Below are 121,896 nucleotides of genomic sequence, written 5' to 3' on the forward strand. Positions count from 1 at the left end.
CTCGGGAGAAGAAGCCTTTTGAGGGGGGGGGGGGAACCTTGAAGAGGAGCGGGGCATTATTGTTTTAATCCTCTTACCAGCAGTCATTTTAAGACATTTTTTTGGAGGGTGAAGCGGCGTCTTGTCTACCAAATCCCATGGCGAATAAATCCCTCGGGGCCCGGCCAGGCGGAGCCGCTGAAGGCAAGGAGACCAGCGTCAGCAGCCATGAGTCGCCATCTTACATCGCACTTCCGGTTAAATTAACCTGAAAATTAAAAACATCATCCGTGCGATTTATTATAGCGGCGGGTTTTATTCATAAATACAACAATTTAAATCATCATGTGTGTCTAGAACAAAATAAAAATAATTATCATATACAGAAAGAAAATAATAGCCGGAAACGACGCTAAATATTAGTTATAATTTTTCTGTAACTTAAGTCCAACAACGTCTAATGTGTTCAAGTAGACATTTGCTAAGTTAAATACAACTAAGGGATTTAAAAAATAATAAAAACGTAAATATAAGTATTTTTAAAGACACTGTTTCCAATTATGTACTTAGCCTTTTACGAGGGAGATGTGGCAGGAAAGTGCGGATGCGAAACTTTTCAGCAGCGCAGGTGGGGAAATCACAATACACTCAGGAGGCGGGGCTACAAGGTGCCGAGCGGGCGACGTGATTGGTTGAAAGCACGTCACGTGACTCTGCCCACTGCTCCTTAAAGGCCGGGCGATGGCAGCTGGAGCATCCTCATCACTTGCAACGCGAGGATGAACCGGGATATCTTTTTTTAATATTATTTTTGCTTAAGGATACTTACACCCCCCCCACCAAAAAAATATATAAAATATGAATTTCAACCAGAGGAATTCCGAGGAGACCATTTAAGGAGAGTAAAATATTGGATATTTCACTTCATAAAGACACGTCAAGAGGTAAGGTGAAATTATTATTATTTTTTTTCAAATGACGTTAAATTAAAATAAAATGTATACATATTTATTGCTCGCAGAATTCCCAGCATGAAAAATAAACAATGTATGTATTTTTTAAGTGTCACATTGAAATTGGATTATCCTATTTTTTTATTTTTTTTTTACGTTGAATAAACAATTTTTTTATAACATATACACTAGTTTTTTTTAAGTGTCACATTGAAATCGGATTATCCTATTTTTTATTTATTTATTTACGTTACTTTATTTGTCAACGTATTGGATGCAACTTCCACGTACACGCGCGCAGCCTCGCCTCAAGCCATATGTAGAAATCATAAATCCACGGCAATTAGCATAATGAGGGTTAAATCACCGCCTGAGGCCCAGAAAGCATTATGTTGACCCCCCCTCATTTTTTTAAATGTATCTTTAAAAAAATGGTGCAGATTACACGAATTCTGCTTGCGGCTCATGTAGTCAAATAATAAAAAGCAGCGTGGAAAATGTTCTATTGTAGTGAGATTTTTGCTATAATAAAAAAAGACCCACTTACACGTGCGGGTCAGCCTTCCACGCGTCAGTCAGGTGATAAATGAACAGTTCCAACCTATTTGCACGCGCATCAGACAGGAGGAGACCACCGGGACGAATCCACGCAAACGTGTCAGTTGGCCTGCAGGGCGTCTGGTGCGCGGACCGTTATTCGTTCATCAACAGCAAAACAAAACAAAAATGAAAAAAACAAAACAACATTTAGATTGAAATAAATAATAGCTGTTAAAAATAGAATTAAGTGTATGAAGATGTATTATTGTTTAAAAAAATACTTTACCAGAACAAATGAACAATATAAACATAACAAATTAAAACGTGATGACAAATAAGTGTTTTTACAAGACATTGATAGTTCAATTTAATTCCTGCATGTAGAAATAATCATATTATTATAGTTTTTGTTTTGTTTTTTTACAATGTTTTAAATGAGGGGAATATGACTTTTCTTAATTTCATTTAGAGCAAATAATAAATAATAATAATAATAATAAATAATATATGGATGGATGGATATATATATCAAATATAAAAAAATATACAAATATAAAAAAAATGTGAAGAAAAATATGACAGCCACACTAAATAATTTAAAGCATCGGCAATAATTTAAAGCAAGATTTAATTAAAATATTTATTTTGAACGAACTGGGACTATATATCCTTTTTTAAAAATACAACCAAAAAGACAAGACAATTACTAAATGCAGTTGAAGCCTTTAATGTGAACGAATTGTAAATAAATATCTTTGGAAAAAAAATACCAAATTAAATAAAATGTAAAACAATTCATGAAAAACAGCCTTTTTTTAATTAGCAAAAAAAAAAAGGCCATTTATAATTTTCACATAAAGTGACAATTTTCATGTTTTTCATTAACAACCCAAGTAAAGTAAAGAAGCTTGAGATCACATCCATCCATCTATTTATTTTCTACCGCTTGTCCTATCTCAGCTTGAGATCATATACTTTGTTTTAAACATTCTCCATAAAATAGATTTACATTTTTATTTTACTAGTGTAAAGCACTTTGTGTTGCAATTTGCATGTGCATGAAAAGTGCTAAAGTTGGACTGATTGATAATATTGACAATAATCCCGATGACACTATCTCACCGGACTGTTTAAAAGCTGGACTTAATTGTCAAAAGCCAGACTTTGATTCAGGCTTCTTTCCGCACCTGCAGAGAGGTCAGAGGTCATGCAGCACTACGGGGTGAACGGCTACTCCCTGCACGCCATGAACTCCCTCAGCGCCATGTACAACCTCCACCAGCAGGCGGCGCAACAGGCCCAGCACGCGCCCGACTACCGGCCGTCGGTGCACGCCCTCACCCTGGCCGAAAGACTGGCTGGTAAGTATCCGCCGCTTGTCCGCCGTCGCCCCGCTCCCCCCCGGTGTGATAATTAAACCTGCCGTGTCGCTTGTTTCCTCAACGGCTGCACATTTCAAGACATCATCCTGGAAGCCCGCTATGGCTCGCAGCACCGAAAGCAGCGGCGCAGTCGGACGGCGTTCACGGCCCAGCAGCTGGAGGCCCTGGAGAAGACCTTCCAGAAGACGCACTACCCGGACGTGGTCATGAGAGAGCGCTTGGCCATGTGCACCAACCTGCCCGAGGCCCGCGTGCAGGTACGGCGCTCACAAGCATTTTGACCTTTGACCCTCCCTAACTCGGCGCTGTGGTCAGGTGTGGTTCAAGAACCGACGGGCCAAGTTCCGCAAGAAGCAGCGCAGCCTGCAGAAGGAGCAGCTCCAGAAGCAGAAAGACGCCTCCGGAGCGACGGAGGCCTCAGCGGAGGACGCCAAGGCCGACGTGACGCCCTCCTCCGCCGTGGCGCCCGACGCCCGCACGCCTCCCCCTCCCTCGTCCTGCCCCTCGGAGACGGAGAGGCTGGCCGCTCGACCTCAGCCCGGAGAGACGAGCGTGGAAGTCAACGTCACCTCGCCCGAGCCGTCCGACAGCGAGTCGGCGGCCGAGGACAACGGGGAGGAGGAGCGAGTGAGGGCGAGGACCAGGGATGATGTGCGCGGGGACGCAGGCGTGCACCCTGGCAGCAGCTCGCCGTCCTGCAAACCACTCAGCCCGACATCAGGTACAAAACCTTTTTCTACATTCTTGACTATCGTACAAGCGTAAAAAGAAGCTATATTGCGCAACACCGCAGCAACAAAACCAATGTTGTAATAGCAGTGAAGCACAAACTGCTGAGCCAGCATAAATACACTGCAAAAAGTCAGTGTTCAAAAACAAAAAAACAAAAAAAATAATTGGGGGTATTTTATTTGAACTAAGCAAAATTATCTGTCAATAGAATGAGAAAATTCGGCTTGTCAAGACTTTCCAAAACAAGTAAAATTAGCTAACCTCAATGAACCCAAAAATACCTTAAAATAAGTATATTCTCACTAATAAGTGCACTTTTCTGGGTAGAAAAAAAAGAGACCTTTTTGCTCAATATGTTGAAAAAATATTCTTAAATTAAGTAAATGCTAGTGCCATTATCTTGACATAATGATATGCATACATCATGATTTTTTTTTTTCATGCTTGAAGTAAGAAATTATTACTTTAAAAAAGTAGTTTTATACTTGTGAGTGTTGATGACACAGCTTTGCAACAGTTGATATTCTAGTTTCAAGCATGTTTTACTCAATATAGGTCATAAAATCTCAGCAACAAGCTGTCATATCTTACTGAGATCATTTAGGACCAAAACCCTTAAAACAAGTAAAACACTCTAACATAAAATCTGCTTAGTGAGAAGAATTATCTCATCAGACAGAAAATAAGCAAATATCACCCTTATTTGAGATATTTCATTTTACTTAGATTTCAGTTTTTGCAGTGTATCGCAGGAGTTTCACACCAACACTGAGGAGCAACATTTTAAAGCGCATGCTGAAAATTCATGGTATACTGCCATCTTGTACTGGTAATAACAAAACTACATTAAGATGTTGCCTACAGCCACGACCGTTAAAACCAATGTTTTGTAACCCGCCTTTAATTATGTGAATAATTGTATATGTGGCATCAATCGGAACATTTGCAGTGCTTAACTGTCATACAAGAGTAAAATTAGGGAATTTTTAATTAGACATCCAGGCTGCCGATTCTGATACCAATATTCAATATAGATCATATGTATTTACTGTACATTTTTCAATTTATTAATGGTGGCTGCGAGTGACAGTTGAACAATTCCAACACTATTTAAACTAGTTCCTTATTCTTTTTATCGCATACATCTATTTAAGCCAAACAACGTCAATAGTACACAATAACAAAACAAAGATCGGCTATCTATTACTCATTGATATCATGTTTGCCCTCAAAGTCCTTCGGTGTGCAGGTACTTATTCTCTGGATTTGTAAACATGAACAAAAAGAAACAAAACAAATATTTTGAGAAAATAAAAAGATAGATTTAATCACTGTAGTATGGATTGATACCCACTGATACCCTTGGTGTCGACACCACCAATTTGTGGATCGATTTGTACTGACTGTGACAATGCTGACACACTAACAGTTGTTGTTATATTATCTTCTCTCTAGAACAGTGGTTCTTAACCTTATTGGAGGTACCGAACCCCACCAGTTTCATATGTGCATTCACCGAACCCTTCTTCAGTGAAAAAGAAAATGTTTTTTTTTTTTTCAAATTCAAGAAAAAGTCATGTTTTTTTTACTGGTGCACAAAATGAACCGTGCATGAACATCACCTAGTTCAAAGAACAAAACCAACACAGTGCACAATCTCAAAACAAGTTACACACCTTACTTATTGATTAACGTGGACCCCGACTTAAACAAGTTGAAAAACTTATTCGGGTGTTACCATTTAGTGGTCAATTGTACGGAATATGTACTGTACTGTGTATTTTCTTCCTTTGCAATCTGCTAGTAAAAGTTTCAATCGATCAATCAAACACCCTAGACTCTTATTAATCTGCTGGCTAATTTCCTCTCAATAACTGCTTAAAAGTTTCAATCGATCAATCAAACACCCTGCAAATCAGATGGAAAATTAGAGGGAACATTGTTTGGGGGTATCCATAATACGCTGATAGGGAGAATTTTTTATATACACGATAAGTCGGATGTGTCTTTACCTCCGTGGCGGAGGCTTCGCCGAACCCCTGAGGCCGACTCACCGAGCCCCTAGGGTTCGATCGAACCCAGGTTAAGAACCACTGCTCTAGACTGTTATTAATCTGCTTGCTAATTTTCTCTCAATAACTGCTTACTTTCTGCTATAACGCGGATCAATCTACACTTCTTAAACTTTACTAAGCACATATTTTTTCAGTTTTTTAGCTCGGCAATTAGCATACCTACTCCTGCTTATGCTTGATGTGTAACATGTTTAGACTTCTCCTAATATAATACTTAAACTATAAAGAAATGCAGTTTATTTGCCTTATTGGAGGTAATTATTATCAACTTAGATAGTGTTCCACACTGTGTATGGAGATATACAATATTTGCCAAAGGGATCAGCTTTTGTGATCGGCATTAAAAGGCATTAATCGGCAATTGTGATCACCTACTTTTTCACGAAAATCGCCCAAACTGATCTGCAGTCGATCGATCGGCACACGCCAAATATGTTACAGGTTAAAGTTAAAGTACCACTGATAGTCACACACACTAGGCGTGGTGAAATTACCCTCTGCATTTGGCCCATCCCCTTGTTCCACCCCCTGGGAGGTGAGGGGAGCAGTGAGCAGCAGCGGTGGCTACGCTCAGGAATCATTTTGGTGATTTAACCCCCAATTCCAACCCTTAATGCTGAGTGCCAAGCAGGGAGGTAATGGGTCCCATTTTTATAGTCTTTGGTATGACTCGGCGGGGGTTTGAACTCACGACCTACCAATCTCAGGGCGGACACTCTAACCACAAGGCCACTAACCTTGTCTTTCAAGAATAAAGAGACGTTAAGAATTGACAAATCTCACTTTTTTTTAACATACTTAACGGTTATGAAGGAAACATAGTAAACGATGGAAACCATCCATTTCCGTGTCAAACTTTTAGCCATACAAAAATTTTACTGTTTCAAGTAAATATGTACTTGCCATAAAAGTGTAAAAATAAGTTAACCCAAAGTCAACAGAATGCATACTCACGCTCTACTCTGATGACGGGTGGAAAATGTACGGCGAATGGAAAGTTACTGCTCGCTCAGGCACAGCTCTTCTATGGTCGTCATCACATTGTTGGCTTTGGTGCCCTCCTGTGGTGACATTTGAAATAAGTACACAAACGCAACAAAAATTCAAAACGCGTCCCACCATGTATACCTACCTTCATAATTTTTGATGCAATTTTTCTAGAATGTCACTTAATGACTTAATGAATCCTCAGTTGAAATACTATTAATTGGTATTGCTGTGACATCATGCTGCTCACAACCACAAGGGGGCATACAGTACAGGCCAAAAGTTTGGACACACCTTCTCATTTCAATGTGTTTTCTTTATTTGCATGACTATTTACCAGTGGCGGGCCGTGTGTTTACCACCTAGGCCTTCAGTGATGTCAGACTTCAATGATTACCTCTCAAAATACCATAATTTATGTCCCCACATGACCATTGCCGGCGAAATACTATACGGAAACACATTTACGCATTACTGTGCATTGAACCACACCAACAGTGTACATAACTGGTTATTTTTTGGCGCATTTAAAAATCAATAAACCCGCATCAGCAATTAAAACACATCTTATGTGGTACTGTCAAAATTAAAATAGCAAAAAAAACATTAAACGTGAAAAAAAAAAAAATATATATCTGAACTCACAATCTGTAGCCCCCATTCGAGCTTCACACCACTGCTATTTACATTGTAGATTGTCACTGAAGGCATCACAACTATGACACCTGTGAAATGAAAACCATTTCAGGTGACTACCTCTTGAAGCTCATCGAGAGAATGCCAAGAGTGTGCAAAGCAATAATCAGAGCTAAGGGTGGCTATTTTGAAGAAACAAGAATTAAAAACATGTTTTCAGTTATTTCACCTTTTTTTTGTTAAGTACATAACTCCACATGTGTTCATTCATAGTTTTGATGCCTTCAGTGACAATCTACAATGTAAATAGTCATGAAAATAAAGAAAACGCATTGAGTGAGAAGAAGTGTCCAAACTTTTGTTCTTCTTTCATTGCTTTCTTTTACACAAATCCCAACAAAATACTTATTTGTGGTTGTTTTTCTGTTATAAAGTAAATATATATTCTATGACTTGTTATCGTGTATTTACAAACATCGACATGGTCTCAGGCAGGGGTGTCCAAACTTTTTCCACTGAGGTTCCGCACATGGAAACATTTAAGCATGCGGGGGCCATTTTGATATTTTTCATTTTCAAACCATAACAAAATATATGGATTTTTTTTCTACCTTTAGGGCTCCCGGGGACCATAAAGGGTCTCAGTCATTAAAATGTTAAAAATAAGTCAAATTATTATTTATTTTTATATTTAACGCTTACAGTAAATCTCTATATCAACTTCAGGTTGATATGAAATAAAAAAAAAAAAATAAATAAAAACTTTTTTTTTGCCTTTTTTGTCAAAGACAACTTAGTTTTTTATAGTAAAACTGAAATATGCAGTATTTAGTAATTAGAGCCATGAAAGATCAATAATGCAGGACACCATTGATTCATTATTATTTTTGAGTAATCATAGTGTAAAGATAAATAAAATCCCACTAAATATCTTTGGGATCCAAAAGATGCCCCACTCAAAGTGATAGATTTTTAGTAGTTTTTTTTTTTTAAACTTTCAACACTAAGTTATGAGATCAACTTCAGATATATCTGTCGATTTTAAGTTTGAACTATTATTTTGTTTGTTTTATGCTCTTTTGTCAAAGAAAACCTTGATGTTTTTATATGGTAACCACACAATATATGCAATATTTTTCCCACATAAAACATTTTACAGTGACATTTTTGAAGTAATTGAAGCCTTAAAAATAATTAATTATAACATAGATTTTTTCGTCTTTTTTTTGTTTTGGAGCAATGGCAAAAAAAAGAAAAATGAAGAAAGACAAAAGAAAAGAAAAAACAGCCTGCACGGCAGCTTTGTGTCAACATTGCAACTTTTTCTCGTTAGATTTCACCTCATTCCACTTTTTAAATGTTTTTAAAAATTTTTGCAATAGCTTTTCCAGAATGTGTAGCAGGCCGGTATGCAATTAGCTGCGGGCCGCAAATTCCCCCCCGGGCCGCACTTTGGACACCCCTGGTCTAAAGATGTTACTAATAAAGTCCTCTCCCTGTCTCCCAGATTCCCCCCTGAGCTCGCCCGCCCTGCCGTCCTCCAGCAGCGTGACGAGCGGCCTGTCCCACAGCAACTCGTACGCCTCGTCCCCGCTCAGCCTCTTCCGGCTGCAGGAGCAGTTCCGGCAGCACATGGTGGCCACCAACAACCTGGTGCACTACCCGCCCTTCGACGTGAGCGCGCCGCCGCCGCCACCGCCGCCCTCCTCCCTGCCTTACTTGGGCATGAACGTCAACATGGCGACGCCGCTGGGCTCGCTGCCCTGCCAGTCGTACTACCAGACGCTGTCGCAGGCCCAGCAGGTGTGGAACAGCCCGCTCCTGCAGGGGGCGCCGGGCGGCCTTCCGGGAACCCTCAACAGCAAGACCACCAGCATCGAGAACCTGCGGCTGAGAGCCAAGCAGCACGCGGCCTCGCTGGGATTGGACACGCTCCCCAACTGATTCCTGTTCCAGCCAGGCCCACTGGGACCCCGGCACAAAAACTCAGACGGACTTCTCGGTTTGGCTTTCCTCATGCTGGGAGAACATCATGGACTTTAAACATTGATCATGCTTGTGAATCTTGTTGCCTCCATTGCTTTTGCTGCACAAATATGAAATACTCTCCAAATATGCATGCAGGCTAGCAATGTTTACAAACGTAGCGTTGCCATGGCACCAGCTCAAAATAAACGGTCAGTGTAATTATCCGAAGTATTAATATGGCTGTTTAAATTCAATTGTGGCTTTGAAGTGGGAGTAAAAAAACAATTAGGGCTCCCCCTGCTGCAGGGGTGTCAAACGTAGGGCCCGTGGGCCCGATCAGGCCCGCAAACAGGTTTTATCCGGCCAGTGGGATGAGTTTGCTAAGTTTAAAAATGAGCCGAAATTTTTTAATGAAAGAAACTGCTGTTCTAAATGTGCCCACCAGATGTCGCAATAGCAATTATTTGTATCTTTGTAGATTATGCTACATATGTAAAAAAAAAACAAAAAAAAACCACATGTTAGTGCACCAGTCGAGGAAAATGAGCAAACTACATAATAACATCCTGTAATTTGATTTTGATATTTTTTTTTATCTTGATAGATTGAAAATTAACACCAATGAGTTGACTGATGAACATTATCACATAATTTATTCAGAAAGTATAAATAACTACAAATAAAGATAGGATACTATTAACCGCAACATGTAAGTGTAAACAAAACAACATACATTTTTAAACAAAGATAACAATCTAAAGTTGTCTTTATTTTTAAGTTATCGTGCCGTGATTTTATCAGTCCAGCCCACTTGGGAGTAGATTTTTCTCCATGTGGCCACCGATCTAAAAGGAGTTTGACACCCCTGCCCTACTGGAATGAATGTACACGCCAATCAACTCCTAACATGTCTTCAGTACTAATGTAAGCATCACATATCTACTGTGTGGACCACTAAAACAGGTGATCAAGTGTCGCCATGGCAACAACAGCAACAACACCCCCCTCCAATTACAAGCAAGTGTTCTCGCCAAAATACAACAAGTAAGCAACGGCGGCATTTTGGACAGCGGGTGTATACGGCTCCTGCTGGAAGAATGAAAGGCCAACTGTGTATTATATATCGCTGTAGATTTAAGATGTGAGTACAAAGTCAGTAATTTATCTGTGAAATGTAACGGGAATAAATCCGAGCCTGACAAGGATTGGTGTTGTAAATGGATTGTACTTGAATCGCGCTTTTCTACCGTCAAGGTACTCAAAGCGCCGCTGAAATTTTGGGAAATCTTCGCCAATTGCAGCGTTTAGCTTCTTTTTACACTTGCACGACAGTTCAGGATGTTAAACAGTGGGATGCTTCAATAATGTTATGCATTACCATCCAACGTCATTGAAGGAGAAGTTTATTATTTTTAGTTTCATTATATGTGCATATATATATATATATATATATATATATATATACACACACATACATACATATACATATATATACATATACATACATGTATATACTGTAAATATTATTTGGCAGTTAAAAATGTTCAATTGTTACCTAAAAATTAAAAGTTAGACTTAATTTTTTCCTACTAAAACAAATTTAATTGTCCATGTATTTAAAATTATATTTGTTTGGAAAGGATTCATTAAAATATATCTTTTAAATTATTTTTGTAATTTTGAATATATAAACAATTATAAAATAATAAATGAATACGTTCTAATACAAATGTATGTATATTTTTAATTCAAAAAATGTTTCACTACATTTGTGTGACACAGCCGAACATTTGCTCTGCACACACATCACCTTTGATTTCTGCTATACTTAAAGTGTTTAGTTTTTTTTTTTTAGAAATTCTTCTAAATTTAACTTTAAAAAATAAATAAAAAACCCAATAATAAATACATTTAATTTTAAAATAATATACATTTTAACAAACAGTTTTTTTTTTTTTATAAGTTCAACTACATTTTTGTGACGGTGTGTGACACATAGTCGAACATTTCCTCTGCACACATATCACCTATAATCTCTGCTATACTTAAGTGTTTTTTTTTCATTTAGAATTTTGAAATTCTACTAAATTTAACTTAACCATTTAAAAAAAAAAAAAATAAAAAATAAAATAATTTAAAAATAATATACATTTTAACAAACAGATTTTTTTTGAAAAGTTCAACTACATTTATGTGACGGTGTGTGACACACAGCCGAACATTTCCTCTGCCCACACCACCTTTAACCTCTGCTACCTTAGAGATAATTTTCTTTTAGAAATATTAAGTTCTTGTAAATAAATTTTTTTTTTAAATGTTAAACATATAAATAATAATGAAATAAATTTCAAATTTTTCATGTACAGTTCAACTATATTTGTGTGACATCTCTTATGCACACACATCACCTTTAACCTCTGCTACTTTAGGGATTATAATTTTTTTTTTAAACCATTATTTTGTGTAAAATTTTTTATTTTATTTCAAATATATAAATAATAAAATAATAAATAAATGTTTTTTTTTATTAATGTCAATTCAAAATTTAACACATTTGTAATGTAAATATTTACATTTTTGTGACAAACAGTGTGTGACAAAATAGCCCTGCACACACGTCACCTTTAACCTCTGCTACTTTTGGGATCATTATTTTTATTTAAAACCTTTAATTCGTGTAAATATTTGTTTTAAATTTCAAATATATAAATAATAAAATAAATAATGAATAAGTATTTTTTTATTCATGTGAATTCTAAATTTAACACATTTGTAATGTAAATATTTAAATTTTTGTGATAAACAGTGACACAGTAGCCCTGCGCACACGTCACCTTTAACCTCTGCTACTTTAGGGATTATTATTTTTATTTAAAACCTTTAATTCATGTAAATATTTTTTATTTATTTCAAATATATAAATAATAAAATAAATAATGAATAAATATTTGTTTTATTAATGATAAATAAATAAATGGGTTGTACTTGTATAGCGCTTTTCTACCTTCAAGGTACTCAAAGCGCTTTGACACTACTTCCACATTTACCCATTCACACACTGATGGAGGGAGCTGCCATGCAAGGCGCTAACCAGCACCCATCAGGAGCAAGGGTGAAGTGTCTTGCTCAGGACACAACGGACATGACAAGGTTGGTATTGAACCAGGGACCCTCGGGTTGCGCACCGCCACTCTTCCACTGCGCCACGCCGTCCCTAATTAATGTAAATTCAAGATTTAACACATTTGTAATGTAAATATTTACATTTTTGTGACAAACACTGTGTGACACATTAGCCCTGCACACACGCCACCTTTAAACTCTGCTACTTTAGGGATCATTATTTTTATTTAAAACCTTTAATTCGTGTAAATATTTTTTTTAAATTTCAAATATATAAATAATAAAATAAATAATGAATAAGTATTTTTTTATTCATGTGAATTCAAAATTTAACACATTTTTTATGTAAATATTTACATTTTTGTGGCAAACAGTGTTTGACACATTTGCCCTGAACACACGTCACCTTTAACCTCTGCTACTTTAGGGATGATCATTTTTATTTGAAACCTTTAATTTGTGTAAATATTTTTTATTTATTTCAAATATATAAATAATAAAATAAATAAATAAAAATGTATATTCATGTAAATTCTAAATTTAACACATTTGTAATGTAAATGTTTACATTTTTGTGACAAACAGTGTGTGCCACATTAGCCCTGCACACAAGACACTTTTAACCTCTGCTACTTGAGGGATTATTATTTTTATTCAAAACTTTTAATTCGTGTAAATATTTTTTTTCAAATATATAAATAATAAAATAAATAATTAATAAATATTTTTTTTATTAATTTAAATTCAAAATTTAACACATTTGTGATGTAAATATTTACATTTTTGTGACAATTACAACATTTGCCCTGCACACACGTCACCTTTAACCTCTGCTACTTTAGGGATTATTATTTTTATCCAAAACTTTTAATTTGTGTAAATATTTTTTATTTATTTCAAATATATAAAAAATAAAATAAATATATAATTATTTTTTTACATTTCAAATATATAAATAATAAAATAAATAATGAATAAATATTTTTTTATATTCATGTAAATTCTAAATTGAACACATTTGTAATGTAAATATTTACATTTTTGTGACAATTACAACATTTGCCCTGCACACACGTCACCTTTAACCTCTGCCGCTACACAACATAGTTTGCTTTGGTGAATTTGGACACCGCGATGATCCGTAAATAATTCCCACACATGGAGGGTCCGCGCATCACAACGCAGCGCATGGAAGTCTGGGGGAGCGGGATCTGCCACTTGTTCACCACCTCGGTGCAGAAGAACTAATCCTGAATGAAACGACTGAAGCAGGGTGTCACCAACCGCCCTCCCTCCCTCCATCCACATCCAACCTTGTCAGCTGAGGTTTGGTTGCACCGAAACCGAATGCTTTGCCATAAGCAGATTACCTCGGGTCGGGATATCGATGGATTAAGTAAGAATAGAATGAGATAAAATAGTGAGTGAAAGGGTTCAGGCAGTCAGCAAAGTTCACGCACCTGTTTTTTTTTCTTTTTTTCTTCAGCATACACATTAGATCACTTTCTCGGACAGAAAGAAAGGATGGTGGGCTTCGGTAATGATGGCCACGTTTATATTCATTTTAGGGCATCCATTCAGGCCTGCTCTTTAAATATGAGGTCCATTTACTATAAACACTTTGGTTTTATGTTTGCAGCCTTTGCAGGCGTGTAAGTTAATTCTGTGTGTGTGTGTGTGTGTGTGTGTGTGTGTGTGTGTGTGTGTGTGTGTGTGTGTGTGTGTGTGTGTGTGTGTGTGTGTGTTAAGCCGCTGAAGGTTTCCAGGAGCTCTTTGATGTGTATCTCTGCAAAGCGCTATTAGAGGGATTTTCCTAGTTGACAGCTCGGAGAATGTGTGGAGGAATTGCGATGCCAGCGGGCTAAAAGAATGCTGGAAACAGGATTAGGATCATATTCTGGCAGCCCCTGTCACTTCATCAATGGCTAAGGTTTCCCTCAGTGACAGCCCTCCTTCTCTGCGCGCCTAAGACCTTTAGTGGGTCCATAAAAGGGGTGAGAGAGGGCTAACAGGGAGGAGAAAAGGAAGAAAAAAAAACCCCAAAACAATGATTGAATAGTGCGCCCTGATTTTCTGGGGCTGGTTTGGCTGCGAAAGCTTTGTGCTGGGAGGTCTGTGAGAGGGGTGGCATTGATTTGGTGGGAGGGTAGGTCGCGGGGGTGGGAAAGGAGGGGCTTTTTAAGGAGATTTACGCCCCTGGCCACATGGTAGGTTTATTTCACTACATGATAGGGGGCGGTGTAGAGAGTAACGCGGTAAAAAGGTTATGCAATTTGATTTTGCAGTGACTTAGGGTTCTGTTTTTTTTTACTGTTTTTTACCGTACATTCTCAAATGACATCCAATGTGTTTATTCCCCAAAGTGTAAAAAGAAGCTAACCCTAATTTCTTTATTGAATATGACTGCAGTGTCAGCACTTTGATAAAGAAGGTGAGAAACACTGTTGAAGTGAAGTGAAGTGAATTATATTTATATAGCGCTTTTCTCTAGTGACTCAAAGCGCTTTACATAGTGAAACTCAATATCTAAGTTACATTTAAACCAATGTGGGTGGCACTGGGAGCAGGTGGGTAAAGTGTCTTGCCCAAGGACACAACAGCAGTGACTAGGATGGCGGAAGTGGGGATCGAACCTGCAACCCTCAAGTTGCTGGCACGGCCGCTCTATCAACCGAGCTATACCGCCCCAATTGAATTCAAGAAAGTTACACTATATTGCCAAAAGTATTTGGCCACCTGCCTTGACTCACATATGAACTTGAAGTGTCATCCCCTTCCTAACCCATAGGGCTCAATATGATGTCGGCCCACCTTTTGCAGCTATTATAGCTTCAACTCTTCTGGGAAGGCTGTCCACAAGGTCGCGGAGTGTGTTTATAGGAATCTTCCACCATTCTTCCAAAAGTGCATTGGTGAGGTCACACACTGATGTTGGTCGAAACTCTCAGTCTCCGTTCTAATTCCTCCCAAAGGTGTTATGACAACCTTTTTCCAAAACACAATACAGAATGTGAGATATAACAGGATAATGCGTACATGTATCATTTGTTTTCAAAACGGTTACAAGAAAGTGGGACCCCAAAAATGTACTGTGGGTCCCCATTTTTATGACTTGATGGGGTCCCTGGGACCCCATTTTGAAAATTCCTAGCGCCAACACTGATGGAGAATTGGTGCGTGCGAAACAGCTATCATCTCAGGGGCCATAGATAATTAATTCAAGGGCCGGATCTGGCCCATGGTCCTTGACTTTGACACCACTGTGCTAGGTGTAGGGATCTCCGCTAAGGAAATAAGGGGGAGGGTGGAAGCTACGGAAGCTCTTGTGTGCAAAAAGCATGCCAGAGCAAGAGGAGAAAAAAAATAGATTCTTTATTTTTCTAAATCGTCTGCAATTAAAAACTTGAATATATTGATCAAATCGATACATCACGCAGGCCTACCTGTGTGGTTGGGCAATTTCGAATTTAATCAGATAAGCGAAAGCAAAGTTCATAGCATACTGAAAATAAGTACGTTGAATAGCTTTGCCCTATTGATTTAACAGTCCTCTATGATAGAAAAGTGACTTTTTAAAGCTGCTCTAACAGCAATATGTGTTCTTAAAGCATGTTTATGATAACCTGACTCCCGCCAGGTCCTTGTAGTTCGCTGAGCTCCACACAAGGATCTGGGCTCGAGGGCATTGCAAACTCCTTCATGATAGCAAAAAATAATGAACCAATCAGGATCGGCGGGCGGGATTTCATACATGTGACGTAGCACCGAAGCGACTGTTTGATTCAAACAACAATGGCAGCACGCAGCGAGGAGTCGTGTGCTGACATTGATTCTGCTATTGCAACTGTTTTGCGACATCCCTCGTCTACTGACATTGCTGCTGTCATGATCCGGGCCACGGATCATGTATTGTTTAGTCATGTTCTGTTATTTTTGGACTCCCTTAGTTCCTGTTTTGTGCACCTCTGGGTTTGTTTTGATTACAATGGGTACTATTTGGGTTCACCTGCCTCTGGTTAGTGGTCGGCACGCTCACCTGCTGTCGAGCACTAATCAGAGAGCTATTTATTCACCTTTCTCGCCACGCTCAGCCTGACTTCGTTGTTTGCTATATGCAAAAGTTAAATTTAGAGATGTCCGATAATGGCTTTTTTGCCGATATCCGATATTCCGATATTGTCCAACTCTTAATTACCGATTCCGATATCAACCGATACCGATATATACAGTCGTGGAATTAACACATTATTATGCCTAATTTTGTTGTGATGCCCCGCTGGATGCATTAAACAATGTAACAAGGTTTTCCAAAATAAATCAACTCAAGTTATGGAAAAAAATACCAACATGGCACTGCCATATTTATTATTGAAGTCACAAAGTGCATTATTGTTTTTAACATGCCTCAAAACAGCAGCTTGGAATTTGGGACATGCATGAGGAGGTTGAGGTGGGAGGGGCTGGCGGGGGGTGTATATTGTAGTGTCCCGGAAGAATTAGTGCTGCAAGGGGTTCTGGGTATTTGTTCTGTTGTGTTTATGTTGTGTTACGGTGCGGATGTTCTCCCGAAATGTGTTTGTCATTCTTGTTCGGTGTGGGTTTACAGTGTGGCGCATATTTGTAACTGTGTTAAAGTTGTTTATACGGCCACCCCCAGTGTGACCTGTATGGCTGTTGACCAAGTATGCTTTGCATTCACTTGTGTGTGTGAGAAGCCATAGATATTATGTGATTGGACCGGCACGCAATGGCAGTGCCTTTAAGGTTTATTGGCGCACTGTACTTCTGTTCTATTCTACCACTACGTACAGCGGCGTTTTAAAAAGTCATAAATTTGACTTTTTGAAACCGATACCGATAATTTCTGAACCGATACCGATAATTTCCGATATTACATTTTAAAGCATTTATCGGCCGATAATATCTGTAGTTAAATTCCTTGTTTTCTATGCTTTGATTCCCGTGCTAAGTCTCGCCTTAGCTTCCTGTGCGTTAGGCACGCTTGCCTTTTGTTGGTTTCCTGTATTTTGTAAGTTGGATGATTTATGAGGAATAAATCATATCCTACCTCACGCTTTTCATCCGGAGTTGTCCGTCTGCATCCCGGGGGAACAACCCAGGCAGTAAGATGCGACCCCTACGTGACAGCTGCATTGTTTCTGTAAAAGTTGTGTAGCTTTTCGTTGTTATCCAATATGTCGGCTGTTCTGTTTTGGATTTCCCAGCGTCGCTCTCATCAGCGTCACGGGTTGATTTCCATGTGAGTGGTTGAAGTAGCACGTCATTCAAGATAACGGACAAGTGGTTTATCCAATCACACTGCAAAAAGTCAGTGTTCAAAAACAAGAAAAGAAAAAAATTAAATAAATAAATGGGTTATACTTGTATACCGCTTTTCTACCTTCAAGGTACTCAAAGCGCTTTGACAGTATTTCCACATTCACACACTGATGGCGGGATCTGCCATGCTAGGCGCTAACCAGCAGCCATCAGGAGCAAGGGGTGAAGTGTCTTGCCCAAGGACACAACGGACGTGACTAGGATGGTAGAAGGTGGGGATTGAACCCCAGTAACCAGCAACCCTCCGATTGCTGGCACGGCCACTCTACCAACTTCGCCACGCTGACCCTAAATTAGAGGTATTTTATTTGAACTAAGCAAAATTATCTGCCAATAGAACAAGAAAATTCAGCTTGTCAAGACTTTCCAAAACAAGTAAAATTAGCTAACCTCAATGAACCCAAAAATACGTTAAAATAAGTATATTCTCCCTAGAGATGTCCGATAATATCGGCCTGCCGATGTTATCGGCCGATAAATGCTTTATAATGTAATATCGGAAATTATCGGTATCGTTTTTTTTTTTTATTGGTATCGGGTTTTTTATTTTATTATTTTTATTTTATTTTATTAAATCAACATAAAAAACACAAGATACACTTACAATTAGTGCACCAACCCAAAAAACCTCCCTCCCCCATTTACACTCATTCACACAAAAGGGTTGTTTCTTTCTGTTATTAATATCCTGGTTCCTACATTATATATCAATATATATCAATACAGTCTGCAAGGGATACAGTCCGTAAGCACACATGATTGTGCGTGTTGCTGGTCCACTAATAGTACTAACCTTTAACAGTTAATTTTACTCATTTTCATTAATTACTAGTTTCTATGTAACTGTTTTTATATTGTTTTACTTTCTTTTTTATTCAAGAAAATGTTTTTAATTTATTTATCTTATTTTATTTTATACATTTTTTTAAAAAGGACCTTATGTTCACCATACCTGGTTGTCAAAATTAGGCATAATAATGTGTTAATTCCACGACTGTACCGTATTTTCCGCACTATAAGGCGCACCTAAAAACCACAAATGTTCTCAAAAGCTGACAGTGCGCCTTATAACCCGGTGCGCTTTATTACGATTCATTTTCATAAAGTTTCGATCTCGCAACTTCGGTAAACAGCCGCCATCTTTTTTCCCGGTAGAACAGGAAGCGCTTCTTCTTCTACGCAAGCAACCGCCAAGGAAAGCACCCGCCCCCATAGAACAGGAAGCGCTTCTTCTTCTACCCGCCCCCGGAAGAAGAAGAAAAAACGTGCGGATATCACCGTACGTTTCATTTCCTGTTTACATCTGTAAAGACCACAAAATGGCTCCTACTAAGCGATCCGGTTCATAAAAAGACGCAATCTCTCCATCCGCACACGGATTACTACCGTATTTCACAGCAACTGATATTCCTGTGAACCGCACTGTGGAACGGGAGCACGTACGGTGAATATTCGCACCACAGGGAATGAGAAGTCATCCTTCACTGTGGTTCTAGCTTGCCATGCTAACTTCCACCCATGGTGATATTCAAAAGGAAGACCTTGCCAAAAGAGACCTTTCCAGCCGGCGTCATCATAAAAGCTAACTCGAAGGGATGGATGGATGAAGAAAAGATGAGCGAGTGGTTAAGGGAAGTTTACGCGAAGAGGCCGGGTGGCTTTTTTCACACAGCTCCGAAGGCGAACACACCTTCACTAAGACGGGCAGACAGCGCCGGACGACATACGCCAACATCTGCCAGTGGATCGTAAATGCCTGGGCAGATATTTTGGTCACAACTGTGGTCCGAGCTTTCCGGAAGGCAGGATTCACAGAACAACAGCGACACTGACTCCCGATGACTTCGACGAGACGGAACCGGCCATTTTGGATACCACGCTTGCGCAACTTTTCAATTCGGACACCGAAGACGAAGAATTCGAAGGATTTACGAATGAAGAATAACTTCAGAAGGTGAGCGCTATGTTTATTTTGTGTGTTGTGACATTAACGTTCGAGCAACATTATGTTACTATTGCTCTACACCATTTTGAATTTTACTATGTTTGTGATTGCACATTTGCGTACATTTTGGGACAGAGTTGTTAGAACGCTGGTTTTCAATATATTATTAAAGTTTGACTGAACTATCTGACTGTTTTTTTGACATTCACTTTAGCGCAGCGTTTTTTTGACATTCACTTTAGCGCAGCGTAGGCGCGGCTTATAGTCCGGGGCGGCTTATTGGTGGACAAAATTATGAAATATGTAATTCATAGAAGGTGCGGCTAATAATCCGGTGCGCCTTATAGTGCGGAAAATACGGTATATATCGGTATCGGTAATTAAAGAGTTGGACAATATCGGAATATCGGATATCGGCAAAAAAGCCATTATCGGGCATCCCTAATTCTCACTAATAACATGTGCACTTTTCTTGGTAGAAAAAAAAAAAGAGAGACCTTTTTGCTCAATATGTTGAAAAATATTCTTAAATTAAGTAAATGCTAGTGCCATTATCTTGACATAATGATATGCATACATCATGATTTTTTTTTTCATGCTTGAAGTCAGAAATTATTACTTTAAAAAAGTAGATTTATACTTGAGTGTTGACACAGCTTTGCATCAGTTGATATTCTAGTTTAAAGCATCCATCCATCCATCCATTTTCTACCGCTTGTCCCTTTTGGGATCGCGGGGGGTCACTGAAGCCTATCTCAGCTGCATTCGGGCGGAAGGCGGGGTACACCCTGGACAAATCGCCACCTCATCACAGGGCCAACACAGATAGACAGGCAACATTCACACTCACATTCACACACTAGGGCCAATTTAGTGTTGCCAATCAACCTATCCCCAGGTGCATGTCTTTGGAGGTGGGAGGAAGCCGGAGTACCCGGAGGGAACCCACGCAGTCACGGGGAGGACATGCAAACTCCACACAGAAAGATTCCGAGCCCGGGATTGAACTCAGGACTACTCAGGACCTTCATATTGTGAGGCAGAGGCAGAGGCAGGAACCCCTCTTCCACCGTGCTGCCCTAGTTTCAAGCATGTTTTACTCAATATAGGTCATAAAATCTCAGCAACAAGCTGTAATATCTTACTGAGATAACTTAGGACCAAAACCCTTAAAACAAGTAAAACACTAACATAAAATCTGCTTAGTGAGAATAATTATCTCATCAGACAGAAAATAAGCAAATATCACCCTTATTTGACATATTTAATCTTACTTAGATTTCAGTTTTTGCAGTGAATCACATACAATTATTTTTTTTACAAGGCCCCGCCTTCTGAATTACATCTCCTATTGAGAAGTCCCAGATCCTTGTGTGGAGCTCAGCGAAATACAAGGGTCTGGCGAGAGTCAGGTTATGTTTATGAGCAACACACGTGGGAAAAAAAATCTATCATCCATCTCATATCATCGCTTGTTTGCTGCACTTTTGAGAAGGACATCGAGTGCTTCTTCTAGTGTGTTACCACAGGTGGTCTCCTCTGTGACAAAACAAACAACTCCATCAAACCTCTTTTTTGGCAAGAGTGTTACTTTTGCTCAACCTGCAAGAAAACAATACTTCCACAATGCGGCAGGAGTTTTGTTAGTTGGCGACAAGTTCTAAAACGCCAGGAATTACAGGCTGGCAGGCAAATGCCAAATCCTCCCCTCTTTCTCCAGACACGGACTATATCTCTGCAGGCTTCACTCCGGCTCCCCCAGCTTTGTGCTACACAGGCGCTCTTCTCCTTTCTCCCCCTGACTCGGGTGATAATCCTGACACGCACTGTCTGCATTTTTTACTGTACGTCTTTAAGCGCATTTGCAGAGCATTTATCTCCCCAATGTAAACCAATTTAGCTATAAGGGCTCGGGGCCAATCAAGGCGCCGCAGGGGAAGAATGAAAAAGCATGAACGTTAGCAGATGTGCAGAGAGAGCGCTCGGCGAGGATGCCGGCTTTGACGAACAAGTGAATGCAGCAAAGGGTGTGGGGGGGAGTGGAACCGACTTGGAGAAAGAACGTCCCTTGTCCGAAGGGTAAGCTTTTGAAAGTTGGGATAGGGGCCTTTAAAGCCGATCGAGAGTGGATCACGGAATTGTTGAGTCACACGATCTGAGAGAATCATACCGAGCGAGCTGCTAATCCTGTCATAGGGAAAATGCTGGGCGAATCCTGCCTACTTCCTGCAGATATTGCTGCATTGACAGAGCTGTTGTTCGATACCGCCCGTACACCTGTATCAGCTCCCTGGTAATCTCCAGTCTCCTCTCCTCCTACTATCAGCAGGGGGAAAGACTGATGAGCAAAAGCCGCGCAGCCAAGAGGCTGAACCCGTCATTGGGCTCATCTAAAAGACAGGAGAGGACCCCCTGCTGTGTCGCATATTGCGAGCCACATAACGACCGCCGGCTCCTCGGTCCCTGAAATGGGACATTAAGACAGAATCATCCCAGGTTAGTTGTGGGCTATACCAAAGTGCAGGGTGGGAATAGCTTTTCAAGCACCTGATCTTTTCGCCTTTAGGGTTCCAGAAAATGAGGCGTTTGACGGTACGCTTGATGCGTTCAACAGGCTGATCGCGGCGCTGCTTCACATTTCACGATACACTAGCCCGCCCTCGTTTGTTTGTTTGCGCTCTCCATTTGCACGCATTGCATCGGAATATTCACACCACGGTAGCTAAAATCGAGACGCTCATAAAGTCAGTGGGGTTTTATGTCAAATGACGTGAAGCAATGAGGGGTAAAAGTATAGAAATCTTTCAATACACTTGGATAATGTTGACTTTACACCCGCCATTACTTTTCTCCCTACAGTGTGGTTTGTTTGTTTTGTGTATACAACAGCATTTATTTTTTATTTTTACATGACCTGACTTTTTTTTTTAATTAAGTAAATATTGACGAAAACAAAAACAAATTTGAAAAAATAATCCGAACAATCATAAAACCTTTGGCAAAACTTTATAGAGGACCTTGAAATGGATTAACTCGCTGGAATATAAAGACAATATAACATACATCCATAAACGTGGATGCATATGCAAAAGTGCAATATATTTATCTGTACAGTAATCTATTTATTTATTTATATCTGCACCTTATTGATTTTTTATCCTGCACTACCATGAGCTAATACAACGAAATTTTGTTCTTATCTGTACTGTAAAGTTCAAATTTGAATGACAATAAAAAGGAAGCCTAAGTCTAAGTCATTCAAGCATAAAAATACCGTATTTTTATAGGGCGCACCGGATTATAAGGCGCACTGCCGATGAAAGGTCTATTTTCAAACTTTTTTCATATATAAGGCGCACCGGATTATAGGGCGCATTAAAGGAGTCATATTTTTATTTTATTTTTTTTCTAAATTGAAAACACCTCCTTGTGGTCTACATAACATGTAATGGTGGTTCTTTGGTCAAAATGTTGCATAGATTATGTTTTACAGATAATCTTCAAGCCGCTTTTCTGACAGTCGCTTTCAGATGCGCCGTTTTGTGGGCAGTCTTATTTACGTGGCTCACCTTCCACAGCGTCTTCTCCCCGTCATCTTTGTTGTAGGAAATGGAAGAAGTGTCAAAAGATGGAGTTAACTGTTTTAATGACACTCAGACTTTACTTAAATCAATAACGGAGCAGCATCTCCTCATCTGGAAACAACTACACGGGAAATGTGTCCCGTGAAAAACTGTCCGACCGGAACTCTCCAATAACTAAAGTTCCTTGGGTGAATAAAGTAAACTCACTACACCGGTATGTTTTAGGGCTTTCATGGCGAGTTTACTGACAGATAGAAGTAAGAACTTTACAATACTTTATATTAGAAATGGCAACAGCGGAGGATGAATGCCACATGTGGGGCGGTATAGCTCGGTTGGTGGAGCGGCCGTGCCAGCAACTTGAGGGTTGCAGGTTCGATCCCCGCTTCCGCCATCCTAGTCACTGCCGTTGTGTCCTTGGGCAAGACACTTTACCCACCTGCTCCCAGTGCCACCCACACTGGTTTAAATGTAACTTAGATATTGGGTTTCACTATGTAAAGCGCTTTGAGTCACTTGAGAAAAAGCGCTATATAAATGTAATTCACTTCACTTCACTTCACATAACAAAAAGATAGAGGAAAAAGAAGAAGCTTATCAATTATCGTGTCGTCACAGACTACAAAGGCGGACGCGTGCAAATTTCAGGATTTACGCAGTTCCCAAATACAGATCAGCAGGTACCAAAAGGTAAGAAAAGTTGCCTTTGCATAATATTGTGAAACAAAACGCCAGATAATATTTAAGTTAAGTTAAGTTAAAGTACCAATGATTGTCACACACACCCACTAGGTGTGGTGAAAGTTGTCCTCTGCATTTGACCCATCCCTTTGTTCACCCCTTGGGAGGTGAGGGGAGCAGTGGGCAGCAGCGTTGGCCGCGCCCGGGAATAATTTTTGGTGATTTCTTACCTTATACACACACACCATAATAATACTCGTATGTTTAATGCGCCGACAATCCTTCAAGCGGTGCGGCTTCATAGCTTACCAAAGTCGTACTAAATATTTTGATAGATTTTTGAGCGCCGTGTGTAATGTTCTATATTTTCAATGGAACATTTAAAATGTTGGTGTTGTTTACTTGAGACCCATCATAGTGCAGGCTACACTTATCTCTTATGTTTTACTGAAAATGTTGAAAATGTGAACGCTCGGAGTGGAGCGCCATCTAGTGTTGTGTAATCCTCACACCGGTCACGCCCACTTGAGTCACCCCCTCTTTTTTTTATTCTTTTTTTTTTTTCTTCCACTTATCATTACAGTATGTATCAAATAAAATACAGTAGCTTTCAGGTGGGTAAGCTCAACCAAACGTATTCCTTACATTAGGTGCACCAGGTTATAAGGCGCATTGTCGAGTTTTGAGGAAAAAAATAGGATTTTAAGTGCAACATATAGTCTGGTAAATACGGTACTTGTAGTTAAACTATGAAGAACTAAAATAAACAGAAAATCGTCACGATCTCTGATGATAATTACTATTAGTTTCTGGTATTTTGTTTTATTTGCTGTCCAGTGCTCTTATTTTTGTATCCATTTCCAGTTTGCCTCCGTTGACTTCTATTTCTCCTGTCTGGGGGCTGGCTTCCTCAGCTGTCCCTGGTTGACAATCATTATTGTCAAACAATTATATGCCAGCGCTGTCCTCTGGATGATTGCTTGACTTTTGTGGATCATTTGCTTTGTTTTCGTTTCCATGCTGCATAACTTTTCCTGTGCACTTCCCTGCTGAACTATTGCTTTATTTTTGTTAATAAATACAGTTGACCTGCACTTTGCCTGTCGACTCTGCATTTTAGGGTCCAGACAAACAACAATTGACACTGAAAGTTAACAGAAAATACGGCGCAGGGCGTTTAAAGTGGGTTGGAGTTCTTGTATGCTTTTTTTTTTTACAATTTTAACCGTCATACAAGTGTAAAAAAAATTGGACCCATGCATAGTAAAACAATAATAGGATACAAATGACTTACCCTTTTCATTATGCGTAATGGAGGCAGAGCATTTAAGAAAGAAAAGGGACTTGATTTCCTGTATGCTGTTTTTTAACATTCTCGACCAACCTGCAAGTGTAAGAAGTTTGCCGCCTAGACGATAAAACAAAATGGAGTACAAAATCAATCACTCTTAATAGTAAAACTTATCCAATATTTAATTAAATAGAATAAACTCACCTTTGCCTTTGATGACACCTGCAAACAGTGCCAAGGGAAGAGGACTTTGTGTGCCTGAGAGGTGAGTCTCATCATACCAAAAGCAAAGATTAAGCGGTGTACATTATGTTCCATTTATATAAAATATAATATAAAAATATAATCTAATAATATATCAGAATATATTATGTACTGTATAAATAATATGTAAATATTACATATTATTACTACTTAATGAAAGAAAATGAAAGCACCAATGATTGTCACACCCACACTAGGTGTGGTGAAATTATCCTCTGCATTTGACCCATCACCCTTGATCACCCCCTGGGAGGTGAGGGGAGCAGTGAGCAGCAGCGGTGGCCGCGCCCGGGAATCATTTTGGTGATACCTGCATTCTCCTTTCCATCCTTACCCTTTGAAACTGAGCTACTGTGTGGAACAGTTTCCCTTGTGGATCAATAAAGCTTGTCTAAGTCTAAATCTAAGTCACTTACTGTAACATTAGCTCAATGTTACTGAGCAGCCAAGACAGACGATGCGTGTGTCTTACTACTTCTTCAATTTAGTTCTAGTTCTATGGTATTCATCACACTTTTTCTCTTTGCCATCACCAACAAAGAATTGATTGGAATTGATTTAGTTGCACACTGACCTGAAACCTCATAAGCTGTCACTTCCGCTTTTCTGTGCATTTTTGAAAGTGTATTTAAAAATAAATTATTACTATCATTATTACACATTAATATAAGACTGGTAAATTGCACGTATTAAATCAGCGTAATACGCCATTTGAAGTCCATATTTGTGACTTCTTGTGTGTGACTGTCACTGTTGTACCTCCTCCATTCCTGAGGGATTTATGAACAATGTCAAGTTCCCTTCGGAGGACCAGAGTCCCTCCGGTGCCTTCTAAGGCTTAAACGCTCCCTGACTGAGTGGCACAGCGAGAGCCACTCACTCTCAGATAAAGCGGGGAACAACCTCCCCTCCTCGTCTTCTTCTTCTTACCCCGCCGCCGAGCGTTTCCCATTCAGCGATTGTAATGGAAAACACCAACACTGTACCTAAATGGCTTGCCATCCTCGCACAAGAGCTGGGGAAACATATGTAAATTTATGTAAACCCAGCTGAAACACATATTTACAATAGCGCGGGGGTAATGTGACGACATGCTCCACGGAGGCGCCATGTGTCATTAGGCCCCTTTATCGCTTTTCTTTTACCTGGGAGGGCGTCAGTGCTACCATCAGTCACCGCGTGGAAAGAGAGAGGAAATGATGTTGCACACTGATGAAGAGGAGGGATTTTTTTGGTAGGGGGTTCGACACTTTACAACATCATTCAGTGGCAAAAAAACAAAACAGAGTTGGACCGTGCAGATTTTAGTGCGGTTTGACAAATCACTGTATACTTTATTGTTGATAATCATTTTGCATAAAGCTACATGACATTTGTTTTCTAAAACCACAAATGCTCCAATTATCGCCTCTTTTTGAACTTTTTGAACTATCATTATTGGTCAGCAGCTGTTGGTATGAAACTTGCCATACTGTCGTTACTCAGTGGCCTAGTGGTTAGAGTGTCTGCCCTGAGATCGGTAGGTTGTGAGTTCAAACCCCGGCCGAGTCAAACCAAAGACTATAAAAATGAGACCCATTACCTCCCTGCTTGGCACTCAGCATCAAGGGTTGGAATTGGGGGTTTAATCACAAAAAATGATTCCCGGGCGTGGCACCGCTGCTGCTCACTGCTCCCCTCACCTCCCAGGGGGTGAACAAGAGGATGGGTCAAATGCAGAGGACAAATTTCACCACACCTAGTGTGTGTGTGACAATCATTGGTACTTTAACTTAACAAGCAACTCATCAGCACTATTAATGCTGAGCAAGCAGTTTTTTTCTTATCGCTATCACAACATTGGTTCTGTTGCTGCTGTGCTGTGTTTGCTCATAAATATGCATGTGGCGAAAGAGAGCAATAGTTTACATTTACACTTTCTCATGCACTCCAAATTATTACTGCAATTGAAAGGGGACCTACAGTATGATGATTTTCGCCTTTTTCTGACTTAATAATGTTACAAAGTTTGATACTTGTGTATCAAAGCCAAAGTGTCAAATCATAAGGTTTTGATGACTTTTGTTCTCAGGGTTTTGCTGTCTGGCTACATCATGATGCGTATTTGGACATTTCGTAAAGCGCTCAGGCATAATAACACCAAAGTGGGACATGCAGTGACATAAATGCTGTTAATAGCAGCTTTTTTCTAAATACAGTTTGAACTGAACAGAGAATGTTCAGGTGTACCTAATGTTGTGACCGGGTCGTTGACGTTTGTTTTCAACCGTGCTTGGGGGGGATAAAAAGTGGTGAGGGCGTCAAGATATATATTTAAACAGTGTACATTTTCAAAAGATAAATGATGATTCGTTTGGAGAGGGTGGGGCGTGATTTCATTCGCAATCTGGGAACGCCTCAACAAACGATCATCTTGCAGACACGCCAAAAACAGGATATGAATGTGACAAGGGAGCAATCTGTAATACATTTATCCACCACTTGTGGCAGTAATGACATCATCAAACAAACAGAAGTCTGGAGCTTAAGTTTTAGAGAAGTTTCTTAAGCGCAAAAATTATGACTAAAGCTGCAATGTCATTTGCACTTGAATTTTATTGACAGTTTAGTTAAACATATTTATTATTCATTTTGTTTATTTATTTTAGCACAACATAATTGAATGTAAACTTATGTTTTTTCAGTTATTTATGGTGGTATATAGTACTTATTTTTCCAATCAGCCCAAGGTTTATGCGTTAAATAAATAATAATCTTTGTGATTAACACATGTTTTTCATATCATTTGACAATGTTGTAAATTGTGAGTAGGTTAGATATAATTATTGAATACGATTAGAAACAAGAGTAAGATTACCAATTCAGTGTTGATATATAAGGGGGCCCCGGACCCGTCAGTACTGGAAAAGTTGGGCCCCATAAGTGTTTTAAATGCAGATGAAAATGTACGTAAGTCTCCTTTAAAAATAATATAAGAAGTTTTCCCAACTCGTAAATAACAGCATCTCCCCGATTATCACCCTGCCCTTTTAGCGCTATAATTGGAGCATTTATGGTATGTCATTTCTTTTGATAGATGTTCAGTTTAATATAAAGCGTACAGTCCATTGTTTAACAGTCACAGAAATATATTGAAATACAATCAAATGCTAAATAAATAAACACAATGATTGATGAAATGCCACAGCGTGTCAGTTAATTGGTTAAAAACTGCATTTAATTGAACATTGTTTTATGTTATTAGTGCAAAAGGAGTGAAAAATGACCAACAAAAATAATCTCTTCTGGAGGTTAACTTGGATTAAATGCGTGGTTCATTAAAGTGCGATCGAGAAGACGTACTGGGACACCTGGCTATGACGTCACCAGCATGGAGCAAAACAACAAACTTCCACTCTGCTTGGAAGACCGTCAAGATGTTGGAGTGTGTTAATGTTGTGTCCATTTGTAAGGTCAGAGGTTACTATTATATGAATAGTGGAGCCAAAAGAGTGCAAAGAGGAATATGTTTTAAATGTGATTTAACTAGATCAGGCTAACTTTTTCCAGCCTCGCTTACTTCCTGCTTAGTTTAACAAGCTCCTCCACCTCCTTCATGAAGCGCAGGCACAGCTCGTCCTGCCACGGGGGGGCGACACACTGCACCGCCATGGGAAGGCCCTGGCCTCCTGACACCGCCTACACACACACACACACACAAATACACACACACACAGACAAATGATCACGGTTGCCTGTCTCCATCTCTCGTCTAAAAGTGAAACTACAGCTAAACTGCACGCGCTGTATGTCCTGCTTGGATAGAAACTTGGAGGGTGTTCGTCCGTCGTCATTGTGACCCGCACTGTTTCGGTTGAAAAACCATCTTATGCTCACACGCAGATAAAAAGGACAACGCCACGTCGCAAGAGAGGTGTGTGGAGGGATTTATGGTCTCATTTACCTGTTTAACACAGCCAATCAGAGACAAAATTTCATTTGGTCCGCGTAGAAGGGTTTTACAGCATGTTTTAACTTGTAATTGTGGCAAATATAGACATTGTATGGTAAATCTATTTTCTTTAACCCCTAACATATGGTGTTTTTACATGCGATTCATAATTCTGATAATATATCAGTATATATTATATACTCTATATATAATATGTAAACATCACATATACGTATGTTATATTTCAGGGGTCACCAACGCGGTGCCCGCGGGCACCAGGTAGCCCGTAAGGACCAGATGAGTAGCCCGCTGGCCTGTTCTAAAAATAGCTCAAATAGCAGCACTTACCAGTGAGTTGCCTCTATTTTTTAAATTATATTTATTTACTATCAAGCTGGTCTCGCTTTGCTCGACATTTTTAATTCTAAGAGACACAAAACTCAAATAGAATTTGAAAATCCAAGAAAATATTTTAAAGACTTGGTCTTCACTAACTGACAAAGAAACAGATAACAGATTTGGTGTCCAGTTCAAAGTGTGACATGATTTATTTAAAAATTTGAGAGTTGACTTTTGTATTTTACATGAGTTATTATTTGTACAAACATGGTGCAAAGTAATTCATGATTTGTTAAAAAATGTTAGTGGCTAGCTAGTTAAAATGGGATATTGTGATTTCACAAGACTGTCTTAGAAGTGATCATTTGAAAATGTTCAATTTGAAAAATGTGCACTTAGAGAAAATATAAAAATAAAGTGTTGCATATTGATCTGTTTCTATATATATTTATTGTGAGAAATCATTAAGATGATCAGTGTTTCCACAAAGATAAATATAATTAATTATTAATAATAACATAGAGTTAAAGGTAAATTGAGCAAATTGGCTATTTCTGGCAATTTATTTAAGTGTTTATCAAACTGGTAGCCCCTGCGATGAGGTGGCGACTTGTCCAGGGTGTAGCCCGCCTTCCGCCTGATTGTAGCTGAGATAGGCTCCAGCGCCCCCCGTGACCCCAAAGGGAATAAGCGGTAGAAAATAGATGGATGGAAACTAGTAGCCCTTCGCATTAATCAGTATGCAAGAAGTAGCTCTTGGTTTCAAAAAGGTTGGTGACCCATGTTATATTTTATATTGCTAGTATGGTACATTTTATGTCTACTTTATACCTTTTGTTTTTGCCCTCTATGTGTGCCCTTGTGTGCATTACCCTTTCCATCCTTTGTAACTGAGCTATTGTGTGGAACAATTTCCCTTGTGGATCAATAATGTTTGTCTAAATCTAAGTCTAAGATTCGTGGGGACGCATGCAAAATGTCAATTAATGAATGACAAGGCGCTTCATATGAAATTGTATCGCAAAAGTGTTCTCAGCCCCCCCCTCCTGCTCCGACCTCTGAGGAGAATAATAGAGCGTCGTGGCTCAGATGGTAGAGGGAACATCCAGCAACTTGAGAGTTCCTGTTTCATCCTAGTCACGGCCGTTGTGTCCTTGGGCAAAAAACTTCACCCACCTTGCTCCAAGTTCCACTCACACTGGTGTACCGTATTTTCCGGACTATAAGGCGCATTCGAAATCCTTTTTTCCCCCTCAAAACTCGACGGTGCGCCTTATAACACGGTGCGCCTAATGTACGGAATAAGTTTGGTTGAGCTTACCCACCTCGAAGCTATTTTATTTGGTACATAGTGTAATGATAAGTGTGACCAGTAGATGATAAGAGATACATGTAGACAGCACTTTGATTGCAATACGTCTCAAGTGAACAACACCAACATTTTAAATGTTCCATTGAAAATATAGAACATTACACACGGTGCTCGAACATCCATCAAAATGTTTTACTTCGACTTTGGTAAGCTATGAAGCCGCACCGGTGCATTAAACATACGAGTATTATTATGGTGTGTGTATAAGGTAAGACATTATCTGGCCTTTTGTTTCGCAATATTATGCAAAAGCAACTTTTCTTACCTTCTGGTACCTGGTGATCGGCATTTGGGATCTGTATAAGTCCTGAAAAATTGCGCACATCTGCAAGTCGATAAGCTTCTTCTTTTTCCTCTAGCTTATCTTAAATTTGGCCAAATGGTGGGGTCTATCAGAGGCATACAGTCATGGAACAGGCTGCCAGCCCATGTCAGAAACTGTGACCTCTATTTAACATTTAAAACTGCACTGAAAAAGTGGTTGAAAACTAATCAGACATCCACACACAATTAGATTATTCACTTGTTTTTTTTTATTATTTGTTTTTTTTTTTTTTTTGGTCTGTGGTCTGTGCTTATAGTATGTTTGTAATGTGTAATGTCTTGTGATTTATGTATTCTTTTGTATCATGACCTGTTAAATGTTTACTGTATTAACCTGCCTTAGGACAACGGATGAAAATAAGCTATTGCGCTAACTCCGGCATATTTACATTGCTTCTCTATGTTGATGAATATGCATTGTTCTAATTAAAATAAATAAGTAAAATCTTCTTGTTATGTGACATTCATCCTCCACTGTTGCCATTTCTAATATAAAGTAGTGTAAAGTTCTTACTTATATCTGTCAGTAAACTCGCCATGAAAGCGCTAAAACATACCGGTCTAGTGAGTTAGCATTATTCACCCAAGGAACATTAGTTATTAGAGAGTTCCGGTCTGGCGGTTTTTCTCGGACACATTTCCTGTGTTGTTGTTTCCGGATTCGGAGATGCTGCTCCGTTATTGATTTAATTAAAGTCTGAATGTCATTAAAACACTTCTTCCTTGCACGCTACACCACTACAACAAACATGACGGGGAGAAGACGCTGTTGAAGGTGAGCCACGTAAATAAGACCGCCCACAAAACAGCGCATTCGGAAGCGACTGTCAGAAAGTGGCTGGAAGATGATCTGTAAAACATAATCTAAGCAACATTTTGACCAAAGAACCACCATTACATGTTATGTAGACCACAAGGAAGTGTTTTAGATTTAGAAAAAAAATAAAAATAATATGACACCTTTAATGCGCCCTAATATATGAAAAAATATAAAAAATAGACCATTCATCGGCAGTACGCCTTATAATCCGGTGCTGGTCTAGTAAGGCATAGGTACTGGGTTCAATCCCTGGTGAAAATTGTTTCAGGAAAGTTTGCAAATGTATGTTAAATATGTAATTTATTTCCAAGGAATGTGTTTTAGTACAAAAGATTAGAGGTGGGAATCTTCGGGCACCTCACGATTCGATTAGATTCCGATTCTTGGGGTGACACTTCGATTCAGAATCGATTCTCAATTCAACACAATTCTCGATTCAAACCGGTTCTCACAGTATATAAGCACAATAAAAACTTTTCAAAACAAACCTCCTTTTGGTTGCTGATTAGGCAGGGAGATGGCCTAAAAACTTTTCTATTTAAAAAATCGGTTTTCGAAAGTCATGGTTTGATTTAGAATCGGAATAAATTAAAAATCGCAATTCGGATGTGAATTAATTATTTTGAGTACCCCTACAAAACATGCAACAAATTAAATTCAAGTATGATTAAAAAAGTAAATTGTTCATTTCTAATTGTTTTATTATTTTTTATTGATGTTTTTAATGATGGTGTCAATGAGGTTTTTTTTAATCACTGCTATTTTGGAATTGTTACTGATATTGATGCTGTTGTCGATAATGTTCATTTTTGTTTCACTACGTTTGGATTGTTCCGTGTCATGTTTGTGTGTCCTCAATTGCTCTCAATTGCTCTGTTTATTGTTGTTCTTAATGTTGCTGGGATGGGTTTGGTTTTGGAATTGGATTGCATTATTGTGGTATTGTTGTGTATTGTTTTGTTGATTGATTAATAAATTAATTTAAAAAAAAGAAGAAAAAAAGTAAATAAATCATAAATAAAAGTGTGAAATTGTTTTGTAATGGGGCCTTTTGAGTACTTTTACCTTCATTGTTGTTTGCTTTCAGCTCTCTGACTTTGGTTTATGTATTCAACCTGTTGCTTTGTTATTTTTTATTGCAATGTTTTATTTACTTAACTCGATGTTTAACACACGATTTGAAGTTTTTGCACTAGAAACACTTCATAACACTTAGTGCTGTCAATTGATTATTAATTAATTAATTATTAATTGATTAATCTGCTTATACACATGATTAATGGGGGAATTAATTTTTGAAATATGTAAAGTAAGAACGAATATAAAATACAAATGTATTTCAGTTTTAGGAGTTAAATGGTGGAACAAGCTCAGTGATGAGTTGAAGACATGTCGTTCTTTGTTAAGGTTTAAGAAAGCCTTGAAAGGTGAAATAATGGAAAATTATAAAATATAGTAACGATTACTTTCATCCCATTGAATTTTTTGAACGTTGATGTTCCAGGCAATCAAATTTTTAGTGAATGTATAGGATAGGCAAATATAAGCCTTGGCTTCAGCCTATTCCTTTTTCGGTCAGTCTTTTTTCTTTTTGTGTGTATGATTGTTAATATGTATAATCTGTGCTGTTAATTTGATCACACAAAATGGTTGATTATATGACCGAAATAAACTAATTTAAAATAATAAATAAATAAATACAATTAATGCGGTATTTTTTGTAATTAATCACATGAGTTAACACTTTATTTTTTACATTCCTAATAATAATGTGTTATTATTATCATTTTAAACAGAAGTTAATTCACATAACTTTGGTGCACACAACTACTAAGTCCAACTGTGTTTCTGTCCCTTGAACAATATAAAAGTGTTAAATTGAAATAAATCACAAATTTAAACTTGCACTATTCAACAAGCCTGAAAAGGAGTAGAAAGAAACCCGAGCGTATTTATTCCAACCCTTTCTGATGTTTTAGCAACAGCTAATAATCTATTCACTTCTTGTGTTCAAATTGTTCACTAACACTAACGGAAAAGCAAAGTACAACAAATGTGTAATATTAGAGTAAACAGACAGGGTTTGTAGAGATTATTCAGTGATTAAAGAGTCAATGAATATATGAAATTGTAAAAAAGTGACAGAAACATTGTACAATGAAGTACAGAATGTTTGATAAACAATACCTCAATTCAATTATTTAAAACAAATAAGTACAGAGTGTTATGACAATAATGTAGCAGGATTTTTGCTCAAATAAAAATAGTGATGCACTTTAATTTAAAGAAATACTGAATATTTACAGATGTTTTTATCTAGTCCACTACGTAAATGTATGCGAAAATATTGCTTATGTTCTTAAGGTTAAAAAAACCATTGATTTAATTATAATTTTTAAATTTAATGCAATAGGAACCACAAGTAAGGATCAACACAAACTACATTAATACAACACAAACTACATTAATACAAATGATCAAAAAGAAGATTTGGCTTCTGGGAAAACGTCAATCAGTAATAAAACTACTGTATTGTATAGGTGTAATTATTAATATGGATGTTTTCCACTTCCAGTGTTATTCAAGTCACCACTTACTCACCTCATGGAAAAGCTTGTCCCAGTGGTCCTGAAAGAAGCCTCTGTAATGGCGAAGCTCATCCTCATCCTCTGCTGTCACCGTGGACACGGGAACAACGCCAGCCGGAAAATTTAGCAGATTGTAGATAGCCGTGAAAGAAAGAGGAACTGCGCAAAACAAGAAAGGGGGAAAAAAATTAGTTTGCATGCTTTTATGACGTTATGGTACATGAATTCAGACGTACAGATAAGCCTGCTGCAGTACGTGAGGTTGAAAGCGGGTCCAAACATTGGGCACAGCAGCACATCCATGTTGCACTTTCTCCACTCTGCTAATGTTTCTTGAATGTACTCCTGTTGAGACACAAGACCACTTTGTGTAATTTGAAGTACTCATCTACCTCTGCTTGTGCTTTAAAATTGCTGCTACACAGATGTCGGTAAAACTTACTTATGAAACACTTTGTTTACAAAGTGTTGTTTACAATGATCTCATTCAGCGCTCTTATTGCTATTACAACATTGGTTCTATTGTGCAATATTTCTGTTCATAAATGACCATGTGGTAAAATGCTGTTTGCATCACCTCCACAGCTGCATGGTGCTTCCACAGCTTGGGAATGGATCTAGAATCCAAATTAGAGAAAAAAAAAATCTGGTGAGTCACGTTAGTCATCGTCATTGAAAAACAACACATTAACTTCTTCTTACCCAACTCCGGTGACGCTTTCCAGGAGAAAAGAACCACGAGGAGACTGGAATACCGTAATATAATATGTATTAATAACATTATAAATAATTACTAAGTAGTATATTTGCAAGGCTCAGTACATACAGCAAAGCAATGCTAATGATAACCACAATATTAAACTTTATCTTAAATTAATGCTAATAAAAAATAAGTATGGTTATCTTTGCAAGGACAGGATTTTTTGGACAGTATCTCATTAACCAGGCAGTGGCGCCTAATGGAATGTCTATTGAGTGCTCGCAGAAAATAAGAAGACAACTCCACTGACCAGAGGCTTCAACAGGAAGGACAGGGTCTTCTTCAGCCATATAGGAAGACAGTAAGGCCTCACTTGTATTTTAAGACAGGGGTCAAGAGGTCCACCCTTACTAAAAGGAGAGAAAGTGTAGAATTAAAATCAGAGGTGATATGCAGCTCGTTGTTGCAAGAGTTGTGACTATTACACAAATGCAAACAAAACTACACTGGTCATAATTTCGCGCTATTCAAAAGCTCTGAACACATGTAGACAGAGCATTACCTAAAACAAACATGTACACTAACTTCAGAGTAAAATGGAGAGCTTTACAAGACCACGCAATGTAAGCCACTTTACTACCTTTTATAATGGTACATGCATGCCATAAATGCACAACGGCTCTATTCTATTACCTGCCAAGTCTCCTGTAGTACCTGAAAATAACGGCCATGGTATCTGATTAGTGTCTAATACCTAACAGCTGGGGCTGTAGGCAACATCCTGATAGATAGCAATAGTTGCATCTGACATATCAAAAGTAATCTACCTCAGCTTTAAAACATTGGTTGTTGCTACTCGGATGATCGGGTGAAACTCAAGCATGTTACACTTGCACAAAAATACACACAAAACACAAAATACTACTCATCTACACCATTCAAATAAGAAAAAGAGCTTCTCCAAAACATTAGTCATTTATAAAAAATAAAAAAAAAGTAAAATTATTTAATTAATAATTAAAACATCTTGTGTGTCCATAAAGGCACATAAAGTCCTGCCCCATCAATAAGATATACTAATTTATCAAAAATACAATATATAATCACTTGATATACAACAATATTCAGTATAATTACAAGATACATATACGTAATTACATCCATATATACTCACAATAATAAACCCACTTATCATTTCAATAAAAAATAATTTGTATAAATACATTACACTAATAGATTTCAAACTTTTTTCCCCCAAGTACCACCTCAGAAAACACTTGACCAACATAATAACCAACATTAAAATGTAGTAGTGTAGTAGGCCTAAGTAGTCATTGAAAACAAGGCACAGGTTTTCTTTAACAAGTGTATTTAGTATTACTGGCCACTGTAATATTACACACAGTCTGAACAGTAACACTGTGTTTTAATATCTAATCAAGTGATTCTTTGGCATACCACTAGATGGAGCCTGTGTACCACTACTGGTACACATACCACAGTTTGAGAATCCCTGCATTAGACCTTGAAGACACTTTGTTTTGTTTTACTTCTATTTGTTGGACCATTTTTTTCAAATGTATTTTCAAATTAAATTTTGTTATTGCTTTGTTTGATTTCCTCGTCTAACTGGTTTCATTGAGCCACCCGGCAATCTGATTAAGAGTTGTATTAACACAAGGCTGCTTTAAATATTTTCATTATTTTAATTGTAATATTACAACATTTGTCGTGTTGTCGCTGTGTTGTGCAATATACTTGTTAATAATGTAATTTCCCTTTACACTTTGTTATGCTCTCCATATCATTAGTCAAGTTAAAAAAAAAACTTCTTATATGCAGTTTTCACATTTCAGAAATAACAGCATTTATCGCCAGCTTACAATTACCACCCCATTCTGTTTAAGGTTAAGGAAAATAAACGCTATATTTACAGTAAGTGTAGAGAGAGAGAAAGAGAGCCTTTACAGTACAATGTCAAACAGGAAAACAACTCACAGGTTTTGTAACAGGGTGTAGGCACCATCTGCCAAGATCCCCTTTACGATGAGCTCAAAAGCATAATTCATCTTCGGAGGAGTGTATGGCACCAGCTTCGTGCAGAAGTTTTTAAGCACATTTCACATTTACTCCGATAAAGAACACATGTTTCATTTTTTAATGCAGTGTGGTTCTTACAGTGTGTCCCGCCTGCTCGAGCAGGGCTTTGACTTCTCTCATACTTCGGATCATGCTGGGTGTGGGTTGCGTCAAGCAGTTGTTTTCAATGTAGCCGATCCTCAGAGGTTTGGAGCTCTTGTACGTCTGATAAACACACAGGTACAGTACTTTGTTGTATTGTTATGAAGCTAATTGTTGCACAACAACGCTGGTTAACTTAACAAATCAAGAGCAGAAAGTCCTGTTAATTGGAGAGAAGCTGTAAACTCCATATGCTGTGTAACAACTTTAATAATTGTGACCCTGAAGTCACTATTCAACAACAAGGTACCAATAGATATATTTATATATATTTATTTATTTTATATATATATATATATATTATTTATATATATTTATTTATTTATATATGCACCTTATTGCTTTTTTATCCTGCACTACCATGAGCTTATGCAACAAAATTTCGTTCTTATCTGTGCTGTAAAGTTCAAATTTGAATGACAATAAAAAGGAAGTCTAAGTCTAAGTCTAAGTTGTAATAGTGGTAAGAAGCAAACTGCTTAGTCAGCATAACAGTCGTCCGTCCCCACATCGCAGATTTTAATTTTTTTAAGCATACTATTCCACATGTTGGTCCTAAACTAAATATTTTCATGCATAAAACTGTCTTAATGAAGTAAAAAAAAAAAAAAAAAAAACTACAGTAGTATTGGCCATTAGAGGAGACCAAACAATCAGATCACGCTGTTCAGTATCGTGGCCACTGATTGGCTTAGCCTAGGAGAGAATTGCTATATAACTAGATGGCTCTCATTTAGAATGTAGCAAACTATTTTTACGCTCAAGCTGAGAAAATAAGTAGAAATTATTCATTATAAATCTTATGATTTATAATGAATAATTCCTACTTCACGAAAATGTATTAATTTATTGCGGTCATGTTCAAAACCAATCAACAGTCATGAAGGAAGGATTACTGTAATATGATTATGTAATATGATGAATTCATTTTAAACAACAGACGCATGAGTTTCACACTAAAAACTGAGTAGTAATTGCACTACCAAGATTTTTAAGAACATGCAGAGGTCTATAAATCTGCTTTATGCTGGCCACTCATGATGCTTGTACTGTAGTATGTATGTACTGTACATGTAGCTACTGCCATCTTGTTTAGTTAATTTAAAAAACATATATATTTATATATCAGAAAGTTTCCTACAGCTACAACTAGTATTGCCAAATTTAGTCAAATGGCACAAAACCATTAACAAATAATGAATAACAACCTAATACTGTGTATATAATACAATATACAGTATATAATACAGTGGAACCTTGATTAACAAACCACTCATTTCACAAACTTTTGGATATCCAAACCAATAAAATAAAATAAAAATAGTATTTTTTGTAAGAATCTCATCTCAGTGTACAAATGTTTCATCCACTCATTGTGTGCCCAGCAGCACAGTCATTTTGTGCGGGCTCATCAATGTCCAGTTATCATTCGGTCCTCACAGGAGGGCTGTCGTTAGCTACTGTGCTAAACGCTACCTTTGTTGCGTTTTTAGCCTTTTTACAGCATTTTTCCAGTTCTGCTGAAGCAATGGACAAGCGACGTGTGGCTTGAAACAATCAGGAAGCATTCACATCGTTGTAGTCACTGCCCACACCCCCTTTCTTTCGCTGCACACCAAGATTAACCAACAAGGTAAAGTGGATTTTATGTATTATTTCTAATCATGGCAGCGACCTGGCTGTTAAAGTAACAATAAGTAGTTTTTTTTTTTATTTCAAACTGTGAGTGCACCACAGGGATAGTGACAGTGTGTGTGTGTGTGTGTCGGCACAGCGGCTGGAAATGAGGAGGACAGTTCAGCTAGTGTTATGTTTGCTTAATATACAGTACTGTATAGCACTTTATATTGTGTTTAAAGTGTACATACATTTACTAAAATATAGACTTTTTTAAGACTGGAACCTATTTTTTTTTCCCTCACTGGTACTCATTGAGGGCGGACGCTCCCCCTCTCCCTTATCTCTCCTGCTTGCTTCTTTGTCTTGCCTTGTCTTAACTTTCTTGTTGCCTCTTTTTGCACTGCTCTCCAAATCTAAACTTTGGAACTAATTAACTGGCCTCAACGAAATTGACAAGATCTTGGGTTTAAGGGAACCTGCTTGTCGTGACGGAGCGGTTGTTGCTGGACACACGGCGGACTCTTGGGAGAAGAAGGAGTGCCGCGTGCCTGGCGACCTTTCCAGTTGAGGACGTGAAGATATCCACCTATTTGGAATTATGACAACAGGACCTGCTGATTGGAGTAAGCGTTGCTCTGGTTTGTCGACAAATTGGAAGTTGCTGGCAGTTTTCAAAGTACTCCAAAGCTGCCACAAATGATTGGAGGATGCGGGAAGAACTGTGGACAGTTTTGGGATTTGGATAACATCGTACTGTCTGCCCTGCAGGATGAATTTTGAGGACCAGTCATAGACAATTTAGAGTGAAAAGCAAATTTTATTTTCACTCGCATGCAAAACATTCTAACTTGGATTGTTTCCCTGGCTTCGAGACTCTCCCGAAGGACAGTGCGGCGAAGACACAACAAACTCCCTCCTTGTCTCTCATGGACACACCCCTGTTGTTGTTGACTTTGGACCGACTGTTGTTGTTGACTTTTGACCAACACCAAGGCCATGGAACAGAGACACGCGGCAGGCTTACACACACACATGCATCCACGCGTGAATCCCTTAGGGGTGATGGACGGCTGGGCAGCGCCTGAAGAGCTGCAGCCTGCCAACGTAGCCGCCACTCCCTGCCCTCTGTTGCAAGTCTCGAGATGTATGTTGTAATATGTATACGTGTTTTGCTATGGAGGTTTTTGTCCCACTCCAGACTGGGCCCCTTTAGGAGCCCAGTCTAGATTATATGTTTTTAATCTTCCTACCCCAGCGTTGACCTTTTTCCCATCTTTTACCGGGCGCCTTGTGGCGACTCATCAGCGTTCCTGTTCTGTAACCCTGTACACTGTTTGTTTGTCTAATCTTGAACGGGTTTGAGCTGAAAACAAAGTTTTGTTGTACTTGTGCAATGACAATAAAGATCTGCCTACCTACCTTAAAGAGGAACATTATCACCAGACCTATGTAAGCGTCAATATATACCTTGATGTTGCAGAAAAAAGACCACATATTTTTTTAACCGATTTCCGAACTCTAAATGGGTGAATTTTGGCGAATTAAACGCCTTTCTAATATTCGCTCTCGGAGTGATGACGTCACGTGACGTCATATCGGGAAGCAATCCGCCATTTTCTCAAACACCGAGTTAAATCAGCTCTGTTATTTTCCGTTTTTTTCGACTGTTTTCCGTACCTTGGAGACATCATGCCTCGTCGGTGTGTTGTCGGAGGGTGTAACAACACGAACAGGGACGGATTCAAGTTGCACCAGTGGCCCAAAGATGCGAAAGTGGCAAGAAATTGGACGTTTGTTCCACACACTTTACCGACGAAAGCCATGCTACGACAGAGATGGCAAGAATGTGTGGATATCCTGCGACACTCAAAGCAGATGCATTTCCAACGATAAAGTCAAAGAAATCTGCCGCCAGACCCCCATTGAATCTGCCGGAGTGTGTGAGCAATTCAGGGACAAAGGACCTCGGTAGCACGGCAAGCAATGGCGGCAGTTTGTTCCCGCAGACGAGCAAGCTAAACCCCCTGGATGACTTGGCTCACACCGTCCCAAGATGATCAAGAGAAGAATATCGACCCTAGTTTCTCTGGCCTGCTGACATCAACTCCAAAACTGGACAGATCAGCTTTCAGGAAAAGAACGCGGATGAGGGTATGTCTACAGAATATATTAATTGATGAAAATTGGGCTGTCTGCACTCTCAAAGTGCATGTTGTTGCCAAATGTATTTCATATGCTGTAAACCTAGTTCATAGTTGTTAGTTTCCTTTAGTGCCAAACAAACACATACCAATGGTTGGTTGGAAGGCGATCGCCGAATTCGTCCTCGCTTTCTCCCGTGTCGCTGGCTGTCGTGTCGTTTTCGTCGGTTTCGCTTGCATACGGTTCAAACCGATATGGCTCAATAGTTTCAGTTTCTTCTTCAATTTAGTTTTCGCTACCTGCCTCCACACTACAACCATCCGTTTCAATACATTCGTAATCTGTTGAATCGCTTAAGCCGCTGAAATCCGAGTCTGAATCCGAGCTAATGTCGCTATAGCTTGCTGTTCTTTCCGCCATGTTTGTTTGTGTTGGCTTCACTATGTGACGTCACAGGAAAATGGACGGGTGTTTATAACGATGGTTAAAATCAAGCACTTTGAAGCTTTTTTTAGGGATATTGCGTGATGGGTAAAATTTTGAAAAAAAATTCGAAAAATATAATAAGCCACTGGGAACTGATTTTTAATGGTTTTAACCATTCTGAAATTGTGATAATGTTCCCCTTTAATGTTTACATTGTTTCTTATACAGAAATTTGCTCTATACAAACTTGTATATTTACAAAACCTGTTCAAGAACCAAGTTCATAAATCAAGGTTAAATTGTATAATAATGAACAATGTAGGGCACATACCTGTACATTAAAGGAGAGAGGTGGGACAGTGGGGTCCAGGTCAAACATGTGGTCACACAGCAGCGCCTGCATGCACAGTGCCAGGCTGTCCACATCCTTGGCCATGGGCCCTGGTGAACTCCGCACTAAATTCAAGGAGAAACAGTCTCACTCTTGCGGGTTCAGTTTGCCAGGAAGCAACCGGAATGTCGTGACTCACATGACTTTTGCCCAGGGCTAGCACTGCTGACACCACGCGAGCTACGTACCAAGCGAGACAACATTTTATAACAGAAAATAAAAGTGAATAAATTGGGAGGATGACCTTAGTCGACCCGCCGTTGGCTTCAAGGCACAGAACCCGCAGAATGCAGCAGGGATTCTGATGCTGCCCCCGATGTCGCTGCCTATGCCAAGCAAGGAGCCGCCACCACCGATGAGAGCCCCCTCCCCACCGGATGAACCTCCACTGGTCTTCTGGAGGTTGTGTGGGTTCACAGTCTGTCCATAGATGACGTTGCTGCACTCGTAGCTGGAGGGGACATACAGAACACCAGAGACAAGCTATATGGCAGGCTCCAGGTAAAGGTTGCATAATGTGGTGGTCGGCATAATGTTTACCTTAACAGCCCTTGGGGGATATTTGTTTTCACGAAGGGAATAGCGCCTTGTCTCTTCAGGACTTCCACAATCACAGAGTCACTCTTGGCTGGATGGTCCACGTTGTTGAGCAGACCGCATGTGGAATCGTAGTTCTGTTGTAGCGGGACGACATGAAGAGATAACTGTGTTTTACATTATATCTTGTCAAGGGACAATACTATAGAAAGTAGGGATGGGTAACAAAATTGGTACTTTTATAGGCAGGCACCGACTGAATTCCATCGTTAACGGGTATCAATTCACGTAAAATCAAACAGTGCCATTTTTCGATACCTTTGTTGCATGTGACGTCACGTCCGATTTCAGACGCAAACTTAAACACTCGGCGAGGAAACAAGGTAAGGCAAGGCAAGGCAACTTTATTTATATAGCACATTTACAACAATTTTAAAATTGGACCAAAGTGCTTTACAGGTTAAAAAGTGTAAACAAAACAAACAAAAAAGAACATAAACAATGCATAAGCTAAACAAGATAGTGCAAAAGAAATACGGTGAAAGGGTTCGGATAAAAAGTAAAATTGCAAGATAGAAATAATGAAATAATAAAAGTGCGACAAATTGAAAAAAAAAATAACTAAAGCGAAGGGGGGACTAGAAATGGTGGCCTAGTGGGCGGGCTCAGCTCAGGTTAAAGGCCAGCGAGAAGAGATAGGTCTTAAGAAGGGTTTTGAAAACCCCCAGGCTCTGGGCTGACCTAATGTGGAGGGGAATGCTGTTCCAGAGCTTAGGGCCGGCAATGGAGAAGGCTGTGTCCCCTCTGGTCTTTAGCCCGAATCTGGGGACTGCCAGCAGCAGTTGGTCAGCTGACCTTAGGGCTCTAGACGAGGTATGATGGTGCAGAAGCTCGGTCAGGTATTGTGGGGCCAGGCCATTTAGGGATTTTAAAACAATTAAAAGTAATTTCAAATCAATGCGGTGACAGGCAGGGAGCCATTGGAGTGAGGCCAGGACTGGGGTGATGTGCTCGCGTTTTTTGGTGCTGGTGAGGAGACGGGCAGCCGCGTTTTGCACTAGCTGCAGATGGCGGAGTGATGCCTGATCAATGCCAGCGTACAGTGAGTTGTGGTTGTCTAGCCGGTGTGTGATGAAGGCGTGGATAGCGATCTCCAGGTCGCTCTGGAGACTGCAAGCACTCAAGCAGGCCTCAGTCGGACTGCCTCTAGGTATTGTTTCAATGTTCAATGCCAACAACCAGAGCCGCTTTAATGTATGGACTTACCTGCGCTGAAGCCCCAATCAGGGGTGTACTCTCTCTCTGTCGGCCGCGCCGTTTTTTCCGACTGCTCCCAGTGGGGCGTGAACCCAGGTCACCGGTGTGAGAGGCGAGCGTGTTGACTACCGAGCTAAAAGCATGGGCAATCTCCCAGATTGTGCATGCACCCTACGCGAATGAGATGTATTCATAAACACAATTATTGCACGTTTTTGCATTGTTGATGTTTTGTTGAGTAAAATCAGTTTTTTGTTGTTGTTGTTGTTTTCAGGGTGGGGTTGGGGGATGGGGGGCGGCCCTGCCAACAACGCAATTATGCCTAATAGAAAAAGCTTGAACGCAAAGTAAGGCTCCCCTTTTCAAAATGTACTAGCTCGATGCTAATTTACATTGGATTTGCCATAAAAATGCTACTGATTAACAAAATAAATTTAACATACATCCGTAAACGTGGATGCATATGCAAAAGTGCAATATATTTATCTGTACAGTAAATCTATTTATATCTGCACCTTCTTTTGTAAATGCAAACACTCTGCACCTTATCAAAAAAAAGATAAAAGAGCTTTTATCCTGCACTACAACGAGCTAATGCAACAAAATGTCGTTCTTATCTGTACTGGAAAGTTAAAATTTGAATGACAATAAAAGGAAGTCAGAGTCTAAGTCTAGTGATTTTATATGACGATTTCAACACCTCCAAATTTGGTAATGAAAACTAATATGCACGTTACAATCAAAAAGCTGGTGTATAATACTTACAATACTACCAGTATAAGCACTTTGGAGGGCGCAACAAAAGACTAGATTCGGCTTAATGGCAAAGACTACTCCCTGAATAGGCAACACACCACTGCCATCTAATGTCTTGGAATTGCAACTGCATGCAAAGTCTAATACTTGCAAATAAAGTGTAAGAAATCAAGATATAACAACACAGCATTTGTCATTATAAGCTCACTGTTTGTTATATGTTAAATAATAAAATTAGATGTTATCTAAAAAAATAACAATTTTATTTACCGTATTTTTCGGAGTATAAGTCACTCCGGAGTATAAGTCGCACCGGCCGAAAATGCATAATAAAGAAGGAAAAAACATATATAAGTCGCACTGGAGTATAAGTCGCATTTTTTGGGGGAAATGTATTTGATAAAACTCAACACCAAGAATAGACATTTGAAAGGCAATTTAAAATAAATAAAGAATAGTGAACAACAGGCTGAATAAGTGTACGTTATATGAGGCATAAATAACCAACTGAGAACGTGCCTGGTATGTTAACGTAACATATTATGGTAAGAGTCATTCAAATAACTATAACATATAGAACATGCTATACGTTTACCAAACAATCTGTCACTCCTAATCGCTAAATCCCATGAAATCTTATACGTCTAGTCTCTTACGTGAATGAGCTAAATAATATTATTTGATATTTTACGGTAATGTGTTAATAATTTCACACATAAGTCGCTCCTGAGTATAAGTCGCACCCCCGGCCAAACTATGAAAAAACTGCGACTTATAGTCCGAAAAATACGGTAATCAACATTTATTGAACACACAGAAGTACCAAAAATTGGTACCTTTGAGTAGCGGTATAGACTCCCAAGTACTGGAAATTGGTATCGCATCGATTCAAATGTGAAAGGTACCCACAACTAATAGAAAGTAAAACTGGGTATACTTTAGAGTAGTCATTGTACAGCTTGTATAGCAGCATAAATGGCCTGAAAACACACATTGTAGTCAAAATAGCTGGCAACACAAGTGAGTAGCCTGATAATTCTGTCCTGCCTAGAGTGCAGTCAAGCATGGTGCATAAACGCTGCCTACACTGGGGAGCTGCGGTTCATTGAGGGGAAACATAAATGCACAAATGTGCTTCCTGTTATTTAGTCAATAATGGCTGTGTGTTGACTTTTTTCAGTGGGTGGAAAATATGTCCTGCTATACAAGCTGTACATGGACTACCCTCAAGTATATCCAAGTTTACTTTCTCTTACATTGTCTCTTGAGATTATATACTGTAATAAAATGCTGGCTGAATTGGGAGTGGTGTACTCTCTTTTATAACATACTAGATGTATACATTTGTGCTGATAGCATGTCAACCTACTGTATCGCTACGTATGGCAGGTGTATTGTGTGGCCATATTTGGCAGTAGTGAAGGCAATCCACCACCTTTTAAGGTTACCTTGTACGCAATGTTGTCCTTGATGCTAACTGGAACGCCGTACAGGGGACCTCGCTTGTTGGGTTCCAGAGTTTTTAGCTGGTTAAAGCTCTCCAGCAGAATGGCGGTGCAGCAGTTCAGCTTTTTGTCCACACAGAGAGTCTGCGGAATTCAAGCACTGGTAATTATGATCCAACACCAGATATTTTTATCCCTGGATAATGATTAATATGTCACTTCAATTATTCTTAATATGAACCTTGAGCTTCAAAGTCAAGTCAATAAACCTGAGAACAACAACACGTTTGAGCCAAACACACACCTTGATAATCTTAATGGGAAGGCTGAGCTATAGCTGATACTGCGTACCTTTTCCATGTAGGAGTAAAAAACATCTTCGGGTGTCAGAAGGTCACCCTGAAGTTTTTCTGTCAGCTCAGCCATGGAAAGTGACAAAACGAGAGCAGAGTCCATATTTGGGTGCTGAAAAAGAGTCAAAGACACAATTCAAGCTGAAAATCTATTATAATACTTTTTTTTAATGATAAAATTGATATTTAACAGTGATGCACTTGAATGTTTTTTCCAAGGCTATCTCCAATACAAGACACACTGTCTTTGAAGTCATTTGCATATTCTATCTTGTGTGTTCTTAAGACGGACAGCATTTTTTTGTTTTGTTTTTTAAACACCTGGAAAATGTTATTAAAACCCAACAATTCTCCATAAATATTTATAGTAATGCTACTTTTTTATTATCAAGCTATTGTGGCTGAATTGTGTGAATATAAATGGAATTTGTCAGAGGATATATATATATATATATATATATTTATTTATTTATTTTTTTAAATAATCATCTCTGTCCCTTAAATTAGCTAATAGTCGTAACAACAAAACTAACATTTTTAATGATATATTTATCTCAACAATGTGGTCAAGTACAAGTGTCATTCTTTTTTCTTTTTTTTTTTGTCCACCAGATGGCGGTTATTTTCCCATTTAAAGCATTCATAAACAAGGTTTTACCTTTTACAGTTGGAATTGTATTTATGTAAAACACAAAAAAAGGAAACTTTAATTTATTTTCTTTTTTTAAGAGAAAAACAGTGGGGTGTAAAATACTACACGGTCTAGCTCCATCCTATCTTGCTGATTGTATTGTACCAAATGTCCCGGCAAGAAATCTGCATTCAAAGAACTCCGGCTTATAAGTGATTCCCAGAGCCTAAAAAAAGTCTGCAGGCTTCTCTTCGGGCTCCAGTACTCTGGAATGCCCTCCCGGTAACAGTTAGAGATACTGCCTCAGTAGAAGCATTTGAGTCCCATCTTAAAACTAATTTGTATACTCTAGCCTTTAAATAGACCCCCCTTTTAGACCAGTTGATCTGCCGTCTCTTTTCTGCTCTGCCCCCCTCTCCTGCGTGGAGAGGTTATTAGGTGACCACAGTTGAAACGTTCAAAGTCGGGACTCGGGGTGGACCACTCATCTGTGCATCCGTTGGGGACGTCTCTGCTCTCCACTCAGGCGGATCCCCTGCTGGCCCCACTATGGACTGGACTCTCACACTATTCACTAGATCCACGGTCTGCGGTCCTCTCCAAGGTTTCTCATTGTATCCCATTGGGTTGAGTTTTTTGAGTTGTGGCTTGTGCGGCCCTTTGAGACACTTGTGATTTAGGGTTATATAAATAAACTTTTGATTGATTGATTAAAGTTAAAGTTAAAAGTTAAAAGTTAAAAAGTTAAAGTTAAAGTTAAAGTTAAAAGTTAAAGTACCAATGATTGCCACACACACACTAGGTGTGGTGAAATTTGTCCTCTACATTTGACCCATCCCCTTGTTCACCCCCTGGGAGGTGAGGGGAGCAGTGGGCAGCAGCGGTGCCGCGCCCGGGAATCATTTTTGGTGATTTAACCCCCAATTCCAACCCTTGATGCTGAGTGCCAAGCAGGGAGGTAATGGGTCCCATTTTTATAGTCTTTGGTATGACTCGGCCGGGGTTTGAACTCACAACCTACCGATTGATAATATACTATTGTACTATTATGTCATGTGTAAACAATCTGGTGAAAAATTTGTAAGTTAACTCCTCTACTTCTGCACACAAATGAGTACAACTTTGTCAAAATTGTGTTGCCTGTGTTTGTTTTCTGACAAACACACCACATAGTGGCGCTGGTATTAAAACCAAAAGTATGACCTTCCACCCTCCATTATTGACTTGAAATTTCTCACACCGCTCTACAAAGGGTGCTTAGTCGTAAACAAAATATAAGTCAAAACGTTTAAAAAAAATTATTCACATTTGTGCAATTAATTTAAATGTACAGTGTACGTCTGTAACATAAGTTTTATTTATTTGCTATCGTTTGTTCTTTTTTTCCTATTGTTTCCTTGATACTCCTGCCACATTTACACAGTTTACAGCGTCGGTGAATTAAAAATAAATATAGTATTTTATACATGTTTTACGTTAACACGACAGTTCCAAAATGTGACTCTCACCGACTGCTTGTAGTGAAGTACAGCCTGGTTGGCTCGAAGCAGCCCGTCTTCTCTCAGCTTCTTGGCCTTCTGGATCTTTCGTCCAGCGGCTCGGCGGCCGTCGACTGTCCGGGCCAGCAGCACCAGAGCCCCGGCAAGGCAGGCGGCAGCCCCCGTGACAAGAGCGGTTGACCCGCACTGGCTGTCCAGTTGCAGTCCTTGGAGGAAGTGTTTGACGTTCTCCATAGCCGTCCTTGTTCTTCTTCTCGCGGTTAGTGACAGTCGAGGCAGTAGTAAACATGGAGGGTATGTGTTTATGAGGTTTATGAGGTTATTTCACTGTTTAAATAGTTACTCATCAGCTTAACAACTTCTCCTTGGCGACATTGCAATTGGCGCATGCGTACTGTGTACCACTGAGCCCATTCAACAGTAGCAGCAGTAGCCCGCTAGAGGGCGCCACAAACACAGGCTGTTAAAATATAGGGGGGAAATACTGCAGTACTATTTTCGAGTCCACTCAACTGCATTTTGACGGATAATGATTGCGTTTAAACATTATATTAGTTTGTAATACAATTCAAAAACAAACAAAGAAAGTCTTAGTGACATAATTTACACGGTAATGTTAACGTGTTGACACTACAATATTTTGTTCATTTAATTTGTATTTTTGTCATTAAAATTCACTTCTTGTGTAAAGATGTTGAAAGACAAAAAAATATCCACAGGCAAGTTAGGTATGTGGCTTTTGCAATGCTATAAAAAAGGAAAAAGTACAAGTAAAGATGCAAATAAATGTTTATTATGTAAAATGAAAATTACCCATAATGCTAACGTGTTGACACTACAATATTTTTTTCTTTTAATTTGTAATTTTGTCATTAAAATTCACTACCTGTGTGAAGATGTTAAAAGACAAAAAATATCCATAGGCAAGTTAGGTATGTATAGGTTGATTGGCAACACTAAATTGGCCCTAGTGTGTGAATGTGAGTGTGAATGTTGTCTATCTGTGTTGGCCCTGCGATGAGGTAGCGATTTGTCCAGGGTGTACTCCGCCTTTCGCCCGATTGTAGCTGAGATAGGCTCCAGCGCCCCCCGCGACCACGAAGGGAATAAGCGGTAGAAAATGGATGGATGGATGGAAGTTAGGTACCGTATGTGGTTTTTGCAATGCTATAAAATTGGAAAAAGTACAAATAAAGATAAAAATAAAAGTTTATTATGTAAAATGAAAATAACCCATAATGTTAACGTGTTGACACTACGATATTTTGTTCTTTTTAATTTGTATTTTTGTCATTAAAATTAACTTCCTGTGTAAAGATGTTGAAAGACAAAACATTTCCATAGGCAAGTTAGGTATGTGGCTTTTGCAATGCTATAAAAAAGGAAAAAGTACAAATAAAGATAAAAATAAAAGTTTATTGTGTCAAATGAAAATTACCCATAATGTTAACATGTTGACACTACAATATTTTCTTCATTTAATTTTGTATTTTTGTCATTAAAATTCACTTCCTGTGTAAATATGTTGAAAGACAAAAAAATATCCATAGGCAAGTTAGGCATGTGGCTTTTGCAATGCTATAAAAAAAAGGAAAAAGTACAAATAAAGATAAAAATAATAGTTTATGTAAAATGAAAATAACCCATAATTTATTCTGATTTCACTCATCATTAATGTTTAGTTATTGCCTAGTACCCTAGTCTACATCTTGTATTTGTTTATCTCTACAATGTTTTTGTCAATTTTTACCTCTACATTTTATACATATATTATCTCCTTTATTTTATTACTCTGAGATCGGTAGGTCGTGAGTTCAAACCCCGGCCGAGTCATACCAAAGACTACAAAAATGGGACCCATCACCTCCCTGCTTGACACTCAGCATCAAGGGTTGGAATTGGGGGTTAAATCACCAAAAATGATTCCCGGGCGCAGCCACCGCTGTTGCTCACTGCTCCCCTCACCTCCCAGGGGGTGATCAAGGTGATGGGTCAAATGCAGAGGACACATTTCGCCACACCTAGTGTGTGTGTGACAATCATTGGTACTTTAACTTTTTAAAAACATCTATTGCACATTAATTTTCTTTCCCCTAAAAAATAAAAATAAATACTAAACTAATGCCTTCCACCTTCTCTACACAATTATTTCTCAAACTATGGTTTGAGTACCATCCCCCTTTTTTAATCAAATGAAATATTAGATAGTATTGTTACATTAGACACACATGACTGTGACACAGACACATTAGTCTTCAGTTGTCCACTTTAATCAAATATTGACTTTTTATGACATTTACACCTGCTGTCTTGTCCACATGATCATACAGTTAGAATAACAACAAACAGCAGATTGACATATATACTATATGTATTTAGCACCACAGTTTCCCTATCGTGCATGTGCCATAGAAGAAGGAGGGTTTTCATTTTACTGAATGGAAAAGCTTGTGTGACACCTGGAAAACAGCAACAGCAGCATGTTAGACGTCCATCAGACATACAGAAACGTATATTAGAATCTAGTGTCCTGTGGACTATTGAGGCGTTCATGACTTACACAGTGGTCCCTAGCGTGGAGGAAGTCAAAAAGCTCCTCGGTGCAATCCTCCTCTGTGGCGGAGCGAGAGTTGACTCGCGTCTCGCACTGCTCCAGGCGTGCCTGAGTGTGCACGCAGTGTTCCGTCTCGGCACACTTCTGTCGCATTGACTCAAGGGGATCCTGGAAATAAGATTACTTTGCATTAAGTGAAAATGAACTATGTTAGGGCTGGGAGATAAGGCTGAAAACTGTATCACATGTTTTATATCGATCATTATTGTTTTTTTATGAACTATCGAAAATATGGACCAGGAGAAAAACATTAAGTGTAAAGATTTTCATTTAAAATGTAACCTTCCTCTGATTATGATTCCCTCAGCTATCAAGGCAGAAAATAAAATAAATATCAACACAACCGTGGAAAACAATGGATGTGAACACAATTCTAAAATCCCATTGAACACTTAACCTCTTAAAATCAAGGTGCAAAAATAAGGAATATGTAAGAAATGCTTAATAAAGTAACACAATTGCTAAGTGTTAAAATGTACACAGAGAAAAACCTGAGTAGAATTGTTTTTGCAAAATTAGTGTCAAAAGGTAGAAAATGGATGGTATTTAAGTACGGAAAGGAATTTATGTTATGCAGTAAATATTATTGGTGAAAATTACAATTATTTTAAAGTAGCACATTTGTTATATTTAGTAATTTAATTTAATTTATTTTATACAGTCCCCCATTTGAGTTCCCCACCTGTTGTTTGTTATACCCAAATAGGGAACGGACCACGGTTAAAAATAAAAAGATGTGAACGCAACTTTGGACTACGGTCCATTTGGAAAAAAATCCCCAAAATTTCCATACCGTCAAGGTGACTTTTTCTGTTTTATCTAAAAAATATCTACCGCACTCATTTTTACTTTCTCTTCTCACTCCATGCAGAAAGTCAAAAGCGAAACCAACAATGTTACGTGTCCCTCCCATTGTTCAGTGATCACTTCCTGTTTTGCTATGTTACCAGAGCGCAAGTTCCTTTGCTCATGCAACCAACTTTGCTTCGTAACCTCCGTTTCCTAACAACCAAAAATATATATATTTATCGAACACTTTTTAAAAAATATCAATTAAGTGTCTATCACAAAATATTTGGATTAGAGATGTCCGATAATGGCTTTTTTGCCGATATCCGATATTCCGATATTGTCCAACTCTTAATTACCGATTGCGATATCAACCAATACCAATATATACAGTCGTGGAATTAACACATTATTATGCCTAATTTGGTTGTGATGCCCCGCTGGATGCATTAGACAATGTAACAAGGTTTTCCAAAATAAATCAACTCAAGGTATGGAAAAAAATGCCAACATGGCACTGCCATATTTATTATTGAAGTCACAAAGTGCATAATTTTTTTTAACATGCCTCAAATCAGCAGCTTGGAATTTGGGACATGCTCTCCCTGAGAGAGCATGAGGAGGTTGAGGTGGCCGGGGTTGGGGGGGGTGTAGCGGGGGGTGTATATTGTAGAGTCCCGGAAGAGTTAGTGCTGCAAGGGGTTCTGGGTATTTGTTCTGTTGTGTTTATGTTGTGTTACGGTGCGGATGTTCTCCCGAAATGTGTTTGTCATTCTTGTTTGGTGTGGGTTCACAGTGTGGCACATATTTGTTACAGTGTTAAAGTTGTTTATACGGCCACCCTCAGTGTGACCTGTATGGTTGTTGACCAAGTATGATTTGTATTCACTTGTGTGTGTGAAAAGCTGTAACTATAACACGCAAAGGCAGTGCCTCTAAAATCTATTGGCGCTCTGTACTTCTCCCTACGTCCGTTTTAAAAAGTAATAAATTTTACTTTTTGACACAGATACCGATAATTTCCGATATTACATTTTAAAGCATTTATCGGCCGATATTATCGGACATCTCTAATTTGGATATTGTTTTATCGGCCCAGCCCTATGTTTTTTTGACCCGAACATAAGACAGTATTTTTTTTCCCTCCAAGGAAAGCAGCCTGCAATAGTCTTATAATTGGGGTTGCCTCTTCCATGTTTGACCATTTTTGTACATTCTTCGCTGTCATCCAACAACTGTCGAGCAGCCCAGAAATGATGATTCAAATGTTGTTTACATTATCATATATTAATAGTATAGTAATTAATATAATCAAACACAAGATTGATTTGGTCTTTTACCCAAAAAGGAGTCTTGAAAATGAAGTGGTTGTCTTATGTTCAGAGTCGTCTTATTTTCGAGTCAAGTACAAGTCACAAAGGATCTTCACATTTTACACATGGCTATGATATTGATATTAAAAAAGAAAATGTGAACATCAGTTCATTTCAGTGGGACGTCCAATAAATAGGCTACATACATACCACCAAATCTTCCTCGTCCTCTTCTTCTTCTTCTTCCTAAAAAACAACCATTGCAGTATCAGCACAAGTACTTTACAATGACTAAACAACCATTATAAACACACATTGCTATGAATATGAACAACATTAATGCTAAGTTAAAGCTACACCCTCCACCTCCCTTAGCCGCACACAGGCTAGCTACATGCTAACATTAGCAAACACTTCCAAGGTGATTCGTTCACTCCCCCACGTTTACAAACAAAATACACACTTACATCTTCGGGTTCTCCGTTTGTGATCATTTTCTCCTCGTACACCATATTTCGGCTGTCCTTGTTCTTAAATGATCACAAGTGAAATGATGACAGTTTGGAGGACACACTGCACTACTAGGTCACGCCGGTGTAACACAAAGCGAGTAAAGAAGGCAGCTTCCGGTCTTTCAAAATAAATTACGACATACATAATTGTGACATTAACTAACAGGTTGGCTTAAAAATATTGGTTCACGTTCTTGTTCGATTATCTGTACTTTACATTACAAAAACATTTTTCAAACATTTTAATTTCTGACTTGAGTTCTTTCACTATGCAATACAGAGGTGTTTTTAATTTGTTATTTACTCTTTGCTACCTCCGTGTGGCTAGAATAGGTACCACTCAAATAAAAACACTGGTTAAAGGGCCTCTATAACATGTCACCACCTGGGGGTAGTAAAACGACAAAAATGCCAAACACAATATCGACTTGACTTGAGTGTTGTAGAACAGTGTTTTTCAACCACTGTGCCGCGGCACACTAGTGTGCCGTGAGATAGTCTGGTGTGCCGTGGGAGATTATCTAATTTCACCGATTTGGGGTAAAAAATATTTTTTGCAAACCAGTAATTATAGTCTGTAAATGATGTGTTGTTGTTGAGTGTTGGTGCTGTCTAGAGCTTGGCAGAGTAACCGTGTAATACTCTTCTATATCAGTAGATGGCAGCAGGTAGCTAATTGCTTTGTAGATGTCGGAAACAGTGGGAGGCAGTGTGCAGGTAAAAGGGTGTCTAATGCTTAAACCAAACATAAACAAAAGGTGAGTGCCCCTAAGAAAAGGCATTGAAGCTTAGGGAAGGCTATGCAGAACGAAACTAAAACTGAACTGGCTACAAAGTAAACAAAAACAGAATGCTGGACGACAGCAAAGACTTACTGTGGAGCAAAGATGGCGTCCACAATGTACATCCGAACATGACATGACAATCGACAATGTCCCCACGAAGAAGGATAAAAACAAAGTAGAGGCGGGAAATCGCTCAAAGGAAGACTTGAAACTGCTCCAGGAAAATACCAAAAAAAGAGAAAAAGCCACCAAAATTGGAGCGCAAGACAAGAACTAAAACACTACACACAGGAAAACAGCAAAAAACTCAAAATAAGTCACGGCGTGATGTGACAGGTGGTGACAGTACATCTACTCTGAGACAAGAGCTATATTGATGCATGGTTGGTTATGGTTTGAATTCATATCCAACAATTGCGACGACTTTTTACTGTCAACTAAGTTTCGTTGTTTAATGATTTCTGCTAGTGGTGTGCCTCCGGATTTTGTCAACACAAAAAATGTGCCTTCGCTCAAAAAAGGTTGAAAATCACTGTTGTAGAACATATTTGAGAGGATTCACGCCTGTTACAATAAGCTTTCATTGGCCAAATGTGTTGTACTTTGAAGTGAAGTGAATTATTATTATATAGCGCTTTTCTCTAGTGACTCAAAGCGCTTTTACATAGTGAAATCCAATATCTAAGTTACATTTAAACCAGTGTGGGTGTGAGCATGTGGGTTAAGTGTTTTGCCCAAGGACACAACGGCAGTGACTAGGATGGCTGAAGCGGGGATCGGATCTGGAACCCTCAAGTTCTACCAACCGAGCTATACCGCCCCAGAAGTATGTATGTCATAAAGTACAGGGTCAACCAAAAAAACAACAACTTTGAATTGTAAATATATTGGTTATTTAAAGCACATTCTTAGGCAAAGTGTAAGTAGCACGGTAAGAGTATGCACAATAACAGTATTACAAGTAATACTGTACGTACATGCAATGTAATTGTATAATCAGACTGAAGGCTTACTTTGCCCAAAGCAACTCTTGCACTATTCGGTAATCAAACCGGCACCACCTGCTAAAAAAAAAAGGTAACAGCATGTACCAATACACCACCAGGGCTCATACTAGACAAAAAAAAAAAAAAAAAAAAAAAAAAAGCATAGGTTCGACCAGTCCATCCATCCATTTTCTACCGCTTATTCCCTTCGGGGTCGCGGGGGGCGCTGGGGCCTATCTCAGCTACAATCGGGCGGAAGGCGGGGTACACCCTGGACAAGTCGCCACCTCATCGCAGAGCCAACACAGATAGACAGATAACATTCACACTCACATTCACACACTAGGGCCCATTTAGTGTTGCCAATCAACCTATCCCCAGGTGCATGTCTGAAGAACAAAAACGTTACTTAAACCTCCATCCATCCATCTTCTTTCGCTTATCCGAGATCGGGTTGCGGAGGCAGCAGCTTAAGCAGGGAAGCCCAGACTTCCCTCTCCCCAGCCACTCCATCCAGCTCCTGCCGGGGGATCCCGAGGCGTTCCCAGGCCAGCCGGGAGACATAGTCTTCCCAACATGTACCTGTCGGACGTGCCCTAAACACTTAAACCTGACATAAAAAAACAAAACACAATGACAAATGTATTCATTGTGCATATGACTTTTAATGAACATTAGTCCAGAAATAAAAACAATGCTTTATACTGTAAAAAATAATAATAATACAAGATTATTATCCCTTTTACTTCAAGGTTTAAGCCCAAAGTTGTCTTCTTTCCATGTTTAAACTGACTGACAGCTGCCTAGACATTGACTGAAATGCTGCGAAACAGGTGTTTATCAAACAGCGCTTTGCTTCCCTGGACACTGGATTTTGTAGCCCACCCTGTAGGCTTGCAGGTACACACGTGCTTGGTTCATCCTGAGGGAGAAAAAACAAACTGACTTTGTGAGTAGGTGGAACAGTGCCATCTTCAGTGGCTATTAAAAAGGTACATAGTAACATAAGTAATTGTGTTCATTTCCCAAAACACCTGTATTTGGTGCAAAGCTGAATCCCCAAGGGTCCACAACGGTCAACGTAGCTCTCCTTGAAGGCTTTTCTCACTGCTCGAGCCATGCTGACCACAGTGGTGACCACCGGGCAAGTCCTAAAGCGCACACACAAGCACATTGCGTCATCAATCGCAAAGCTCTTTTGTACAGTAAGCTGGCTTACAGTCTCTCGCAGCGCAGTCCCGCTGTGCCCTCCGGACAGGTGCAAGTGTTGTGAGGACTGCAGGTGGCGCCGTGCTGGCATGGCGGCACACATGGCGTAGTCACGGCTGCAGACACACGTAGACACAAAGTCAAGAGGCAGACATCATTACGCACTCACTGTATACACTGACCTGTTTCACAGAGATGTCCGATAAACCCTTTGGGACAGCGACACCTGTTGAGACCTTCGCACACGCCAGCGTTTTGACAAGGTTTCTGACACTGAACAGGCTCTGAATGAGACAAAACTGAGTTTAAAGCAAAAACCAAATATACACCACTCTACACTGTTTGTGCTGTACAATATATTCCATTCACATGCTCAACTGAAAATCAATTTCACTCAATTTACTATTAACATAAATCCACACCTCTACTTAATTTACAAGTGTCCTGTAATTGACGGGTGAGTGGTCTCCTAAAACAAAACAATATCACTAAGAACTATGGCTATAGGACATACATTCTTTTAATTAACACCACAAGATGGCAGTAGCTGTATTTGAAGTATCTTGAGTGGTCAGCATCATTATTATGTCAATAATTATGATGATTTATTGTCATCCTTAGTAATTACCAGTGATGGCTACCAACTTGTGTACTTTTATAGGGACTGACCAAAGTCTGTCAGTACTAGGAGGTACTGATTCATGTAAAATCAAACACCGGCTCAAGCACTTGGCCGAAAAACAAGCAGTCAAGCACTGTGAGCAGACTCAGCCGGACTTCCTCTCGTTAATGTTACAATTTTCCATGTCAACAAAGCAAGAAGAAAGCGCTCAAAAGTATAGTAAGGCTCCACTTTTCAAAAAGCTAGCTCGATGCAAATTTACATTGGATTTACTATAGACATGCTAGCAATTAGCATTAGAGATTATACATGGCTGTTTTAACACCTCTAAGTTTGGTAATAAAAACTGTAACTCAGATGCACATTACATTCAAACAGCTGGTGTATAATAAGTACAATAATTATAGAATAAATATAGTATAAATATTTGCTCAACAAAAACTAGACTGGCACATTTAAATGGCAAAGACTACTTCCTGATTAAGGCAACACATCACAGTCTACACCAGGGGTCACCAACGCGGTGCCAGCGGGCACCAGGTAGCCTGTAAGGACCAGATGAGTAGCCCGCTGGCCTGTTCTAAAAATAGCTCAAATAGCAGCACTTACCAGTGAGCTGCCTCTATTTTTTAAATGTTATTTATTTACTAGCAAGCTGGTCTCGCTTTGCTCGACATTTTTAATTCTAAGAGAGACAAAACTCAAATAGAATGTGAAAATCCAAGAAAATATTTTAAAGACTTGGTCTTCACTAACTGACAAAGAAACAGATAACAGATTTGGTGTCCAGTTCAAAGTGTGACATGATTTATTTAAACATTTGAGAGTTGACTTTTGTATTTTACATGAGTTATTATTTGTACAAACATGGTGCAAAGTAATTCATGATTTGTTAAAAAATGTTAGTGGCTAGCTAGTTAAAATGGGATATTGTGATTTCACAAGACTGTCTTAGAAGTGATCATTTGAAACTGTTCAATTTGAAAAATGTGCATTTAGAGGAAATATAAAAATAAAGTGTTGCATATTGATATTTATCTGTTTCTATATATATTTATTGTGAGAACTCATAAAGATGATCGGTGCTTCCACAAAGATAAATATCATTAATTATTAATAATAACATAGAGTTAAAGGTAAATTGAGCAAATTGGCTATTTCTGGCAATGTATTTAAGTGTGTATCAAACTGGTAGCCCTTCGCATTAATCAGTACCCAAGAAGTAGCTCTTGGTTTCAAAAAGGTTGGTGACCCCTGGTCTACACAATACTGTCATCTAACATCCTGGAATTGCAACTGCATGCAAAGTTTACTATACAGGTGAAACTCAAACATTTTAATATCCATGAAAAATCCATTAATGTCACCAATTCAACTTCAATTGTGAAACTAATATGTAACATTAAACTCATCACATACAAAGTGAGATCTGTCAAGTCTTTATTTCTTATAATTTTGAAGATCTTGGCTTATAATTTTTGAAAACACCAAATTGTTTTCATAAACTGTAAACCATTATTATCAAAATGATATCAAAATACAGCTTGGAATACCTTGATTTGCATGTTATGAGCTTATGTCATATAATAGTTTCACCTTTGTCCATCCATCCATCCATCTTCTTCCGCTTATCCGAGGTCGGGTCGCGGGGGCAGCAGCCTAAGCAGGGAAGCCCAGACTTCCCTCTCCCCAGCCACTTCGTCCAGCTCTTCCTGTGGGACCCCGAGGCGTTCCCAGGCCAGCCGGGAGACATAGTCTTCCCAACGTGTCCTGGGTCTTCCTCGCGGCCTCCTACCGGTCGGACGTGCCCTAAACACCTCCCTAGGGAGGCGTTCGGGTGGCATCCTGACCAGATGCCCGAACCACCTCATCTGGCTCCTCTCGATGTGGAGGAGCAGCGGCTTTACTTTGAGCTCCTCCCGGATGGCAGAGCTTCTCACCCTATCTCTAAGGGAGAGCCCCGCCACCCGGCGGAGTAAACTCATTTCGGCCGCTTGTACCCGTGATCTTGTCCTTTCGGTCATAACCCAAAGCTCATGACCATAGGTGAGGATGGGAACGTAGATCGACCGGTAAATTGAGAGCTTTGCCTTCCGGCTCAGCTCCTTCTTCACCACAACGGATCGATACAGCGTCCGCATTACTGAAGACGCCGCACCGATCCGCCTGTCGATCTCACGATCCACTCTTCCCTCACGCGTGAACAAGACTCCGAGGTACTTGAACTCCTCCACTTGGGGCAAGATCTCCTCCCCAACCCGGAGATGGCACTCCACCCTTTTCCGGGCGAGAACCATGGACTCGGACTTGGAGGTGCTGATTCTCATCCCAGTCGCTTCACACTCAGCTGCGAACCGATCCAGTGAGAGCTGAAGATCCTGGCCAGATGAAGCCATCAGGACCACATCATCTGAAAAAAGCAGAGACCTAATCCTGCAGCCACCAAACCAGATCCCCTCAACGCCTTGACTGCGCCTAGAAATTCTGTCCATAAAAGTTATGAACAGAATCGGTGACAAAGGGCAGCCTTGGCGGAGTCCAACCCTCACTGGAAACGTGTCCGACTTACTGCCGGCAATGCGGACCAAGCTCTGGCACTGAGCATACAGGGAGCGGACTGCCACAATCAGACAGTCCGATACCCCGTACTCTCTGAGCACTCCCCACAGGACTTCCCGAGGGACACGGTCGAATGCCTTCTCCAAGTCCACAAAACACATGTAGACTGGTTGGGCAAACTCCCATGCACCCTCAAGGACCCTGCCGAGAGTATAGAGCTGGTCCACAGTTCCACGACCAGGACGAAAACCACACTGTTCCTCCTGAATCCGAGGTTCGACTATCCGGCGTAGCCTCCTCTCCAGTACACCTGAATAGACCTTACCGGGAAGGCTGAGGAGTGTGACCCCACGATAGTTAGAACACACCCTCCGGTTCCCCTTCTTAAAGAGAGGAACCATCACCCCGGTCTGCCAATCCAGTGGTACCGCCCCCGATGTCCACGCGTTTCACCTTTGTTTCACCTGTAATTTCTGGAGTAAACTAACCTTTGCACTGTTTTTTTTTTTTAGTTTCACCTATATAATACAGTACAGTAAAGTACTTGCAATGAGGTAACAACTGGACAGCACAGCTCAGTGGTAAAATGTAAATAAAAAAAATAAAAACACATTTTTAAACAATATTTATCAACACATTTGAACACACAGAAAATTGCTACCGGTATCAATTCCCAGGCACCAGGAATATGTACTGTATCGATTTAAATGTTTAAGGTACCAAACTCTAGTTTTTACTTTGTATTATTTTGTTATAATATTTTGTGAATACAATAAGAAATGTGGTGCAATCTCACCTATTTGGCAACGAGCTCCATGCCATCCGCTGACACACGTGCATTTATTCACGTCCACGCATCTACCGCCATTTTGACAGGCGGGTGTGCACAAAGCTGGGAAATACACAAACACATTTTGTGTCGCTGCGGTCCAGATGTGGACAGCCACCATGCCGAGGTTGATACTCACGCAGGAGGCACTGGGGGCCCGTGTAGTCGGAGGGACACTGGCAGGTATCGGGGCCCACACAGCGACCACCGTTAGCGCACGGCAGCTCGCACACGGCTGAGAGGAGCAGAGGAAATACAATTTTGTACGAATCAGCATGTTGACAATGTGTTCATCATTCCTATTTGGAGAACTGCTATACAGCGAAGAAGAAACACATACCTGTATGGCAGCCTTCTCCAGTCCAGCCTGAAGGACACAGACACTTGTTCCAGCGCATACATGTGCCTCCATGTGCACAAGGAGGGGAGCACATGGCTAAAACACAAAACCTGAATCAAATACAATCACAGTACTGTATTCTCCTTTGGACAAGTTTGGCACAGCAATACTGTCCCCTACTGGTGTTTTGTAGGTACTCCTGGCACTAATACCTGCTGTGTTGGTAGAAAATGGATGGATGGATGGATGATCAATCGATTTGAAAAAAAAACAACGTCAATTTATATTCTATTGCAGCGATTCTCAAACTGTGGTTTGTGTACTATTAGTGGTAGGCAGGCTACATCAACTGATACCCTAAAGAATCACTTGATTAAAACATGTTTTATTTTCCTTTATTCAAACACAGTGTTAATGTTCAAACTGTGTGCAATGTTACAGTCACCAAAAATATTAAATACACAGTACTGGCCAAAAGTTTGGACACACCTTCTCATTCACAACACAACTGATGGTCCCAACCCCATTGATAAAGCAATAAATTCCACTAATCAACCCTGATAAGGCAAGAAGTGAAAACCATTTCAGGTGACTACCTCTTGAAGCTCATCAAGACAATGCTAAGAGTGTGCAAAGCAGTAATCAGAGCAAAGGGTGGCTATTTTGAAGAAACTAGAATATAAAACATGTTTTCAGTTATTTCACCTTTTTTTGTTAAGTACATAACTCCACGTGTTCATTCATAGGTTTGATGCCTATAGTGACAATCTACAATGTAAATAGTTATGAAAATAAAGAAAACCCATTGAATGAGAAGGTGTGTCCAAACTTTTGGGCTGTACTGTACTTGCTAAATAAAACCTCTTCCTCGTTTATAATGAACACTTAGGCCTATTACGCTACTGTATTTCAATGTCGGTCTCTATGGTGGTACTTGGAAAACCAAGTTTTTTCTGAGGTGGTTTGAGAACCACTGTTCAATTGCTTCGATTGCTCGTTTAAAGAGTGTAACTCACAGGTATCAAACTCAAAGCCCAAGAGCCAAATCTGGCCCGCCACATCATTTTAGGTGGCCGGCTGAAGCCTGGAAATAATCATCTTTCAAAACTTCTAATGTTCTTGCAATTTTCACAGAAAAGTATACACCATGAAATTGTATATCTTTTAAACTGCATTATTATCTGATAATGCAACAAATTATGGTTGCGCGATAAATCGAAGACCTAATGATTTAAACTATATTAATTTGGCCAACTATGGAGTTTTTAATACTGTCACGGCTCAAGCGCATGTCGCTGCACATTCCTCAGCGCACTCCGCTGAGCGCGCCTCTGAGCGCGCCTCTGAGCACGCCCCAGCGCGGTCCTCTCCAGCCGCAGCCCTGTGAGGTTGCTCTCAATCCCAAATCGACACACCTGACTCTGATGAGGCTCCTCACTACTTAAACCAGCGCGTCCTGCGTTCCAGTGGCAGAACATAGCCATCTGTATCGTACAGTAAGCCTTCACATCTCTAGCTCCTTCTCTCTGTGCATTCCCGCTCTTTGTGTTTTCCCTCCTCCGTGCTCATTGTGTTGTCGCCCCGCAGCACCTTTCTGTTCCCTCAATCCGAGCTGTGTGTCTCGCTTCCCCTGGATTCCTTGTTGCCTCCTCGGATTTCGACCTCTCGCCTGCCCACGGATTTTGACGCCTCTCCTGCCCCCCGACCACTCGCCTGCCCACAGACTTTGTCGGATCACTACGCTCTTCTCAACACACACTTTCAACACTCCATTTAAGTACATCACATAGTCTTGCACCTACCCTTTTGGTATCATTACAAATATTATCTTTATATCGTGATAATGCATGTTGATGACACATTACAGGTGTGTACCGCCAATTTGACAGCGTTCAAGCAAACAAAAGCTGCCTCCTCAATGCAATGTGGTGTCCTCGGAAGCAAACTAGCGGATAATGAACCTCCACATTTCAGCAAAGCCACTTTAAGTTAGCAATCATGGGCAGAACGACACAAATATCAACAGTAATGCTACCAAGTAAATCATCAGTATATAGTCATTACTACAGTGTTTAGATAGGTATACTTTTTTATATGATTAGTATATTATATTTTATATTATTACATCCTGTGTTTTTGTTTAATTATAATTGTGATCGAAAATGTAGTCATTCAATGATGTTGAAAATTTGAAGTATCAGTATTATGGCTTACAGCTTATGAAAACCTCAAATTGAACATTTCTGAAAAATTTTTTTTTTAAACTGTAAGCCATGATCATAAAAAATATAAGAAACAAAGGCCTGACGTTTATCACTTTGCATGTAATGAGTTTATATCATATATTAGTTTCACACTTAAAGTTAAATTTCTGACATGAATGAACGTTTCATTCATGTGAAAAATGTGAACGTGATGTTCACATTTTTTTTAGTTTAACCTGTAAATTGAATTGTTTAATTAAAAAATAATAATTAAATATCTTAGTCACTTTCACTTAAGATTTCAAAGCAAGTTATCCATTAATTATTAAGTAAAAAAATCAAATCTCAAAATCAAATTGGCAATTGTGTAATAACATCATAAGGCAATTATATATATTTATATTCATAAGTATCTACTTATTACAAGGGACCTTTTGAAGGCGGTCATAACTGTGATGTTAAAAGTGCATTATAATGTTGACGATGTGAATTTATTAGAAAAAAGAATGAATGTTATGGTTTAACTACAGTATTTCCCCCAAAATTTGCATTGAGGTTATAAAGTGTGTTATATCTGATTTCTCGACTAAACAAACGAACTAATCAATATATTACCGTATTTTTCGGAGTATAAGTCGTACCGGCCGAAAATGCATAATAAAGAAGGAAAAAAACATATATAAGTCGCCCTGGAGTATAAGTCGCATTTTTGGGGGAAATGTATTTGATAAAACCCAACACCAAGAATAGACATTTGAAAGGCAATTTAAAATAAAAAAAGAATAGTGAACAACAGGCTGAATAAGTGTACGTTATATGAGGCATAAATAACCAACTGAGAACGTGCCTGGTATGTTAACGTAACATATTATGGTAAGAGTCATTCAAATAACTATAACATACAGAACATGCTATACGTTTACCAAACAATCTGTCACTCCTAATCGCTAAATCCCATGAAATCTTATATGTCTAGTCTCTTATGTGAATGAGCTAAATAATATTATTTGATATTTTACAGTAATGTGTTAATAATGTCACACATAAGTCGCTCCTGAGTTTAAGTCGCACCCCGGCCAAACTATGAAAAAAACTGCGACTTATAGTCCGAAAAATACGGTACTTGATAACTAACATGATTGATAGCTGCAGTCCTAGTAAAATACATTTTTGGATGTACAGTAAGTGACATTCAAGTAAATAATACCTCTTTGTAAAAGCTGTTTTAGTATTTGATTGTAGGTGCAGTACTCTGTGTCTAATGAAATAACCAGTGAGTATATACAGTAGACAAAAACCTGAGCAGCCAAGGCCAGGGTATCCCGGAGGACAGTCACAGCTGTTTGGCGCCATGCACACTCCATAGTTCCGACAGGCAGGGTCACACACAGCTGGAGAGAAAGAGAGAAAGAGAAAACTGTACTTCACGGTAGAGTATCATATGTGAGGGTTTGACTCACGCTGGCACTTGGTGCGGTCGTCTGTTTGAACCTGATAGCCTTCCCTGCAGGTACAGTTGAAGGCTCCCGGGTAGTTCTTACAGAGCTGCTCACAGCCTCCGTTTGTAAAGTCTCCGCACTCGTCCACGTCTCACCGTGAGGACATGGACAAAGACATGTTAAGACGAACCAACACATGCAAACAATTCATTTAATGCTAATTCTCCAGGTCACAATCTATAACCATTTGACAGCTGATCATTTCCTGCATGATTTCAGGAATGTTCCCAGTGTCATTCAAGAAGGCCTGACGTAACACAGCTGTCCAAATAAATCCTGCTCACTACACGCTATAGGCTGATGTCATTAGTTCCATTCAAGATCTCGCAAGTTGAATCATCCTGTGTGATTTTGTGACAAAGACCATAAATCCATCACCCTTCTTCAGAATGTGGGGTTAATTTTCAACCAGACATTATATTTACCGGTACATTAACTGTAAAATGTTAGGTCTTACCCACGCAGCTTCTCTGGTCCTCGCTCAGTTTCCACCCAGCGCGGCAGCTACACTGGACGTGGCCCTCTGCCCCGGTCACGCACACGTGCTCGCAACCACCGTTTCTCAGTTTACAAGATGTGACGTCTGGATGGGCAAATCAAAACTTGCCAATTTTGTCAATTAAAAAAACAGAAAGGTGATACGCAATACACCACATGCGCTTCGTTAGGTACACCTGCAGTATCTAATGAGAAAAATTCTGCCTTTATAAAATATGTCAGAGTTATTCATTGAACACGGTTTAGTATTGTGGCTGGTGTAGAAGTGCACTCATACTCACACTCGGTCCTAATATGTTGCCCTTCTTATGTAACTAATCATAATGTTAGGGACACCTGTCAGTAAAATGCAGCACAGTTCCACCATAGCAAACCTCAACGATAAAAAATAGTGACTCTCAAATGGTGGTTTTGGGTAGGTCAAGCATCCAATGTCAGACTTATGACACATTTATTATTTCTATGCTCGCTTTTATACCTTCTTTCTACTCGGTTTGTGCTGAATAGAGAAACATATGCGAAATATCTAATTTACGGCCTTATTTTGAGAAATTGGGAGTATTTAAATTTACAGTGGTACTTCAATTACGAGTCACCCAACTATAGGAGTGTTTTAAAATAAGAGCTGTCATATGTTTTAAGTTGCAAGAGTTTTAAGCATTACTTGCCATTAGTTGGCATAGTAACTCAATCAAACAATCAATCAAAGTTTACTTATATAGCCCTTAATCACAAATGTCTCAAAGGGCTGCACAAGCCACAACAACATCTTCAGCTCACATCACTTATGAGGGAAACAAAAAACTCATTCCAATGGGAACATTGAGAAACCCTAGAAGGGACCGCAGATGTGGGGACCCCTCTCCACGCAGGAGAGGGGGGCAGAGCAGAAAAGAGAGATGGCAGATTAACTGGTCTAAAAAGGGGTCTATTTAAAGGCTAGAGTATACAAATTAGTTTTAAGATGGGACTTAAATACATCTACTGAGGTAGCATCTCTAACTGTTACCGGGAGGGCATTCCAGAGTAATGGCGCCTGAATAGAAAACGCTCTATAGCCCGCAGATTTTTTTGGGCTCTGGGAATCACTAATAAGCCGGAGTTCTCAGAAAGCAGATTTCTTGCCGGGACATATGGTACAACACAATCAGCAAGATAGGATGGAACTAGACCATTTAGTAAAAAACCTTAAAGTCGCATCTTAACTGCACAGGAAGCCAGTGCAGGTGAGCCAGTATAGGCCTAATATGATCAAACTTTCTTGTTCTTGTCAAAAGTCTAGCAGCTGCATTTTGGACTAACTGTAATCTTTTAATGCTAGCCATAAGAAGACCAGAAAATAATACATTACAGTAATCGAGACGAGACGTAACGAACACATTGATCTCAGCGTCGGTGGAGGACAAAATGGAAACGTTTTAGCTATATTATCGAAATAATACTTTTTTTAGTAACACTCTTAATGTGTGACTCAAACGAGAGAGTTGGGTAATAATATCTAGATTCTTTACCGAGTCGCTTTGTATAATTGTTTTGTTGTCAAATATTAAAGTGGTATTATTAAATAGGCGCCGGTGTTTAGCAGGACCGATAATCAGCATTGGTCTGCACCATACTGACGCAAAGTGAGTCAAATGACAGCCAAGAATGTTAAAATCATATCTAAACGGCAGATATTCATCCACGACAATATGGAAAAGCTGATGATGGTGTGTTTGACGGCGAAGCAACCGCAAAGAGATACCATAGAAGTCCACTCTCCGCTGTACATTATTATTACATTACTTCATAAAAATACTCTAGTTGTTAGTAGTACATTCTAATGTATTGTTTTTTTTTTACAATATTTCCTATCTGAAAGTTAGGGTTTATTTTTATTTTTTTTAAATGCATGTTACATTTTAAAATGTTGCTTTTTTTAATGTAAATTACAGTAATTTCAATGGGAGACATTGAATTGAGATAAAAGTGTTTTGAATCAGGGCCTCTGTCACCAAATCAATGAAGCTCATAAATCAACTGTACTTTACTCCATTTAATACATGCATTTACGATGTTTTTCACTAAAAATAAATAACTTCCCTGGTTTGAATTGTCTTAAAGTATGCTAATAGGATCGAAAAATGTCCATCAAGGATTAAAAACAGTAAAATTATGTCTGCATTAGATACACCAGGTGTTCCTAATGGTGTGGAAAGTGCTAGGGATAAATGAGAAGCGTACTACTGCAGGTGAAGTTGTCCGTGTGTAGCAGCAGAGGAGGAGGGCAGTGGCAATCGTGCCCCCCTGGAGAATTGCTGCAGGTGTGGGAGCAGCCGCCGTTCTGGAGTTTGCATTCATCGATGTCTAAGCAGACACACACATTTATTCAGACAGAAAAAACACATTTTAAACAAACTTTTCTCTCTGGGCAACCCGTTGTGGATCTCACTGGACCATAACATGTCTAATTGGGGCCTCCACTTACACACATTGAGTGATTTAGTGATGTGTTTAAATGAGCTGAAAATTACTAGTTGGATTGCATAGTGGGGGGAAAAAGTGAGTGAACTGACCCACACAGGTGTGACTGTCAATGTGAAGCTGGTAGCCGGGCCTGCAAGAGCACCGGTAAGATCCCGGAATGTTGTCACAGATGTGTGCACAGATTCCACTCAGGGACAAACACTCGTTTACGTCTAAGGATTGAAAGATATGTTTTTTAGGTGGCTTGTGGTCAACCAATCACATGTAAGTACGAATGTCAGCGTTCACCTGTGCAATTACGTTCATCCTGGCTTAGCTGGTAGCCAGAGGCACACTGGCAAGTGTACCCTCCTGGTTGATTGGTACAGTTGTGGTCACAGTGTCCTTTATCAACAGCACACTCATCAATATCTGTAAAGAAATAGTCATCTATTTTAATTTCAATACTACATGCCCTATTTAAGGTGACGAGTGCACTGTAGACGGTCCCAGCTGCCTCGGGGACACAGTAAAACATGGGTATCCAAACCTTCTCCATTGAGGACCACTCACTGAAAAATCAAAGCATGCGGCGCCTTTTTGATATTATTTCATTTTCAAAACCAATACAATATTTATAGTTATTTAACCTTTAGGGTTCCCCTCAAGTTTGGTCCTGGGGGCCCGGAAGGGTCTAACACCCAATTATTATTTTTTTAAATAAGTCATATATTATCTTATTATTATTGTTTATTCAACGCTTAAATCTCTAGAACAACTTCAGGTCCATCTGTTGATATAAAGTTTAAATGTTTTTATGTTTTAAACCCTGTTTTTTATGGCAAAAAATACAGTATGTAAATTGGAACTTAAAAAATCTCAATAATTCATAAAAACGTTGATTTTAATTCGCTATTAGTTTTTGAGCAAGGACAGTTTTTGAAAAAAATATATACTAAAAGTCTTAGGGATGCATAAGGGACACCAAAAGTTATCCATTTTTGTTTAACTTTCAATACTTAAGTCTCCAGATCAACTTTACATCCATCCGTCAACATATTGTGTCAATGTTCATGTTTTTTGCCCTTTTTGTCAAAGAAAACTTTGTTTCTTTAATATGGCAAACCCAAAAATATGTAATATCTTCCCCAAAAGTATTTCCAAGTGGAATTTTTGATGTAAAGTAATGGTAGCCTTAAATATGTCAATAATTTTAGGCAAAATCAGCCTGCATGGCAGCTTTGTGTTATTAAAGTCAACATTGCAACTTGTTCTTGTTACATTTCACCTCTTTGCTCTTTTATTCCACTTTATGCTATTTTTTGCAATAGTATTTTTATAATGTGCTGCTGGCCGCTAAAACACTAGCTTCCGACTGCACACTTTGGACACCCCCGCAGTAGACAAACATTCACACTCACGCCTTCAGACAATTTACAGTCTCCAATTAGCCTAAAATGCATGATTTTGGGATAAAAAGAATTTAGAATGTGCTGCTGGCCGCTAAAACACTAGCTTCAGACTGCACACTTTGGACACACCCGCAGTAGATAAACATTCACACTCACGCCTACAGACAATTTACAGTGTCCAATTAGCCTAAAATGCATGATAATGGGATAAAAAGAGAACACGCAACCCACCAAAGCAAGTATGTCCATCTCCATTGAAGCCCTGGGAGCACTGGCAGAAGTAGGAGCCAATGATGTTGCCACACCGAGCGTTAACATCGCAGCCATGAACACCTGATGCGCACTCGTTTGTATCTGGAAAAAGTATGTGCACCTCTCATATTTCGCCCGGCATATTTCTAAACGATAGAGAGCAAACTTGAATATACTTAAGAGTAGACAGTGTACAGCTTGTATAGATTACTACTATACTAATTACTAATACTTTACTGAAAATTAGCTATTCTTGTTTAAATAGCTGGAAACAGGTGAGTGCACCTCGCAGTCAACATAATTGCTTACCTTCACAGTGTGTGCCGTTTCCCCGGTAACCGGGCGGGCACACACACTTGTAACTCCCGAGCGTGTTCTCACAAACCCCGCGACCCTCACACACGGTGGGACTCTCCAAGCATTCATCCACATCTAAGACAAAATGCAGTCAGTCCTCCAATTAAGTCATTATTTAATTATTCACTAAATCATACTTTGCAAAAGCAAATAACCGGATATCTCATCAGCGGCAGGTAAAAATAAATAAATAACGTCTGTGGCTGTAGCCAACCTTCTAATGTATCTTGTTACTGACAGTGGTTTTCTGAAGTGTTCCCGAGCCCATGTGGTGATATCCTTTACACACTGATGTCGCTTTTTGATGCAGCACCGCCTGAGGGATCGAAGGGCACGGGCATTGCCGCTTACGTGCAGTGATTTCTCCAGATTCTCTGAACCTTTTGATGATATTACGGACCATAGATGGTGAAATCCCTAAATTCCTTGCAATAGCTCGTTGAGAAATGTTGTTGTTAAACTGTTCGACAATTTGCTCACGCATTTGTTCACAAAGTGGTGACCCTCGCCCCATCCTTATTTGTAAATGACTGAGCATTTCATGAAAGTTGCTTTTATACCCAATCATGCCACTCACCTGTTCCCAATTAGCCTGTCCACCTGTGGGATGTTCCAGATAAGTGTTTGATGAGCATTCCTCAACTTTCTCAGTCTTTTTTGTCACTTGTGCCAGCTATTTTGAAACATGTTGCAGACATCAAATTCCAAATGAGCTAATATTTGCAAAAATAAGTTTACCAGTTCGAACGTTCAGTATCTTGTCTTTGCAGTCTATTCAATTGAATATAGGTTGAAAAGGATTTGCAAATTATATTCTGAAAGACCCCCGAGTTCGGGAAGCGAACCCAGGACCTTGTTATTGTAAGGCACACGCACTAACCCCTGTTACACCGTGCTGCCCCCATGTAGACAAATAGTGAAAAAAAGTGAAAAATGTTGTGGAGAAATAAACACAAAAGTACGGTATTTATCCTATACACAAGGGGGCTGGACTAACCTGACTCTTGCCAGATCCTTGTCGTTCGCTGAGCTCCATACAAGAATCTGGGAGTTCTCAATAGGAGATGTATTTCAGAAGGCGGGGCCTTTTAAAAAAATAATTGTATGTGATTTGCATAAACCACTTGTCCGTTATCTTGAATGACGTGCTACTTCAACAGTCAACCACTCACATCGAAATCAACCCGTTACGCTGATGAGAGCGACGCTGGGAAATCCAAACCCAGTCGGAAGAACAGACAAAACATCTTTGCCACCAATAAATGCCTTCAAAACCGTTTTCTGTTCATCTTTTAAATAATTAATATTCGATCGATGTCGCAAAACAGTTGCAATAGCGGAATCAATGTCAGTACACGACTCCTCACTCCATGCTGCCATTGTTGTTTGAATCAAACAGTCCCTTTGGCGCTACGTCACATCTATGACGTGATTGGTTCATTATTTTTTGCTATCTGGAAGGAGTTTGCAATGCCTTCGAGCCGAGACCCTCGTGTTGAGCTCAGCGAACTACAAGGGTCTGGCGAGAGTCAGGTTAGGGCTGGACGGCATGGAACGAGAAGGGGGAGGAGGCTGGCAGACCTAAGATACTCGGATGCCCACATAAATACGTCCGTGAATCTGTGATGTCACAAATGGTGCACTGCTAAAAAAAGACAGCAGCATAAAAAACTATGTGCAACTTAATGATTTGATGGATTGTTTAACAAAGAGTATCCAATATTGTAACAACATTTCTAAATCAGAAAATAAGAAATTCAACATACTGTAGGCCCCATTTAAAGGTAACAAATTAACTTGCTGCTGGATGTACAAGGACATAATGAACGCCGTCAATACAAACCACAATGGTTACCTTGACATTTGGTGACGTTTGGACACATAGCACCTACAGTATCAAGACAACAGAATAGAAGGAGGAATCAATAGCATGAAATTGATCAGATCACAGCTGCAGTTTCGCACTCATCACATCAAACTAACCCGATGGTGTTGAAGCTCAGTGACAAACTCACCAACACAAACCTCTGCTGTGAATCCCGGCCGGCACTGACACACAAAACTACCCGGGCTGTTCAGGCACACAGTTCCCAGCTCACGGCTACACAGCTCCTCGAAGCTACACTCATCCACGTCTACGGGAGGATAAATGAAAGATCACGAAGAGACGAATGTGGCCAATAAAGGTAGACTCGACACCTTTCATGTAGGAAGTCAAAATTTCAACTAGTCCAGATATGGAACAACTTGAGCCTCACCTTCACAGTTTAGTCCATCCAGGGCCATGACATAACCCACCAGGCAGGAGCAAGTGAAGGAACCAGGGGTGTTTGTGCACTGTGCATTGTCCTTGCAGGCTTGCAGGCCCGTCAGTTCCGCCAGAGCACACTCGTCTATATCTGAAACAACAACAACAAATGACACATGGAGCTGTGCGAGGACGGCACTGGTCCCCCATCAATGGCACCGGTAATTACTCCTCATCATGCTCTAACACACACAAACATCATCTCTGCGGACGGACCCTGGCACCCTCCACCGCCCGCCATGTAACCACGGTGACAGCTACACGAGTATGAGCCAGGGGTGTTGGTGCAGCTGGCGTGAGGACCGCACGGCTCCTCTTCTGCACACTCATCAATGTCTGTGGATGGAGAGTAGACTTAATTAAGTGTGTGTATTGCAAATAACCGATTTAGACAGCGGTATAGATAATCATCAGGCACATTAGCTACACCGGTGTCATGCAGATTATAAAGCAACAATCAAAACAATTACAGAAGTTCAATACCTTATTTTTTTTAACAAAAATATAATTTTGTTATCTTATAATGTCATCACATATGCAGCACTATAAAGGTAATTTCCCCTCATGGGATTACAATAGTACTGTAAAATTAAACCTTAGTATATACTGTAAGACAAATGATGAATTTTTTTATAATATATTAATCACACTGTTGAATTTTGAATAATCTTAATTAATCGCAGTAAATTAATTCCCTGCGTAATTCAAATGGAATTTAAAAAAGACCCCAATATTTTGACACAAATGCCATTTTAGGAGTGGTCAAAATAAATTGCGTCTTTAATCTGCTTTTATCCATGATTAATGAACTCTATTTTGACAGCCCTAATATACACACTGTAAATATGTGTATATTCCAAGTTCCAACACACATGAATAAGTTGATCATTACAGACCTTTACATTCCGCTGCGCTGAAGCCGAGGAGGCAGGTGCAGACATCGCCATCCTTCAGCATGTTGGATGATGGGCAGCTGCACTCCGAGCTGCCCTCTAGCCTCACCTGGTTGCCGGGACACAGAGGAGCGAGACTGGAGGCCTGGATAGCGGCCACAGTGGACGCTCGGCTAACACTTGTAGTAATGAAAGTAGCCACTAGTGGGGGAAGACAGGAGGGAGTGTTATTTGGGGAATAAATCAGAAACAGAATCAGCTTTATTGGCCAAGTATCATGTATGATTATGTTTTATAATAAAAATAAAGACCTGTAGTAGGTGTGTGAGTTGGAGTAGGCTCACTGAGATTTCCAATGAGGTTTTCAGTCAACTGGTCCTACAAGAGAATAGAACCCAGCGAGACATTATGGGTGCATTCCCTTGTAATGTTGGGTTTGGTTTGAAGGAATGTTGACGCATATTACTGCGCTAGTACGGGTTAGTCAATTGTGAACACAATCTTCCAAACCCGTACGCACAAGACAAGTGGGCTGAGACCGATTGCAGACAAACCATATCAACCACGTGGAGGTCAGCGCTTATAAATACAATATATAGGGATGGGCGATATGGCTGTAAATCTATATCAAGATATACTGTATATTGCAGCCGATGCAACAATATACATCAGGATATATTATTTGGTATGTAAATGTTAATAAAACCTTTTAAAACGGCTTACAAAGGCTCCTAATTTGGCTTCTGATGTATGCAGTAACATATTGCGTCATTTTCAGCTGTATTATTTATCTCAAAAATATCAATCAATCATCAACGATTACTTATATAGCCCTAAATCACGAGTGTCTCAAAGGGCTGCACAAGCCACAACGACATCCTCGGTTCAGATCCCACATCAGGGCAAGGAAAAACTCAACCCAATGGGACAATGAGAAATCTTGGAGGGGACCGTAGATGTGGGGACCCCCCGGGGCGACCAGTGCAATGGACGTCGAGTGGATCTAGCATAATGTTGTAAGAGTCCAGTCCATAGTGGGGCCAGCAGGAGACCATCCCGAGCGGAGACAGGTCAGCAGCGCAGAGACGTCCCCAACCGATGCACAGATGAGCGGTCCACCCCGGGTCCCGACTTTGGACATCCAGCGCTTCATCCGTGGCCACCGAACCTGTGCCCCCCTACCCCTCCACGAAGGAGAGGGGGGCAGAGCAGAAAAGAAACGGCAGATCAACTAGTCTAAAAGGGGGGTCTATTTAAAGGCTAGAGTATACAAATGAGTTTTAAGATGGGACTTAAATGCTTCTACTGAGGTAGCATCTCTAACTGTTACCGGGAGGGCATTCCAGAGTACTGGAGCCCGAATAGAAAACGCTCTATAGCCCGCAGACTTTTTTTTTGGCTCTGGGAATCACTAATAAGCCGGAGTTCTCAGAAAGCAGATTTCTTGCCGGGACATATGGTACAATACAATCGGCAAGATAGGATGGAGCTAGACCGTGTAGTATTCTATACGTAAGTAGTAAAACCTTAAAGTCACATCTTAAGTGCACAGGAAGCCAGTGCAGGTGAGCCAGTATAGGCGTAATATGATCAAACTTTCTTGTTCTTGTCAAAAGTCTAGCAGCCGCATTTTGTACCAACTGTAATCTTTTAATGCTAGACATAGGGAGACCCGAAAATAATACGTTACAGTAATAGAGACGAGACGTAACAAACGCATGAATAATGATCTCAGCGTCGCTAGTGGATAAAATGGAACGAATTTTAGCGATATTACGGAGATGAAAGAAACGAGAGTTTGAGTCACACATATTACTATTATATTAAATTAAAATACTATTAATTTACTGTTACTAAGTGGTTACTTTCTACTGTAACATGATTCTATCTACACTTTTGTTAAAATGTACGATGCACTTTTTCTTCTGTTGTTTGGATACTTTACATTAGTTTTACTACAAATGTGTGTATAAATCCCAAGTGCAGTGTAGCATGTTTAGCTATTCCTCATCCTCCAGTGATAATATTTCTTGTAAGAAAGTAGTTCATTTGCTGCCATGGAGATGAGGATCGGTGACTAAGATGCTAGCTAGCTAGCGAGGACGCTTCAGTGCGTTGACATGATCGCTGTCAAATTTGCGGGACACAACCTGAATGTGTCTTCAACATGCATTGTCACAATATAACGACAGTATTGAAAGCTCTATCATCGGCCAAATTATTATCAGTTATATCGTATATCATCTATATCGTGCAACCATGACAATATAAACATGTTGCTCTACATCGTTTAGAGAAGACTATCTGCCTCATAGAGTGTTTCCCACACATTCATTTATTTGTGGCGGCCCGCCACGAAAGAATTATGTCCGCCACAAATGGATTTTTCGGCTTTTGACTCGCTCGACCGCTCATAAAAGCAATGGGACTGTCTGTGAATGTTGCTTGTAGTTACACCTCCGGTGCAGTAGGTGGCGGTATGCATTGTAACTCCGCCAATAGCACTTAATTCACCTGGTGGGCCAGAAGAAGAAGAAGAAGAGGGACGGACGGACGGGACCAAAATACTCGCCGACTACTTTTCATAATGATGGCGCTTCCTACGTTTCTACCTCAAATGTCCAAAAGCTGCTGAAAGCCTTGATCCAGGATGCCATGGGGAAAAAAACTTAAATGGTGCCTTTTGGCGATAGTTAGCAGCTTGGTGGCTCATAGCCGGCTAGCTAACGCTTGCTAGCGTGGTAGCATTGCTTCATTTTTACAGGTGTTATAGGTAGATAGGTTATAGCTGCATCGCTCGCGGCTCGTCATATATTTAATGTTAATCCGCGATTTCACCGAGCGTTTCACTGACGGTTTCGCCTGACGCTGCTTCATTAACACCGCCGCTGTTTGACTCGGTCACCTGTTTTCATACCGACGAGCTAACGTGTCCAGGTTATAACCCTGTTGTCAATAAACACACATGGACTGAAGCTAAATTGTCCACTGTCCACTGCAGCATGTGAATGCAATGAAAAGAATAAAATCTGAGCCAACCAGCTGTTAAAATGTTGTCCAGGTTAATGTTTTATTAAAGACCATTCATTTCAAGATTTCAACTGTGATTGGGCTTTAAACAGGTGGCTGACCTGTTCAGATGGGTGTAACTGCTACTGGTCAAATAATGTGAAATAGCATTTAATTTTACATGTATGCAATGCCATTTAAATGTAATTACAGATAATAATAATAATAATAAATACTGTGTAGTGTTGTAAATAGTCAACGGGAAGGATTCTAGTAAGATATAAGCCATGAGCACTACACAGCCAGAAAAAAACCTAGGCAGGACAAGTAAAAATATTGGGGCAAGTAGATTTGAGAAGTCGGGCAAGTAGAAAAAAACCTTAACGTTGAACCCTGCATGTGTTGAGCTGCTGGTTAGACGGCACTGTACATAGAGCGCTTCTGCTCGTTAGTAATCAATTCTAATGTTGGATGTTCACTCCTTCACACAGATGAGTATAGAAAAATATTTTCAACGGCCGAAAAGGGCTGGACTTGGAGAGGAGGTAGGCCTACAGTCCGGACCACAGGTGCGACCTGTTCAGCAGGAGGAGGAGGAGGAGGTTGACTGACTGTGGCAGGACACCTCTGCCTCTGTTTCACTTCATGTTGCTGGTAAATAATATGGTTGTAGTAGTAGGCTAAAGTTAAATTATTTAGTATTCACTAATTAAAGGGGCAGAGCTTTAAGAGACATTTTAGCTTTTATATTTTATAAGATATATTTTTTGTAAGAACCACAATTAATAAATATATTTCAGTGAATCACTAATTGTTCAAATGTGTATATAAATATGTACATAAAATGTTAGGGTAATTATATTCCAACTCCGCATTCTTCTTGGTCATCGCCCCCCCCCCCCCCCGCCGACCACACCACCACAAATAGATGCCTGTCCTGTGGGAAACACTGGAGTCACTTGCCTGGATCTTGATGAGGTCTGGTTGTGTGCTTGTAAGGACTTCATTTTCCTCAAGGCTGTTGTTCATAGGCTCAGCCACCACCGAGGCGACCAGCAGGAAGATGCAGAGGTGAGCCATCGTTTAATTCTGTTAGGAAAGGAGATGGTGAAGTATGCATAAAATACATCATATTCTCATTGAGTCTTTTAAAATAGAAATCTAACCAAACAAAGGTATTTTTTAAAACAAGCTGTACACTGACTACTCTAAAGTATATCCAAGTTTACTTCATATAAGTTTGTACCTTAAGAAAATATAATGAATATATATAATATGAAATGATAAATGATGCTAACATGTGACGGGTGTACTGTTGATGACTAGTAGAGATGTCCGATATTATCGGCCGATAAATACTTTAAAATGTAATATCGGAAATTATTGGTATCGGTTTCAAAAAGTAAAATGTATGACTTTTTAAAACCCAGCTGTACGGAGTGGTACACGGACGTAGAGAGTAGTACAGAGAGCCAATAAACCTTAAAGCAGGGGTCACCAACCTTTTTGAAACCAAGAGCTACTTCTTGGGTACTGATTAATGCGAAGGGCTACCAGTTTCCATCCATCCATTTTCTACCGCTTATTCCCTTTGGGGTCGCTGGAGCCTATCTCAGCTACAATCGGGCAGAAGGCGGGGTACAACCTGGACAAGTCGCCACCTCATCGCAGGGGCTACCAGTTTGATACACACTTAAATAAATTGCCAGAAATAGCCAATTTGCTCAATTTACCTTTAACTCTATGTTATTATTAATAATTAATGATATTTATCTTTGTGGAAACACTGATCATCTTAATGATTTCTCACAATAAATATATATAGAAACAGATAAGTATCAATATGCAACACTTTATTTTTATATTTCCTCTAAGTGCACATTTTTCAAATTGAACATTTTCAAATGATCACTTCTAAGACAGTCTTGTGAAATCACAATATCCCATTTTAACACTAAAATTTTTTAACAAATCATGAATTACTTTGCACCATGTTTGTACAAATAATAACTCATGTAAAATACAAAAGTCAACTCTCAAATGTTTAAATAAATCATGTCACACTTTGAACTGGACACCAAATCTGTTATCAGTTTCTTTGTCAGTTAGTGATGACCAAGTCTTTAAAATATTTTCTTGGATTTTCAAATTCTATTTGAGTTTTGTGTCTCTTAGAATTAAAAATGTCGAGCAAAGCGAGACCAGCTTGCTAGTAAATAAATAGAATTTAAAAATTAGAGGCAGCTCACTGGTAAGTGCTGCTATTTGAGCTATTTTTAGAACAGGCCAGCGGGCTACTCATCTGGTCCTTACGGGCTACCTGGTGCCCGCCCTTAAAGGCACTGCCTTTGCCTGCCGGCCCAATCACATAATGTGAATGCAAGCATACTTGGTCAACAGCCATACAGGTCACACTGAGGGTGGCCGTATAAACAACTTTAACACTGTTACAAATATGTGCCACACTGTGAACCCACACCAAACAAGAATGACAAACACATTTCGGGAGAACATTCGCACCGTAACACAACATAAACACAACAGAACAAATACCCAGAAACCCTTGCAGCACTAACTCTGCTGGGACGCTACAATATACACCCCCCCGCCCCCACCTCAACCCCCCAACCCCGTCCACCTCAACCTCCTCATGCTCTCTCAGGGAGAGCATGTCCCAAATTCCAAGCTGCTGTTTTGAGGCATGTTAAAAAAAATAATGCACTTTGTGACTTCAATAATAAATATGGCAGTGCCATGTTGGCATTTTTTTCCATAACTTGATTTGATTTATTTTGGAAAATCTTGTTACATTGTTTAATGCATCCAGCGGGGCATCACAACAAAATTAGGCATAATAATGTGTTAATTCCACGACTGTATATATCGGTATCGGTTGATATCGGAATCGGTAATTAAGAGTTCGACAATATCGGAATATCGGATATCGGCAATAAAGCCATTATCGGACATCTCTAATGACTAGTGATGCATGAATATTTGGCTGCCAAAAAACGACCCTGATCACCAAAAACAGCACTGTTGAAACCGGATGTTGTGATGACATAAGGCAGCATGTCTGTAATGTGGACATACTTTGATACAGCTGAGATAAACCCGCACACAGCAATGTACAAAATGTGCAAATATTATAGAAGGAAAGGCTCACAGCAGCATGATGCAAGTGTGACGTCAGGTTCGCTGCAACTCGCTGTTCGTCGGGGACATCGTGCAACAGTAGTAAAGGCTCTCTAAACACGAGTATAGTCTTCCATAGAGGTGTTAACCTGTTTTTTTTTATTGAGGGCCACATCACAGTAATGGCTGCCTTCAGAAGCCGCTTTTTTAAGATAAATTTAAATCATGCACGTGGGTAATAACCTCTGATTAATCACAATTAATCGAAATTCCAGTGTGATGCAATTGATATTAAAAAAATAATTTGACAGCACTAATATAAATGTATAATCCCTTCATGTTGTTGTACACAATTGCTGATCCATTTGATTTTTCGATTTTTTTATTGATGGATACTAACTTTATTTGAAATCTTAAAGGTAAGTAGCAGATATGTAACTATTTATTTTTATTTTGACAAAAGTATATTAGTAATACAACATAATATAATATTTGGCATGTTTAGATAATATTAAACTCTAAAATATATGTTTTTCTCTATTAAAATTGAAAGACCAAATACATTTAGTAAAGTATTTTGACACAAATTTTTCCCAGACTTTTGCAAGCCACATACAATGATGTGGCGGGTCAGATCTGGCCCCCAGGCCTTGAGTTTGACACCCTGATCCATAATAACACCAGGAAAAAAATTGCTAGATTTGTTGCTACTCGTTTTTAATAAAGAAAAAGTCACATAAAGGATTGGAAAAGTCTCAAGAAACTTGAACAATTCTTAACAAAGTACACTGTAAAATAAGCAGCAAGTGAAAAATAGAACAAAACTATATAAGACAAAAATATGTTAATGCTAATAACACTTTGTTTTTAAATCAATGTATAATTTTTGAGGATTTTTAAAATATATATATGCATTTTACAGTGACGTGCGGTGAGGTTCATGACTGGTGAGGCACTGACTTCATCACAGTCAGATTTACAAACATATGAACCCTAAAGAGTATCTTATTCACCATTTGATTGGCAGCAGTTAACGGGTTATGTTTAAAAGCTCATACCAGCATTCTTCCCTGCTTGGCACTCAGCATCAAGGGTTGGAATTGGGGGTTAAATCACCAAAAATGATTCCCGGGCGCGGCGCCGCTGCTGCCCACTGCTCCCCTCACCTCCCAGGGGGTGATCAAGGGGATGGGTCAAATGCAGAGGACAAATTTCACCACACCTAGTGTGTGTGTGTGACAATAATTGATACTTCAACTTAACTTTAACTTTACACATACAAACTGTAGCACACAAAAAAGCACATTTAATTAAAAAAACTTATTATGGTCTTACTGATTGGAGCTGTGGCCGCAAGGTAGTTGGTGCTTGTCGTGGCGGTAATCCTAGAACCCGTTGGTGGACACCGGCGGTGAGGGATGCCGTCAAGCTGAAGAAGGAGTCCTATCGGGTTCTTTTGGCTCATAGGACTCCTGAGGCAGCGGACAGGTACCGACAGGCCAAGCGGTGTGCGGCTTCAGCGGTCGCAGAGGCAAAAACTCGGACATGGGAGGAGTTCGGTGAGGCCATGGAAAACGACTTCCGGACGGCTTCGAAGCAATTCTGGACCACCATCCGCCGCCTCAGGAAGGGGAAGCAGTGCACTATCAACACCGTGTATGGTGCTGATGGTGTTCTGCTGACCTCGACTGTGGATGTTGTGGATCGGTGGAGGGAATACTTCGAAGACCTCCTCAATCCCACCAACACGTCTTCCTATGAGGAAGCAGTGCCTGGGGAGTCTGTGGTGGGCTCTCCTATTTCTGGGGCTGAGGTTGCTGAGGTAGTTAAAAAGCTCCTCGGTGGCAAGGCCCCGGGGGTAGATGAGATCCGCCCGGAGTTCCTTAAGGCTCTGGATGCTGTGGGGCTGTCTTGGTTGACAAGACTCTGCAGCATCGCGTGGACATCTGGGGCGGTACCACTGGATTGGCAGACCGGGGTGGTGGTTCCTCTCTTTAAGAAGGGGAACCGGAGGGTGTGTTCTAACTATCGTGGGATCACACTCCTCAGCCTTCCCGGTAAGGTCTATTCAGGTGTACTGGAGAGGAGGCTACGCCGGATAGTCGAACCTCGGATTCAGGAGGAACAGTGTGGTTTTCGTCCTGGTCGTGGAACTGTGGACCAGCTCTATACTCTCGGCAGGGTCCTTGAGGGTGCATGGGAGTTTGCCCAACCAGTCTACATGTGTTTTGTGGACTTGGAGAAAGCATTCGACCGTGTCCCTCGGGAAGTCCTGTGGGGAGTGCTCAGAGAGTATGGGGTATCGGACTGTCTGATTGTGGCAGTCCGCTCCCTGTATGATCAGTGCCAGAGCTTGGTCCGCATTGCCGGTAGTAAGTCGGACACGTTTCCAGTGAGGGTTGGACTCCGCCAAGGCTGCCCTTTGTCACCGATTCTGTTCATAACCTTTATGGACAGAATTTCTAGGCGCAGTCAAGGCGTTGAGGGGATCTGGTTTGGTGGCTGCAGGATTAGGTCTCTGCTTTTTGCAGATGATGTGGTCCTGATGGCTTCATCTGGCCAGGATCTTCAGCTCTCACTGGATCGGTTCGCAGCTGAGTGTGAAGCGACTGGGATGAGAATCAGCACCTCCAAGTCCGAGTCCATGGTTCTCGCCCGGAAAAGGGTGGAGTGCCATCTCCGGGTTGGGGCGGAGATCTTGCCCCAAGTGGAGGAGTTCAAGTACCTCTGAGTCTTGTTCACGAGTGAGGGAAGAGTGAATCGTGAGATCGACAGGCGGATCGGTGCGGCGTCTTCAGTAATGCGGACGCTGTATCGGTCCGTTGTGGTGAAGAAGGAGCTGAGCCGGAAGGCAAAGCTCTCAATTTACCGGTCGATCTACGTTCCCATCCTCACCTATGGTCATGAGCTTTGGGTTATGACCGAAAGGACAAGATCACGGGTACAAGCGGCCGAAATGAGTTTCCTCCGCCGGGTGGCGGGGCTCTCCCTTAGAGATAGGGTGAGAAGCTCTGCCATCCGGGAGGAGCTCAAAGTAAAGCCGCTGCTCCTCCACATCGAGAGGAGCCAGATGAGGTGGTTCGGGCATCTGGTCAGGATGCCACCCGAACGCCTCCCTAGGGAGGTGTTTAGGGCACGTCCGACCGGTAGGAGGCCGCGAGGAAGACCCAGGACACGTTGGGAAGACTATGTCTCCCGGCTGGCCTGGGAACGCCTCGGGGTCCCACAGGAAGAGCTGGACGAAGTGGCTGGGGAGAGGGAAGTCTGGGCTTCCCTGCTTAAGCTGCTGCCCCCGCGACCCGACCTCGGATAAGCGGAAGAAGATGGATGGATGGATGGATGGTCTTACCTTTACTTATAAGTGCGGGAACAGTGGTATTCGTGTTGGAGGAGTTGTGAATGAATGAAATATGAAATCCGTGCTGCAGTCTGCAGGTGTACCTAATGTTGTGTCCCTGCAGTCGTTCACGGCACTTTTTGGCTTCTTGTTAAGTGACTTTTTTTGGGTGGATTCGGTCTTGCACGTGGAGCGTTTGGGAGTGGGCTTTGGTTAGTGTGGCACTCCCGTCGGGGGGTGCATTCTGCGCGGCGGTGCATTATCCACGTGGAGGCGTGATTACTGCGAGCCTCACACAGTGCGTCTTCGCAGCAGTTTTATGATTGCTCAGCACAAGAAATACTTTACACACATACTGTACATTATATACCTCAGCTAACTAAACTATGGAAATGTATAATATAGTTCATATAGCAATACAGTCTCACTGCACAGCAGGCCAGCAGTTAGCAGAGTCCGCAATCCATGTTGAGGTACAACTGAGTGACGTGCCTCAACTGGCTGCTGATCACTGCACCGTCTCTTCTCAGTAAATGTGAAAATTCAGCAATTTTGAATAAAAATAATCTAAAACTGGTGAAGTTAAATGGAAAATAACTTTATAGTATAATCACTGAATACATATAACAATTGAATTAATTTTTTTTCTTTTTACATTTTTTTTCTTTCCATGATGGCAGGTGAGGCACCGCCTCACCTGCCTCCAGTGACCGCACGTCACTGGCATTTTAGCAGATTATCCAAATTATATGATGACATCATGTGGGGCAGTGTTTTTCAACCACTGTGCCGCGGCACACTAGTGTACCGTGATATTGTCTGGTGTGCCGTGGGATATTATGTAATTTCACCTAACTGGGTTAAAAATATTTCTTGCAAACCAGTAATTCTAATCCGCAAATGTGCCGTTGTTGAGTGTCTGCACTGTCTAGAGATCGGCAGAGTAACCGTGTAATACTCTTCCATATCAGTAGGTGGCAGCAGGTAGCTAATTGCTTTGTAGATGTCGGGAACATGGTTTGTCGCGATCACAATATGCCGACGACAGCGGGAGGCAGGGTGCAGGTAAAAAGGTATCTAATGCTTAAACCAAAAATGAACAAAAGGCGAGTGCCGCTAAGAAAAGGCATTGAAGCTTAGGGATGTCTGTGCAAAACGAAGCTAAAACTGAACTGGCTGCAAAGTAAACAAAAACAGAATGCTGGACGACAGCAAAGACTTACAGCGCGTGGAGCAGCAGACGGCGTCCACAAAGTACATCCGTACATGACATGACAATCAACAACAAAATAGGAGCGCAAGACAAGAACTAAAACACTACACACAGGAAAACACCAAAAAACTCCAAATAAGTCACGGGGTGATGTGACAGGTCGTGACTTTGAGACAAGAGCTATAGTGATGCATGGTTGGTTATGGTTTGAATTCATATCCAACAATTGCGAGAACAACTTTTTATTGTCAATATCGGCTGCTGAATTTTTATTTTTTTATGTTTTCTGCTGGTGGTGTGCCTCGAGATTTTTTCAATGTAAAAAATGTGTCTTGGCTCAGAAAGGGTTGAAAAACACTGATGTACTCTCTACTAACGGTACTCTTACTTAAATAGTAAATGGGTTATGCTTGGAAAGCGCTTTGACACTATTTCCACGTTAATGATACTTTTACGGAGACGGGAATAACTATTGCATGAAACAACAAACTGTAGTCACTGCACTTTCTTAATGAGAGTTACAGTAAACATGTCCAGGCAGGCAGAAAGAAACATGTCTCCTGTTATTAAGTTGACATTAAACCCCCACTCTTTTCCTCCCTTACCTCCTCTGCTGGCTGTTTGAAGAAAACAAAAGAAACCGCTTCAGTTATCAAAACGTTAACTTGGTCGTGAAATATAGTAAACAGTTTATGGAAAGTGTGGTCGTCGTCCATGTTGGAATTGAGGACACCGAACCCCCCCAGCAAACAATGATTTAAAAATTTAGATTTCAGCAAATTTAGTGTCTTGTTCTAATTTAACAACTTTTATTAGAAAGGGAAAGTAATAAAAAATAAAACTTACCGGTAATTTTAAAAAGAGCGCGAAAACCTTCCAAGCTGCCTGATGTTCGTGGAGACTGACTTGACACTTCCTGTCGTCTTTCTCTGTTAACAGCAGCTTTTACACCACACAGACCCCTCATTGGCCCACTTTATGCCCCCACTACGAACCCTGACACGGGGGTGGGCTTCTCCGGTGGGTCGTAAAACACACACACACACACACATACACACATTGAGTCGATGGAAGTCTTTGAAAGTGTGTGATAGTTAAGACCGTGTATGAAAACGACCACCAGGGGGCAGCAGCGTGGCTTCACATTAATAATACCAAGGTGCGTCCCAGGACTGTTTTTAATTGGCCCTCGGCACAATATAAACGATAAAACAATAAAAATAAAAAAAACTGTCAAAAGTTGAAAAAAAATAAAATAATTTTAATAGAATACTGTCCAAATAGCAGGCAAATAAAGTAATAATATTAAGAGAACTTTTGTTTATTTAATCGATGTATTTGTAGATATTACTTTGTTATTGTTGTTGCTTTCTTTTTTTCTTTTTTTTGGGGGGGGGGGGCGGGGGTATGGATGGGATAATAAATAAATGGGTTGTACTTGTATAGCGCTTTTCTACCTTCAAGGTACTCAAAGCGCTTTGACACTACTTCCACATTTACCCATTCACACACTGATGGAGGGAGCTGCCATGCAAGGCGCTAACCAGCACCCATCAGGAGCAAGGGTGAAGTGTCTTGCTCAGGACACAACGGACATGACGAGGTTGGTACTAGGTGGGGATTGAACCAGGGACCCTCGGGTCGCGCACGGCCATTCTCCCACTGCGCCACGCCGTCCCAAACAAAAATATTTTGACATTTAGGGCAGACAATAGATATATGATTTATGTGAATATGATGTAATGGATAGGAATGTCTGATGCTGGATGTCAATCAAAATAAAATGAAAAAAAAAAAAATAATAATACTAAGAGAAAAAACATTCCTCAGAATCAGAAATACTTTATTAATCCCCGAGGGGAAATTAAGATATTCAGCACAATCCCATTCAGGAGCAGACAAACATTACAGGGAGACAGAACAGGATCGCTGACGGGTCTGCCAACTTCCGGCGCCCCTTACAAAAAATGGTGGTGAGTAAATAGAAAAAATATTCAGTCCAAGCCTGGGCCCCTGGATAGAGGGTCCAGACTGAGGCCAAGGGGGAAAAAACTCATAGCCATAGCACACATAAGCATGTGTGTTAAAGGGAAACATCAAAGAAAACAAAGGACATGCAATACATTAAAAGAGCAGAGCTGCTGCAACCAGCTGCCATTCCAGCAGTGCCATTTCTACATACAGCCACAAAAATAAAACAACAACAAAACAAAACAAAAAAAACATACAGTGTGGTGGCCTCTGCGGCGTTCCACACCATCATCTGCTGGGGTGGGGGGAGCATAGCCAGAGACAGGAGCGGACCCAACAAAGCAACCAAGAGAGCCGACTCCACCTTCGGCCGTCCACCAACTCTCGGCCATTGTCCGATACACGCTCATTCAGCCAAGACCCTGCGAAGCTTGTCCGTCCCGCAGCCCTGTCTCTTCATCCACATCTCCTCCGGTCTCTCCAAAAGGACTCTGGTGTGGCAGAGACCCAGCAGCTGGTCTCCATGGTGTGTCTTCACTATGATAAAGTCAAATGTGTCGAGCTTTGCTTTTTCTGCTTCTTCCTATTTGGACATGTTGCAATAGGAAATTGCAAATATGTATGCATGTTCAAAATAAACTTTGCCATTGTTTACATAATTCACCCTTTTGTTTATAGTTCTAGTCTGTTTTTTTTTTTTCAAAGGACACATTTCCAGAGTGAGGGTTGTTGCACCAGTGAGCCCCGGATGTGGAAGTACTGCTCTGTTTTAAACTGAGACTTGAATGTCATAAAAACTGTTAGCTCCATCCTTTGACACTCCACCTTCGACTCCTGTCCGAACACGCTACACCAGTGGTGTCAAAGTCAATGAATGATCTATGGCCCCCGGGTTGATATTTGATTAGTATTAGAACCGGCCCGCAGGCCAAGGCCGCCTGCTGCTGTTTTGCACGCACCAATACTCTATCAGTGTTGGCGCTAGGAATTTTCAAAACGGGGTCCCGATGAAGTCATAAAAATGGGGTCCCACAGTAAATTTTTGGAGTTCCACTTTTTTGTAACTGTTAAGAAAACAAATGATAAATGTATGCATTATCCTGTTATATCTCACATTCTATATTGTGTTTTGAAAAAAGGTTGTCATAAACGTTATTTAATTCATTAAATTAAAAAAATACAAAAGAAAACACAATTTTATGCATATGTCAATTTATTCAGTTATAAACATTCATTCACTTTCTTCTTTCCTTCATGGGCAGGGAAATATAAGATTTTTTCTTCATCCTGCTCCTTCTCAGGCGTTGATGTGTAAATGTATAACTGAATAATTGTGGTATAATTGTCTATCAAAGATGCACATCAATGAAGGAGATAAAAAAAAAAAAAGATCTAAACTTTACCGCTGCCGGTATTTTTTTTCTATATTTTTATTGTAATATTTTCAGAATGGGTTTGTTCTATTTTTGGCCAAAGTAATACAAAGAAAATAATCTGAAGTTGTCTTTAGCCATGATTTAATAGTCCGGCCCGCGTGTGCACAGATTTTCCTCCATGCGGCCCCTGAGCTAAAATGAGTTTGACACCCCTGCGCTACACCATGGATTCTCAAACTGTGGTACGGGTATCACTAGTGGTACACCAAATCACTAAATTAAATATTGTAATGTAAAAGTTTTATTTTACTATATATTAAAACACAGTGTTACTGTTCAAACTTTGTGTAATGTTAAAATATACCTGCTGAATAAAACCTCTACCTTGTTTTTGATGAATACTCAGGCCTACTACGATACTGTATTTTAATGTTGGTCATTATGGTGGTACTTGAAGAGCCAAGTGTTTTCTGATGTGGTACTTGGTGAAAAAAGTTTGAGAACCGCTACGCTAGACTATAACTAGAACCAATATTAATAAAACAAAATCATACTGTTAAGAGAATAAAATTGTTTTCTTCTTTTTTTAACCATTTGGGGACATTCAATTTTAATCATCCTCCAAATCAAACAGGACATAAACATCCTTAAAAAATTTTGAAAGGCGTAAAAACCTTTTGGATTCATTTATTTTTCTTTTTGCTCAAATCTCTCAAAAGTTTTTGGGTAATTTTGAACTTTTTGAATAAGTTTTGAACAGATAATGTCACATGTTTCAAATAGTAAAATAACTCATGGTTTGCAAATTTCTACTAATTGACAACTGTGAAATCCATCCATACATCAATTTTCTACCGCTTGTCCCTTTCCGGGTCGCGGGGGGTGCTGGAGCCTATCTCAGCTAAATCATTCTATTAAAAGGTCTTTAAAGGGTTAACATAATAACCTAAAAAAACATTACATGTTTGGTATTTTTGTTTAAGGCTGAAATTGATTGAGCAAAAAAAAAAGTAGAAAAAAATATGAATTTCGAATAACTGCAAGTACACCTGTGAAGAATTGTATATTACCAAACTCTTGGGAATAATCATGTATATTAGAGTAACAACAAAAACAATATCAAAATAAAGCAAAAAAAAAAAACTTACTGAAAGGACAAAAAAAAGTTAGCTTTTGAAGTGGTGATTTGAGGCAAAATAATGTCATTTTCGTTGCATGAAGTTGAAATATTAAAGACATTTTTTTTTTTTAAGTAATATTATGAGCAACAAACAAATTAAAGAATAAAGTTGCAAAGTCGGGAAAACGTTATACTATTTCGAGAACAAAGACTATCTCTTCATAATATTAGGAAAGAAGAAATCACAATAGACTCGAAAAATGTGAAACGATAAAAAACAAAAACAAAAAAACTCAACCAATACAAAGCTGAGATGCAGGCTGTTTTTTCTTTAACTATATGCCAAACTTTGAATTTACCACATAACTTTTGAATTGCTGATGCCTACATGGCAGCACTACACAAAAACATTTTAATCTTCTACTTCCCATGAATTTAACAAACTAATGCAAACCTTTCCAAGATTTCAATTTGCAATAAAGTCATTGAGTAATGGTTACGTTCAGAGACCCTCTGCGAATGGCAAAGAAAATGCAAAAAATTTCTATTTTTAAACTCTAAACCCTGTAATTTGCCTCTTATAATTATCAAATCAATTCATTTTTACACATCAAGAAACCATTACAGACATAATACAGTATTGCTGTCACAAAATGTGCAGTTATGTAACACCATTACTTGTCAACGCATCTTTATGCTAGGAAATGTTGAGTGAATTATCTGGTGAGACAGCACTCTTTTTCTGCTGCAGATAGAGCCATCGAACCGCTTGATACTTGAAAAATAACAGATATTTACAATATAAAGAAGAGAAAATAAATTGCCGGATACACAACAATCTACTGTGCTGGATTTCAATTTTCATAACTGTCTACCAGATGTTGTCTTTTTTTTTTTTTTTTTTAAATATGTAGCAAAATGTCTGACTGTTTTCTGCAAAAGTGCCTTACAAATTTAAAGATCAGTGTGTTTTCAATAAATAATGGATGTGTATCTGGGTAAAGTGGATTTCTGTAATTTGTGTTTTTTCCCCCACTGAAAAAACAGGTATGTCAACATATTGGCCCTCAAAATAAAACAAATAACTCCACTGTTTCTTTCAGGTTTGGTAAGGATCCACTAGTTTAAAGTGGAAAAAAATATATGAATAAAATATTGATATTTTTGGGAAGCTGACATTTTTGGTCCTCAGGTACAAGTTTTTGTTTTAAATTGAATAGTGTTGAAAAAAGAATGCATAAAAAAACATTTGCCCATTTCCAGGCCTAATAATAACATAATATATGTTTAGTCTATTTCTAAAAAACAACAACATTCCTATTAGCACTTAAACTGGCATTTAAATGGTTAAATTCCCAACTAGACAGTATTTTTTGTTATGTATACTTAAAAAAAAAAAAGTAGTTTTAAAAGATTATCTGTATATAGCAGTTTTTGGAAGTAGACATTTGTTGTCATTAGGATCGAAAATGTAAGGGGAAATTTTAACCCTTTATTTCCCAAATACTGCGATGAGGTGGCGACTTGTCCAGGGTGTACCCAGCCTTCCGCCCGATTGTAGCTGAGATAGGCTCCAGCGACCCCCCGCGACCCCTAAAGGGACAAGCGGTAGAAAATGGATGGATGGATGGATTTCCCAAATATTTGCTTACCTAATTTGATTGATCAGAAAAAACATGTAAATAACCTGTTTAGGAACATGCTGCATGTGATGTTATCTTGCTTTTGCACAATACAGATAAGTAAACTATAAGATAAGTGTCCAAAAACACCAACAACACAAATATTGTACTAAAGATGAACAAATGTTCTTTTTAAAACAGCTTTTTTATTCAACTGCCATTCGTGTTTTGACAATGACGGAATAACAGTAAATATTGTTATACAATATCCGGAAAAATATCTAAAACTCATTAACAATATGTTGTCCTTCTGGCTTATTGCAAATAAATTCATACGTACATTAAAAACCACCTCACCGAAAATACAAAGCAGTAAAAACGGAAACATTTTATTGACTAATTAATGGCATCATTCTCTTTTTTTTGTTAGTTTGACCAAAGAAGCCATCAAAAAAGTCTAGAAGCTGACCTGTCAGTGTGTGTGTGTGTGTGTGTGTGTGTGTGTGTGTGTGTGTGTGTGTTATGTCACATGGGGCATCTAGAAGGGCGTGTCCATCATGCTGCACTTGGCAGCGGGAGACACCACGCCATAGCTCCTCTCCTGCCACCTCAGCCACTGCATGTGCACCTCTTTCTGCACCTACAGTACACACAGTTACATTATATTATGTACAATATATTCACTTTATTAATGATTTGGACTGCATGATAAAGTAGAAAAGGAATGCATAGCTCTTTTTGACCACGTGGTTATTTAATAACAAGTACATTGTACAACACAGCATCAACAGAACCGATGTTGTAATTGCGGTAAGGAGCAAACAGCATGAATGAGTTCAATGTAAACAACAGTACAGGGAGAGTAGAATTAATTAGAAAAAAATACATACATAAGAGGAGGTTGCCTACAGCCACAGCTGAAAATGCCAATGTTATTTGACACGACGCCAATTAGAGACGTCAGCGGTTTAACCACGCAGTAGTTAGTGTAGGGACGTCACATTCAACGTTTTTGGTCTCTGATATCATCAGATCTGATTTCGAGTCCCGAGCCGATACTTTCCCAATAGATTATATAACAAAAAATAACTGAAATTAAATCATTTGGGTTTTGCCCTTCATGCCATCCTGTCTCCAGAAACGTATTCCCCGAGTTTGTAAACAATAACAAAAAACACCCAACACACATTTATTAATACAAGAACAAAAAAATGAAAATAATGATTGAATCACTTAAGTATCATTCATATTCTTTTTTTTTTTTTAACATTTGTTTATTGAGTTTTTAGCCACATAATTGACAGGAACAGTCAAACACATCAAATGTGTATCATTTATATTCTGAAACCATAATATGTATTGATAGTATCAACATCTGGCTCCATCACCCTTACTTTACGTTGACGTTTCTTGTGTCGTCTTGCTTTGTGTATAGTGTTGTCCCGATACCAATATTTTGGTACCGGTACCAAAATGTATTTCGATACTTTTCAGTACTTTTCTAAATAAAGGGTACAACAAAAATGTCATTATTGGCTTTATTTTAACTAAAAATCTTAGGGTACATTAAACATGTGTTTCTTATTGCAAGTTTGTCCTTAAATAAAATAGTGAACATACAAGACAACTTGTCTTTTAGTAGTAAGTAAACAAACAAAAACTCCTAATTTAGTCTGCTGACATATGCAGTAACATATTGTGTCATTTTACATTCTATTATTTTGTCAACATTATTAAGGACAAGTGGTGAAGTGAAGTGAAGTGAATTATATTTATATAGCGCTTTTTCTCTAGTGACTCAAAGCGCTTTACATAGTGAAACCCAATATCTAAGTTACATTTAAACCAGTGTGGGTGACACTGGGAGCAGGTGGGTAAAGTGTCTTACCCAAGGACACAACGGCAGTGACTAGGATGGCGGAAGCGGGGATCGAACCTGGAACCCTCAAGTTGCTGGCACGGCCACTCTACCCCCCGTGGTAGAAAATTAATTATTAATCTACTTGTTCATTTACTGTTAATATCTGCTTACTTTCTCTTTTAACATGTTATATCTACACTTCTGTTAAAATGTAATAATCACTTATTATTCTGTTGTTTGATATTTTACATTAGTTTTGGATGATACCACAAATTTGGGTATCAATCCGATACCAAGTAGTTACAGGATCATACATTGGTCATATTCAAAGTCCTCATGTGTACAGGGACATATTTCCTGAGTATATGAACATAACATAAATGTAAAAAAAAAACGAAAGAAGATTTTGTGATGCTAAAAAATATTGATGTAATCATACTACTATCGACTAGATACGCTCCTGTACTTGGTATCATCACAGTGGATGTTAGGTGTAGATCCGCCAATGGCGTTTGTTTATAATGTAGCGTCCCAGAAGAGTTGGTGCTGCAGGGAATTCTGGGAATTTGTTCTGTGGTGTTTATGTTTTGTTGCAGTGCAAATATTCCCCCAAAGTGTGTTTATCATTGTTGTTTAGTGTGGTTTCACTATATGGCACATGTTTATGACAGTGTTAGCGTTGTTCATACGGCCACCCTTAGTGTGGCATGTATGGCTGTTGACTAAGTATGACTTTCATTCACTGTTGTGTAGTGTAATCAAAGTTAAGCTGATTGTCCTAATTGTTATTATTATTATTATTAAAGTATCAACGATTGTCACACACACACTAGGTGTGGTGATATTGTTCTCTGCATTTGACCCATCACCCTTGATGAGGTGAGGGGGAGCAGTGAGCAGCAGCGGTGGCCGCGCCCGTGAATCATTTTTGGTGATTTAACCCCCAATTCCAACCCTTGATGCTGAGTGCCAAGCAGGGAGGTAATGGGTCCCATTTTTATAGTCTGGTTAAAGATTGAAAATAGTGAATCTTTGTCTTGACTTTGTCAACTTCTGACCACTTGTAACACATCCAATGTCATGACTCCGGTGCGCTAGTACTATACTAATACTGGTATACCGTACAAACCTAGTGTGTGTGTGTGTAGCATGCTTGGACATTCCTTTTCCTCTAGTCCTCCGGTGATATTGATACTTGGAAGAAACTTGGTTTATTTTGCTGTTGGTGATTTGTACTTTAGAAGCGTGTTGTAGCTTGTTCTCAAATTTGAGCCTGTGTTCTGGCAAGACACGCAGCCTCCTGAAACTCATACAAATCCTGCATGTGTGTAACAAGGAATATGGAAATGTAATTGGGCCTCCCTGAGCGTGCATCCATTTTGACGGAATCTTTCACTTGAGTGCAATCTTTAGCCATGTATATGGGAGTCTGAGAGACAGCTGTGGTAAAGATCAGCAGCCGTTCAGTAAAAAAAAGGACAAATATCGGCCCCCCGAGCCAATTCCATGATAGTTTCAGTTCAATTTGTCACAATAAGTTCAGTCTCCAGCTCTGTGGTGGCGTCAAATGCACACTGCACTGAAGTCTTGCGAGATTTCAACAGCAGAGATCTGGCGTGATGTCCAAAATCCCTCTTTTTGGACAATTTTAGAAGCATTTTTTTGTTATTTTCAATTGCCTTTTAGTTCATTCAAATGGAAAGTTTTCGTTCAAGTTCAAATGATTACATGTTCTTGCTTTGTCACTTGTATTAGGCATTAGACTACCTACTCAGTGGCCTAGTGGTTATAGTGTCCGCCCTGAGATCAGTAGGTCGTGAGTTAAAACCCCGGCCGAGTCATACCAAAGACTATAAAAATGGGACCCTGCTTGGCACTCAGCATCAAGGGTTGGAATTGGTAGTTAAATCACCAAAAATGATTCCCAGGCGCGGCCACCGCTGCTGCTCACTGCTCCCCTCACCTCCCAGGGGGTGAACAAGGGGATGGGTCAAATGCAGAGGACAAATTTCACCACACCTAGTGTGTGTGTGACAATCATTGGTACTTTAACTTTAACTTAACTTAAATTAGTAATACTTCAACGTGGGAATGTGGACGTAGAAGAATGTGTTGGCCTCCATCATCTTTATTACTACTTCTGGTGTTTTGTCGCTGGTGTTGTCTGTCAAGGAAGGGGCGAACAGGGTTGACCTCACGTTAATCATGTCGTTACATAAGCGCACCCTGGGGTTTTCTTTTATAGCTTATGTAATGAGGGCAAGAGGAACTGCAAATTATGTTTAACTTGTTGACCTGCAATAGTCCCCCCCCCCCCCCACCATTGTCAAGGAATGTGGTGTATCCATGCGGCGGGCACTGACTCACCTCTTGGTTAAGAAAGCAGTAGAGGATTGCCACAAGCAGACCCTGAAAGACAACATTTGAAAGTGAGTCATGTTAATCAAATACATTTTTTTATACATTAATTTTCCTCACAAAGTTAATGCAAATGCAGCATCTCTTCTAGTCTTCATTTTTCACAAATGTTTCACTGGCTACATTCTTTACCACATCACAATTCAATCAGCAACGACATCAGAGGTGTCAGCGTTCCCCACTGACATGAGGAGTTTTGCTGGTAAATATTGAACACAAGTTCAGTTATGGGACGAATTCACTAACACACCTTAGACAAAAAAACAATCTTATAAGACATAAAATAATCAGGCTGTCTTTTGTCGGAAGGGGGAAAATCAGGACAAAACTGCCTGATTCTTTTTACCCCGCTTAAATGCTGGCACTCGCAACTTTCATTGGTCCCTGGGTGGCTTTTTTTTGTTGCAGATTTACTCAACAACAACAAAAAGCCCAGACTCGCCAACCTGTGGGATTTTTTTGGGCGCTCAATTCTACGGAATGTTATGTTGGAAGACAAAATAGATTTGGTTTTAATGGTTTATGAAAACCGATGGAACATTTTAGTTAAACTGAATAATACCAAAAGCGGGGTGTATTAAAACAAGTGGCAGGCTTACACACACACATGCATCCACAAAAAATATACCCCACACACACACATACCTCACCCCCCATCCAATGCCCTTGACACAAATTCCTTAGGGGTGATGGACAGCTGGGCAGCGCCTGAAGAGCTGCAGCCTGCCACCGTAGCTCCCACTCCCTCCCCTCTGTTGCAAGTCTTGAGATGTATGTTGCAATATGTATATGTGCTTTGCTATGAAGGTTTTTTTTCCCACTCCAGACTGGGCCCCCTGAGGAGCCCAGTCTAGATTGTATTTTTTTACTCGTCCTCCCCAGGGTTGACCTTTTTCCCATCTTTTACGGGGCGCATTGTGGCGGCCCATCAGTGTTCCTGTTCTGTAACCCTGTACACTGTTTGTTTGTCTAATCTTGAACGGGTTTGTGCTGAAAACAAAGTTTCGTTGTACTTGTGCAATGACAAGAAAGACCTATCCTATCCTATCCTTTGTAGAGCGCAGTGAGACGTGAGAAATTTCAAGCCAGTTAAACTTAAGGGGTTTAATAACAACGCCACTGTGTGGTGTTTGTGTCGGAAAAATAACAGCACCGGCAACACAGTTGGGGTGCACGTTTTAATACATTTTCACCCTTTTACATGCAGCAGTTAGGGAGTAGAAGAGTTTGCTTACACACACGTGTCCAAATCTCTTAGCATTACTATACCTGGCAGTTCCGACATATTCTTCCTTTTGAACTATTTTGTAATATTTTCTTTTCACTATGCAGTTTCATTGTGTAAAATCAACTAACAGTTTAATAGTTAGGTGAAGTGAAGGTTTGACTTTTTTTTTTGTGACACATCATTACAATCAACTCCATCGGATTCAAACACATGCAATTATTTGATCATTTCCAAGTAAGGAAGACCTGTCTGGGCTGATGATATATGATTATATTCAATCATAGACTTCCTTGCATAATTAGGGCACAGGAAATAATTCATTCGTTGGAGACGGTTATATTGTGTTCTTTAACACACACACTTATTATAGAGCAATCATTTAAGAGAACTTTGAATCAAACATTACTTAACACAAGCTGACACCTCTGAATGTGTGATTAAATTATTATTTTTTTTATTAATCCAACATCAGATTTTCATTAAGACAATTCTCCAGTGCCCTGAATCATATAGACATATTTTGAGATTCTGATCAAACTGCTGCTGAACTATAACTAGTATTTGACTAATTATATGTGATCTACTTCAATAAAACACTATTATAAGCACATTCGATAGTTCTGAAAAAAGGCAAAACCTGATTTTGACTTTCTTCAATATTCAACTTTGAGGTTTATTAACATTTGTATTTACTGAAAGTACTGTATGGTTAAATGTGCTCAAGTTGACGTCGACATACACGGTGGGCCGCTTCTGTTGATATCAAATTACAGTAGACACCCAAGGAGGTCTGTTTATATCAACATGTGTTGTAGTATTGTCGCAAAGTAGCGTGAAGCTATAAAAACACAACTGTTGTCTAGTTACACAGCGCTAAAATGTGGACACAGGGACTTCCTGCTCAGTGCAAAGTAAGTTTAAAAATAAAAGCATGACAGTATTAACCTAGATTTATTTATTTATTTTAGGTTGTTAGCCAACGAAAGAATAGTGATGGGTACCGAATTTGGTACTTGAGTAGGGACCGACCGAATTCCGTAGGTATCGATTCACGTAAAATCAAAACTGTGCCTTATTGTGATAATTTTCTTGCTCGTGATGACTAAACGCTTGACGAGAAAATAATCACTCAAGCAGCACTCAGGTAATGTTGCACTTTTCAATACCAACTAAGCAAGTATGCCTGAAAGAAAACACTCGGACGTAAAGTAAGGCTCCACTTTTCTAAAATGCGGTAGCTCGGTGCTAATTTACTGTTGCTTTTCCATATACATGCAACTGATTGGCATTAGTGATTTTACATGGTGATTTTAATACCTTGAAATTCACTAATGAAAACTACAACTTAGATGCATGTTACAATCAAACAGCTGGTGTGTAATAAGTACAATATACCTGCAGTATAAACACCTTTGTATGGCGCAACAAGACTAAACAGACATTCAGCCTAATGGCAAAGACTACTTCTACACACTGTAGTCTATAGACTACTGCCATCTATCCATCCATCCATTTTCTACCGCTTATTCCCTTTGGAGTCGTGGGGGGCGCTGGAGCCTATCTCAGCTACAATCGGGCGGAAGGCGGGGTACACCCTGGACAAGTCGCCACCTCATCGCAGGGCCAACACAGATAGACAGACAACATTCACACTCACAATCACACACTAGGGCCAATTTAGTGTTGCCAATCAACCTATCCCCAGGTGCATGTCTTTGGAGGTGGGAGGAAGCCGGAGTACCCGGAGGGAACCCACGCAGTCACGGGGAGAACATGCAAACTCCACACAGAAAGATCCCGAGCCCGGGATTGAACCCAGGACTACCTTCGTATTGTGAGGCAGATGCACTAACCCCTCTTCCACCGTGCTGCCCTTACTGCCATCTAATGTCTTGGAAATGTAACTGCATGCAAAATCTATTATATAATACTTGCAAATGAGACTCAAAAATGTACTAAGAAAGCAAGTTATAACAACTGGATAGCAGAGTTATTATAATAAGCTCATTTTGAATGTTACAAAAAAAGATTTGCTTTTACCAAACATTGGTACCGCTGAATGCGATTTACAGGTACTAGGAATTAATACCGTATCGGCTCAAATGTACTAACCCATGCCTATACACAAAGACGTATTGTTGTAGTCAAAACGACAACCTCCTATATCAATTTAAGCTTATTAAACATAACAATAACATTAATCTGTAAAAATATAACGCAATGTATGCCAAGAGCAGGATTTTTTTCATCATAAATCCAACTTGTTGTTGTTATTTTTATCGGGGAATATGATTGTACCTGGAAGGATCCTATGCAGAGCTCAATGCAGAGGCGCAGGTTCACGTTGAAGTAGTCGGGCAGGAAATTGAAGAACATGTAGTGAGTGCCAAACAAAGGAATGAGCAGCAGGGTGGACTTGGTCAGGCGTCTACAAGGAGCACAAACAAACATGATGTTGAGGGAGGTATTAAACACGGGTCTCATAGGAACACATGTACTGATAATGTGCTGCTGCAGACTACACTGTTTATTATTAGAAGGAGCAAGGGCAAAATATTTTGGGGTATAGTCCATTCTGCTACTGCAGCAGTGCCGCATGATATTTTTACATGTTTATTTTTTTAATCAGCCAGCTCATTTCAATTAGGAATGTCGCTAAGCCTCGCCAGGGAAACGGGAATGAGCGAGACGGACCGGTGCCTGGATAAATTAAACGTTGCCCAGAGTGACAACATTCTTTACTCCAATTTGCATCTTTTTATAGGAGAGTAAATAATAACAGAACAGTATAAGAGAAAGGGAGATTTGACAAATCCCAAAAGTCAAGTTCTGAGATGCACCCATCCTAATTCAGGGCTCGAAAAAAAGGTACCAACATCTGCGGCACGAACATGCTGTGACCGCCCTTGAATTTTTACTTGTTAACGGACGAGGGATGTAACAGTAAACGGTATAATGATAATTCGCAATAAAATTCACGAAAAATTCTAATTTTTTAATTACCAAAAAAAAACGTAATTTATTAATGCATTTTCGGCAACACAAAGTCAGGCGCATGCGCACTAGCGTCGTTTGGCTTGATAATCATGGCGGACTAACTACACGGACTTTGCTCGGGAGATTTCAATCAATCAATCAATGTTTATTTATATAGCCCTAAATCACAAGTGTCTCAAAGGGCTGCACAAGCCACAACGACATCCTCGGTACAAAGCCCACATAAGGGCAAGGAAAAACTCACCCCAGTGGGACGTCAATGTGAATGACTATGAGAAACCTTGGAGAGGACCGCATATGTGGGTAACCCCCCCCCCGGGGGGGTTACCCCCTCTAGGGGGGGGGTTACCCTCGGAGTAAACAGAGCCAAGCGTCAAACATCAATTTCCCTCGCTTCCCGCCGTGCGTTTAACAGCGCGCTGCTGTGTTTAGATGGAGACAGGTGTGGACAATATTGGAGACAGACGCACGTGTCCCCACACTAAAAGTATACAGCGAAGGAGAAAACTATTTGTTTTGCAGCAGGCGATGTGTCGTGAACGTTGTCACAACTTGTTTATAAAGTCCTTAGTTTGTGTCCTGGGATGTTCACTCGTCCGTTTTTTTGTTCTACTTTAATATCTACACCATTTGTATTTGAGTACCTATTTTTAAGTTTTCGAATAACACACATTTGGTTTTGCTTAAATTCAAGGATAATCTGTTTTTATCAAAACATCTTTTTAGTTTGTTTATTTCTACTATAATAGTTTTCATTACTTCCTGTGTGTTTTCCTCTAAGAAAAATGCAGTAGTGACATCTGCAAACAGTATTAGCTTTAGCTAATTCGTGGCAATTACATATGTCATTTATATATAAATCAAAGAATTTTGTTTCCCAGAATTTAAATACACTACAAAATACTGTGATGACACCATAGTCGATAAGCTTCTTTTTTTTCTCTATCTTCTTGTTATGGGACATTCATCCTCCGTTGTTGCCATTTCTGATATAAAGTAGTGTAAACTTCTTGCTTATATCTGTCAGTAAACTTGCCACGAAAGCGCTAAAACATACCGGTATAGTGAGTGTACATAATTCACCCAAGGAACTTTAGTTATTAGAGAGTTCCGGTCGGATGTTTTTTCACGGGACACATTTCCGGCGTTGTTGTTGCACTAGTGAGCCATGGATGAGGAGATGCTGCTCCGTTGTTGATTTAAGTAAAGTCTGAATGTCATTAAAACAGTTAGCTCCATCTTTTGACACTTCTTCCACTCCCGTCCTTGCACGCTACACCACTACAACAAAGATGACGGGGAAAAGGCGCTGCCAAAGGTGAGCCACGTAAATAAGACAGGCCACAAAACGGCGCATCCTGAAGCGACTGTCAGAAAGCGGCTTGAAGTAGCTCTGTAAAACATAATCGATGCAACATTTTGACCAAAGAACCACCATTACATGTTATGTAGACCACAAGGAAGTGTTTTAAATGTAGAAAAAAATCATAATAATATGACCCCTTTAATGCGCCCTATAATCCGGTGCGCCTTTTGTATGAAAATAGATCTGAATAGACCAGCTCATCGGCAGTGTGCCTCATAATCCGGTGCGCCCTATGGTCTGGAAAATACGGTATTCCCACAAGGGTCTGCTATATATTAAAGACCTCTATATGAGGACAACCTTTTTACAAATTTTGCGGAGCTGTCCAGCAGAGCTGATTTCCCTCTCCCTCACTTTTTATTGTTTCCTTCATGTCAGGAATTTTTGCAAACAACTTAGCCCCACCACCCCAATCACTCGTCCGGGTCTTCAATCTACCCCTTGTCTTCCCCGGATCATGCTCAGAAACGCCACATTTCTCCATTCTACAATATAATTGGCTCCCTTAACGGCAACCGGCTTACCCATTTGAAAGAGAAATGGGAAGAGGAGATAGAAGTAGCAATATCAGACGACCAATGGGATCAGATTTTAAAGCCAGTGTGTTCATCCTCCATTTCCGCAGGACACAATTTATTGCAAAGCAAGGATCTTGTCAGAGTGCATTGTACGAACGCTCAACTGGAGAAAATTTTCCCCGCTGTCAACGACAAAACAGGTGCAAGCAGTCGCCTGCGAACCACACTCATACACTATATTGCCAAAAGTATTTGGCCACCTGCCTCTACTCACATATGACCTTGAAGTGCCATCCCATGGAATTGTCCAAAATGTTTTGGTATCCTGAAGCACTCAAAGTTCCTTTTACTGGAACTAAGGGGCCAAGCCCAACTCCTGAAAAAACAACCCCACACCATAATTCCTCCTCCACCAAATTTCACGCTCGGCAAAATGCAGTCCGAAATGTAGCGTTCTCCTGGCAACCTCCAAACCCAGACTGGTCCATCAGATTGCCAGATGGAAAAGCGTGATTCATTAGTCCAGAGAAGGCGTCTCCACTGCTCTAGAGTCCAGTGGCAACATGCTTTACACCACTGCATCCAACGCTTTGGTGATGTATGGCTTAGATGCAGCTGCTCGGCCATGGAAACCCATTCCATGGAGCTCTCTGCGTACTGTACGTGGGCTAATTGGAAGGTCACATGAAGTTTGGAGCTCTGTAGCAACTGACTGTGCAGAAAGTCTTTGCACTATGCGCTTCAGCATCCGCTGATCCCTCTCTGTCAGTTCACGTGGCCTACCACTTGGTGGCTGAGTTGCTGTTGTTCCCAAACTCTTCACTTTTCTTATAATAAAGTTGCCTTTGGAATATTTAGGAGCGTGGAAATTTCACGACTGGATTTGTTGCACAGTGGCATCCTATGACAGTTCCATGCTGGAAATCACTGAGAGCGGCCCATTCTTTCACAAATGTTTGTAGAAACAGTCTCCATGCCTAAGTGCTTGATTTTATACAAAGGGCCAAGTGATTACGACACCTGATTCTCATCATTTGGATGGGTGGCCAAATACTTCTGGCAATATAGTGTACGTGTTGGTCGTGTCCAGCACGTAATAGTTTCTGAGGTCAGATCTATGGTACACTTACTACAGTGCTCTATATAGATCTAAGCTCTGATCCCTGCTTTGCTCTCTTTGGTTCCCCTCCGCCCACAATGCCTGATCTCCCATTTGCGAAACGTTGTGTGTTGGCTTTTACAACCTTGCTGGCATCTTATTTTATTTAAGTACAGTAACTGCCTTAGGGACATCTTGACGATATAAAATTTGAAAAGATTACATTTTTGCCACCGGCTCCGGTTGGATTTTTGACAGAACTTGGCAGCCCTTCTTGGAGTATTTAAATGGAACCACAATTCATCCAGAAAGTGATTAAGCCCCCCTGCCCTTTTCACCCCTACCCGCATCCCCCAAACCCAGGCCTGGGCAGTTATTTTGACTCAGGGGGCCCACATTTAGAGAAAAAAATGTGTCTGGGGGCCAGTATAGCGCAAGGGGAAGGCCACAACAGTAGCAATTAGCCATCAAATTCATTAACCATTCAAAAAAACAAAAAACAACAGGGAAGCAATCACCTGTATTGTGAGGAGTTGTTGAACTGGATCAGACGAGGGCTCAGCTTCTGTATCAGAATCCTGACGATGTTGACAAACAGCATGAAATTGACCTATGCATAAATAAAAAGGAGGAGGATGTGTGGCAGTTGCCAGCAACAATATGTGCAGCAGAGTGTGTAACTGACTTTTATGCACGGAAATGACTCATCGGGAGAATAGAAAAAAGATAAACAAATCATCTGCATGACAACGCCCAGTAGTGTCATACGCAGGTGTAACACAATGAGGAATATTTACCACAATGGAAACAATGATCGGGCCCTTGATGATCCACCAATAGAGCGAGTCCTCATTGATGTCCCAGCATCTGTCAAGATGGAGAGGGGGTTATTTGAAGATGGAACCCTCAGATCATGGGCGTCAAACCCATTTTAGCTCAGGGGCCAAATGGAGGAAAAGCTGGTAACATCAAGGCATAATTACTTCAAAATAAAGACAACTTCAGATTGTTTTCTTTGTTTTACTTTGGCCAAAAATAGTGCAAGCACATTCTGAAAGTGTATACATCACAAATAATCCTCTTGACAAAACATTTCAAGTTAGTTGGAAATTCTGAGGAAAATAATTGGTGCAGTTTCAAAAATACAACTTAGACTTTGTCTCAGAGCCAAAAGCCATTCAAACTGTAAGTCACTAAGTCTATCTTGGATTGAACTAAATAAATAATAAATTAATAAATAATAAATAATAAATGAAAAATAAATAATAAATAATAACAAATAAATAACAAATACATAATAAATACATAATAAATAACAAAAAATCAGAAATAATAAATAAATAATACATAAAAACACTTCTAGGTATCAAATACCTGATTTGTCATGTCCTCATATTAATCTTGTGCTAACTCAACAAACCATACAAACGGAAGTAGAAACTATTCAAGAGTGTTGAGTTAAACTCTTAAGAGTTCACATTCTTTTTGAGAGACATTTTGGGAAAATGAGGGTGCCAAATGATGTGTTCGAAGCAGAAAACTTTAAAAGGCCGGTTTTATGTTTCATTTGGGTCAAGGGGTAGGAGCCGCAGCCACGGTTTGCTGTGTACAAGTTGCTTGCCTAACAGAATTGCTATTGCGACATCCAGTGGCCACATTTAAAACAGCATTTTTTTTCATTAAAGTACCAGTAAGAGTTGAAAAACAAGTTGCTCTATATTGGAGCTATTATTATATATATCTAATCTATGACACCAAAAACGTCCAAAGTTGGTGAACAAATAGATATGATAGATATACTCACTTGGGAGTCCCAAGTGAGTATCCAATCACAAGTTGCGAAAACAGGAAGTGGCACCGGAGCCATACGAGCCATAGAAAGCCACAGAAAACTCACCGGTACTCACAAAGAAGGAGAGCAACATGTTGATTAGGTGGCAGATATATATTTGCAAGGCCATTTTCAAGAAGGATACTTAAAAGAAACTACATCTTGTGAGACGAGGTCGGCTGACGTCGGAAGATATCCCGGCGGTGAAATGGTTGGCCCGCCACTTTCACACGAATCAACAGACTACGACCAACTACCGACTACGAGCAGTACCACTGGCTTATTCGGCGTCAAATGGGTGCTACAAGTTGTGAGTTGAAATATTTTATTTCTTAATTTTTTCATGTTTTATTTGATTTATACAATTCTTTTAATTTCGACAGTACCACAAAAAATATGTATAAATTGCTGAAGCGGGTTTATTGAATGTTAAATGTACCGAAAATTAGACCGTTTTGTACACTGTTGAGGGGATCAATGTCTGTATAGCAGCCGTGTCCATGTGGTGACATAAATTACGGTATTTTGAGAGGTGAAGTCGGACTAAGTAGGACATCACTGAAGGCCTAGGTGAGAAACACACGGCCCGCCACTGCGAAAAGTTAAGGACTGGGGTCCTTTTTGTATATTCCAGAGAATCAGCATCCTTCACAGTAGATATTTAATTTTGGTCTATTTATTTTGTCAAGAGTTACAGGAGCGCGCTGCTGTTTTTAAAGACCTTCTGTATAAACTTAGTCGGAGGTTATCTCTATGACAGCACCCTAGTCTTTTTAAGAATCTGCTGCAAAAACACGAGTCTCTCCCAAGTTTTTTAAACTGAATTTGTGGGCCACCAGTTGAATAGACCAAATGATGAAAAAGAGAGGACCTAAAATAGAAACACTTGAAACGAAACAAGTTGAACAAAAGACTACAGCGTAATTAAATAAGTCACATTATGAAAAAATGTGTAACTTAGAAAAAAAGAGAGGACTTAAAGGGGTTCCTTGAGGAACTCCTCAGTTATGTAAATCACAAGTTTGGACCCATTAATATTAAAATGTCAATGCAAGGATCCGGCAATATGTTCACAGTGTATCTCTATATAACAGGAGCACTCTATTGTTTATAGCAGGTGTCAACAAACTACGGCCCCCGGGCCCGATACGACCCGCCAATGTCCAAAAACCGGCCCGCGGGAAGTCCTAAGTAAAATAATAATAAAAAATACATTTAAAAAAATTGTATTATTTTTTTTTTTTATAATCTGTCCTTTCTAATCCATTTTCGACCGCTTGTTACTCTCAGTGTCTCCTTAGCGATCATCTTAGCCTTTTTTCCCCCCTCTTTTAGTCCTAAGTATTTTTATTTTCTCCTACTAGGATAATACACATTTTCCCCATTTGATTAACCTGTTTTAATACACTTGATTACTATGATTACCATACAGGATTACTTGTTGTGATTACTATCATTGATTACACTCTGAACTATATAACTGATTATATAACTGGGCCCTTCGGTTGCCATGCCTTGCTGTTAGAAGTGGTGGGACTAGTTTTGTTAAGGACGGTAGGGCTGGGAGGGGGTTTCTACTTATTTTGACAGTATGTGTACATGTATATGTATATATATATATATTTATATATATACATACACATACATATGTGTATTTATATGTATATCTGTGTGTGTGTGTGTGTGTGTGTGTGTGTGTGTATGTATATATATATATATATATATATATATATATATATATATATATATATATATTTATTTATAGGAATTTGCTGTAAAAAAATTTTGTTTCACAAGTTTTGAACCGACCCCGCCTTCCGCGCGTGTGAAGCTGGTATAGGCTCCAGCACCCCGTAAGAGACAAGCGGTAGAAAATGGATGGATGGATGGAAGTTTTGAACTGAACTTGGGGGCCGGTATGGTGTAACTCCCGAGCCAGATTAGGCCCCCGGACCGCTAGTTAAATAGCCCTGTTCTACTGTATTTGAAAGGTTAATTAAAAATCTATATATGTGCAAATAATCTAATTGCAGGGACATGCCTGACATAAATACGTGAAAGAAGAAGAAAGATACAGACTCTGTGTCTTCAAAATACACTCTGGAGCCAATCCATAGCACAATGAAGAGCACAGGAACCCCTAGGGAACAAAGAAAATGAATTTAAGAAAGGCATTTGGCCAGACACAAATCAATAGAGACAGTTAGCAACCAACTTAATGTTAGTTGTTCTAATAGTCCCATTGATCTATTCTGTGCTAAAACCAAAATCAATGACCAATTTAAAATATCTCCTCTTGGTGTGAGAGAGTAGAGCGGCACAGTCGGCGGCTGCTTTTGTCCACACAGCTCATTTTAACATCATTATGAATTTTTTAACGCCTTCAATACCCTTTTAGAATTCGGAAAGAGAGCGAGAGCCTTCATCTTATCTCAGCCTAATCCTAATTTAAAATCGTGACCACATTTATTTTTCAAATCCCTGCGCTGATCTTCGTATGTCATAATCACCTCACCACATCTCAGTCAGGCATGTGAGCCGAATCTCAACTCTCGTGGGTTTTTGTCGCCCAGCAAACATTATTTCTGAAACTGGACACGAGCGGTTCGTCTCACATACAATGTCTCCTGCGTCTCGCTACGTTGGAGGAATACATTTCTACTGAAGTTATCATGTTCATGGTTTCCTGATTTTTAAAAAAAAGGAAATGGCAACATCGCATCGCATAAGAATTTTAGTGGCCATTTTCCAGCAACATGAGCATCCATGCTCACCTCAACAACACAGTAATCGGAACACCTCTGCCAAGCCTGGGGGAAATGGATCCATTTGTTTACACTTAATTGTACAACACTGTATTATGGTACATTTTCTAGTTTGGTGGATTATTTTGAGGTTTTCAAATACCGTGCAAATTTTCAGTTATCAGTAATAACTGGCAGAAGGAACGATCGCAATAATCATGTGACGCATACGCTGCGTGCACATATAGTAGTAATCTTTCAATTTATTTACAAAAACCAGTGAGGCTGGCACGTTGTGTAAATGTATAAATAAAAACAGAATACAATGATTTGCAAATCCTTTTCAACTTTTATTCAATTGAATAGACTGCAAAGACAAGATACTTAATGTTAAAACTGGAAAACTTTGTTATTTTTTGCAAATATTAGCTCATTTGGAATTTGATGCCTGCAACATATTTCAAAAAAGCTGGCACAAGTGGCAAAAAAGACTGAGAAATTTGAGGAATGCTCATCAAACACTTATTTGGAACATCCCACAGGTGAACAGGCTAATTGGGAACAGGTGGGTGCCATGACTGGGTATAAAAGCAGCTTCCATGAAATGCTCAGTCATTCATAAACAAGGATGGGGCGAGGGTCACCACTTTGTGAACAAATGCGTGAGCAAATTGTTGAACAGTTTAAGAACAACATTTCTCAACCAGCTATTGCAAGGAATTTAGGGATTTCACCATCTACGGTCCGTAATATCATCAAAAGGTTCAGAGAATCTGGAGAAATCACTGCACGTAAGCAGCAAGCCCGTGACCTTCGATCCCTCAGGCGGTACTGCATCAAAAACCGACATCAGTGTGTAAAGGATATCACCACACGGGCTCAGTAACACTTCAGAAAACCACTGTCAGTAACTACAGTTCGTCGCCACATCTGTAAACTATACTATGCAAAGCGAAAGCCATTTATCAACAACACCCAGAAATGCAGCCGGTTTCGCTGGGCCCGAGCTCGTCTAAGATGGACTGATGAAAAGTGTTCTGTGGTCTGACGAGTCCACATTTCAAATTGTTTTAGCAAACTGTGGACGTTGTGTCCTCTGGAACAAAGAGGAAAAGAACCATCCAGATTGTTATAGGCGCAAAGTTGAAAAGCCATCATCTGTGATGGTATGGGGGTATATTAGTGCCCAAGACATGGGTAACTTACACATCTGTGAAGGCACCATTAATGCTGAAAGGTACATACAGGTTTTGGAGCAACATATGTTGCCATCCAAACAACGTTACCATGGACGCCCCTGCTTATTTCAGCAAGACAATGCCAAGCCACGTGTTACAACAGCGTGGCTTCATAGTAAAAGAGTGCGGGTACTAGACTGGCCTGCCTGTAGTCCAGACCTGTCTCCCATTGAAAATGTGTGGCGCATTATGAAGCGTAAAAATACCACAACAAAGACCCTGGACTGTTGAACAACTTAAGCTGTACATCAAGCAAGAATGGGAAAGAATTCCACCTGAAAAGCTTCAAAAATTGGTTTACTGAGTGTTGTTAAAAGGAAAGGCCATGTAACACAGTGGTAAAAATGCCCCATGTGCCAACTTTTTTGCAATGTGCTGCTGCCATTAAATTCTAAGTTAATGTTTATTTGCAAAAAAAAAAGAAGTTTCTCAGTTCGAACATTAAATATCTTGTCTTTGCAGTCTATTCAACTGAATATAAGTTGAAAAGGATTTGCAAATCATTGTATTCTGTTTTTATTTACAAATTACACAAGGTGCCAATTTCACTGGTTTTGGGTTTTGTATATTGCACAAGGTGGGTGAGGGTTATGGTTATTTATATCATGCAAAGAGGTGGTTATCATTAATAAATGGAGGGAGGAGTGATTGTTTTTATTATATATTATGGATATGTCATTAACATTATTTACAATCACACATCTTATGTACATATATTTGAGCATGCTGTATAGAACAAATATGACCATACACTGCAATTCTTGTAAAATAAATGTCACTCATATCTTGCTTTTGAGTATATTTTAATGGAATATAAATCATTTTGACCAGTAGATGGGAAGGAGTAGGACAAACTAGCAGTAAAATGTATACATTTTAACCCACTATTGGGTCAAAGAGCGCTAAATTGCGCAACCCAATAGTTGGATTGGGAATAACCCAACATTGTAGTGAACATAACTCAGCTTTTGTGTTAAATAAATTAATCAACCAACATTGAGTAAGCATAACTCAACTTTGGGGTTAAAATAATTCAACCCAATAGTTTGGTTGGGAATAACCCAACATTATCATAACTCAACTTTATGGTTAAATAATTCAACGCAAAAGTCGGGCTGAAAAAAATGTACCCAAAATGTTGAGTTAAAATAACTAAAATAAAGGGTTCGTCCTTTTCTGGACCAGCAGTTGGGTTATTTTTTAACCCAATATTTTTTAGTGTGTAGTCGTTCTGTTTATTTCTATTCTGGAAAATGATGGATAGCCTCAATAACTGACAGGAGGAGTGATCACAAAACTCGGGCTTGTGCACGAGCAAGCAAGTCGTGCGATATGACTGAGTATAATTGCTGGTCTTTCTCATCATTGCTATTGCAGATGGAGGCAATTATCATTAATTACTGTCAGGAAGAGTAACTGGATTAATAATCGATATATGTGGCATTCTGCATGCTGGATGTGTGTATTCCCTTGACAAAGCTAATCAAGTGAGGATTATTATTAGCATTTCTATGGCACAATGTGGCGGTTATCGGCTGGAGGAGCAATTCATTAATATTACGACACGTGTAATGGCAAAAAACACACATCCAAAATGAAAATAACAGTAACTAGTTAGGTCTAAGAAGTTAGTAAAAACATATGCATGCGTACCCCATCCCAGCAAGCTGAAGCCCCACAGACACCGGCGGCTGCGGTAAAATGAGGAGAGCAGCAGGGAGTTGAGGTAGAGCGCCTCCACCAGGAGCCAGAAGAAATTAGCCATGACGCAATAGTGACAGAAGACTACGGCGGCCTTACAGGCGAACTGGACGGGAGTTTAGGGAAAAGGGAGAAGGATGAGTATTGAGGACGGAAGCTTGAGGAAAGACGTCTTGTCTTACGTTGGAGAGGGTGCAGTGGTTGGTCTCCTCATTAGAGAAGAGAGTGGCGTCTTTGATGAACACCGCCGCGGCTTTCAGGATGAAGGTGAGGAAGAGTTGAATGTGGATGAAGTTCCTGGCGCAGCGTAGCCTCCTGGTGAAGACAACACATCAGTGTGACAATGCTGAAAGGGGGAAAAAAAACTCTTTATTTTGTTATTATCCTTTACAGTTATCCCTTTGTTGACCGCAATAAACACATTTCCGCAAAGTATGTATTATAAATGGGATATTTTCATAGCATAAAAAACTGTTTACAACCTTTTTAAATAATGTTTTTCAATATTATGAGAGCCCTCTAGACATTAAATACTATCAACATACAGTACCCACTTGGAATCTCGATTTACGAACCCCTTATCACATAAACTTTTCAATTTACGAACTAAACCCCGGATAATGATATGCTTTGGTGTACGAACCTCGTCGTTTCATCCACCCATTGTGTGCCTGGCAACACAGCCTTTGTTGGCGTGCTGATTGATCTCTGTGCTCACTTAATCAACAGCCGTGCTGTTGTTAGCTACTATGCTATATGCTACTTTGTGTGCTTTATAGCTTTTTTACAGCTTTTTCAAGTTTTGCTAGCTCGATATGAGTCCGAAGAAAGCGATGGACAAGCGGTGTGTGGTTTGAAACATTCGGTTTTTCACTCTGCCTCCCCCCCTCCCTTTTCTTCTGTTAAAGTTAATGAGTTTTGTGATTTCAAACTATGAGTGCACCACAGGGCTAGTGACAGTGTGTGTGCGTCCATCCATCCATTTTCTACCGCTTGTCCCTTTCGGGGTCGCGGGGGGTGCTGGAGCCTACCTCAGCTGCTTCGGGCGGAAGGCAGTGTACACCCTGGACAAGTCGCCACCTCATCACAGGGCCAACACAGATAAACAGACAACATTCACACTCACATTCACACACTAGGGCCAATTTAGTGTTGCCAATCAACCTATCCCCGTGTGCATGTCTTTGGAGGTGGGAGGAAGCCGGAGTACCCAGAGAGAACCCACGCAGTCACAAGGAGAACATGCAAAGTCCACACAGAAAGACCCCGAGCCCAAGATCGAACCCAGGACCTTCGTATTGTGAGGCACACGCACTAACCCCTGTTCCACCGTGCTGCCCTGTGCTCCCCTGTGTGCGTGTGTGTCGGCTGCAAATAAAGAAAGTTCAGCGAGTTGTTGTTGTTTTGACTTTGTTATTAAATAGAAAGTGGATCCATCATCCCATTGTTGTGTTTGTTTGATATAAAACACTGTATAGCACTTTATAGTGTGTTTAAAGTGTAGAAACCTTTACTAAAATACTAACTGGAGTTGATGTTGGAACCCATTATTCATGTTTACATTGTTTCTTATGGAGAAATTTGCTTGGATATACAAACTTTAATATTTAAAAAAACCTGCTCAAGAACCAATTAAATTTGTAAATCTAGGTTCCACTGTATGGTAATGCTGACTGTGGTCACAATACTGAACAGCGTGCTCTGATTGGTTTGGCCAATTCTATTGTAATATTCATATTTTTAGCTTATTAAGCCAACTTTATGCTTGAAAATGCTTAATTTAAGCAAACAATGTGATATGTTCATTTTAGAATTGATTTTAAAACCTTGCTGTTTGTTTTTAAAGCTTTACATGGACTGGCACCTCAGTATATCTCGGACCTCATCCAAATTTACAATCCTGCGCGCGCTCTGAGGTCCGAGAGCCAGCTCCAGCTCGTGGTGCCCAAGACGAGACTTAAAACCAGGGGAGACAGGGCCTTCTCTGTGGTCGGCCCTAAGCTCTGGAACACTCTGCCCCTCCATGTTCGAACTGCTCCCACAGTGGAGTGTTTTAAGTCTCATCTTAAGACCCACTTTTATTCTCTGGCTTTTAACACTACGTGAGTTGTGTGGTCCTCTGTTGTCCTCTGTGTTTTTTAAATTTTGATTTCTATTTACTGGTTGGTTTTACCCTTTAAAATTGTTTTTAATCATATTTATTTTATATTGTTTTTAATTGTGTTTAATATTGTTGTGCAGCACTTTGGAAACATTTTGTTGTTTAAATGTGCTATATAAATAAAGTGGATTGGATTGGATTGGATATGTTATTGAAAAAAAAAAAAGCCGATGTGGTGAAGCCGCGTTATTTGAAAGGCCGGCTACACCCTGGCGCCTCATTTACAAAACTCTACGTGCAAATCTGACAAAAAGTGTGAGAAACCCCATATCTGCTTGCATACAAAAATATTCTGGCAAATAAACAGTATCGTATGCACACTTTGAATCAATTTGGGGTTATAATGTGCGCAGGTAACCTCACCTTACATCACGCCTCCACTAGAAAGTCGATGCAGCAAAGTGACTCAAGAATGCAATATTCATGGAGACCAAGGAAAGGTGAGCCACGGTGCTAAAAAAAACTATTTTACTGAGACCCTTATTTTGTCAGACAGGATTTAGGGTGCAGCGCTTTTAATGTGAAGGCCGTAAAAAGTGTGTAGTTGCATTGGCCTTGGTTTCCATTTAGGGCCTTTGGCAGCTGCTGTGTTTTAAAGAGAGACAAGGTTGTGTTTGGCTTTAAAAGTACCCGTCCTCTTTTCTACATCAAATCCGCACAACATAGTGGTCATCTTGCAAGACCCTCTGAAGTTGAGAATTTTGAGGTTTGTTAATTAAATAGCTCGCCTTAACAGTGATTGGTGCATAATGAGGACGTTTTGTATTGTTGTAACAAGCGCTGGCTATGGCGAAATGTGTGTGCAGTGGTCTGGTTTCTTCCCCTATTGAACATGCAAAACAACAACAATGCAAAATACATAAAAATGAGCATTTAACATTAATTTGAACTTTATAGAAGACTCTTGCTGGTGAAAACGGCAAAGGAGGAGGGGTGGGGTGAGGTACCTCAGAGTCGTGTATACAGAGAGTATGGCCAACTAAACAACAGGCGCCATGTTTGCTACCAGGGATGTGTGCGGCTGTTCCCGAATCCATGCAATTGCTGTTGTTTTGAGGTTAGTTTTTCTGACGAAATATACCAAAAATAATATGTCTAAATATAGTTTAAACATACTCCAGCTCATAAACTTACAATAAAACGTATTTATTTTGTGAAAGTAGAATTTTCCGGCCGTATTTGACGCACTCTGCTGCTACTTTCCTGCAGTGTTTCGTGACCAGCAGACACTCTAATACACACTCGACGACGCATTAAACATAAAAAAAATACACAGAAGGACCAAAAAAATAACTTATTACCCTCACTTTACCCACCTGCTCCCAGTGCCACCCACACTGGTTTAAATGTAACTTAGATATTGGGTTTCACTATGGAAAGCGCTTTGAGTCACTAGAGAAAAGCTCTATATAAATATAATTCACTTCACTTCATTTTGCCAACATTTTTATAAGCTATGGACAAACAATCACGGAGAAATTGTGACTTTTGTGCGATGTATGTCAACTGTGGTGGCTGCCTCCAATGTTTTGTAATCACTGTATGTATCTCCATTCATCCATCCATTTTTTTACAGCTTGTCCCTTTTGGAGTCACAGGAAGTGCTGGAGCCTATCTCAGCTCATTATGTATTATTCTAACTGATCTTTCTTTTTTGTAACATGCTAAATTAATAAGTGTACTTTTGTAGTTATTTTCCCATATTTCTGCATAATAACTTAGACCAAAAATGATTCCCGGGCGCGGCCATTGCTGCTGCTCACTGCTCCCCTCACCTCCCAAGGGGTGATGGGTCAAATGCAGAGAATAATTTCGCCACACCTAGTGTGTGTGTGTGTGTGACAATCATTTGTACTTTAACTTTTAAGATATGGTAACACTGGCAAGCAGTAGAGAATATTTGGTGATTTTTGGCCCAGAAGATATTTTGCCTTATTTATTATTGACCTATTTCTTGCCACTTTATGTTGTATATTTTTTACGAGATTAATTGTTCATCTTCTCATCTATTATTACACACAATGTGGTTTGTTTTACTCATTTAATGTCTGTCTATTTGTATTTGTGTGTGACTTTCTCTTCTGCTGCTACCTAATTGGATAATTTTAGTTTTACTGGGATTCAAAGATAATCTGTTTTCGTCAAACCATCTCTTAAATTTACTAATTCCTTCTGTTATTATTTGTATTAGCTTCTGTGTGTTCTCTCCTGAACAAAACGCAGACGTTGTGTCGTGTGTTTACCTCCCACAAGACGCTGTAATCTGCGGTTTTCCAATGTTGTCTGCTACCCTTCACTTCCCATACTTGTCTTATTTCCGGATTGTGGGGAAAGCGATGTAAAAACATTCCGCAGTTTTCACGGGTGGAGCAACCCCGTGCTGCACAACAGGGCATTTATACACGTCAAAAAACTAACGAGGAAGCACCGCAAACACATAGCATTATCTCAAAGTAATCACGTGAGTGCCTTTTGACCAGTCATTGGAGAGATCGCCTGAAACCGAGTTGGCCATACGCTCTTTATACCCGACTCTGAGGTACCTCTGTACTTTTACATTTGCTACGATAAACCTTTGGCAAAAAATGTTATCAGTCATACGAAAACATTAAGATACCAATGTATCAGAATTTCTAAACATCTGGTACTGCATCACTGGAAGCAGCCATGAAGGCCGAATGTAGCATTAAAATTCAGTCTAGGCCCGCTGTTAAACATTTAGTGACATTTAGTATGGGCGAAGAGACTGAATTTAGTACTAGAATAAAAACTTGACTTTAAGAAGCGCGTTAAAGGGGAACTGCATGCACATTTTTGAAATGTTGCCTATCATTCACAATCCCATGTGAGACAAGAAAACATGTGTCTTTCTCTTTTTTTGTGCAGTTAAAATAGTTAAAAACTGTGGGCAAAAGGGGGCTAACAATGCAGGTAATGGCAATTGACCTATTTCGCCCACAAAAAAACCCACCCTAAAATCTCCAAAAAATGTTATATACATGCTGGAAGTATGTATGTAAAGTCGTAACAGACACATTCATGATAACATGTAATATTTACAATATTTTGGTCATTTTAAGCATTACTATAAGTTATTTCCTGGGTGCATTGGTTTCAGTAAACAACAACAAAACAACTACTACTCAGTGGCCTAGTGGTTAGAGTGTCCGCTCTGAGATCGGTTGGTTGTGAGTTCAAATCCCGGCCGAGTCATACCAAAGACTCTAAAAATGGGACCCATTACCTCCCTGCTTGGCACTCAGCATTAAGGGTTGGAATTGGGGGTGAAATCACCAAAAATGATTCCCGGGCGTGGCCACCGCTGCTGCCCACTGCTCCCCTCACCTCCCAGGGGGTGAACAAGGGGATGGGTCAAATGCAGAGGACAAATTTCACCACATCTAGTGTGTGTGTGACAATCATTGGTACTTAAACTTTAACTTAACTTACTAATCATGGTAGACTTTGTGATAACCAACATCAACAATTTTGGGACACAATCTACAACCTTATATTTTTGAGCCTGAACATACTGAGGATGAGCCACAAGTTTTAGAAACTGAGTGGTCAGCAGATACAGCTCTAGTGAAACGCTAGGCATCATGTACCAGTGAAACACAATAAATACAAAACTACGAAAACGACAAAACAGTCACTTACAATGGCAGCCCTCACTAAGATGCTCACTGATGGGATGGTTGTATCTTTCGGACTTGTGCTCCCCGTTTAGCGGGTGATAATCCTCACTCCTCAGCTAAAAAAAAATAATTGGATGAAACTAACAGCTTGACCCGTCTTCCTAGCGATGTCTTCGGACCTAAGTTATATTATAAAGTTAACAAACTTCTCGGCTCATGTCTACAACCTTATATTATACAGGTGAGAGGCAGGATTTATACAAACATAATATAGCATTAATTTAAAAGCTCAGTAGCTAGTGTTATGACCTGTCAAAATCAGGTTATGTTTTGTTTTGGTTTTGTTGTGGTGTTCCCTTTGTTTAGTGTTCACGTCTAACTCCTTGCCTGCCTTTGTTTACTTTCTTGGAGCACTAAAATACACCCCGGATTCTGTTAGTTGATTAGTGTCTCCACCTGATGCCAACACTAATCACGTCCCCTTTATATACCGGTCTCGTTGTTTACTCATCGCAGGTTCATCATTCGCAGTTGGCGACTGTTGACGTTTCCTGTTTGTTTGCTATGCTATTCTAAGAGATTTAAGTTTCGCTATGCTATGCGTGCAGTTTGCAGCGGCACAACCTTTTTGTATTTTGCTTTGTTTTAGAAGTAAAGATGCATCCTACCTGCACGCTGCCTGCTGTTCTTTCGCATTTTGGGATCAGGACAGACACTACAAACCAGAGGCGATTGCTCTAAGACGGCAAGGGAAGCTCAGCTTCCCCTAAAATGTCAAAAAATAAGTGCTTAAATATATAGTGATGTGTGTACATGTTATTGATCAATATGCGCTATAACGCGCTTTTCTATTCAGAATCAGCTTCTTATCACTGGTAACGATGTAGCTTTCCTTTCTCTCATTCCCGCAGCTTCACGGTGCTTTAAACAGTGTAGACACTGGGCGTCCACGGAGTTCATACACTGCAGCGAAACGAGACGAGTCATTGGATAAATGCTAAGCTTTGTGCCGCCCATCGGACGCTCAGCGTCTTTGGGGGTCTATGGGGCAGTGGGCTGGCCTCGGCCGGCCCGGACGCTCCTTTTCTGCATGATGATTGGATGATCTGTCTAAGGTTGATTCCCTTTTTGATTGACAGCGAAATGAGCAAATCAGCGATATTGTGTTGTTTTTTTCAATATTTATTCTGTTGTTCTGAGTTGAACCGGAGACTTTCCTGATCGTCTTAGCGACATTTTCTTTCTTAAAAACCACTAGCGACAAATAGAGCTTTTATTTCTGGTGTTTTTTTGTGCTTGGAGACTGACTTCTTTCACTCTGCAGTTTCTGTCCCTACCGAGCAGCGGGTGCTGCTGAGCCCCTCCACCCTCCACCGTCTCAAAGCACTCACAGGCGGACACACTTCGCACTAGCCTCGCGCCAGTCCCATAGCAAGCTGCACATAATGGCAGATAAAACATACATTTATAATGCACACAAGTGTACAAACTATTGTCATTAGTGGCAAAGATTGGAGCTACATCTGCAGGTGTAGAGAGGAGCTTCTCCTATTAAAAGTGGCTCAGGTCTTACACCCGCAACACCATGGGCCAAGGCCGTTTAAGCAGCCTAGCTCTGCTGATCATTGAGAGGGCACTTGTCAAATCCCTGGAAAAGACGCCTTCTTGGGTCACATATCACTTTCTTAAAAAGGAACGGAGAGTAGAATTTACGTATAAATAAACCAACACATTTTATGATGTAGCCCTCCTTGAGAGACCAGCATCTGCCACTGCTACAAACGTGACAGCTGGCTTACAAAAGTTTTTTTAGAGGGCTTTATAGGCGGAATAGAGGACTCCCTTTACCTGCATTGTTAGCTGACTCTTGCTAGCAGTTTTTCAACAGAAAAACGCACAGAAAAGAGATAGACTTGTGTGTTCTTGTTAGGAAGTGTGTGAACTCAACCAGAGTCTTTAATGGGGACAGGTCTGCTGAGCTGACAGGATTGATCCAGAATAGAAAGACACTTTTTGTTTAAATCATTTTAAGTTTGTGGATCAAACTGAGTTCTTCATTAAACTGCTGGCACACTGTGTTATTATCTTGACTGCAAACTGCTCTGTCCTTTAATTAAATATAAGATATTGGACGAATTTCAGTTGAAAAATGTCCACAATTTGGCTCGCCGCTGGTCGTTGAGGGCCGATAATGGGTCCCCGCAGCCTAGTTGGGAACCTCGGCTCTATTGGACATGTTGTCTCACAGTCATACCTGAAGAGCAGCAGGATGAGCACAGCGGCGGTCAGCACCAGCAGAGAGACGCTGTAGCCGACGGTGTAGATCAGCTTTACAGTGGCAAAGTAGCTCTGCTCCGTCTGCACACACACGGAAAAAATATTACAGTCAGATAGAAGTCTTTTGCATATTGAAAAGGTAATTGAAAGTTTATGGCATGTGTCAAGGCAGTGGGACAAATTGACTCAAGTGAAAAAGCTCCTTAATTCATGTAGAAGAAAAAAGAAATCACACCTGGCAATCAGCCTGATGTTCAGGAGGGGTTTTATTACCTAGATATGCACAAAATGCTCCCCTGAAGTAGTTTGCTCTGTAATTACCTCCAAGTTTTCTTTTTTAAAAAACGATTATATCACATTCCGCCTTTGTGAAACAAGATAATTTTGGCTATTACCTGATGAATGACATGTGATTTACTTACTGTTTTGCTAAAGGATGTGGATCATTAATGACCGCGTGCTTTCTCTGAGAGAGAAGAAAAAAAAAGGCAAACAGTTTCTAGCAAGCAAAGCGATTATCGCTCTCACCTCCGGTATGTCGTCATCCACGCTGCAGGCAACGTGGTACGGCGGAAAGGGTCTGGACCAACCTCCATCAGTGCAGTTACGGCTCACTAAACCTTAAGTGAATAGAATAGAATGTTTCAATTGCCAGGTGGGAATTAACATTTTACTGTATGTACGGTACGTATGAATGCACCCATTCATTGACATGACTTGATGTTTATTTTTAGTCTTTCTGTTTGTTTCTAATGCACAATGAATTGATTTGGAGAAAAATCTACTCCCAAGTACTGGTAAAATCACAGCACGATAAGTTAAAAATAAAGACAACTTCAGATTGATTTCTTTGTTTAAAATTAGAACAAGCACATTCTGAAAATGTACAAATCATAATGTTGTTGGGTGTTTGTTACACTTACATGTTGAGGTTAATAGTATTCTACCTTTATTTGTCCTTATTTATGCTTTCTGAATATATGATGTCATAATGTTCATCAGTCAACTCATTGGTGTTAATTTTCAATCTACCATACTATAAAAACATATTAAAATCAAATTACAGGATGTTATTTATGTAGTTTGATCATTTTACTGGAGTGGTGCACTAACATCATGTGGTTTATTTATTTGTTTACATATGTAGCATCATCTACAAAGATACAAAGAATTGCTATTGCGACATCTAGTGGACACATTTAGAACAGCAGTTTCTTTCTTTCAAAAATGTTGGCTCATTTTTATACTTAAACTTATCCCGCGGGCTGAACGTTTGACACCCCTGCACTAGATCATAATAAGGAACATCCTCGTCGTTACCATGACGACCCTAAACAAGGGTTAACTAACTTCTTTAGTTAATAACTAGTGGACCAGCCAGGACACCGCTTACATTGTGTTGGCACCGGTGCTAATGTTAACGTTTCAATTCCATCCATCCATCCATCCCTTTTCTACCGCTTGTCCCTTTCGGGGTGGCGGGGGTGCTGGAGCCTATCCCAGCTGCATTCGGGCGGAAGGCGGTGTACACCCTGGAGAAGTCGCCAATTCTTTCGCTAATTTAATTGATTTATTTAAGCTTGTAGTTAGTCCGACTGTCGAGGCTTCTCAAATTCTTCTACCAAACATGCATTTGGATGCAAACATGTTTTATTTGATTCATTATAACGACTAAGCTGAAACTAATAAAGAAAAAACAGCATGCATGATGGTATCATGCTGTGATTAGCATTGTAGCTGCTGAGCATCAGTAGTCCATTAAAGGCAGGAACTATACCACATTGTTCAGTCGATGCTATGATATTGTTATTGATACTTTTATTTTACACCATAACACCGGCTTTGAAAAACTCTTCTCAAACTCCCATAGCGGATAATTACAGAGACACCCCCCTGAGCACCTCGCCTCCAAGAGTCATTCGCATGTTATTAAAAAAAAGCCACATAAATAAATGAATACATTTACAACATCTTTGAAACTGCAGTAGGAATTTAAAAAAGGCTAATTTCATCACACTCTTGTTTTGAGATGTAACTTTTAAATGTGAGATGAAAGCCATTTAGAGTGGGATATAATTCACATTTAAGTAAAAAAAAAAAAAGCGTGAAAATTGTGATTGCTTCAATATGCAAATCGCGGGTGGGTATTTTGCATGTTTTAACATACGATAGCAGCCAACCTGTGCTGTTTCTGAAGAGGGAGAAAACGGCCGGACAAGCTCTGTGAACGCTTTCCCCGACCGCAGCGGGAGGCCAGCAGACCACCGCGTCCCAGAACGCTCCACAACCTGTGGGGGAAAAAAACATTGTTCTCATTAAAATGTAAAAAAAAAAAAAAAAGGTAATGTAAATCACTCTCTTATAAGACAGGTACAGGAATGTAAACAGGAAGAAGGTGAGAGAAAAACACATTAGGAAGCAAAATGCGATGCCTTTTATTACCGTTTATATTCATGGTCTCCGTAGTCAGGTGAACGATGGCAAGTCCCTCACTTTTTTTTTTGTTTTGCCTGTTGTTGGCGGCTAACGTTAGCTTCAGAAATGAGTTGCAAGTGAACTCGGGAGCGCTTCGGTTCACTTGAGGTCAAATGTGAACGCCACACGCGTTAAAATGACAGCAAAAAGCATGCAGGAATGACAAATACTTAAGACAAATGGCACTTTTTAAAAGTGAGTTTTAGGGAAATCTAAGATAAGGTAATATCCATGCATCCATTTTCTACTGCTTGTCCCTTTTGGGGTCGCCTATCTTAGCTGCATTCAGGCGGTAGGCCTGCCCCGCTGCCTTGTGGGTTAGTCTGGGATGACAAAAGGCTAGGGGAGCACACCCTAAGAGAAAAGCAAGTGCTGGTAGGCGCACCATAGGCGGTCCTCCGACAGACCGGAGCTCCGGCAGCCACCTGCAGCTGTGAGGAGGTGCCGGTCGTCCTGGGTTTCCCTTGCCACCGGATACAGCTCCCCACAGCGAAGAAGTGACGTTGGAGTCTGCGCGTCTCCCTCGTCGAAAAAGACCTCAACGGCGGTGTGGGCGGATGATGGTTGCATAGAAGCTCCACAATGGACACAAAGGTGGAAGAAGGCTGCAGCAAAGATGGGCCCCCAAATTGTCTTGGTCTCCATGCCATTGGACCCTGGCCTTCTCTTTGCCAAGGACAGTGTGGTGGCTGTCTGTGCACCAGTCTCCCCACTTTAAAAGATTCCACGCACAGGCGTTCTCCTGAATGCAGTCCCACCAACAGGAGGACAATCATACTCGTTTCGAATGATCGCCGACGACACCCTGGACAAGTCGCCACCACATCGCAGGGCCAACACAGATAGACAGACAACATTCACACTCACATTCACACACTAGGGCCAATTTAGTGCTGCCAATCAATCTATCCCCTTTGGAGGTGGGAGGGAACCCACACAGTCACGAGGAGAACATGCGAACTCCACACAGAAAGACCCCGAGCCCGGGGATCGAACCCAGGACCTTCGTATTGTGAGGCACATGCACTTATCCCTCTTCCAGCGTGCTGCACCATTGCCCAGATCATGTTTTGTTTTAGTTTAAGACTCTCTTACTTCTGTTTCAGCACCCCTGGGTTTGTGTTTCTTTGATGCCATGGGTGCTGATTATTTCCACCTGCCTCTGATTCGTGTTCGGGATGCTCACCTGCTCCCGGGCACTAATTAGAGAGCTATTTATTCCTGCCAGAACCCAGGACCTTCGTATTGTGAGGCACATGCACTCATCATCATCGGCGGTCACTCGAACGAGTATGACGATCCTCCTGGTAGGGGTGTATCCCTTTATGGAGGATGCCTGTGTGTGACTTTGTTTTACGTGGGGAGACTGGTGCACAGAATCGGGTCAGGGTCCAGTGGCATGGAGTCCAAGACGACTGGGGACCCTTTTCTGCTGCAGCCTTCTTCCGCCATCGCAGCCGTTGTGGTAGTTCTTAAATCTACCGTCTTCCGTCATTGAGGTCTTCACCGTATCCCTGGCTTGGGGGCAGTCAGGTACTAGGCCTTTGCCAAGGGCCACCTGGGGTAACAGTAGTAAAGAGGTTAACCTCCTAGTGCCCCAAGACCCCATAGAGGAGCCTCCACTGCCGGATGCACTTTAACGTCATGCCCAGGACACATGCACTAACCCCAGTACCGCTGTCCTGCCCTATAAGGTAATATAATACACAGTAAAATAATCTATGCATTTAACCCTTCACCTTCAGACAATCATGATGATGCATCGATGTGAATCAGTTCTTTTTAAATACAGCAAACACACCTGGTGCACTGGTGTTTCCTTCCTCGGCGATGGAGCGGAGGCAGCGGCGCTCGTCCTTCTCCAGTTGGAATATGTACTCGCATTCAGGGTGCAGCAGGCTCGTTAGCGCCTAAAGGCATCAATCAGAGGGAATATCGACTGTGAGACATTTGAAATCATGGGATAATCACACACGGGAGCCATTTTCATGTTGGATATAAAAAAGCACGCTCGGTAAGAATGTGACTTAAAACAAAAAAACTGCTGCCATTGGGATATTTTTTCACCGAACAGTAGCTTGTTTAAATCAATGAAGACGTTTGTCCTCGAGAGGGAAGAGAAGATTGCTTCGGCTTCGGACAAGTTTGCACTCCATCAAGTGAGCGCCGCTGAGATTCTAGTGCGGCGGTGCTCTCGACAACATGGGGACAAATACAATCTTGTTAGTGAACCATGTTCCTCCCTGTGACTTGTTACACGTAAGAATGCTTGACACAAACAAA

The 121,896-nt window shown here is 40.0% G+C and overlaps 5 protein-coding genes and 1 long non-coding RNA gene across 6 annotated transcripts in view; 1 reads left to right on the forward strand and 5 right to left on the reverse strand.

Moving 5' to 3' along the window:
• Positions 1 to 15,291, reverse strand: part of LOC133617787 (uncharacterized) — a 41,307-nt gene extending 26,016 nt beyond the window's left edge. Inside the window, exons 1-3 of the long non-coding RNA XR_009817067.1 lie at positions 15,187 to 15,291; positions 6,616 to 6,722; positions 78 to 247 (exon numbers count right to left, since the gene is read on the reverse strand). This is a non-coding gene — a long non-coding RNA (uncharacterized lncRNA). The remainder of the gene's footprint in view (positions 1 to 77; positions 248 to 6,615; positions 6,723 to 15,186) is intronic.
• On the forward strand, positions 763 to 10,457 carry LOC133617786 (diencephalon/mesencephalon homeobox protein 1-B-like). Its single transcript, XM_061978010.1, has 5 exons — positions 763 to 923; positions 2,666 to 2,833; positions 2,933 to 3,111; positions 3,170 to 3,575; positions 8,792 to 10,457. Exons 2-5 carry the CDS (start codon positions 2,680 to 2,682, stop codon positions 9,226 to 9,228), a joined length of 1,176 nt encoding a protein of 391 aa, XP_061833994.1. The 5' UTR covers positions 763 to 923; positions 2,666 to 2,679; the 3' UTR covers positions 9,229 to 10,457.
• Positions 15,292 to 28,675: 13,384 nt separating the features above from the next.
• faah (fatty acid amide hydrolase) lies at positions 28,676 to 49,245 on the reverse strand. Its single transcript, XM_061978011.1, has 15 exons — positions 48,862 to 49,245; positions 46,721 to 46,834; positions 46,373 to 46,513; positions 42,915 to 43,048; positions 42,619 to 42,825; positions 42,514 to 42,554; positions 42,315 to 42,439; positions 37,733 to 37,858; positions 37,553 to 37,647; positions 35,865 to 35,964; positions 35,557 to 35,600; positions 35,432 to 35,471; positions 35,091 to 35,199; positions 34,868 to 35,013; positions 28,676 to 29,158 (listed from the first exon to the last, which is right to left on the reverse strand). Exons 1-15 carry the CDS (start codon positions 49,084 to 49,086, stop codon positions 29,036 to 29,038), a joined length of 1,770 nt encoding a protein of 589 aa, XP_061833995.1. The 5' UTR covers positions 49,087 to 49,245; the 3' UTR covers positions 28,676 to 29,035.
• A 1,861-nt stretch (positions 49,246 to 51,106) lies between these two features.
• On the reverse strand, positions 51,107 to 54,181 carry uqcrh (ubiquinol-cytochrome c reductase hinge protein). The gene is made up of 4 exons (XM_061978579.1): positions 54,036 to 54,181; positions 53,779 to 53,814; positions 51,413 to 51,574; positions 51,107 to 51,311 (listed from the first exon to the last, which is right to left on the reverse strand). The coding sequence occupies exons 1-4, from the start codon at positions 54,078 to 54,080 to the stop codon at positions 51,279 to 51,281; spliced, it is 276 nt and encodes a 91-aa protein (XP_061834563.1). The 5' UTR covers positions 54,081 to 54,181; the 3' UTR covers positions 51,107 to 51,278.
• Positions 54,182 to 56,337: 2,156 nt separating this feature from the next.
• Positions 56,338 to 77,380, reverse strand: LOC133618111 (uncharacterized). Its single transcript, XM_061978580.1, has 22 exons — positions 77,251 to 77,380; positions 73,590 to 73,656; positions 73,282 to 73,479; positions 72,602 to 72,721; positions 72,336 to 72,476; positions 72,093 to 72,212; positions 71,933 to 71,965; positions 70,030 to 70,152; positions 69,700 to 69,822; positions 68,366 to 68,488; positions 68,167 to 68,289; positions 67,835 to 67,957; positions 65,571 to 65,696; positions 65,075 to 65,203; positions 64,913 to 65,005; positions 61,411 to 61,506; positions 61,210 to 61,305; positions 61,038 to 61,133; positions 57,243 to 57,344; positions 57,071 to 57,176; positions 56,886 to 57,002; positions 56,338 to 56,773 (listed from the first exon to the last, which is right to left on the reverse strand). Exons 1-22 carry the CDS (start codon positions 77,365 to 77,367, stop codon positions 56,692 to 56,694), a joined length of 2,454 nt encoding a protein of 817 aa, XP_061834564.1. The 5' UTR covers positions 77,368 to 77,380; the 3' UTR covers positions 56,338 to 56,691.
• Positions 77,381 to 90,555: 13,175 nt separating this feature from the next.
• Positions 90,556 to 121,603, reverse strand: ghrhrl (growth hormone releasing hormone receptor, like). The gene is made up of 13 exons (XM_061977411.1): positions 121,589 to 121,603; positions 121,415 to 121,523; positions 119,319 to 119,426; positions 117,667 to 117,758; positions 117,116 to 117,219; positions 109,245 to 109,377; positions 109,015 to 109,168; positions 105,459 to 105,519; positions 102,346 to 102,415; positions 102,067 to 102,158; positions 97,867 to 97,996; positions 94,290 to 94,331; positions 90,556 to 90,701 (listed from the first exon to the last, which is right to left on the reverse strand). The coding sequence occupies exons 1-13, from the start codon at positions 121,601 to 121,603 to the stop codon at positions 90,600 to 90,602; spliced, it is 1,212 nt and encodes a 403-aa protein (XP_061833395.1). The 3' UTR covers positions 90,556 to 90,599.
• Positions 121,604 to 121,896: the final 293 nt, after the last annotated feature.

This window comes from Nerophis lumbriciformis, linkage group LG18 (assembly GCF_033978685.3).
Source record: "Nerophis lumbriciformis linkage group LG18, RoL_Nlum_v2.1, whole genome shotgun sequence".
Lineage (NCBI taxonomy): Eukaryota > Metazoa > Chordata > Actinopteri > Syngnathiformes > Syngnathidae > Nerophis > Nerophis lumbriciformis.

Coding starts and splice junctions, on each gene's coding strand:
- LOC133617786 (XM_061978010.1), top strand. CDS start 2,680: ATGCAGCACTACGGGGTGAACGGCTACTCCCTGCACGCCATGAACTCC. Junction 3,112..3,169: donor TGCCCGAGGCCCGCGTGCAG/GTACGGCGCTCA, acceptor CGCTGTGGTCAG/GTGTGGTTCAAGAACCGACG. Junction 3,576..8,791: donor ACCACTCAGCCCGACATCAG/GTACAAAACCTT, acceptor CCTGTCTCCCAG/ATTCCCCCCTGAGCTCGCCC.
- faah (XM_061978011.1), bottom strand. CDS start 49,086: ATGGAGAACGTCAAACACTTCCTCCAAGGACTGCAACTGGACAGCCAG. Junction 35,200..35,431: donor AGCACCATGCAGCTGTGGAG/GTGATGCAAACA, acceptor GTGTCTCAACAG/GAGTACATTCAAGAAACATT. Junction 35,014..35,090: donor GTACTGCAGCAGGCTTATCT/GTACGTCTGAAT, acceptor TGTTTTGCGCAG/TTCCTCTTTCTTTCACGGCT.
- uqcrh (XM_061978579.1), bottom strand. CDS start 54,080: ATGGTGTACGAGGAGAAAATGATCACAAACGGAGAACCCGAAGAT. Junction 53,815..54,035: donor CAAACGGAGAACCCGAAGAT/GTAAGTGTGTAT, acceptor GTTGTTTTTTAG/GAAGAAGAAGAAGAAGAGGA. Junction 51,575..53,778: donor AGGACGAGGAAGATTTGGTG/GTATGTATGTAG, acceptor TCTTATTTCCAG/GATCCCCTTGAGTCAATGCG.
- LOC133618111 (XM_061978580.1), bottom strand. CDS start 77,367: ATGGCTCACCTCTGCATCTTCCTGCTGGTCGCCTCGGTGGTGGCTGAG. Junction 73,657..77,250: donor CAGACCTCATCAAGATCCAG/GCAAGTGACTCC, acceptor ATTCTCTTGTAG/GACCAGTTGACTGAAAACCT. Junction 68,489..69,699: donor AGATGGACATACTTGCTTTG/GTGGGTTGCGTG, acceptor ATTTCTTTACAG/ATATTGATGAGTGTGCTGTT.
- ghrhrl (XM_061977411.1), bottom strand. Junction 97,997..102,066: donor AACAACTCCTCACAATACAG/GTGATTGCTTCC, acceptor TGCTCCTTGTAG/ACGCCTGACCAAGTCCACCC. Junction 90,702..94,289: donor ACTGCTTTCTTAACCAAGAG/GTGAGTCAGTGC, acceptor TGTGTACTGTAG/GTGCAGAAAGAGGTGCACAT.